This window comes from Castor canadensis, chromosome 11, assembly GCF_047511655.1.
Source record: "Castor canadensis chromosome 11, mCasCan1.hap1v2, whole genome shotgun sequence".
In the NCBI taxonomy this organism is placed as follows: Eukaryota; Metazoa; Chordata; class Mammalia; order Rodentia; family Castoridae; genus Castor; species Castor canadensis.
In genome coordinates this window covers 11946284-12068179 of record NC_133396.1, presented here as the reverse complement: position 1 = coordinate 12068179, position 121896 = coordinate 11946284, and the positions used below count along the sequence as shown (strand labels likewise).

At 41.0% G+C, this 121896-nt stretch overlaps 2 protein-coding genes across 2 annotated transcripts; one reads left to right on the top strand and one right to left on the bottom strand.

Moving 5' to 3' along the window:
* Positions 1 to 259: 259 nt before the first annotated feature.
* On the top strand, positions 260 to 16459 carry Prkar1a (protein kinase cAMP-dependent type I regulatory subunit alpha). Its single transcript, XM_020186850.2, has 11 exons — positions 260 to 418; positions 3127 to 3309; positions 8268 to 8438; positions 9266 to 9357; positions 9563 to 9624; positions 10396 to 10442; positions 11158 to 11316; positions 12918 to 12978; positions 14281 to 14402; positions 15537 to 15618; positions 16074 to 16459. The coding sequence occupies exons 2-11, from the start codon at positions 3133 to 3135 to the stop codon at positions 16244 to 16246; spliced, it is 1146 nt and encodes a 381-aa protein (XP_020042439.1). The 5' UTR covers positions 260 to 418; positions 3127 to 3132; the 3' UTR covers positions 16247 to 16459.
* Positions 16073 to 77032, bottom strand: Fam20a (FAM20A golgi associated secretory pathway pseudokinase). Its single transcript, XM_074045265.1, has 11 exons — positions 75678 to 77032; positions 34862 to 35046; positions 34031 to 34081; positions 32361 to 32439; positions 27383 to 27475; positions 26568 to 26683; positions 25878 to 26058; positions 24757 to 24866; positions 23982 to 24063; positions 23367 to 23426; positions 16073 to 22172 (listed from the first exon to the last, which is right to left on the bottom strand). The coding sequence occupies exons 1-11, from the start codon at positions 76067 to 76069 to the stop codon at positions 21908 to 21910; spliced, it is 1614 nt and encodes a 537-aa protein (XP_073901366.1). The 5' UTR covers positions 76070 to 77032; the 3' UTR covers positions 16073 to 21907.
* Between the last annotated feature and the right edge of the window lie 44864 nt (positions 77033 to 121896).

Below are 121896 nucleotides of genomic sequence, written 5' to 3'. Positions count from 1 at the left end.
TAGAGAGCTAGGTAAGGCGGGCAGGTGAGAGGAAGGAGGCAAGGACCAGGCTAGAGTGGAGAAAGAAGCGAGGAAAGAGCTGCGGACAAAGGACGAGGGAAGATGAAAAGAACCGTAGAAGGACAACGATTCTAGGGAAGACTAAATGCCTTGCGACAAGGGGCGGGGGTGGGGTGGGGGGCGGGGAAGAACTGAGGCCCTTAGGCCTTTAAGGTTGTCAGGGCAACGGCTCTGGCCAGAGCGAGGCGCATTGACGTCAGCAGCCGAGCTCTGATTGGCTGCGACCGGGTCGTTTCCGGTGGAGCCGCTGCCCAGCCGCTATCGCAGAGTGGAGCGGGGCTGCGAGCGAAGCTCTGAGGAAGCTCGGTCTTACCGCAGCCTCGCACCTGCAGCCCCGCGACCCCGCCGCCCACCTCAGGTGAGTGGGGTCTGTTGGGGGCCCCGGTACAGTGAGCTTCGTCGTGCCACCTTCCGTTTGGGGGCGCTGGACCGATTCAAGATGGCGTCACGGGGAGCGATCTGCAAGGGGGATGGCCGCACCCCCTACCCCTGGCGGGCTTGGCGGCGCCTCCCCGCAGACCTCACTCCCTGACCCGGAGGCAGCGCCCCTGAAATCCCCAGACCACGGGGGAAACGCTCGGATGCGGGGCGCCCCGCCCCCACCTCCCCCACCTCCCCCCACCTCCCCCCACCCCACCGCGCAGCGCTCGGCCCCGGCCCTCCGCGTCCCCGCCGCCTCCGCCCCCGCGCGCCGCTGCCGCGTCGCTCGCCCTCCCCCCGTATTTCCTGAAGGACAGCTGCCCGGCTTCTTACCGGACTCCGCCATCGTTTGCCCCGCCGGTTCTGTCCGATTTTGGGGCCTGGCAGTAATTGTCTGCACTCCTGTCCCCCCTCCCCCTTGTCCTTTCCAGCAATCGGTTTTCTGTCTCTTGGAGGGATTGTTTTTCTCTCCAGCCGCGCACGGTGATCTTAGTCTAGCTCTTCATTTCCTTGTGTCCCCTTTCATTTCTCGATTTTATGTTTATTTTATTATTTTTTTTAACTAACTCCCTTGGAGCCCGCGAGGCCTTGCTACTGGCGCAGGATGAGGGGCGGCTTCCTGCCTTTGGTGGTCATGACCGTGGCCTGCGTGAAGTGAAGGGCACTTTCCTGCCCTTCCTCCCGAAAATACGCGGTGCCCGGTAACCCCCCAGTTCGGTGCGTGTGTGGGGTCAGCCGCCTGCCCGCTGTACTTGGGGCGTCAGTTGTCCGGAGATCAAGGGAAAAAAGCTCGCCCTTCCTCAAGACCACCCCAAGGCAGGGGTCTTGACAGGCTTCAGGGGGTGGGGCACAGTCCCCCCAGTGTTTAAAATGCTGCTTCTGATGTAATCCTTCTGAAAGCGACTTTTTAATCACAGCCTTGCAAGAAAGAATCTGCGTGTTTTCTTACGAATAGAGATAATGCAGTGACAGTTCTAAAGTAGTCAAGTAATTTGGGGCGCAAGCAAGTTGTTGGGCTCCTTTGAAAATAACTACAAATGTAGCGTTAATCCAGGTGTACTCTAACTGAAATTTGACTATTCAGGTACTCACGTGGTGGATTGTATTAATCTTGGGGAAATTTTGTTCTGATACTCCTTACCAGTGTCGTCATTTTGGGCTTTGTAATACATTCATTTGTTTCCAACAACCATTTTCATCTTAGGCCCACTTTTGGCATCTTTACTAGTCAAAGACCTGGTGTTAGAATAATTTCTCTGGTCAGTTGAATACATGTGTTGCTATTCCTCAAATATGACCCAACGTTTTGAAGCATAAAAGATCTGATTCGTCATTGTTCCTGGTTGCCTTTAGTATGATTTGAAATGCAGAAAATTCTGAGGTGAATTTTCGTTTCATAATGATTGCCTGACCCGGAAGAGTGGCTAGTATAAATGTATCCCACAGTAAATGAATTTTAATGTTTAATGTTTCTTTCTAAAGTAGCAGGACTATTTTTCTGTGGTTTGTCAGGGAGCCACAGGCTTTCTCATGGTCTGTTAATTACTCTGTTGTTAGTGACCTTTATCATGAAAGTTGTCAAAACAAAATGAGTAACAGTGTAGCATTTTAGCTCTTTTGCTCTTGTATTTCTTTTAAATTTATAGTTTTATCTTCGTGGTTTTGTGTGTATTATAATTTGAAAAATGAGTATTGAATTCAGTTACAGAATGGAGGTGATGTCTTCTCTAATCATAACTGCTTAGTAATTAGGAGTTGGAAGGAAAACTGTATGAATGACTGGTAAATTACTAAGTTTTTAATTCTGGCGTAGGATTTATTGCCCATTATTATATTTTTATTTAACGTCATGATAGTCCTCTAAATCTGTTAAATAAATGTGTTTTCTCTATTAAATCATTTAAGCTTAAATATGTTAAAAACATATTCCTGTCCAGATGAAGAAAATGTTTTTGACAGTGTTCTCTCCAGATTTTTTACAGTTTACTTGGTAGGGATTAAACAATTTTTTTCCCTATACTAAGAATTTTCCCTTTTTTACCAGTGGTAAGTGTATTATAATTTAGGGCTAGAGTCTGTTAAAAGATTCCAAGATAGAATGTTGCTTTTAAAACTCATCTGAGGTTCCTTTTGTGTTTCAAAAAATTTTGGTTACACTAATAGCTGTCTAATCAGCTCCTTTGCTCTGTGGTTTGCTGTATGACATTAGGACACACCCATGGGATAGGAGCGACACAAAGGGAATGTCAGATGTTCTTCACTGTGCTCTTAGCTTTCACTTAGAGCTGACTTATGTGCCCTTGTAATTCTCTGTCCTGTTTACCATTTACACATTTCCCACATCATCATGATCTCTTTTGCAAGAGAGAGCTGAATCCCTTGAGTCCTGAGCAGCCTGCCTCTGCAGGGGATACCCTGGCTCCTGCTTTCTCCCAGGAGCTGAGGATATTCTCTCATTTTTGCATACAGAGCTCATATTGTAGAGCAGGAACTAAATCCCAGTCCGCACCTCCCTGTTTAAAGACAAAATCTATTTAGTGAGAAAAAAATTCTCTGAATCTGTTGTCTAATGAGTAAGTCGAAGGCTGAATTGGTATTTGTGTTCATAAATAGTTTGCACAAGCATGTGTATGTTTTCTCTTGCAGAGAACCATGGCGTCTGGCAATACTCCTGCCAGTGAGGAGGAGCGCAGCCTCCGGGAATGTGAACTCTACGTCCAGAAACACAACATTCAGGCACTGCTCAAGGATTCTATTGTGCAGTTGTGCACCGCTCGACCAGAGAGACCCATGGCCTTCCTTAGGGAGTACTTTGAGAGGTTGGAGAAGGTAAAAATAAATATGGGGAGATGATGCGATGACCCTGACAGTTGTTAAATATAAGGCTTTAGTGTGTTGCTAATTTGTACCTTTTGGAAGAAAAGGAATTCTGACCAAAGAAGTCTAAAACAGATATTCAAATTAGAAATGTAGTTAAGGTATTTGTAGTTCTTTAAGAATTTATAATCAGTAGAATTCATTAGAAAATAAATCTTTATTTTTAGTTTACTTGTCAAATAAAGGGTTTCCAAACATGGTTCCTTGTAACTGTTTTAATTTGTTCATAAAACTCACTTGTAACTGATAGAACCAACCAAAAGTAATAACAGTTGTATGAAATGAGATTCTATAGTACTTGAAAGCAGTTAATGCTTTTCTTCAACAAAGCAAGTAATTAAATCTTATCCTATCTTTTAAAACTAGTGTAATAAAATATTTGATTCTAGCTTGTAACTGATATATCAGAAATTCTGAATTAATGGTCTGTTTTACTATGAGAGTATGTTTTAGATGCATTAAATATAGAATGAAAATACAGGATTGATGATTGTCTAAATTTTACTCTGATTTATACTTTTGGTTAGGATTTGTTTCTCCTGGAAAAAAATTAATCTGGTTTTTATTCTTTCTTGTTCACCTGCATTGTGTGTATGTCAGTGTGACCTACATACATGGTATATGCTTTTCTAAGCAAAATGATTTTGCATTTAGGACCAGTGCTTCAATGTACTTCCCTCAAGAAATAATGAAGGAAAGAGTCTGGGTCACCAAATGTTTTAAGTACTTTATTTGATTTACTTCTGTAAATCAGTGGAATAAATTTATAGGCTTTCTTGTGCATCTTGAAGTTTTGAAGTGGTTCATAATGATCATGAGCCAATTGGGACTCATTTCTTTGATAAGTCGTCATAGGTTAGCAATGTATGATAGAAATATTTGCACTATTTCCTATAACTTTTAGCAGTTTCTTACCAGCTTAACTTTTCAGTGACAGCATTTATACACTAAGATTTGAAACATGTTTGGATAGCTTTGTGAACAAATATTTCTGTTACTTCCTTGGAAACTTAGAACTGGTGTTTAGTATTACAATTAGAATAATTAAAACAAAACAAAACCAGAACTACTAACCAGTCCCTGTGAATTTAGCTTTGCTATCTTGGAATTGTAGTAGAAATTCTAGCTTTCTCATTTAAACAGTTTCTAAATAATGGAAGTACTGGCTACAAGTGTTCCCTGTTTTGAAATCAAGTGCGTTCCTGGAGATCTTGTTCTGAAATGGGTCACTGTAAGGTGATCCCTCTTCTTTGGACATCAATAGAAATCATCAAATGAGGGGATTAAGCTGGTGAGACATGAAGTGTGTATCTTTTTATAGGGAGTGTTGAATGTGTGGTGCTAGTTTCAAAGCCTGTATTTACCAAAGGACTGTTCGAGGACTAACCATGGTGGAAAGAAAGAAATAATTATTAAGGTAGTTTCTTTGCAGATGGGATTTTAGATATAAAGTGTATCAGCATTTTTTTTTTTCATTTCTCAACAAAAGTTACAGCTTAAGACACTTTCCTATAATTCAAGCTTTATTCACTTGAATACACATTTTTTTTCATGGTACTGGTGTTTGAACTCAGAGCCTCCTGCTTGCTAGGCAGGTGCTCTGCCACTTGAGCCACTCAGCCAGCCCCTGCAAACACTTCTTTAGCCAGGATTTAAAATACATATACATATATAAATGGGCATTCAATAACTAGATTTTTGGCTTTTTAACAGGCTAGCCTCCATATATTGTTAGTTCATTTCTCTAAAATAACACTGTCACATTTTCACCACCTGCTTCCCTATTACACAGGTTATATTTCTGGAAACTTTTATCTACTCCATAAGAAATACACTAGGAAAATCAGAGTTGGTCCACTGAAAGCTTCTGAATTCAAACCATTGTCTGGAATTGGAATCTTCTTTTATGCATGTATTTATTAGAACCTTGCCTGTGTGATAGGTAAGAGGAATTATAGTAGCTACTGATGTTTGAGTATCTCCTATAGCCCAGGTAATGGTGTGAAGCATTTACATACATACGTACTCACTATTTCAGATGTGTGAGATAGATGAATATCACCATTTTATAGAGATAGCAGATGAAACTATGGGAAGTTGAATAAATTGGCTGTGGTCATACAGTATAGTAGTCAGCTGTTGCTGCATCAACATATCCCATATTTCAGTGGCTTACTACAACAATCTGCATTTCTTCCTCATGTGCAGCTAGCTCTTCTGGGGTCAGCCCATCTTGTTTTCTTCACCCTTGAGTAGAAGGAGCAGCCAACAATTTAGGGCATGCTGTTCTCCAGGCAGAGAAAGTACAGAAGTCCAAGGCAGGCAGGCAGAGCCAAAGCACACTAGTGTGCAGAGTATGGCCTGCTTACATTCCATGACCAAAGCAAGCGATGGCCGAGCCACCGTCAGTTGGGATGGGAAGTGTACTTCACCTACAGAGAATAGAACAGCAAAGGCAGGGAGGGAACAAATAAGCATGAAGACATGAAGAAGGTGGTGGAGGCAGAATTGAGAGTCAAGAACATACAAAGCACAATTTAGTGCAGAACATAATGCAGAAGAGTCAGAATTACTAACCATTAAGTAGCTGGGGGACTGACAGCTGAGTGACAACAGTAAGAGTAAGGATATAAAAATATGTAAGCACATAGTAGATTTTGATGAGGTCAGTAATGGCTCTGGGTTGTCAAGATTAGGTTAGTTGTCAAGATTCAGATAGTACTGTTGCAGACTCACTATGAGACAGTGTTAAACCAGAATGCTTTTGTTGCTTCGGAATTATCTTAAAAATTCAATATATTAGAATACATCCCCTAATGAGTTGTCACTTGTGAATTTCCTCTGAAATTTGTGTGAAGTGTCAATCAATGGGGGTAGAATTTGTGTTTTCCTGTTAAACTAGAGTTTTATAGGTCTGTGTTAATATGGAATAGGAGACCCTGGGCTAGTTTGTTGGAACTACCAGAATGAAAATGAAGTGAATTTTCTAAAAAAAATTTATTTTAAAATAAGTTACACATTCACACATGGTTCAGAATTGTGCAAATACTCCATTGCCGTCATTGGATGTAGTCGGTGTTCTGGAGATAACATGGGCATTTATAAATTTATATGTCAAAGAGGTTCCTATTAATTTTTTTTTTGCTATATTTTCTAATATAAACATGACATTCCATTATATGAATGCACTGTAATCATCCCTAATGGTCATCAGTTTGGCTGATCGTTTTCAGTGTTTCACTTTTTTTTTGTTGTTGTTTTTGAGTCAGAGTCTTGTATGGAGCACATGCTAGCTTCAGAGTCATGATCCTCTTGCCCCACTCAGGAGAGTGCTGGGATCATAGGCATGCACCACCATTCCCAGTTATAAACACCAATTGGAATAAGTACTTTTGTGTATATGCATCATTTCATGCATATGTGCATCTTACAATAAATTTCCGGAAGCAGAAGTACTAAGATAACTGAGTTAAACATATACATTTGTAATTAAGTATATACAAATATATTAATGTTATTTTTGTTTTTCTCATTGTGTTTTAACTTAGTTGAAGCATTAGAAATCCAGAAAAATGAAGATTAAAACTTAACCCTTTCCCCTAAAAAATAAAAACTGAGCATAATTGTACAAATAGAAATTACTACTATTAAACCCTCTGTGGTTATCATCTCTAGACTTTTCTTACTACACGTATAGAACTCAGAAATTTATCTTGCTGCAAAAAGCAGGGCCGAGAGCTATGCAAGAAAAAAAAAACCTGGTTATCTCTTGAAGTTCTTATTTATCAAATTTTTGCTAAAGTAACCTTTAAATGCTAAGTTCATTTAGAATTTGAAAGATGATTTAGAAAAATAATGGTGAATGGGTCAAATGAATGAGAAAGTAAAAGATAGCATGTTCTTATTTTGAATTTCTTTTTAAGGCTCTAGATGTGAAAAAAAGAATGTTTAGTTGATCTCAGCTTTTATATGAATTGGTAGTTTTTAAAGCTAGTAAACAATTTTTCTTTCTTTGGCTTTAACTTCAAATATAAACCCTGATTATAAAGAGTGTATCTAGCTCTGCTGGAGGAGTGTTGCTAGACCAGATCTTCTTTTAAGTTCTTGGCTACTGTCAACATCATTTCATTATGTATACCTGGCACCAAGGCTAGAGTGTGGATTCTGCAGGCTCAGGAATTTTTCTTTGTTTTCATACTCCCATTGCCTAGCGTAGGATATGGCATAGCAAATAGAGAAAATATGTTGAATTAATGAAATAACTTGGTAATTTAGACATTCTTGGATTACTCTTCTGTGCCTGAATTGTTACTCTTGGCTAACAGTCTTGGAGTGGGAGCTATCTCATAACTATCTGTAGCAACATCCAGAGAACCTAATTCCCAGAGTTTTGTTTAGCAGTGAATTATGTTACATGCATCATAAATCATTGCTGACAATACATTTTGTTGGCGGGGGGCGGTGGCGGTAGGAGCAAGGTCTCACTATGTAGCTTAGACTGGCCTAGAGTTCAATATGTAGCTCAGGCTGGACTCTAACTCATAATCCTCTTGCCTCTACCTTCCTAATGATGGGAATATTACTGTGTACCACCACTCCTGGCCTGATGTCAATACATTCTTATAATGGACACCTAATTTTTTACTAATACTATGTGTCCTGTGCTAATGAATGGCTTTGTTCATTAATAAAGGATACTACCTCTTATCACCTGAGAAACAGTATCTTGGGAGTATTTCTTTCCAAACTTTACTCTCCAGTTGTTCCTTATTTGGAATTAACCTTTCCCCTCATCTTACATTGGTACTAGAAGTGATTTGAAGTGACTGAGATGGACTGCCACTGTGATGTGACAATACCAACTTTATATGCTGAAGCATCTCATTTTAAAAACGTATCATTTCTTTCAGGAGGAGGCAAAACAGATTCAGAATCTGCAGAAGGCAGGCACCCGTACAGACTCAAGGGATGATGAAATCTCTCCTCCTCCCCCCAACCCAGTAGTTAAGGGTCGACGGCGACGGGGTGCTATCAGCGCTGAAGTCTACACAGAGGAAGATGCTGCATCCTATGTTAGAAAGGTAGGTTTGATCTCTAGGCCAGGCGCCGCTGACCTAGATATCTATACATTTGAGACATGTTTTGAGACTCACCTGGTAGATACCTAGCCTCCTTTTAATGAAAGTATGTAGTATTTTGAATTAAGACAGAAGTACTGTTCTTGGGCATCGGAGAACAGGTTTCTGTAATTGCATGCTGTCAGGAAATAACTAAAATAGTGATTAAACCAATGCATAATTGCAGTTCAGGGGTTGGTCATTTCTATGCTTTGGCAGTTGAAGAAGCAGGAAATATACCTTTTTTTCTTGAATCATGGTGTTTCCAGTTTTTTGATACTGTATATTCATGTTTTGACTTTTAATCTTTTGTTCTAAAATCTTCATTATCCTGCTCTGCTCTTCCTCAGAGCCAGCTGGCCATTTTGAGTTATGCAGTTAGCCTTCAGGGGCAGCAGAATTCTAGACACTCGGGACCTAAGAAACTAATAGTACTACATGATCACAGTTTAAAAAATGACTAATTGTTATAAAATACTTAGTTTTGGCTCAAAATGATAACCTTGGTCAAGGTGTTTTTGGTTTGTTAGTTACTAACTCGGAACCAGGAACTGTCCTTTAAATATAGGCCTGGCTGTAGGCAAGGAGATTAATTAGTCAATGTTTATACAGTACTTTGTGAATCAAAGATACTACAAGTGTGTTGTAGTGAAAATATTTAACACAAAGCAGTCTTGTTTAAATGCCAGTATGTGGCTTGACATTTAATTGAAATGCAAGGTGCAAACATGAAATATTTTTGGTTTATAGAATTACCTAGAATTATCATTTGACCTTCAATTCTTTTTTAGGTTATACCAAAAGATTATAAGACAATGGCTGCTTTAGCCAAAGCTATTGAAAAGAATGTGCTGTTTTCACATCTTGATGATAATGAGAGAAGGTAGGTTCAGGATCTTTTACAGTATTTTTTCAGTAAAGTCGTAGTCCCAGATTATTGTCATTGTTGCAAGTTTTTAAGGCTCTTAGTTATTCACCAAGTGGCAGTCTGGCCCAGAAATCTGCAAGCTTTAATTCTAAGGTTAATCTATAGAGAAACCTGTGAAATCTAACAGTACCTCCCCCTTCTGTCTCTCTCTCTCTCTCAGTGATATTTTTGATGCTATGTTTCCAGTTTCCTTTATTGCTGGAGAGACAGTAATTCAGCAAGGTAAGAGCTGCTCTTTCTATCATATGCAGTATGGTTGTGGGAGAGACGGGAGACTGATGGAGGGTGGTTTTGGTTTTATTAGAATTTGTTTTCCTCTTGAATACTACCATTTCCTTCTGGTGTACTATTGAGTCTTCCTGCTTCTTCCTTTTTTCATTTTTAATTAAAAATTCTCAGATAAAAACACTTTCTGAAAGAGTTTAATATTTCTGGTACAATTTTTTAAATAATAGTTGTTAAAGGAAATGCCTGTATTTTTAGTTTAAATTTCAGAACAATATATATATCTCATGTCCACTTACTAGCAACTTATGAAATGAAAAATATAAACACTTATATTTTTCATTCTATATAGCCCATTCTCTGCCTCTTACAGATTCTTACCGTTTTTGCTGACATAGACTGTTGTGAACCTAATCTTTTGGATATCTCTTCCTTTTTTTCTTATTTATTCTTTTGACATTTTCTTGGGTCTTCAAAAACCAAATATTTTACCATTTTGTGGCAGTCTGATATTTGCTATTATTGTGTTATTTCTAATATTTCTGCAGTAGCAGTTAGCAGCTTTGTACATGTGACTTTTTAAAGTTTTTTTAAAGTATTAACATGAGATGACTAGAAAAAGTGATCAATTTCATGACTTGAAGAATGTTGCTGAATTTGTTTCTTCTTAAAGATTGTGTTCTGTCATAGCAACACTATAAAATGAGTTTACCATTTTATATTTGTTTAATTTGGAATATGACCCTAACTTTTCTGACTTTCTCTTAGGTGATGAAGGGGATAACTTCTACGTGATTGATCAAGGAGAGATGGATGTAAGATTTAATAATAGCAAAAATTATGTTGATAATCTTAAAAAATTAGTGTATTTTTATTCCTTCAAAGCTATAAGCATAGTGTTTGTACAAGTGTTATAACACTTTTGTTTGTACAAGTTATAACACTTGTACAAATTTGTCCTGTACTTTTATGACACAGAGACACTTTTTAAAGGTAATTTGTCTAGGCAGATAAACAGTTCACCACTCTTGCTGGCACAGTAATTAAGAAGTACATGCATGCTATGCAGTAACACAAATACAAGGGAGCGTCTAGACCTAGTCATCAGCTGTAGAACATGATATAGCATTCTTCTTCTGTAAGTCTTGTTAACAGATGGAATGGTGATAAAAATAGCATCCATTTTGGAGGGTTATTAGGAAATTCAGTGACTTTATTTAAGTAAAATGCTTAGTACAGTGTCCAGCAGAGTACTCTGTAAATGTATGTCATTTGATACGTAATTTGGTATTAGTGCTTGGCTGACCTTTTTCTCTCACCAGCCTTGCAGAGTACCTTTTTTGTTTTAGATAATTGATCGTTTAACTCATTGTCAGAAGTCAACTATTTTGCTGTGTTCTGTAAACATTTGTATATACTTTTTTTTAAAAGACAAGATTTAAAGACATCTTTTTAAAAAAGATTTGAGAATTTTTAACACGTTTGTATATATTAGAGAAAAACACTTATTTGATGTCATTTGCATTTTAGGTCTATGTCAACAATGAGTGGGCAACTAGTGTTGGGGAAGGAGGGAGCTTTGGAGAACTTGCTTTGATTTATGGAACACCTAGAGCAGCCACTGTCAAAGCAAAGACAAATGTCAAACTGTGGGGTATTGACCGAGACAGCTATAGAAGAATCCTTATGGTAAGAGACAGTGGTTTTTTGGAGTGTGATTTAGAATTCTAATCTATGTAACTAATATTTAAATGATATCACCAAATTAAAATAAGAATATTTCTTTTAATAGTTGGCTCTTTTGCATTAGGCCAAGATTAACAGTATTCCTTATGCCATTTGAAATGTTGATAATAGAACAAAAAGTTGGTCAGATAACATGAGAAACAAGAATTGTTTTTTTTTTTTTTCCTTTTTCTTTTATTATTCATATGTGCATACAAGGCTTGGTTCATTTCTCCCCCAAGAATTGTTATGTATATGTAACAGTCATTTCATGTTTGGAAATCAATCCATTTGCCACTTGGTGCATGTTAGCTTACCTAATCTACCCACCACAGATCACCCCATAGGCTGGTTTTAAGTGCATAAAGTTATTTAAGGCTATTTGGAAGTAATCAGCTTCAGAAAGTGACTTACCAGTAATACATATGTCATATTTCCTTCTGTTAGAAGAATTAACAAAATAACCAACTCTTGGGAGGATACTGTGTTGATACATTTGGGCTTTTTGGGAACTTTGAGATGATTTTATGGAGTAGCTTTGGATGCTTAAGTCACTGCTAAAAGCATTGGCCATTCTGAATGGTTTTCTTAGATTCTTGAAGCGCGCATCTGGATATTTGAAAATATGCAGTGTGATATACTTTGATTTTTTTTCTATTTGTGATACATGTGTGTACTTTGAAAATGTACTGTATCGTGTATCTCCTGTGGGTAGCAAAATTCACGAATGCTCAAGTTCCTTATTTAAAATGGCATAATGTTCACATATAACTTACGCACATCCTCTGTGTACTTTAAATTATTTTAAAATACTTAATACAAACTAGACCCTATTTATTGTTCAGGAAATAATGACAGGAAAACAAGTGCCTACATGTTCAGGAGACACAGTTTTTCCTCCTGAATATTTTTAACTGTGGTTTGTTGAATCCTCAGATGTGTACTCTGCAAATATGGAGGGCAGACTGTGTGTATATGTATAGGTAGATACACATGCATATGTAGGCATACATGTTTTGGTTGGAGCTAAGGCAATTTACCATGTAAATTATGAAAGGTCAGTGTGTTTCCCAGTCTCTTCCCTTAGATGTAGTTAACAGACTTTGTAAATAAGACAACTTGGTCAATTTTGGGACTGTCTCTCATTTTAGGTTTGCAAGTGGCAACAGTTTTATTTCCCTGTGTATGGGGTTGGGTTGGGGCTATCAGGAAGGATTCTGGGCTGGGAGTGTAGACAGCTACAGTCTATATGATTTAGTTGTTTTTTTGAGCGCTGATCTTTGCTTTTTTGACATTTCACTTCGTGGTGGAACTGTGTGCCTTCTTTGTCCCTGGTGTTCCTTTTAGGAGCATGTTAACAGAGCTTTTTTTTAGAATTGAGCAGGAGCTGACCATCTTCAGCATGAAGAAAAATGGTCACAAATCAATAAGCAGTAGCAGGTTTTGGCTTTTTTTTTTCCCTTTTTCCTTTTAGTTTATTTGGAACTTAGTATTTATTATTCCACAGCATCGTGCAATAATTACACAGTTTTGAGATACGACTTTTATTACTTTTTTGTTTACAGGGAAGCACGCTGAGAAAGCGAAAGATGTATGAAGAGTTCCTTAGTAAAGTGTCTATTTTAGGTGAGTTTTGGAAAATCACATGGAGAATTGTTAAGTTGAAGTGTTAGTGATACTTAGCAGAACTTAAGTATATTTCATCAAAAGTACTCTAGTTAACTCATTTATGCTTTTGTTTGCAACAGTAATGGAAAGCACATGGAATTTTTATTTGATAGTGTTGAATGTTTAGCAAAGTTAAAAGTAATTTTAAAGTGTGTTGAATTTGCTAATATGTGACAAACCCCTTCATTAGAAAAGCTTTCTAAAAGTATATCTGCTGTTCATTTCTCCTAAAGAGACAGAAAAGCTGAAAGTGTACTCCTGATTGGACATTCAGTTACTCCTACTGTGACTTCCTTATCTGTTCAAACATTCATTGAGTTCATTGATTCTAGAAAGTATTACCACAAATGCATTTCCTCTGTAAAAAAGTTAGGTATCATTTGCTGGTGTCCTCTGAAAAGATGCTGGACTTACTGAAATTTGGAGTAAGACGGAATACTTGTTTTTTTTTTTTTTAATGTAGACTGGGAGATGTTAATGAGTCTTTAGGAAGGCAAATAATGATTTTTATAAGGTGACAATTTTTTTTTGTTTTTTGTTTTTTACTGGAATTGGAGTTTTCCCTGCTTATTTGCCCCTTGAAATAGTTAAACTTGTTTACTATCTTGAATGTTGGTTTGTTTTGTCTTTGGGGAAAAAAAGGTTTGTTTTTTTAAGCTCTTGTTAGTTTCGTAAATGAATTCTACTGAGGATTTAAATGGGTAAGTTATTTCTTTCAACCTTTGGGAAAATACAAAATACGATTTCTTTTGTGCACTGTAATTGTAGGTTTGATATGCATTGATGGTAGTCTTCAGGAATAATTACGATACATTTTCTTAATCTTGACTACTAACGCAAGGATCTAAGGGCCATGTGCAGTGGTGTGAGAATCCTCAGACTAGAAGTAATTGAAGAGAGGTGCCATTGCCATGTTTCATTCTTGACACTATTGCTAAGAGTGTTGAATGGTCATGGCTGTTTGGATGAATCCCTTTGCATGCTTTTGTTTTTGTTAAAAAATACTTAGCAACACCCAATTCTGTAGAGAAATTCCTTTTCTTTGTTTCTCTTTTTTTGCAGTACCAGGGCTTGAACTCAGGGCCTTCACCTTGAGCCATTCTTCCAGCCCTATTTTTACAAGGGGTTTTCGAGATAGAGTCTCACAAACTATTTGCTTTGAACTGTGATCCTCCTGATCTCTGCCTCCTGAGTAGCTGGGATTACAGGGGTGACCCACCAGCAGCTGGCTGAGAAATTCTCTTGACTCTTGTCTTTCAGAGTCTCTGGACAAGTGGGAACGTCTCACAGTAGCTGATGCACTGGAACCAGTCCAGTTTGAAGATGGGCAGAAGATTGTGGTTCAGGGAGAACCAGGGGATGAGTTCTTCATTATTTTAGAGGTAAAGAATTCTGCATTTAACTTTTCCCCCCCAGTACTGAGGGTTGAACTCAGGGCTTTGTGCTTACCAGGCAGGTGCTCTACTACTTGAGCCACACCTGAGTCCTTTTACTTTTAGTTTATTTTCAGATAGGATCTGGAGATAACTTTGCCCAGGCTGGCCTTGGACTGTGATCCTCTTGTCTCTGCCTCTTGAGTAACAGATTACAGATGTGCCCTGCCACAGCTGGCTGCATTTGATTATTTACAAAGTTGTACACCATCAGGGGGAAAAGAAATCTAATTCTGATGTGTAGCTTTAGTTTTTAAGAATAGCTGACAGTTTTATTTAAAAGTCTTTTACTTTAAAATGTGGTTGCTGGATTTTCTGCTCATCCACTGCAATTTTAAAGAGTTTGAGTCAGAATTCTTTTTTTTTTGGGGGGTGGTGGGGGCAGTGCTGGGGTTTGAACTTGGGGCCTTTCACTTGTTAGGCAGGTACTTTACCACTTGAGCCATGCCCCAAAACCCCTTACAGAATTCTGTAAGGGTCCTAGACATGAATATTAAAATCCTGAATTATCCCAACTAATTATTCTTTACCATGCAAGCCAAAAAACTACCATTTAGCAAGGATTCTGTTCTGTCCTTGTAAAAATGCAAGTTTTTGGGCTATTTGGCAAATAAGGATCAAAGGTAATTACTTAAGTTCTAAAAGTTACTATGTTTTATGTCCTGGAAATGTATAGCAGGTAATCTCATTTGCCAGGTAGATCCAAAGAGCAGATTCAGAGATTTAATTCTTTGGTTGTAGTGCAAAAGCAGTCATAGAAACATGAAAGAATGAGGGTGATTTTTATTTGCAAAACAGGCGGCAAACTTGGGTTTGGCCCTCTGTGTACAGTTTGCTGATCTGAGTCTGAACTCTTTTAAGTGCCTTAGCTTCATAAAAACCTTGCTCGCAGGGGATGCTGGTTAAATAGACATGAAAGCTTATGTGGTGACTAACTTTTCAGTCATCTCTTATCATATGAACACAGTGAGTTGAAATAACCACTTTTCCCCTCTTTGCAAGGTAGCTAAAGTTGCATACATATTGAAAATGGCACTCTGGGTTGGAAAGTATTTGTTTTAACTTTTTGGTGGTTTTTTATAGGGGACTGCTGCTGTGCTACAGCGCCGGTCAGAAAATGAAGAGTTTGTTGAAGTGGGAAGATTGGGGCCCTCTGATTATTTTGGTATGTTGAATTTCCTCACAATAAATACATAGTTTCTTTTAAGTTACCCCCTAGTAAGATTTAGTAGTCTTTCATAATTTTGTGCTTTCTTCTGGATTTATTTATTTTTTTTAGGTAGATTTCCACCATGTACTTGCAATCCTCCTCCCTCAGCTTCCTGAGTGCTGGGATTACAGCCACGTATCACTACACCAGGGGAATTCTATTTTTTTAATCATAGTCTTTTTTGGTTCTCAGAGAAATAGTGTGAGATTTTGATTTTTACTCAGTTAATAGATGACTTACTGATTTTCTAATATCTGTTAGTTGGCAGTTTTTCTTTATATGCAAATGTAGTATAGCCTGTACCAGGTTGGAGAAATAAATCTTTTGTTTTCTTTCTCAGAGGTGCACCTTTTTAAGGAAGTGGTTTCCATAGAAGTTGGCCTGTTCTTAGCCTTCTTTTCCCTTTCCAGGTGAAATCGCACTGCTGATGAACCGTCCACGTGCTGCCACGGTGGTTGCGCGCGGTCCCTTGAAGTGTGTTAAGCTGGATCGACCTCGATTTGAGCGTGTCCTTGGCCCGTGCTCAGATATTCTCAAACGAAACATCCAGCAGTACAACAGTTTCGTGTCACTCTCTGTCTAAGTCTGCCTCCTGTGTCTGTGGCTCTCTTTCCTCCTTTCCCAGTCCATGCTACACTCATGCAGACTGCTTTGTTTTCCCTGTTTGCAGCACCAAGTGGCCACTGGCATCAAAGCTTCTTGTCTCTTTATATTAAAAGTTGCTTTTATTGCACCATTTTTAATTTGGAGCATTAACTGAATGCTTGTTACAAATAAATAGAAAGAGTTCTGTGGACTTTGCTGTTACTGCTTTTCTCTGTGCAGTGTTAGTGTTCAACCTGGGCAGTGAGTGCCATGCTTTTTGGTGAGGGTGGATCCCAGCACCAATGCATTACTGTTAATGGTGTAACAGTGCAAGATTTTTTGCAAGTGACAGATTTTTCCAGTTATAAACAAATGTAGACTGTGGCCATATATGCTGTATTTCTTTAGTAAGTAATTTCTCTTTAATCTCAAGGATTAGGAAAAATGGATATAGAAAAATTTTACTATAGTAGAAAGACATCTGCCTATAATTAAACTAGTTGTAAGGGTGAAAAATGCCTATTATTATTAATTATCAATGGATATGATTGGTTCAGGTTTTGTTTTTCCTCTTTTTAACATGTATTACCCCCTTTCACCCTCAGGCTTGTTTGCCTGGTTTTGTTTGTGTCTTGTTATTAGTGTTTCTTCTCCAGCTCTGAAAGCTTTTTGGTGTGGCTCTCTATACCTGCCTTTTAAGTTTGGAACCAGATCTTACACTGGAAATAATGAGTTATGATATAACTACATCTTCTTTGCTCACAGATTCCAATTAGACCTTTATTTATCCAGCTGGTGCCAAATACTGACCATCCGATGATGCATAGAGAATAAAAATTTGAGGTCTACACTCTTGATTGTCAACTTAGAGTGTTATGTCCTTCAGTTGACTCCAGAAGAATCAGCTGTGCTCAGTCAGCTCTGATTCCAGGGGATTGATGGAATAAGCATCCTATGGAGATAATGGAGGCAATGTTGCTAAAGGGAGGAAGGAGTTCAGCGTCAAGAATGTTACCCCATCAAGTTCACTGGGGTGAGATTTGGGAAGAAGTTTTGTAGTTTGATTTAACCTTTTCTCCCTCCTTTTTATGTGAACTAGAATTTCTGGTGGGGGAGGAGAGGTAGGATGTGTCTGTGTTGTGTTCTAAAAGAAGGCCATCCTGCTTTCCTGTCTAACCTTTATTTCTCTGGCAAACTTTTTTTTTTTGTTATAGTACTTGTGTTTTGAGTCTTAACTGTATTTCAGTATTTTCCAGCCTTATGTGTTACATTATTCCAATGATGCACCCAACAGCTTATTTTTATTATTATTTTTTAAACAAAAATCTCACAGTTCTTTAATGTAGGTACTTTTATTTTCATTGTGATTTTATATACAATGTAGGGTTTGGGAGTGATTGCAAGCATTTTTCCATCTGTGTGCAAGTGGTTCTGATTAATAATCCCCTCTTCTATCCTTTCCCAAATAATTTAAATTGGTCGTGGTAGTTTTTTTTTTTTTTTTTTCACAGACTTGAAAAGCTTTTAGGTTGTTATTAACTTGGGAGTATAAATCTGGGAAAGAAGTTTTATTTTAGTGTGGGATAGAAAGCCACCTTGTTACAAATTTTTTAATTTCCATAGTGCTCTATAATAATGAGGGTTTTCTGGTCTATACTTATCTTTGTGTTTGGCTACCTTTTTATATTTAAAAAATTGAAAATAAAAACTATGTTCTTACTAGTTTAAAGCTTGATTTGATCTTTGTTAATGCCAAAAATGTACTTAAATGAACTCTGTAGAATGTCATAAATGCAGTTTCATATCTGTATATAATCCTGTTCATGTACATTTAGATACATAAACTGCTTTCTAGATGAGTTTAACTCAAATCATTTGGCTTGCTGTTTACTCCCTTTTGTAGTTTTCATCTTGGACATTTGAAGATAAGTCTGAATTTAAAAATTATCACATTTAAAGCTTTATCTTTGTGCAATTTAAGTATATGTGAGAAATCACAGCTGGCACACTTTGTCTTAGTTGATATTCAGGGCTTTAGGAGTTGTTATTTCTGGATTTGGTGAGTGAATTTATGAGGTCTGCTGTTGTAGACAGTATAGATGGCCAAAGGACCATTTTGTATTGTTTTCCTGATTACTAGTCTGATTATACTGTGTGTGCTAATATATGCTATTCTTTTTGTTATAGATTGTCTTAACAGTAGGTCAAGTAATAAAAAAAAGATTAAATAATTTAAATTCTTAAATGAATCAGTTTTTCTTCTCTTTCTCCTTTCCTTCTCTTTCTCTCTCCCTTCCCAAAAGTCTCCTACTCTAGTGGACAAGAATGAAAGGGAAAGTGAGTTATGGTATCAATGTTTTGAATTATGGTATCAGTGTTTTGATACCATAAAAAGTATAAATTAAATAAAATATAATTTAGTAATAAAAAGTATAAATAAAATAAAATTTAAAAAGTATAAATTAAAATAAAAAGTGAATTATGGTATCAGTGTTTTGAAAGAATAATGCGTTTATTTTTGATGCTATCCAGTCAGTTTGTCAAAGAGTGGATCTCAGAACCTTGCTAAATGGTAAATTACAATTTACCATTGTAAATGAAATGTAGTAGATTTACCTACGAAGTCATGGAAGGAAGAGCCAATCAAAAGTCAAAGATTTTCTTTTTATTGAGGACAGATTGGTTTTGTGACCTTGGAACTTTCCCAGACTTAATGGGGGTACATTATTTGTAGGTTAGCATAACTTTGATTTCAGTTTAAGATACACAGTTAGCTATTTAGGAATGCTTTTAATTGCATATAGCACTTGGCATATAAGCATTTCTGATGCTTATTCCTCAGGTTTCTGAGGGATGAGATGATTAATTGTACTCATTATTATATTGATGTTAATTTCTTCACATCCGAATAATATGTTGTGTGCTAGAAAATCCTTCCTTAACTGGTGCTGCTTTGTAGCATTTGTACCTTGTCCAGGTTCAGTAATCCCTTCCCCCAACAAAATCACAACAGAGTATAGCTGAAGAAAGTTTGCCTGGTGGTTCTCATTATAGTTTAATCTTTTCTCTAAAACAGTGGACTGTGTAAACTCATTTTTTTATTTGAATGCCTTGAGTGGTGACATTTTAAAACTGAAGTTGCATGGCATGAGCTCATTTAAATACTGCTTTATCTCCATTCACAAATAGTTGGACCCTTTCTGTACTTGTTAGGCCCTGGCAGTGTATTTTTAGATGGGTTGAAACAACATTGAGAAACAAAGGCTAGATAATCATTTAATTTGTCCCTGAAGGTGTCTCAAAATAGCTACCAGGAAAGGCTGTAGCCTTTACATAAAGGGGAATCTTTTGTAGCCTTGTGTACACATTCAGCTCAAATGTGTTTCTTGACATGAGTTCAGCCCTGTGACTGACCTCATCTTGACTCTACCTAAAACTAAAACACCAGCGAGTGTCTTTTTTTTTTTGGTGGAAGGAAGATCTGCCAACTTAAGTAGCTTTGTGGTCTTAAAAGCTGTCATTGGAGGGATTTTTTTTAAACCATCTTTGTGCATCTCAGATGAGCTACAGGTGTTGCTCATTGTTCATGGATTCTGTATTTGTCTAATTGGTAAAATATATTCATGACCGTCAAAGCACTACACTGCTCACAGTGCTTTTGCAGTCATTCAAGGACATGAATAGAACAGTGAAAAATTTGAGTCACCAAAGCACATTCTCCCAGCCAACGTTCAATAAGGGGACCCAGCCTTCCTGTTTCAGTTACCATATTGTGAAAAAGTAATTTTCCTGGTATTTTTAGTGGAATTTTTTTTTTCTTTTTTGTGTCTTTTGTTGATGAGTTCACTATTTAAAATGTCCCTAAGTATAGTGCTGATGTGCTGTCTAGTGTCCCTAAGTGCCAGAAGGCTGTGATGGATCTTACATACAAAGTATGTACAGTAGGCAAGCTTTGTTAAGGCAGAGTTGCAGTACTGTTCACTGTGAATGCAATACTGAGGAATCAACAATATAAAATAAGGCTTCTTTAAGACATAAACAAGATTGTGTGTTGATAGGTTGACAAAAATGTGATCAGAGACTCCCAGAAATCTAGCCCTGTATGTTCTCCATGAGCAGTGACTCAGTATTTTTCAATTCAGTATCTGGGATGACTTCATAGGACATAAAACTGCCACACGTAAGAGAACTGATTATATTTTGTAGTCTTCAGACTCAGATTGTTCTGATTTTTGAGAGGGCTATGACGAATTCCTGCAACCCCTTCTCTCCACCAATTCACATACATTACAGTTCCTTTCATCCTTTGTTTGCTGTCAGTAGTAACATGGAAAGTTTTCAGGAGAGCATTTCATGAGAAGTTGAGCAATGATTCAGAACAAACAAGTTGGAGGAACTTGATATTCTTAGGATGGAATGTTTTGTTTTCTTGTGGGTTTTTTTTTTTTGGTACTGGGGATTGAACCCACGGGCTTGTGCATTCTAGTCAAGTGCTCTAGCACTGAGCTATTCCCTCAGCCCTTTCATTTGTATTTTATTTGCCTGTGCTGGCCTTGAAGTCTTTCCTCCTGCCTCTGCCTCCCAAGCAGCTGGGAATTGCAGGTGTGCACCACCATGCCTGGCCTATTATCTAGCATTTTTGACAAAACATACTAATTTTGTTGATAGTCAAAAATAGTGAATGTTAAAAATAAGTGAATAATAAGGTATATTGATACCTAACATATGGTCAAATTCAGTTTTTCGTTTTGTGAAGTCAAGGAAAATATTATTACAGACAGTAGTCGGTAATTAAACTAGTTTGCAAAGAAGCGGATGGAAGTGTAACTTGCCTTCCCGAACCCTTTTGTGCATGTGTGTATTGCTGGGGTTAGAACTCAGCCACTCGGCCAGCCCTTTTTGTTTTAGTTGTTTTTCAGATTGGGTCTTGCGTTTTTGCCCTAGGCTGACCTCAGACCATAATCACCCTATCTCTGCCTCCCTAGTAGCTGGGATTGCAGGCATGTACCACCATACCTGGAACCAAATCTCTATTTTTTTCTTTTAATCTGCCTTTTGTAATAGTATTTCTGAGAAGTTACCACAGGACTGGTAGTAGGGATTATTGTGTTCATATTGGGCCAGTGACTGGGATGTAAGTACAAAAGGGTGAAGGTTGACTTGAACCAGTTTGAGAGTTAACCATTTGTACATTTTAAGTCTGCTTAAGGTATGCAAGATGTTTTATCTGGGCCAGGAATTATGCTTTACTTGTAGCTATAAGAAGGGTCTGGAGCAGAGCGAGTATACACTTGACGTCCTTTTATTGGACTTGTTACAGTTAAAACTGTCCTGGGGACAGGACTTGCAAACCTTCTGATCCTGACCATTATGCAGATTTCCCAGTACACTCAGATGATACAGTCTGTGGCCTGATGGAGCCAGTGCTTTCTGGGAAGATGGAGCCCCAGCATGGGACTCTGGAAGCAGTGATCTTCTATTGAGGGATAAAGATCCAAGCTCAGTGGATCCCACTTGATGTTTCAGAACATGGTGGCCTCTTCTCTGAGCCTATAGCTTGAACTCCAGTGCTACAGGTGGAGTGAGGAAGTAGCAGTCTCCACTCTGGAGTCCACTGCTGGCTCCAGGTGTGTGATCTGATACTTGACTCTTGTAGTCCTTAACTTGTTAGGTTAGGCTGGCCAGAAGCTGGGGCTGGTCGCTGTGCTGGGGCATCAGTGATGACACTGTGTTCTCCATGGGTGTCTATGCAGCCCTTCACTGTCTGGAGGATGATTTGCAGTCTGCGGTCCAGGGCCAGGAGGTGGGGCTCTGTGAGGACTGGGGTGAGCTGGTCTTCGAGTAGCGACTCCCGCATCACATCACTGAGTCTGTAGTCAGCCTGGGCCAGCAGCTGCAGGTGCAAAAGTGTTTTCTTTTTTATCCTAAAAAGATGGTCATAGAAACCAAATAAATAAATGTAAAGAAAATTTGCTTGTACTTGCCCTTTGCTTGCAAATGGCTGTTGCAGTTAATATTCTTAGAGCCTTCTCCAGTGTCTTAAGCAATTTTGATGAAAACCACATGAAAAGGGAATGAATAGAAGCCATTGCTCAGTTGCCTTTTGGCTAAGAGCCTACTATTCCATTTGAGCTCTAATACAATACCACCATGTGGTGCAGAGCTGTATGCATTTGTTAAAGGAATCAAAACTGAAGTGACACTTGTGGTTTTTCAAGAAGATTTAAAACTGATAGGAAAATCTTCCAGTAGGTGAAATGATGAAGCTGTCTGCTATCTCAAGAGTCAGCATTCCAATTGTTTCTTGCCAGTTATGTGTCTGTTTCTTCTGTTTCTAAAATCAGGGATGAGAGTTGGGTGCGACCATTGTGACTGTAGGGTTTTGATTTCTTTTTTATGGGAAAAATCTGACCTTGAGTCATGCAAGCAGTTGTCTGATTTTTTTTTTGACACTAAGTGGTTGCTTGCCCATCCTGTTGTGGAGGAGAGGAGGGAATCGAGAGAACACATGTTTAACCTAAGGATTTGATTAAGAATATTTGTGTTTCTCACTGTAAACAATGAGATGGTTGTGCTAGGTGTGAATTATGTATTTATATTTAGCTCTAGGTGCTATAACTGAGCAGATGGACAATTTCACAAGCCTGGTGAGATACGGAAGTAGCTTAAACATCCTTTAGAGAAGTTGTGGCCAGGTGAATGTCAATCTGACACGGCCTTATGGGACTTCAAACAGGATTTTGCTTAGATGGTAATCAAATAGTATTATTTAAGAGCTTATATGAGAGCCTGGCAAAGCAGAGGGATGATTAGTAATATCAAAGCCCACCAGGCTCCATAAAAGTGGGTGATTATCTGGGTGGTTAAAGATTCAAGTTGGCATTTGAAAGTTTTAAAAGATTAGCTCCTAATTCATTTTTTGCTGAAGGATGAGAAAGTGAGACCTTGCTGGGTAAAATTGGTAGCTGTAGTACGTAAGAATGAAGTTATTCACATCTTAACACCCACCCATCTCCTACAACTGTGAAATCCGATTAAGGCCTTCAGAGCTTGTTTGCAAGCAGGATGAAATGTCAGGGCTGTCACCTGCCCTCGTTACCCACCACATGAAAACTTACATGCAGCATTGGGAGAGAGGTGAGAGGATGGAGAGTTCATCATGGGAATGTCGTCCAAACCTAGGAAAAGGACAGGCTTCAGCACGCAGCATGTTTCTTGCTCCGATGGCGCTTTCTCTCTGCTCTACTTCAACCTTTTTTGAATCATTGCTTGGGGTTTTTACCGGGAACTGTGTCAGCTGCCTCTCCAGCCCTCTCAGCCAGGTCCTAGAAGCTTCTTGGTTTAAAACCAAGCAGTTCCTCCCTCCATCCCTCCCTCCTTCCTTCCCACCAGCCTGAGGATAAGCCTTGTTTCTGCCTCCAGGAGCATACCTACTAGTGAAAAATGGGCACCTCAGCCTACTTCACTAGAGGGCATAGAGTGCTCTTGGGCTGGAGGAGGCTTGCTACTAGTTAGCAGAGATCAAGAGAAGAAAGAGGGCTGGTGGAATGACTCAAGTGGTAAGGGTGCCTTCCTAGCAAGTGTGAAACCCTGAGTTCAAACCCCAGTACTGCCAAAAAAAACCAAAAACAAAAACAAATTTTATTTAAAAAAAGAAAAGTAGCAACTAGTGCAGGATGGCCTGTGGTGACCTCTAAGTTGCTGCACGAAGGAGCACAGGCTCAGACACTTACCCTCTGGCATTGTCGAGGTGAATAAGGAATCCATCCTCTCCAAATTTGGTGAACATTTCATAGTGGTGGCGGTCCATGTTTCCTATAAAGGAGGGGAGGGATCAGAGTTGAAGGTCAGCAGCTCCTAACCTGAGTTCTCATCAGGAATGGAGGCCTGTCAGCAGTCCATCTAGGAGTGTGTACATAGCATTTAGGGCTTTCACCCCTTCCTTAGCCCCAGTCCCTGGCCCAGGAATCTGATGAGTTGGGAATATGCCTTTGTGGCTCTTGTATATAATAATGTGAGTCTTTCTCAGCCCGGACACCCTTACTTTTCTAAAGGTGGTGACAGTGGGCCATCTGTCTGCTTTGATTAGATCTAAGAACATGTGGTGGCCACTTTTGTAACTGCTTTCCTCCTAACCTTTCCTGGTCCCTGGAAGGTAGAAATTCTGGGGCCTTGCCTTTGGCCCTCCCACTGCTACCTGCTTGTTCATTCTCACTTTTCTACCTGGTTTCCCCTCACTGGGTGATAGGAACATGCAACTTCAAATCTGATACCAACTCAGGCCTTGTGCAAAGGTGGTGTGCCTGCCTGACCAGTGATGACCCCCTTATTGTAGTTCTTTGATGAGAGGGAGCATATTAGCTTTGGTCTTCTTGGACCTCCACCACTCCTGAGGCTGTGGGAGGTGCAGGGCTATTCAGTCCTCATGATTCAGGCTATAACTTTTTGCCATGATCACAGGGATCTCAGAGCCCAGTTTGGCTAGGTGTCCTGAACACAGGGACCTACCTATCAGGAAGTCAAAGATGGCCATGTCAATGACGTTAAGCAGACGGTCACTGTTGTTGTATGGGTAGATCTGTTTCACTGTGTCACAGTAAAGGGGGTTGAGCTCCCACCTGAGGGTGAGAAGAAGTCCTGGGGCTGGAAAAGCCAAGATGGCAAGGTGTTGGGGGCCCTCCCCGCACCTTCCCACATTCCCACATCCCTTCTTCCCTTCCTCCCTTGGCCCTGCCCTGGGCTTGTGGCAGCTTTTCAGGAGGCCAGGAGGTAGCTGGGTACCTTCAATGGGACCCTAGGCAAGGACACATGGGAAGGGAGACTGCAGAGTCCATATGGTGAGAAGGTTCTGAGTCCTTCCGCTCTTCTAATGGCTAGGGTACTACATGCCAGAGCAGGCAGGGAAACTGGCACCTGTCCTTCATCTGCTTCCTCTGTCACTCTCACCAGGCCTCTTAGGATCCTTCTGCACCTTTCCCCCCTTTGTGGGCTGTCCTCTGTGATTTCTGTCATATGCTCCTCTGTGTACAGTGCACTCCAGACCCCTCAGCCTTCACAAAGTCCCTTAGGATCTTTCATGTCCTACAGAAAGTCTTCCTATTGGGGTTGTGGGGTTTGACAATGGGCCTATTCACTCAGCGAATGCTGACTACCTGCTATGGGCCTGGAAGCTGCTAGGCCTTAGGGATACAGCCAGGAGATCCTTGGCCTCATGAGTCTTGCTCAGGGCAACGGTGTCCCACTGCTCTTGTATGCTTCTTTGCCATATGACACTGTGTTTTCGTAATCTGGCCACTTCTCTGTCCACCCCACTAGACTGGGGAGATCATGTGTCCTCAGTTCTGTGTCCCCTAGCACACAGTAGGCTCTCTATGATAGCAAACACAAGCTAAAGGCAGAGAACAGATCCAGGCCAGCTGGTCCCAAGTTCTGTGTCCCCTAGCACACAGTAGGCTATGATAGCAAACACAAGCTAAAGGCAGAGAACAGATCCAGGCCAGCTGGTCCCAAGTTCAATATAAAATGGGGTGGAAGAGGATTGAAGCAGCTCTGGGGTCCAACTGTGGCCAATTTCAAGGACTTGACTGCAGGACTATGGGCATGGCATTGTGGCCAGAGGGCCTACTCACTCCTCTTTTCCTGCCAGCGTGTAGGAGCGGATCCAGGGGTTGGGCACAGACAGCCTGGGGGCCAAGTTGAGGGATGGCAGGAATGCGGAGAGGGAGCCCTCCAGCAGGTGCGGGTTCCCACAGACAGCGTACTCAGTCTTGCACATATATGGACACTTGGCAAAGAAGCACACGTTGCTGGCTGGAGGGTGGTGGAGGAAAGAAAAGAGAGGGACATGGAGGCTTATCACCCTCCTGCCCCAAGAAGTCCCTTAGGATGAGAATGGGAAACCCTTTCCTACCACCTTAGGAAAAGCCAGAAGAAGGAAACATTGCCATTTCCAGATGTAGGGAGGGCCTAGGGAATGCTACTCAACTGAGTGTCCAGTTTTCAAATGTCTCGGAGCATGGGATGCAGCCTTTTTGCCTCCTATCGTGTGACTAGAACATTCTTTGTTTCCTTGCTCGGGTAACCTCCAGTTCCAGGGAAGCAGCATTGCAGGTTCAGTGCCCACCCAGCTAGTCAGCATCTCACACCCAACCTTTCGTAGTCCACAGTTCATCTTGTGTCCGGCTCGAGCAGACCAGAGTGGGAGTGTATGATGACAAAATGCATGTGCAGGTGGTGGGGGTTCCAGTGCTGAATGACAGTGGAAACACTGCCTTACCATGGACTTAGGACCTATAATATGGCTCTGGCTAGTACTCTACCTGGAGAGACAAAGAAAACACTTTGCAGGATTTCATTCTTGGTGACCTCTAGAATTTCCTTGGTGACATTCACTAGCCTTCCCACTGTTGGCGGTACCCGTCGGAAGTCCAGAATCCTGAAAGAGAGGGAGCTCTGTTTGGATATGAGGTATGGCAACATCCCCTTAATAGGGGGCTGCAGAGGGCGTCTCTGGAACTGATGGTACCCACAGGGGTCTTGCAAAGCCCAGTCTGAAAGGGTGGAGAAGGAATTCTTATTCCACTGAGCTTCCTGGGCAAACCCTCCCACCATCTAAACTGTGTTTTTAGACAGTGTTAATCAGAGTGGGATGCACATAGGAGTTGCTGGGGATCTTGTTTGGATGCAGGTTTTGACACAGTGGATCTAGAGTGAGGCTGGGAGTCTGCATTTCTTGAAAACTCCAGGGTGGTGTTGGTGATGCGATGCACTGATCACACTTTAAGTAGCAATGACTGAGCAACAGGAGGGACCTGGAAGTCCAGGAGTGCACCTTCACCTTCTAACATCATCATCCTAAGACTTCTTGGGTAAAGGGGATCTGACGTCTTCTCGTTTTCAGATCAGGAAACTAGAACAAAGGATAATGTCATGCCCAAGGTGGCAATGTGAGCAGTGTGGCAGAGTTTGAAGGGAGGTGTTAGGTTTGAAGGCACCATCCTGAGTATAATATGATGAAAAGCCAGGAGGAACAAATGCTTGGAGGTCCCCCACTCCAACCTCAGGGTCTGTTCAGTGTCCCCTCTCAGGGGATTGGCCCTTGCAGCTGAGGCCATCTCCAGGGGGCCAGACTTACCTGTCCAGGTGGAAAGCTGCAATCTCAGCATTGTGTCTCTGAAAATCAATGAAATAGAAGAAGTCTGCAGGTGTCTCCTCGTCTCGCTGCTGTCTGGAAGGAAGGGAGGAATCACGCCCTGGACTCAGACTTCATGGGGAGCCTGAGAAATACGACCATCAAATATGCACTTTTCATAATGTGCTTAGCCAGCAGAATGACAAATCAGGAATGGGATGAGACGCTCTCGGCTAGGAGAAGACTTGTAAAGCAGGCTTCCTGCAAGACATTATCCCATAGGCACCACCAATACCAAGTTTCCTACTTTGGGGACAATGGCAGATTCTTTGAAAAGCCCAGCAGTTGTGAGGGAGGGAATACAGATATTTTTCTGCAGGTGTAGACAAAGGGCAGAGGAGTGATCAACAGAACCAGAGATAATGCTAACCAAAGGCTCAAGGATGAAGAACTTGGGAAAAGAAATTTCTAGAGAGGAGGTTTAGTACCAGTTGAAGTGAAGAACCTGAAAGGTCTGGGGTTTAGGACATTGGGAGAAACACCTGGGACCATCTGCTCAGAGAAACTCAGGTGGGTTATGAAAATGCACCCCACCAGAGAGTTGAGGGAGGCTGGTGTGGAGGATATTGATTTATAAACATTTAAAACTCACTAATGGATTCCTGAAAAGTGCCAGCCTGCCTGAGTGTGATGGGTGACTGGGTGTGAAGTTCAAGAATGTGCTTTGTAATTATTAAGGCATTGTGGGTTGACACCCAGCCTTCAGACTGACTTTGTCTTGATGCTAAGAAACACAAAAGAATGATGACCTTCCCATAATTTTATAATCCACTGTGTGAACTGTTATGAAAACTGCAAAAACAATGTAAGTGTAAAGAGATAGAACTCAGAAAGTCAAAATAACCAGCTTCCATACCTGGAATGGTAATGTGCACTTTGCCAGAAAAACACAAGCTAGTCCTGAAAACCACAGTGAGTCGCAGGTGCTGCCAAAAGCAGAGATTCTATTTCAGAGGTGCAGCTGTGTGTCCAGAACAGCCCTTCATGTGTAGGCTGACCCACTTCTCAGTAGCAAAACTGAATCCTGCACCACAACAGTGCCTGTCTCCATTCCTGTTTTCATTCCAGAATTCCATCCATAAGAACACATAATCTCTCAGATATCCTTTGGGATTTTCTAAAACATCATTTCTTCACTTCTGTATGGTATATGATAGATTTTAAATTTGAAAATAGTTTTTATTTTACATCAATGCTCACATCTTAAGGCACTCATATACTTATTGCACAATGTATTGTAAATACTACATTCAAAAGTATCACTTTTATGTTTAGACTGTATATGAGCCTGAGATAAATTTCTATTTTTCAGTTTTGATAAGGGACACTTTTTGCTTTAAATTACTTATAGAAAAAAAATGCATGCTTTTTTTTTTATAAAAAGAAATACATTTTAAATGATACTATAGCTGATTTTGGATTAAACTTTATAAAACATATGGCTTAAGAATAGGTGAGGTTGCTCTTATCACCGAATGGTGGGAACTGTTGCATTAAATTTTGGGGGGGAGAAGCTGGTTATTTTGAATAATTTCTGTATGTGTTTCTAATTGGGGTTTAGACGGCTTATGCTCCTTTATTTTCCTGGAAATGTCAATGCTGCAAATTCAAGTAGATTTTCCTTCCTGATACATGGAAAGTGAACGTGGGGCTCATCTGCTTACCATTAGCTTCCGGTTTTTAAAAATCAGAGGTGTCCTAATGTGTCATATAAGGCCTTTGCTCCAAGATTGCAATTTATGGACCTGGAGATTTGTGGTGAATTTGCAAATTTATCATGACATTTATGTTTCTCATTAATGTCTCGAGCAGCTACATGAGTGTTCCTTCCTTTGCCTCCCTCCGACCTGCACTTTCTTTTGAAAACGTATTAAGCATGCATGACTAACCGTGACGATGATTTAATGTTACACCAGCTGGTAGCTCTGGTGTTCAGCTGTGCCAGTGTCACATGTCTGCCATGTTACCCATGCTAATTGCCAGGTGTGCTCACTGCAGTAGCTCTCATTTAAGAGGAATGTAACTACTCAGGAGGCTGAAGCAAGAGGATCCCTTAAACCCAAGAGTTGGAGGCCAGCCCGTGCAACGTAGCATGACTCCATTTCTGGAGCTGGAGATCATCATATTACATCAAGTAAGCCAGATTCAGAAAGACAAAGGTCTCACGTTGTCTCTCATATGTGGAAGACAGACCCAAGAGACAAACTTATACATGAATACAAACATGATCATATATACATAGATATATAGAATATGCCTGTAATAGTGGGACTATTTGGGGGGACTAGGGGTGGAGAGAGGGAAAAGGAGAATGGTAGAGTGTGAATAATATCAAAATACTCTGCATCTGTATAGGAAGATGACATAATGAAAGACACTGAAAGCTGTTGATTAATAGAGGGTAGAGGGGAAGGGGAAGGGAGAGTAATACGATTAATCTGATTAAAGTACAGTGTAGTCATGGGTGAAATGCCACGGTGAAACCCCTTCAAACAATGAATATACACTTTAATAACGAAGGACAGGAATGTAAAACAGGTCCTGTTAGGTGGGGGGTGGGTACTAGTGGGCAGGAGGGTAAATGAAGAGGGTGAAGGAGGGTGAATATGGTTGATGTGCTTTATATACTTGTATGGAAATAGAGCAATGAAATCTGATGAAATTACTTTAAGTTGGAGAGGGGAAGGGGATGAGGGAAAATGATGGAGGGGATAAATCCAACCAATGTACATTGTAAGCACATATGGAAATGTGACAGTGAAAGCCCTTATACAACTAATATTCTAATAAAAATGTTGAAAAATAAAAGAACATTATTGATTGATTTAGTGCTCTGCATGACTGAATATGAGATTCCTTTTGAAGTTGTCCCTAGGAAAGGAAACTTTCTATATTCAAGTTCTTGTACAGTTTGTCAAATTTCTTTACTTGGTTGAGACAGATTCATTGACCTGGAATGATGTCATATGTGTTGACCTTTTTTTGCCTGATGGAACTGTTTAAAACAAGTTCTTGGTGGTGACAGGAGAGGGGAGTGGGGCAAGAATCTACTATTGGTTTAATATTGACCTGGAACTTGATTCCAGAGATGACCACCAATGTCAAAGATTTTTGGCAAGTGGAACCTGAGAGAGAAGGGGAAAGAGTTCTAAATTTACATTAATATAAGTAGACATTCAATTGTCTCCTATACATCTCTGACAAGTTATATATTTAAATTGAGCAAATACCTAGATTTTTGTATTTCCACATTGGACCAATGGTGGCTCTCCTTACATAGTAAGGTTCTCAAGTTTTCCTGGGCCCTAGAATCACCAGGGGTGTCCTCAGAGCAAGTCCATTGGACTCCATGAGAGTGGGACTTGGGTATCAGAGTTGTTTAAGGCTCCCCAAGGGACTCCAACATGCAGACGATCTACTCCAAACCTTTCCTTCAGAGAGTGCTTTTGTCTCTCAGGTCAGCTACTAAGGTTTCTATCAGTGCTCATTTCATTAGGGCCCCCACTAGAACCGGTGACAGGCCCATTCAATAGGCCTCTCTTTACTTGGCTGAAGGGATGGAATCGAAGTCAATCTTTGTGGACTCCACTGAAAGGCAGTACATTTTGGAGGAACATGTGACTTGGGTAATGAGATCTCCTCTTGGGCCCTGTATTAGGTAGCTTTCTTGTTGCTGTTATAGAATGCCTGACATAAAAAAACATAAAGATTGAAGGATTGATTTTGTTTCATGGTTTCAACTCATAGTCCTTGACTATGTTAATTCTGGACTCATTGTAAGGGAGAACATCATGGTGGTAGCAGCACATGGAGGAAGAGACTGCAAACTTAATGGTGGACAGGAACAGAGTGGGAGGCAGGAAGGAGCCAGAGCAAGATATGCCTTTCGGAAACATGTCGCCAGTGAACTACTTCCTACAACCGGCCCCACATTCTACAGCTCCACATGTTCCAATAGTCTATTCACATTTTGGATCCACCAATGGATTAAACTGTTCATTAGGTAAGAGCACTCATTAAATAGTTATCTCCAAATATACGCTCACAGACATACCCAGAGGTGTGCTTTACTAATCTCCTAGGTCTTTCTCAATCCAGTCAAGCTGACAATCAGGATTAACGACGACAGGGCCATTCTCTCTTAAGCATGCCAGCTCGAGGGGAAACATTGTACCGGGCTAAGGCACTGGGACTTTACTTCAGGAGATCCTGGCCTGTGGTCACAGATCCTTGGGGGACCAGAAACTCAGACACACTCCAAGCTCTGTCTATGGACTAGATACCTACCATTTCACCCATTTATATATACTATAAAGTTCAATGGTGTGCAAGCTACCATTGTTTTAAATAAAATATAAATTGATGTAAACATGCAATTGATTTCATAGTAGCCTTTCTTCATTGTCTAGTTTTTCAAAGTAAGTATTTGTAACGTAAAGGCATGTTAACTTTTTGATGTCAAGAAGAGGGTGCTAGCCCTGGAAGAAAGTGAGGATCTCCCATTATGATGGGAGAGAGTGAGCTTAGCAGTCCATTTGCCTGTGTGAGAATCTTGGGTTCACTATTTATAGCTAGGAGTTTGGTGAGTTGGCCTCTTGAAGTTTCAATGTCTTTACCTTAAAGTGGACATAATAATAGCACTTGGCTCACAAGGTTGTTGATTATCCAAAGACATAATTTATGTACAGTGTGCGGTATAGATGCTAGCAAGGGCCTCTAAAGACTAGCTCTTACTATTTTTTTGGTCACTGTTTTTAATGGTCATTACCATCATCAAAAATAGTTACATATTTGGAGCGAAAGTCCAAATGGAGCCTCCAAATGAGTTGTGTGAAGATGTCAGGTCACTTTTATTACCTTTTGCTCAAAGCTCCCCCAGGGCTGCCACAATGGACATAGCACAGAAGAAGGCTTCACTTACCTCATGGGTTTGAACATGGCCTTCCCAAAGTCCGAGAATCTCAGCACCAGCTTCAGGTGGACCCCACTGGGCTTCACAACTGTGAAGGGTAGAATGGTGGTGTCTAAGCTCAAGGTGGGGGACTCTGTTCATCCCATAAACCCACCCCCTTTCTCTTATTTAATAACTGTAGTGGCTACGATTTGCTTTCTGAAGCCTGCAGGGCAAACTCCATGGTGTTGGGGTGTGGGGTGGGGTCCAGGGGCTCAATGTAGTGTTCTGCCAGTTTGGAAGAAGGGCAAATAGCACCAGGTCCCCCAGATCAATGCTACTGAAAATCCCAAAGAATGTTCTCCTAAGAAGGACCATGCCTTTCCTCTTTGTGTGTCAACTGCAGCTTTGTGGATTCCAATCATCTGTTATAGTAGCTTATCTATATCTCTTCCTATTCGAGGTCCTATACCTGGGACTAGGGTTTGGCAAATTTGTAAACCCAAGGTGCAATGAGTATGGTCCCCCGCCACCCACTGCTCCCAGTGCTGGGGTGGAGCCTGGGACCTTGCACATACTAAGCAAGCACTCTACCCCTGAGTTTCATTGCCAGCCCTTGGGTGTTTTTTGAGGCTCCCTATGCAGCCAAGATGGCCTTGAACTCATAGTCCTGGCTCTGCCTCCAAGTGCTGGGATTACAGATGTGCACTACCACACCTGGCAGGTTCTGTTTCTTAAGACATTGCTTCCTGGGCACTTCACTTGCTTCACTCTGTCCCAGCCCTGCCGTAAGCCCCATGATGGTTGCACAAAGTCTCACTCACTGTGTTCTGTAGGACGGCAAGGGGCAGGTACTTAAGTAAAGGCTGGGAAGCCTGGGGCAATATAAACTTTTACCACTGACACATCATGTCGCATGTAGACACTTTTTTTCTTTGTTTTTGAGAGAGGATCTCATTATGTAGCCCAAGCTGGCCTTGAACTCTTGATCCTCCTGCTTCTGCCTCCCGAGTGCTGGGATTATAGCTGTGTACCACCATGCACATGTAGAAATTTTTGACCCATGTTCAGCACATCTAGTCAATGAACAAGGCTACTCACAGCTGGAGGTAACGCGGAATCAGCTCACGGCACCTGCAGGTGGAAGCTCTGCCGCCCTTATTCTCACTTTTTTTGATTTTACAAATCATTTACCCCAGTGGGTCTCAATCTTGGCTGCATCAGAATCATTCGGGGCATTTAAAAAATGCTGGCCTGGGCTTCCCCGTCTACAATTGAACCCAAACCCCTGAAGGTTCAGGAAACAGCATTTTCTCAAACTCCCCAAGTGATTCTAACATGTTGTCAGGTAAGGAACCACTGGCTTGTGCAGTTGCCTCTTAAATCTTAAATTGCACTTTAGTCGTTTGAGGATTTGTTAACATTCAAATTCTGATTCAGAAAACCAGAGTGGAGACTAAACTTGGTGTATCTAACAAGCTCCCCAGTGATGTCAGATGATGCTTTGTCCTGGACCTCATTTTGATATGTAGTATTCTATGCAGAGTTCCTCTCAAATGCCTTTGCTTTTTGTGAGTGGGTGGTGAGAAGTGTTGAGTTCTCGAAGATTAGGCAGGGGGAGCCCTCACTGGAGTGGATGAAGGGGTTCCCATGGCCATGACAGAGAGGAGACTGAATGGAGCTGAGGTCCAGTCACTTACTCTGGGTGCAGTCACAGGCCCCCAGCAAGGCTTTCTCGTCCTGACTGTAATCTGTGAAGAAGAACGGTAATGAAACTTTCCACCAGGCTCATGGAAGAGCTAACCACATAGGAGCCCTGAACTCTGGTTTAGAGCCTCCAGCAGTCAGTGATGTAGCCTGAGGATCTTAGCCTTGACCATCAGAAGGGGATTTCCCAGAGCCCAGGGAGTTACAGTCTCCCACCCTGCTCTATTCCAGGCCCCAGGCTCTATAGTCCTTCAGAGGATACTCAACCACTCCTGGTTGGGAGACCCAGTCTAGTTTTGTCTCTGCTAATAATTTCCTGTGTCACATGGACTGTCATAGTGCTTGAGGGCACAGAGCTGGGGTCAGTAGGCCTGTGTTTCAATCCCAGTGACAGCAATGGATGCTTGGCCAGGTTATTTAACTTTGTTTTCCTAGCTGTAAAATGGTAGCGATAATGTCCATGACATAAGGTCACTGTATAAAGGAAACACTCAGTACACAGTAGCAATTGCCTTTCTTTAAGCATATAGAACTCCTCCTTAGAGAACTGGGGGCATGGCTCAAATGGTAGAGTGCCTGCCCAGTAAGCATGAGTTTAAACCCAAGTATTGCCAGAGCACCTCCTTAGGCCTCCATTATGGGGTTGTAATGAGAGTAAAGTTATATGATGTCTTTCAAAATGAAAGTTGTTTTTTCTTATTAACCTACCTAATCATGTGTTAGTGACAACCCTTTAATGTTCCTCACTGGAGTCTTGCCTGAGATGGCCTATGCCAACCTCTCTGGGATTTCTCAGTTTGTTCTGCCTGTTCCCTGAATCTCACCAGCACTGATGGTAGGAAAGTGCCTCATGTCACGTAGGAGCTTGCTGACAACAGGGCTGGACCGGGAGTATAGCCCATGGCGGTTGATCCCCAGATGGAACTGGACCCAGCTGGCTTCTGGTTGGAGCTGCAGAGGGGGTTCCAGGGAAGTGAGGTTCAACTGTTCTCTGAACATCTTGTGTCGTCTGAAAGAGCCGGAAGATGGTTTTGTTTTAAATTATAGGGACAAGGATGCATAGACATGCCAAAGCAATGTGTCCAGATGCTCCATTCATTCTTTCATTCATTCAATCAGTGTACTGACACCTAATATGACAGGCTTTATGCTTTGCTTAGGATACCACGGGGAGAAAAACATCCCCTGGTTCCTCCGTGCCCTCAGAGAACTTACAATCTAGTGAGAGAAATAGGGGAAGGGTTGCATAATGCATACAGATGCAAATACACAAATACTGACCTACAAACCATGGCAAATCCTATGAAGGAAAACGTAGATTGCTAAGAGTAGTATTAGGGGATCTCAGGGAGAGATCCTGGAACCTTTTGTGCACTTTCCCATTAGAGGGCCCTTAAGTGGGGCTGGAAACTGTTAGATTAATCAAAATGTCATCAAGGAAAAGAAACATTAATTAGTCATTTCCTGATTATCTTTCTTGCTATCCTCTTCTGCAAGGAAAAAAGAAAAAAATAGAAAACAATGGTGTTGCCATATAGAATCTTAGAGTCAGTTTTGGAGACAGGATGTTTATCTATGAAATAAGAACAAAATAGAATAACCCCCATCTAAATAACACATTGGAGGCCACCACTTCAAGATGTTCATTCTAGGAGCACAAAAATATTCAGCCTACAACAACATGCATTTTAATTCTCCACTCCTAGATCATCTGGAGAGAACATTTACTTAGCACACAAACAATTGCTCTGAATAGCTATTGATTTTTGTTCTTTTATCAACGGGTGAAGATATTTCTCCTGGAAAAGACAGTTCTGTTTTCAGACAGTCAGCTACTCTTGACCAGAGTTTCTAGTTAAAGAGTTTCTAGTTCCTTTTTTGGAACCGTATATTAGAGTACTTCTTCACCAAGTTGGCAATGGAACCAAGAGTCACCTCTGAGATACCTGTCTATGCTTTCCCTACTTGTACCATAACTCCCAAATTGGAAGTCGAGAATCAAAGGAGCCACCAGTATCTTTTATTTTTATGAGGTTAATTTACCTAAGTGTTCAAGATACTCAGAGGAGGCAGTGACAAATTGTTCCTATCAGGCTTTGAGCTGTTAGGGATAGGTGACCCTGGTGATCTGGGACCCAGTTACCTGCCACTTTTTGCCCCAGTTCTTTGTGGCTTGTGTGTTACACACCATGTGATAGATTGTCCTTTCTACCTTCTGGATCCAGTCATTGCTCTGACACTACGCAAAGGGATTTGGCTTCAACATTCCAGCTTCAGTTAGACTTCTCACTGAACTCACTCTGACCCAAGAGTCAGCCTTTCAGTAGCTGGACTTGGTTTCTTTGGGAATCAGAGTCCAGTAACTAGATTTCAACTTATTGAGGCAGGATGCAGATTTCCTGAGCGTTTGGTAATAAGGTTCTTGTACTGGTGTTGAATATCTGCCCCAGATCCTTTTTGGATCTTGTTTGTGACATTTAAATGCACTATCTATTTGGTCTTCTGTGAGTTGCCTTCCCACCCAGGGCTAACCAGACTACCTGATTACATAGGTTCCAACTCTAGAAGTTTGTCGTCTTATCAAGACCAGGTTTGTAAGTTTCCATTGAATTCCTAACCACAAGTCTGTTTCATTCATCTTGTTCCTTGTGTTCTATTTTCATTAGTGTCTATGACCCGGTGCTGTCCTTGGACCTAACATGATGGCACCTACATCCTGCCTATGCCTTTCTTCTCTTTCTCCTTGGCTTTAGCTCTTCTTTCCAGATCCTCACCCTTACCACCATTCCTAGAGAGACGGCCCCATTGACCCTGTATCTGTACACTTGCATACTCTGAGGAGTCGTTCTGGGACAACCGTTTCTTCTTCTCTTTCAGCCTGCCACTTCATATTTTCTGTTACTCAAACTTGATCCTGAAACTAGGCAACTGGAAAGAAAGACGTGGTGAAGCTGAGTTTCAAACTGTGACATTTGACATCATGGTTGGGAGGAAGCACAAGTATACCAGGTAGAGGAGACAAAAGCAGAGGATTTGGGCCAAAGAAAGGAAGTCATGGTATCATTGTTGACCTCAGGGTTGGAAAGAACCTAAATGACCATCTTACCCCACTTCCCTTCCTCCTCATGGTATTCCTACTGAAGAATTTTCTCTTCTGTACTGGATGGGCTCTAGTGAAGGGGGGCGTGCCACAGTCAGGCTAGCTGCCAGTCATCTGTCCAGCTCTGTTAGAAAGCACTTTCAAATACTCAGCCAAAAATCTTAATATAGATTCTATCAGTGAATTTTGATTTTACCCATGCTTTTGAAGTTAGGCAGAACAAATTTCTTTTTTATATTATGGCCTTTAAAATATTCAAAGATGGTTATCATGTGACCTTGGCATCTTCCCATCTTCAGGTTAAGTTTCTGCTTTCCCTTCATCACCCTTCACAAGCCAGAGATTTGAGTCAATTTGTGATCTTAGCTGTTGTAAGGGACTGTGTGTTCACACCTTCGCACTCAAATGATGAAATTCCACCCTCCAAAGTGATGATAATTACGAGCTTGGAGCTTTTGAGAGGTCAATAGCTCCTGAAGGCAGAGCCCTTGTGAATCAAATTGGAGACCCCACAGAGACCCCTTGCACCTTTTGTCATGTGGGGTTATAGCAAGAATTCAGCCACCTATGAACCAGAAAAAGGGACATTATTAGTCACCAAAAAATGCTGGTACCCTGATTTTGGAAGTCTTATAACTGTGAGAAATAAATTTCTCTGGTTTATGAGTCATCCAGTCTATGGAATTTGGTTACAGTAGCTCCAATGGATTAAGACGGTTTTGCTCATTCACTCCCTCCTATGCCTGACTTCTAGAATGAAATGCAATGCCTCAAGTGTGGATTTTCCAGAGCAGAGGAGGACAGGATACCCACCACTCTCAAAATGGACATTTTTTTTTTTTTTGGTCGTACTGGGGTTTGAACTCAAGGCCTTGCACTTGCTAGGCAAGCACTATACCGCTTGAGCCACACCTCCAGGCCATTTTCCTTCTATTAATGTAACCAAAGATGGAATAAATTTTTGGGAAACCATAGCACATATCTCCCACAAAATCTGAGAGAGTTTATGGTATTCAGAAATCTAAAGATGACCTTCAAGATTCTATGACCTCACCCCCAGACCTGTGGCTATGATGAGTTCTCGCTCGCTGATTACGCTGTGTTCCCTGGCACTGTTGAACAGAGGAGATTATTCAGCTAAGTTGATCTAATCACTTAAGACCTTAAGAGCACAGGCCTTCTCTGGCTGGCAGCAGATGGAGAAGGCAGAGATATAACAAAGCATTAGCCAGATCTGACACGCTGTTGGCTTTGAAGATGAGGTAGGCCAAGTGCAAGGGCCAGAGAGCTTCAGCCAGGAGCTAAGAAAGCCTCCTGGCTGAGGGCCAGTAAGGAAATGGTGACTTTAGTCATCCTACAACTACAAGGAACTGACTTCTACCGACTGCAAGAAGAAGGCTGAGAGAGGAGCCCCGAGCTCCAGACGAGAAAATTGACAATAGACACCTTGATTTTAGTCTTGTGAGAGCCTAGCAGAGAACAACTCATGCCGCTCTGGACTTCTGACCTACAGGAAACAAAACAAAACAAAACGGGGGTCGCTTTGGGTCTCTAAGTTTGTGGCAATTTAGACATAGTAGTAAAAAACTAATCTATATTCTGTTTACAACAAGGCTAAAAAGCCAAACAAGCATGTGTTTCTATTTGTTAAAAGAATTCACCCTATGTAATATTTTTCCTTTTTGTTTTTCTTCTCTCTCCTTCTTCCTCTCCTCCTCCTTCTTTTGCTCCCTCTTTTCCCATCCTTCTTCTCTCTCCCTCTCTCTCTCATTCTGACATGCTCTCACTATGTAGCGAAAACTGGCCTCAAACTCAGTATGTAGTCTAGGCTGGTTTTGAACTTGTGATCTTCCCACCTCAGCCTCCTGAGGATTGAGATTACAAGTGTGCACTAGCACACCCAGCCTAGAACTTTTTCCTTAAGTGTAGAAAACTGTTCATATAAGTTTTAGAGTATTATTTTGTCATTGAAGCAATTAGTCAGCTTTACATAGAGTTTATATTTTTGAGTTCTCCAGATTCACTTAGCAAAGGAAACACAGGTTGCAGAATTATCATGGGAACAGGGTTGACAGATTTAAATGCCAGGCAGGCAGCATCATTGAGAGAAGAATGCAGGTCGAAGGCAAAAAGGATGGGTAGGGAGTGTGTCAAACTAGAGCACACACTCTCCCTCTAAAGGGGAACAGCCGTTATCAAGTTTCAGCTCACAGCTGTCATGTCCTGACATTGTTCATGTATTCATCTGGACATGGATTCTATATTTTGGAGTTGAGTCTGTGTACAAAACAGTCTTTTTCTCATGAAACATTTTCCTGGGAGCTCATTTATTCTAAGTTTTTCAAAAGAAGCTCAAAGTCCAGATTTTTCATCAGGATTTGGTTGGACTCTCCTTCTAAAAAATGTTTACTCAAATTAAAAACTATGCTGTGTGTGACTACATAGCGACAGAACCTCATAGCCGTATGTCTTCTCTGCCCTGTTACAGAGTGTGCTGTGAGTATTAAGACCCCTACCTACCACCCAGCTTGTAACTCTGGGGGAAGTGTATGAGCAGGAGACAAGACAAGGTGAGGAGGCACTCAATTATTTTAAGGCTTTGGTTTTCTAAGAGCAGAAGAAAGATAGCTGAGCCTTCTTCCTCAGGAGGGCCAGACTTCAGCTTGGGCTTGGGGAAGGGGACCAGAACCTCCACAGCCACTAAAAGTCAGTGACAGACCTTTGAATCCAGCTACATTCTGTTCATGCTGGAAAAGGAGCAATTTGTACTATTCTTAAAATTATTTAATTGTTTAAACTTCTTTGAACCTACCATTTCATGACCATCAGGGGAAAAGGGCAAATTGTTAATCAGGTCTGTAAGCCTCCAGCCAATTTTTCCTTGCTTCATTAACATTTATTCCTACTTTAAAAAACAAGTCTGGCCAGACTCTAGTTCCCAGGGCTACTCAGAGGCTGAAGCTATGCAACTGCTAACCTCTCTTGGGAGTTTTCTGGAAGTGGAAAGTCCATAGCAAAGTCAGTCAGCCTGAACCAGAGCAGGCACAGTGTGGCTTAGGGAAGGGGAGGAGAATGAATTATTCTGGCTGAGCTGCATTTTGGGAGAGGGACAGGGATGAGGTAGAGTTTTCTTAAGTGGAGCTCACAGTTAATGGATTCCAGCTACGACCACAGTTGGAATATCACATCCAAAGCAAAACATGTATGAGTGGCACAGGGAGGGTAACTCTGCACCTGGACACGCATGTACCATTAGGTGGGGACACATGGATCTCTGGTTTACTACTCTGCCCTTGACACAGCCAGGGTTACACACTTCCTGTGATGGGGGGGGGTGGCGTGTCTTTCCCACTGTTTTGCTTCCTCAATGGTTAAGGTAGAGCTGTCAAGAGTAGTTTTTTTTTTTTTTTTAACTCAGGGCCTCATGCTTGCTAAGCAGGCGCTCTTACTGCTTGAGCCACTGCGCCAGCCCAGGAATAGTTTATTTCTTGAAGACACTTGGCTTGAGTGCTGTGCTTCTGGGTGGGCAATGAGCAGGGAGGTGCTGGAGCTGGCTCAGAATCTGTCATGGAACAGGTCGTGATCAGAGTATTTCCACCATAGTAATAGGCAGATGTTACAGAGCAGAGATTTCTTCCCCACTCAGGAAAGCTAGCTTCTCAGCTCTGATCTGTCTCTGATGACAACTGTGTGCTTGCAAGATAAAAATGGTGCACATACAGAGAATTTACTTGCTCTTCTTTAGTCTCCTGCTTATTATGCTTGAGGAAAGAAGTAGAATTCTAAAACAGCAGCTCATATGGCAACCATAAATATCACTATATTTTAAACGGATATATAAAATCCATTTATATATTTGTCTAGGTAACTGGGTACAATACCAGCCAAGATTATCCTGGGTTTTAAGTTAGACTTCTTTTAAAAGAAAAGTATGTATCACACAAACAAAGCACATATTATTGATGATTGTTGCTTACATCAATAAAACTAAAATCTTTATTTTATTTTTAAAGGTGAAGGTGGCTCATGCTTGAAATCTTAGCCATCCAGAAGGTGGAGATCAGGAGGATGGAGGTTTGACTCCAGCTCAGGCAAATAGTTCACAAGACCCTATCTCAACCAACAGCTGAAAGTGGTGGTATGTGCCTATCATCCCTGATACATGGGTGGCTGAGATAAGAAGGATCATGGTTTCAGGCCACCCAGGAAAAAGCTCATGGGACTCCCCCCCCCACCATGGCTGGTAGAGCACCTGTCTAGCAAGTGTGAGGCCCTGAGTTCAAACCCCAGTATCATACACACACAAAAAATGTATAGTACATGCCTGTCATCCCAGCTACTGCAGGAAGCATACATAGGAGGCTCACAGTCCAAGATGGCCTGGGCAAAAAGTGAGCCCCTGTTTCCAAAATAGCCAGAGCAAAAAGGGCTGGAGGGTCTTTGTTCAAACAGTTGAGTGCCTGCCTAGCAAGCAGGAAGCCCTGAGTTCAAACCCTAGCACTGCCAAAAAAAAAAAAAAATTCTTAGTTAAAAGTCATATGACCTTGAAGGGAGAAGTAAAAGTCACTCTGCTCCGTGCTCGCTGCAGTGTTGGAGTTTTCCTTGTAAAATGTTTTCCAAAGTAAAATAGCACCTCTTTCAGGAAAAATCATTAGAAATGTTTGATTTTACTTATTTATTTTTGAGCTGAAAGTACATTTACATGATCCATATTTTTCAGGGAGGGGAGAGGGGTTAAGAAAGAGTAATACAGGTATGGTAAATTTGGTCAAAGTACCATGCATGTATGGAAAAACCACAGTAAAACTCCTTTGTACGATTGGTCTATGCTAATGAAAAATTAAAAAATTAAACCTCAGCAATCTTTCCTTCTGTTTCCAGCTAATCCATTTCCCTTCTCTAGAGGCAACTGATGTTGCAACTATTTACTTTTTTCATTGTTTATTTTCACCTTTATTTTAATACATATGGAGATATAAAATCTACACTGTCCTGAAGCTTACTTTATCATTATGTCAATAGGTTTTGGAAAATTTCCATTCAGTATACAGAATGTCCTTTTTTTTTTTTTTTGAGACAGTTTTTGTGTAACCCAGGCTGGCACTGAACTCTCAATTCTCCTGCTTCTGCCTCCTGAGTTCTGGGATTACACCCAGGTTCCTTTATTCTTTTTTAAAGGCTGCATAATATTCTAGAATATAGAACTCATGTAATTAATCTGCTGTGGTCTGAATGTTCCCCACAAATCCACGGGTTGAAACCTAACCTCGAAGGTGATGGTATTAGGAGTGGGGCTTCGGGAGGTGATTAGGTCATGATGATGGAGCCCTTATGAATGGAATTAGTGCTCTTATAAAAGAAACCCCAGAGAGCTAGCTCTGCCCTTCCACAACGTGAAGGCACAGTAAGGTGGCCTCTTATCAGAAAGCAGGCCTTCACCAGACACAGATTCTGCTGGTGCCTTGACTCTGGACCTCCCAGCCTCCAGAACTATGAGAAATCTACAATATTCTGTAGCAGAAGCCCAAATGTTCCAAGACACAACCTAATGCCCTAAAAATGCTGGGCTGTTTGTAGTCTTTTGTGATGAGGAGTGATGTTGTGACATCTAGCCTGTACACGTTTCCCATGCGAGAGAGTACCTGAGCACCGAAGTTCCTAGAGGCACCATCGAGGGTCGGAGACTAGGTGCTGCCTTACTTGCTACACATCCTGCCAAACCGCCCTCCATGGAGGCCAGCCTCCACCCTTGGCATGGTTTGAGACTATGTGCACAAAGCTTTGCCAAAATTCTTTCTGCACTTTTTGCTCTTTGTCACTCTATTAGGTGAAAAGCAGTGTTTCGGCCATGTTTTGAATTTGCTTCTCTGTCTTGCCATGGAAGCTGTGTATCTTTTCCTATATTCCAGCACCATCGTATTTCTTCTCCATGGTCATGCTGGACAGAACAATAATGCCACCATTTCATAAATTAGCGGAAAATGGCTCCTGGAAAATGGAGCCATTCCCTCCCCTTAACAAGGTTTCCCGCGCTCCCAAAAGCAAGCTCCACTCAAGCTCCACCTCCATCAGGGACCCCTCCGCCTTACCCTCCCTCTCCTATAAAAGGCCATGCCTGGCCTGAACCCCTTCCCTTTTGTCCTTTCTTCTTCCTGCACTACCTCTTACCTGCCATTAAACCCCGCCCTTGGACGTGAGTTTTCTCGTGAGTTTTGTGTGGCGTTTTTCCTAACAATGCTGGGTTGTTAAGTTTTTTCCTATGGATTTTATGCAATTAGAAAATTGCTGTTTTGTATGATTTGCAAATAATTTTTCCAAGTTTGCTCTGTTAACTTTTTTTCTTTCTTTCTTTCTTTCTTTTTTTTTTTTCCTGAGAAGGAGCTTGCTATGAAGCCCAGGCTGGCTTTGAACTTGCCCGAACCTCTTGAGTGCCACCATGCCATCTGCTGTTAATCTTTTGACTTTAGTTACGGTGATTTTTTTTCTATGCAAAAATGTTAATGTGCCTAAGGTTAACATATTCAATCTTTGTATTCATAGCTTTGACTGCAGTCTTTATTTATTATTTATTATTATTAAGATGAGGTCTTTCTATGTTGCTCAACCTGGCCTCAAACTCCTGAGCTCAAGTGGTCCTCTTGCCTCAGTCTCTCAACTAGCTGGGACCGCAGGTGCACACCACGACACCCTGTTTCTATATCATTCTTAGAAGGCCAATCTCACTTTGAAATTACAAGAAAACCAAACCAAACCATGTTTCTTCTAGTATTTTGTGGCTTCATTTTTTTTCATTTAAATACTTGACATTTATAGATAAATTTATTAGATAAACTTTTTTGATAGGTCTGACATTTATTAGATAAATGGCATTAGGTACAAATGCATCTTTTCCCCTCCTTCCAGATGCCTAGCCAGTTTTCTAAAAATTGTTTATTAAATAATTTATTTTGAGATGGATCTCACTATGTTGCCCAGGTTGGTCTCAGACTCCTGAACTCAAAAATCTTCCTGCTCACCCTCCCAGATAGCTGGGAATCCAGGCAAGGGCCACTGAGAACCAGCAATGTGTCTTGTTTTTTTGTTTTGTTCTTTTCAGTGCTGGGGACTGAACTTAGGGCCTTATGCACTAGGCAAGTGTTCTACCACTCACCCACATCCTTAGTTCCTACTTTGTAAAAAACACTTTAATAATTGGGAGAGCTACTTTCCTTTATTACTCTTTTTTTTCTTTTTTCCTTTAACAACTTTTTGGTGTTGTCCAACTTGTGTATTTAGCCACATGGCTTTTACAATTATCAAAATCCACTGAAATTGGAAACCTTAGGTTGAAACAAGCTTATCAAGTAGCATTATTATAATGCATTCTTGCATTATTGATGAGGGTATAATTGTCATCACATCTTTCTAGATGGTAGTTTACCAGTTCAGTTAAAAATTTGTAAGGAATAAAAGGGTCACCTTTGACTTAGCATTTTTATTTCTGCCACTTACCTGTTGAATTGTTTACACAACTACACAAGAAAAGGTGTTCATTGAGGTGTTATTTATAACCATAAGAATGGAGAAGATACAACTATGACAGCAGTATTTAGCGGCTGGCTCTACATGTAGTGACAGGAGAACAGTATATAGACTATTGTGATATATAATTTTGCCCAAAATATCATTTACATGTACTTGTATAGACAAAAACAAACACTTAGATTTGGGATGCAAGAAAAGAATTCACATGACACTCCCTGACAATTGACCTTGGTGACAATGAGCACCTTTCACTTTCTACTTTAGATTTTTCTGTAATTGGCAATTAAACAACACTAAACGTTTCTTCTGCATTCTTCTTCCTTAACTCCTTTCTTTGTCTCCCTGTCTGGTATCCTCCATCACTTCATTTCAGCCTCAAAGCTTCTCATTTCAACTGCTCCTCTCTGACCTGGTTAAACGAGAGGTCCTTGAACTTGGGTGATCTGCAACCCGCGATTTTTGGTAAGAGACTCGCACTTTCTGATCACAAAGCTCCATGCTCTGGCTACCAGGGGTTAATTCAGGCATGCTCAAGAGCCAAGCTGGGCCTGTCTTAGGATTCCTTAGTACTTCCCTGGTGCTGCCAGAGAAGAACCACTCCCCTTTTTGCCCTGGAATTCTTGACTCTAAAGAGAATATAAGTTAGGAGCTGCTGGTGGCCAGAAAACCTGTCTGATTGCCACCACTGGGAAAACAACTGCAGGGTAAGCAACAATAAACAAGAGGGCTTTGGGGGCTCAGTGACATCCTTTGTGTATCTTGGTGCAGCCACCATGCTGGGACTTCACAGTTCCGTGGTGGAACCCCCTTGCTCCAGCAGGTCTGGCTGAGGTTTCTGCCTGTTGCCCTTTGGAGGATGTGACTCCAACTGAGGTGGCACACACTTGAGCTAGTCTTAGGGGGTGGTGTCAGCTTTAGCTCCCACCCTATGCAGCCACACCACAGAGGGACAGAGTCCGGTTGTTGCCTCTGCCTCAGTCTCCACTATTCATTCCCTGTGCCTACAATTATTAGGAACTTTTTTTTTTTTGAGACAGGGTCTTGCTGTACAACCCAGGCTGGCCTTGAGCTCATGATCCTTTTGCTTCAGCCTACCGAGTGCTGGGCTTATAAGTGTGCATCTGACTGACTTTTTAAAACCATTTCCCTAATTTCATCTTATGTGAAAGTGAGCATGATAGGTGTCTTTCTTAATAGTCATCACTCAGTGCCTAATTGAACACTCGTTTCATCTTGAGACTGAATTAGAGTGATGGTTGATTTGCTTTCCTTCACTCTTTTTTTGGGAAGCTTCCAAGACTTCAGTTCATTTTACATCAGTCTTTACTTTCATAAATCCTTCAACAACCATCTCAAGAGCTTCCACCTCCAGCATGACCCTTTTTCTGACTCTCCTGAATGAAGAATAAACAGCACAAAAGCAAAACACGAGGCCTGCTTTTGGTGACAAGGATGACATTGACATAGTTCGACCCCTGCTGGAATGTGGTGAGGGTGTCACAGATGCATAGCGAGCTGAACAAGAACCAATTAGTTGTGCATTCATAGAAAAAGACTCAGGGTTTGTGTCACAGAGACCTGACTTTGCCTCTTACCAGCAGAGTGACCTTGAGAATGGAGGACAGGGCTAGTGCTGTTGCTATGCAACGATATCTCATATGATCCTGCAACCACCACAAGAGTACACAGTCTTACCCACAATTTGCAATTCTTTTTTGAGACAGGGTCTGGCTATGTAGCCCAGGCTTACCTCGAACTCACAAGCCTCCTGCCTCAGCCTCCTGAGTGCTGGGATTACAAGTGTGCACCACCACCTAGCCAAAGGTATATTCTTAAGAAGTAATTTAAGCCCTCTGAGCATCAGTTTACCTATTGTGGAAAATGGAGATCCTAGAAGCTAAGTGAAGTACTAACCAACCAAAGAGTAAGCACCCAACAATTGTTGCAGTTTTTAACCACTAGTTTTATTATTTAAAAAGGCTACACACCAGAAGATGAAAGATTTTCAAATATACAGTTGTTTGGGTAGCTAGAAACAACCAGCTTTGCAGGCCAGAAAAATATCCCTTGTGCAAGGGAACAACATCCATGTCATAGGTTCTACACTGTCGTTTGCATGCCCTGGCATGTTTGTGAGGTTGCAGACCATCCATCGGAGCTCAGAGTCCTGCAGTCACTTTTCTGTGGTCTCTCAGCATGCTGCATAAGCATTAGCCAAGTTCAAGGCGGAGCAGGAAAGCCCAGGCGGGTCTGAGCCTGGGACACAGGTGGGAAGCCTGCACGTGAAGCTTGGGCAGGCTATGAGAGAGCCTGGGTTCTCACTTACTCCTTGGGATACAGGGAGCTTGAGGTGCCAACTGGTGCCCTCTTTCTAGAGTCCTGAGGGCAGAGTCTCTGGGGTGCAGTATTAAGTAGCCAGATGCTGTGGGACGAGGAGGGGAGACAACTGTGACTCAGGGGCTTCAGAGAAGATCTAGGAGGCATAGGCAGGCTCCCCACACTCCTAGTCATGGGTCACATGGCTTCAGGTCCAAAAAAACCCATCCAGTGCCTGCATTTCCTTGTCTTAAGGAAATAGAAAGGACAGGATTGATACCCTCACCTCACCCCCCACAACTTGGTTCTAGAGCCTGGATACCTTCATTACATTTCCAGGTTCCTTATGGGTCGGATCAGACCCTTTTGGAATAATTTTGGTGTGGGACCAGGAAGACATAAACACAGCAATGTTCTCTGATGGCTGTTAGAATGGAGATGCAGGAATAGAAGCAGGATGGGGCATCAAGTTCTCCATGCATACTCTTCCAACACACAGAGCAAGCTCTTCATTCCTCAGGTCTGCAAAGCACAGACATCTTGATATCCCTTCTTTCCAAATCCTGTAGTTTTATGTCCACAACCTCTAAACTTTTCCTTTTCTTTCCTGCAGTCTCTGCCTTAACTTATCCTTTTCACCTGGATACAGGAATATCCTCTTCAGAGATGTTCATGACCTCAGTCCTTTTTCCTTCTTCCTCTGGGTCCCAAATTAACTGTCTAAAGCACAGCTCTAAGCTCTAAGCCTTCTGTAAAATTCTTCAACAGCTCTTCCTTGTCCAGGAACAGTAGTTCAAATTCCTTATTCTAGTACTCTCCAACTAGCCTCTTCATCATTTGGAGTCTTCTCCCAGCCATTCCCCTCCCCACTAAGCCCCGAGTGCCATATTTTCATCCTTTCCTCTCTGCCTTGTTCTGTTCCTTCACCTTGGAATGCCGTTGTCCACTTTCTCATCTCCAGAAGTCCTTCCCAGCCTTTAGGGCCAAACTCCCATGGAACATCCTCTTTGAACTTGAGTCTTCCAATTAGATACCCTCTTTCTGTCGTGTTCCCTCAAATTTTCATGTAACCCCCCATTTCTTCCATCTCTTGATGCGATCTGAATAATGGTGATTTCGACACATTTCTTGTTCCTTCTAACATGCAGTGGGCAGATGCAATGTCTTGTTCTCCTTTGCACCCCTACAAAATGTAATAGAGCACCTTGCACACAGAAAGTACTTATATTTATCACGAGAAGAATCTGAAATCTCTCAACTAGCGCCAACATATGCAGCTACCATAGTGTGTGTGTATTTTTGGTATTGGTGAGCAAGGAAATATTTCAGGGATTTGGTAGTTTATAATTCAAGACAAATCTGGTCTTCTTTAAATTTATTTTTAACTGATACATAAAAACATAAATTGTATGTTTTATGGGGTACCTTGTGATATTTTGATATATGTATACATCATGTAGTGCTTAAATAAAGGTAAACATATCTATCTTCACAAGCATTTATCATTTTTTATGGTTTAAAATCTACAAAATCCTTTGCTTTCTGAAATATACAATATGTTGTCTATAGCCACTCTACTATGCAATAAAATACCAGAACTTCTTTCTCCTATACAACTATAATTTAGTGCCCATTGATCAACCTCTCTCCAGGTAAGTTTGGTCTTTCTTACACTATTTCACTTCAAGTTGTCTACAAAGAAAACTGTCTAAGAGAACCCCGTGAGATACAACGGTCATAAAGGGTAAACAGCAACAGGGTTATGAGGAGTAGGTATCTGTGTATGATTTCAAGTATCACTGGATGATTCAGAACGAAGACTTGGCACAGGAATAAGGCATATCTGCACATTTTATGTTACACTGGGCCAAACTAATTTTTAAATAGTTTAATGAAAAATCATAAATTTTAAATGCCCTGGAGAAAACATACTTCCTTTGATTGCTTTAAATGTTGATTCTCTAGAAGAAAACAAAAGCTTCCAACATCCCAAGACCTAAAAATGGATGGGTAGCAAGCTGGTCTTTCAGATTTTAAGAGCTCAGTTGGTTTAACTCCTACATCTGTAGCTGCTGGGACTCTGTCTACATTTCAATCTTCCTGGATCCACCATGAAATGCTAGAATTCCAAGGACTACATTCTGCTTTCTCTCTTCCTCTCTCCTGACTCAGTTCTGACATGTGGCAGCCACACCTCTAACTTCAATTACCACTTGTATGCAGATGACTCACAAACCTATACCTTCAGCTCTTTAATCTGTAGGTGCAAATATTCAGGTGCTTAGTTCTGAAAGGGACAAGATTACAAATATTTTATGAAGTACCTAGGAATAAACCTAACCAAGGAAGTGAAAGAACTCTACAATGAAAGCTATAAAACACTAAAGAAATTGAGACAGACATTAGCAGGCAGAAAGACCTGCCATGTTCATGTACTGTCAGAATTAATAGTGTAAAAATGGTTATACCAGCAACAGCAATCTACAGACTCAATGCAATTCCCATCACAATCCCAATGAAATTCTTCTCATAAATAGAAAAAAATCTAAAATTTATACGGATGCACAAAGGACCCTGAATAGCCAAAGCAATCCTGAGCAAAAAGAAACATGCTGGGGGTATCACAATACCATAGGACGAATTATACTTTGTAGTAACAAAGACCATGTGATACTGGCACAAAGACAGATACACAGACCAATGGAATAGAATATACAGCTCAGAAGTAAGCCCATATAGTTGGAGCTATTTGATTCTTGCCACAACTATATGTTGGAAAAAAGATAGCCTCCTCAACAAATGCTGCTGGGAAAACTGGATATCCACAAGTAGAAGACTGAAACCAGACCCTTGTCTCTCAACCTGTGCAAAAATCAATTCAAAATGGATCAAATAGTCACAATGTACCTCCAGTAAAACAATAATATAATAAAAAAGTCACCCCCCAAAAAAACCCAAATTGATCAAATATAAGATCTGAAACTTCGAAATTACTGGAGGAAAAATAGGGAAATCACTCCAAGATATAGGTGAAGGCAGCTAGTTCTTGAATAGGCCTCCATAATCTCAGAAAATAAGAGCAAGATTGACAAATGGGATGGCATCAAGTTAAAAACCACATCAATGGAAACATTTATCAGAGTGATGAGACAGCCTACAGAATGGGAGAAATTTTTGCCAGTTATTCATCTGACAAGGGATTAATATCCAGAATACATAAAAAGCTCAGAAAACTTAACACCAAAAGAATAAATAACTCAGTTAATAAATCGGCAAATTAACTAAATATACAGTTCTCAAAGGAAGTACAAATGGCCAATAAACACACGAAGAAATGCTCAACATCCTCGGCCATAAAGGAAATGCAAATCAAAACTGCATTTAGGATTCTACCTCATCCCAGTCAGAATGGCTATCATCAAGAAAACAAGCAACACAAATGCTGGCACAAATGGGTGGGGAGAGAGTGAAGGAACCTCACATGCTTTGATGGGAGTGTGAATTAATGTAATCACTATGGAAATAAGTATGGAGGTCTTCAAAAACCTAAGACTAGAACGATCATATACCACCATCTATACCTGCTATACCACTCTTGGGCATATACCTGAAGGAATGTAAGTCAGCATTCAACAGAGACACCTGTGCACTCATGTTTGTCATGCCACAATGCACAATAAGCCAAGCTATGGGATCAGCCTAGGTGCCCATCAATTGATGAATGGATAAAGAAAATATAGTACATATACACAATGAAATATTATTCAGTCATAAAGAAGAATGAAATTATGTCATTTGGGTTTAGGGACAGGTGGTTTGGTTTATTAAGAAGGTACTGACTGGAGAAAACTGGTTAAGAAAGAGAGAGAAGCAGTTCAGGGTGAGGAAGAAACCAGATGAAGCTGTGATTTCAGGTGAGGTTCAAGACTTACTCTGGCCTTTTGGGGAGTTCTGGGGCTTGATACACTTGAAAGTTGGCCCTACATTAAGGTCAGGGACCTGGGCTTTTGTACTTACACAGATCAATAATTGTTCTTGGGGGAGAAATTGAGTAGGGGAGTGTTAGTTTCCTGTGGCTGCCATGACAAATTACCACCAAGTTAGTAGCTTAAAACCACAGAAATTTATTATCTCATATGTCTGGAGGCGAGAAATCTAAAATCAAGATATTAATAGGACTGAAGGCTCTCATGGAGAATCCATTCCTCACTTCTTCTGGCTTTTAGGATTTCTAGGTATTCCTTGGCTTGTGGCTCCATCACTCTAGTCTCTGACCCTGATCACCTGCTTCTCCCTTTTTTCTCTTATAAGGCTACTTATGACAGTCTTCAGGGCCCACCAAGGTAATCCAGGATGATATCTTCATTTCAAAATCCTTTATCACATCTGCAAGGACCCCTTCTCCAAATAAGGTAATATTCAAAGGTTTCACGGATTTCTTTCCCTAAATTCAAAAAGCAAAACTGTCAGGTACTTCTAGATCTTTCCAAGGGTGAGGTCAGGGTCTTAGGTACTAGCACGAAAGCACACAGAAATGGGAGGATGGGTATAGAGTTGGGAAGGGAACTTTGTGATGATACATCTACTATCCGTCTGGTTGGGTGAGCCAGAATCCCAGGAATTGCCCTGACATTTCTCTTTGCCAACAAAGAGAAATCTATCACCCAAATCATCTATCACCAAATCATGTAGCTATTACCTCCTTACTGGGTCTGGGCTCTGTCCACTCCATCTCTACCATCATCACCCTTGTCTACGTCACCTGGACTTCTTTAACAGGCTCCTATCTGGATCTGCCCATTCAGACTCTGAGTCAGTTATCCTTACTGTAACAAGAGCAATTGCTTTTTCACAATGCAATTCGACTCCTGCCAGCCTCCTTCTCAGAAGCATTCAGGGTCCCACCATTGCTTTTAATGGAATAGCTTCTTTATCATAGCTTACAGGGCCGGTACTGGCCAGTGCCACAACCAGTAGCCACATATGGCTACTTAAATTTAAACTCATTAAACTTAAGCAAAATCAACAGCGTGGCTTGTTAGTGTGCCAGCTATGTGTCAATGGCTTAGTTGCCACTTGTAACCATAGAATCATGGAACATTTCCATTGTGGAAAATTCCACTGGGCTCACTCGTCTGAACCCACGTTTCTAGCTAAACCCACTATTCTAGCTAAACACACTATTTCCTCCCCCTGGGGTGCTTTTCCTTCCCTCGCTCCTCCACCTTCTTCTCATTTGTCCCCCAGCTCAAGCCTCAGTTTCTTGGAAGTCCGCATCAGCCCTTGACAGGTCCCAGGTCCCTGTTTCTGCATTGCATGGGATGAGGTGTCTCTCCATAATTCTGTGCTTACCATTTCACGGTTGCTCGTGGTTATGCACCCCAAGCACAGCAAGTAGAGCCTACTTTTGTGTTTTCTTAGCACTAGATCCGTGGCATACGGCATGGAACAGATGCGCGGTAAGAGTGTGCTCTTTGTCCCACCAGCAATGCTGCACAGCTCTGTGAGAACTACCTTCTGTATTTTTCCTGTAAAGACACCCTTATTCAAGTCCTCATGTAAGAGAAGTAGACTGTATCATTTTGGATATCATATATCTGCTGTATTGAAAGTTCCAGAAATCTTCTCTCCCATCCTTCCTTCTTTCAACTGCGTCGTCTGTTAAACTTCCCAGTTCTTTTGAGTCAGGATGGACTAAATTGATGGTGAGAAATAATTTCTGACCTTTCTGCTGAAATAACTACAGTCTTCTTTTGGAGTCTGGCCACAACCTCGAAGAGTAATGATTCTAAGTTCCCTCAAGCATAGCTCTTTAAATTGCATGCCACAGAGTTTATATTTTACTAATTTCACTGATTACCAGGTGGTATATGAACTGATACTTTCTCTACTTTAAGAGCTCACACTGAGGTTCCCTGGGGAGGAATTTGGAGAGCAACTCTTAATTGTTTTCTAATTTATTGAATTCCAGTGTCATGGCAGGTGAAGAGCTGTGATGGCTTCCCTCTTCCCCTTCATTAGTTAGGATGAATGATCTGTAGAGATTCATAGAGCCCTGGTCCATCTTCAACAAGGAGGTACAAATTGGGCTGTAAGGTACCCAGATCAAATTCTTTATGTCACAAACTCAGTTTGCTGGTCATTGTGCACTAGCATCAGAAAAGAAATGGAACAACAGTGAAAGGTTCAGGTCACATATTTTCTTCTCAACTAAGTGCTGAAATTCTCTCTTTTTTTCTTTGTAGTACTTGGATTTTGAACTCAGATCCTTGCACTTAGTAGGCAAGTGCTCTACCTCTAAAGCTATTCCTCCAGCCCTAGCTCTAAACTTTTTTTTTTTTGGCGATTCTGGCATTTGAACTCAGGACCTCATGGTTGCTAGGCAAGGTGCTCCACTACTTCAGCCACTCCACTAGCCCATCTCTAAATGTCTGCCTTGAATTTCTTTTGCATCTACCCAGTATTTGGCAAAGATCTATGCACACAGTAAATGCTCTATAAATAACCGATTATTTGCTGCTCCAAAAATTTGAGAGAAAAATCTTTCAAGTTCTGGAAATGCACCAGAATTCCATCTCTGTTAGAATAGAGTTTATAAGGTTGATGTTACTCATTTTGTGACTTTCCCAAAGTATTCTATTACAAAGAGAATTATGAAGATATGCTAGTGAGCTTCTATGGTATTTAGCATTCAATTAAATCTTACACTTGTTTGATCTGTGTGTCTGTTTCAACGTTCTTATCCTTGACACTGGTCTTAGAAAGAAAATTTTCTCAGAGTTCCTCATATCCATGGCTGAGGGAGTTTGAAAAAATCCTCCTTCATTTTTGTGCTGTGTCTTCTGTAACAAAAAGGACTCCAGGTTTTATGAGACCTGTAGCTCATATGACTTGGAGAGGGGCCTCTTTAAGAATAAGAGTACAAAATGATGAATATAAAACTGGTGTCAGAATGGCCATTTATTTAAAATGAGAAAAATCAATCATATCAACAAGTATGACTTGACCAACAAGTGAGATCTCTTACTTCTGAGATCTCACACTTAGGTACAAATACTTCTTCATGGCCTCCTGGTTCCTCTCACTTAGATCTCCTCTATAGCTCCCAGCATGGCCAGGCAATGGAGGGACCCTGGGCTGCAGTTTTATCAGCTTCCTGCTAAATCTGCCCCTGACAAGCACTGTGCAATTTGCAATCCAGAAATATTTCCTGAACAACTGGTCTGCTATTTTCAGGCACCTTATTTGTAGGGAAGTCAGGGTCTTCAGTGGACATTCTTGGTTCTCATAGCCTGTTTCTGAGGAAGGGAATACCAGAGCTATACATAGAGTGGAGGTGACCAGAGCTGAGAACATCACTGACTTTTGGAAATGGCCTTCCAGTGCTCGCCATTTGCACGGACCTTGTTTCTGAGACCTCAGCATTGTTCCTGGTGCTGCAAGCAATCACTACAGAAATATATAGAGGATCAAATCTCCCCAAAATGTGCCTGCAGCAGAATAAGTTGACTCACCATCGAAATCCTAAACAGGCCAAAGAATGCTGCCTGACATCACCCCATGGACTCAAAGAGCACTTTCTTATTTCACCCATTTCTGTTTGCCTGCCTCCTCAACCTGCTTATCTTTGTGCCCTTGAGCCCAAATGAAGTCCATGGAAGTTGGGAGGTGATCCTAGTGAGTGGGAGCTGCAGTGATCAGCCAGACCCCAAACTAAGTTCCTAATAGTTCCTTGTTTACTCATTTTACTTCCCAAGAGAATGTCAGAGTAGTGGAAGAGAATGGAGCTGAGAAGGGGAAGACAAACATGCAGCCACCCTTTGGAGTCCATCCTACAGTCCTTAAGGGGTATCTGCTTCAGCTAGCTGTCAATCAAACCTTGGGTTTGAGAATCCAGTCATATGGGCAATGCTGCCATGTCTATAAATCAAGATAAGTGATAAGTTTGAAAATCCAGGGATGGAGGAGGAAGGGACTGGGTAGTTCTTCCATCCTGAGTCCAGGCTCTGTCACACATAGCTGTGTGACCTAGGACAAGTTATCTGTGTTATTCAGTCTTTTGCATCTGTGTGACAAATATCTGAGAAAACAACTTAAGGCATATTTATTTTGGCTCATGGTTTCAGAGGCTTCAGTTCATGACTGGCTGGCTCCATTGCTATGGGCCTGTGGTGAGGCAGAGCATACAGCAGCAGGAGGGCATGGCAGAACAAAGTCATTCAACTCAAGGCATTCAAGAAGCAGATAGATAGACAGGAAGGGGCTAGGGCACGATAAGTTCTCCAAAGACATACCTCATTTACCTTCTTCCTCCAACCAGACCCTGATTGCTAATATCTGTGGGGAAGGAGGACTTGAAAGAATTATTTACAACTTCTGCTTAATTTCCTATTTACCTGAGTTCCACTTACTGCAGTGAAAATAAGAGTTCCATTTTGTTTTCCCTAGGATGACCACTCTGGAAGGCTGAATACTGGCTCCCCCAAAAATATCTATGTACTAATCCCTGAACCCTGGAATATTGCCTTATATGGCCAAAGGAACTTGATGTGATTAATTTAAGGATCTTGAGATGGAGACACTAACCCCTTTATAAGAAGACACACACAGAAGACAGAGGGAGAAGGTGGAGAAAATGTTTTTGCAGTGACAGAAACCAGTATGAAGTGGCCACAGTCAAGAAGTGCCTGATGTTCACCAGAACCTGGATAAGACAAGACATGGATTTCCCCCTAGAGCTTTGAAAAGAAGCATAGCCTTGCATACTTTTTGACTTTGGACTTCTGGTCTCCAGAAATGCAAAACCTTCTGTCTTTTAAGTCATCCAGTTTGTGGTCATTGGCTATGAAGGCTGCAATGAACAAATACAAGCAGCCAATCAAGCAAAGGAGTCCACAAGGCATAGAGAGATTGTTGGGCCCTAATGAGAAAAAAGTCCATAGGCACCCCCTAAGGAGCACCATTTCTATGACCAGGACCCGTTACTGGGGAAAGGGGCTGGTATTAGGCTGGACTAAGGTTATTGCTTCTCGATTTCATCCCAGTCTTTGAACCCTTGCTGCACACCTAAACCTTTAAATGAATCTGGCCGTCAGTGAAATACTCCCATAAGAACACAAAAACTGCCACAGGCAACAACTAAGTGCTTAGCAGGACCCACACCATGTGGCTGTGCCCTTCTTATCTCTCTAGAACCCCTTTCTCCTCATAGCTGTTTGCAATGGCCTTGGCTTTCGCCCTCCATTTTCTCCTATACTAGTAACATTTATGGAGCCCTTGCTCTGTGCCAGCAGCTTTTGTGAAGCACTTCACGTGCATTAATTAGCTCATTAGTCTTTACAACAATTCAGTGAGGCATGTCTATTGTTAGCCCATTTTACACGTGGGGAAACAGACTTGAGCTAGTTTAAGTTAACCCAGCTGGCGAATGGCAGCTTTAGAGCAATGATTTGAATCTAGTGACTAGCTTTCCAGGACAAGCTTTTCATCACTACTCCACATGCTGATTGCATCATGGTCATTTACTGCCTTCTGGCTTCTCATGCTGACTTCTCATGCTGACAGTTCCAGGAGGAGGGACCTCTAGGTCCATAAATGCTAGGAGGAGACTCAATTCAGCTAGGGCTAGCCTCACTATAGACATCTTGCAAACACTTGGTGGATGGAATCTTAGAAGGCATTAGAAACATGTAGTTGGGGATAGGGAATAAGTGACTTGCTTAACTGATGAAGAAATCGGAGCGAAAACTAGGAATCCTAGCTCCTTGAGATCCAAAATATGATTTTTTCATGTTCTATCAATGTGAAAGACTTTCTTTTTATGTCTCAGACACTGATTGTGGATGGTCTAACAAATCTAAGTCCAGATGGCCCCAGATGTCTGAGGAAAGCTAGAAGGGTCATCCCAGGAGCTGGGGCTATGACTCCAAGTGAGGAACCTGCATCTCTCCTTCCACAGCAACTTTCAAACTGCCTGTTGAAGATGTAGGTAAATTGGATGCCTCAGAGGAGAATAAAAGAATTATTCCTGGACTGAGGAATCCCCAGAATCATATCAGGAACACAGCAAACCCTTGCTAGCCAGGCCATGTTTCCCTGATTCTAGTCCAAGAACCAAAATGGTCAGCAAACATCATTGGCTTCACACAAATGTTTAAGGAAAGAATTGCAAACTGTGAGTCCCCTGAGAGAGTGACAGGGCACAGGAAGGCAGTCAAGGCTCAGAGAAGTCCTGCAGTCAAGCCTCCTGTTCATAGGGCATTTCCTTACATAACACAGAGAAGCTCCCCTGCATCCTATGTTACACTCAATGCCTGTTCTGAAACACAAAATATGATGTTCCCAGAGCAGGGGCCTCACAGCCACAGACTATTTCTTTGGTTCTCAACTAGGGGTGATTTCACCCCTCAAGGGACGTTTGGTAATGTTTGGAAACACTGATGATTGCCATATTTGTTCGAGAGAGTGCTAAGCAATGCTGTAAATACCCTACAATGCAAAGCACAAGCCCACACAATGGGAAATTATCTGGCCCCAAATGTCAGTAATACCGAGGCTGGAAATCCTGGGCTAAAGCCATAGAATCACGAGAAAATAAAGCACTCAATCCTCCGATGACAGCCTGAAAATTACTATAATGGATTTTGAACTCTGAGCCATTTAGTATTTTCTATGGACAGCATAAAAGCCTTCCTTAGGGCCTTCTACACTCTTTCTAATCTTCTACGCAGCAAAAATTAAAAATGTTACTTAATTGTTAAAAAAAAAAAGACCTCAAGCAAATGTGAGTCAGCGGGCATTTAGCTTTCAGAAACATCCCAACCTAATGAGTGTATTGATAAAGCACTAGCACCCGTGTTATTTGCAATATTGATCCACTTTAATGTCCTAATTTTGGTTCTTTTCATCTTCTACCTGTGCAAGTCTAAAATAAGAAATATGTTATACACACACATACATACATTATTAGCAAATGACATTAACAATGGACAGTTATGATTCTCTCTCTTCTCTATTATTTTCCTGACTACAGAAAGCAGAAATGTAGACTGAAGGCTACTTTGAGTGGATCAAGAAAATGCACGAGTGATAAAGCACCTGCTTAGTAAGTGTGAGGCCCTGAGTTCAAACCCCAGTGCTGCCAATAAATAAATAATAAATAAATAAAATATAAGAAAATACAGGAAGCTTTAAAATCCACACTATAGCGTCTCCAATAATCAAGGGTTTATCAGAATATATTTGTTTTTGTTTTTAAAAGTGTTCTAAGTTGGCCTTACTGCTTGTTATATAGGAATGGCCATCCAAAGGAGAAAAGTTTGAATGTACGGTGATCTGAACACAGGGGATTCAGTAGGGATTTAGGGCAGGGGTACATATTTTCTTTTTTTTTCTTTTTTCTTTTATTATTCATATGTGCATACAAGGCTTGGTTTATTTCTCCCCCCTGACCCCACCCCCTCCCTTACCACCCACTCCACCCCCTCCCGCTCCCCCCCCTCAATACCCAGTAGAAACTATTTTGCCCTTATCTCTAATTTTGTTGTAGAGAGAGTATAAGCAATAATAGGAAGGAACAAGGGGTTTTGCTGGTTGAGATAAGGATAGCTATACAGGGCATTGACTCACATTGATTTCCTGTGCGTGGGTGTTACCTTCTAGGTTAATTCTTTTTAATCTAACCTTTTCTCTAGTTCCTGGTCTCCTTTTCCTATTGGCCTCAGTTGCTTTAAGGTATCTGCTTTAGTTTCTCTGCATTAAGGGCAACAAATGCTAGCTAGTTTTTTAGGTGTCTTACCTATCCTCACCCCTCCCTTGTGTGCTCTCGCTTTTATCATGTGCTCATAGTCCAATCCCCTTGTTGTGTTTGCCCTTGATCTAATGTCCACATATGAGGGAGAACATACGATTTTTGGTCTTTTGAGCCAGGCTAACCTCACTCAGAATGATGTTCTCCAATTCCATCCATTTACCAGCGAATGATAACATTTCGTTCTTCTTCATGGCTGCATAAAATTCCATTGTGTATAGATACCACATTTTCTTAATCCATTCGTCAGTGCTGGGGCATCTTGGCTGTTTCCATAACTTGGCTATTGTGAATAGTGCCGCGATAAACATGGATGTGCAGGTGCCTCTGGAGTAACAGTCTTTTGGGTATATCCCCAAGAGTGGTATTGCTGGATCAAATGGTAGATCGATGTCCAGCTTTTTAAGTAGCCTCCAAATTTTTTTCCAGAGTGGTTGAGGGGTACATATTTTCATGGCTTACAAATTTCCTTATGGCTCACCCAGATTAAGTCTTTCAAGTATTTGGCCTGGGAGCCAGTGCTAATTTGCATGGTATTATTTTTCCTCTTGACTTACAAACAGAGAATAATTGTGGCTTTTGGCCTATCTTCCTCCTCAGCATGAGCAGTCAACCATATGGTAAGATAATTTATTGAGATATTAATGTGTTTTTTTGTTCTTCTGGAATTTTCTCTACCCCTGTTCTATGAATGCTGCTGTGCTTTTGTTTCCTTGTTTCAGAGAGCATTTATGATTCAGGACCAAGTGGAAGTTTAGACAGGAAGGCAGGCTTTCCATGAATTTATGTTATTTGAAAGTCTAGATTTGGTGAAGGAATATGCTAGGCAGGGGGATTTGATAGAGTAGAAGGTGCATAAGAAGCATAAAATTTGGGGCCAGCATGAAGATTCTCCAGTATTTGGAAAGTTGGCAGGGGTCCTGAGTCTGGCCTGTTTCCCAGAGGTGGCTCAAGATGGTGAAGAATGCCTGGCTGGTGCCAAAGAAGACTCATTTCAGGTGCCACAAACCCGGCCTCAGTTAACAATTCTGTACTTGAACTCAAAATGAAGCAACAGTACCACCTGGCTACACAAGACCAGGTGACAGAATAGAGATGGGTCCTCATGTGTCATGCTGCCAGAAACTTAAGAACATTCACCCTAAAGGGTTTGGGCAAACAAGCTCCAATGATGACTGAGATTGAATTTCCAGTTGATGTAATAGGAAAGAGGGTGCAGTCCCATTTGATTTAATTTTTGAAAAATAAATTAATGCTACCTTTCTTTCATGCTTGAGTTGGTGGATCAAAATCCACCTGAACTCATTTATTGCCTGTGTTAGTCAGGGTGGGCTAGGTTCTGCTGTAGTAACAAATTAATCCTGAAATCTCAGTGGCTTAACACAACTAAGGCTTCTCAATTCCATTTCATGTCTCATAGGTTGGTAGGGATTTTGTTCCACAGAGTGATTCAGGGATCCAGCTTGATGGACACACCAAGATCCCAACGTGTGGGCTTCATGATCATTATGCAAGAAAAGATAGGAACAGGAGGATCCAGGATTGGCTCTTCAGTGCTTTGGCAGGAAGTGATGTAGGTCACTTCAACTGACATCCCATTGGCTAGAGCTGGTCAGGTGGCCTCACCTAACCACAAGGGGGCTGGCACACACAAGAGTATGTGTGGACTTTATTGAGCAGTAATGTCTCTGCCATGGCCTGTTGGTACTTACTGCACATAGGATGTGTCTTTTTAAATGTATCAATAATTTGCATTTGTGTAGAGGTACTTTTTGGGTTCTTCCCATGTTTTATCTTATTCTGGTCCTTTTATGCCCCACAGATTAAGGAAATCAAGGCCCTTAAAGCAGAAGTAACAACACAGTGAGTGAAAAAGGAGGACTTAGAGCCAGGGTTTGACCTCAGTCTTTTCTGCTCTTCCTCAGTGGCGTCAGAAAAAGTGATGCTTTGTCAAGAATTTAATTTGAGTTCTGATGGCGCCTCCTGAAAGGGCATGATGATAATGATGCAACACTGAGTCTGCTTCTCTAGAGAAAGAAAGGTTTTAATGAGGTTTTGTTGAGTGGGTTGGTTTCTCAACACACATTCCTTCCCCTCTGGTGAAAATACAATTGCTTCCTCTTCTCAGAGATGGTTTCATACAACTGCCAAGGACTCCTGGCTTTTGCTCTGGTCTGAGTGGGTGCCGACCCCTCCTGACCTCACAGAGCTACAGCTCTGGTGCAGTGGTTGCAGAAGACCTAATCAGAGAGTGAGTTGGTGCCACGAGGCTGCAGCGGGCCGAGTGAGAGGGACCCAAATGAGACTGAGCATGTCACAGACCATCCCAGGAGTGGGAGCCACATGGATTTCTGTTCCAGTGAGCAAAATCAGAGGAACCAGTGACCCCAACCAGGACTATAGGTCTGAATAAGTAGAATCACTATCTCACTCTTTCAATAGCATGTGCTAGGTAATGTTTGAAGCACTTTGCAATTTTAACTCATTTAACCCTCACAGAAGCCCTTTACAAAGTCAGCATTATCACAATTATATTCATGTGGGAACAGGTACCGGCACCAGTGACTTGCGGCACTGCTTATAAGTGCAGCACTGTGACAAACTGAAGTATGAAATCAGACTGTGGGAGAGAGATCCCACCAGTAATGACTTTTCCCAATTGTGAGAAGTCAAACATTTTTTGTATAAAAATAAAAGAGTCTGTGGTGTATAAGGATTGATGAGTGGAGTATCAACTTGTCCCCCAGAGAGGCCATAAGGATCTACACTTCTGTAGTAGGTACTAGAAGTAATTCTGCCCCTCCAATCCCTGGGTCTTTATGGGAAGGGCTTCTTCCCTTATAGACCCTCCAAGTCACCTGAATTTGTGTTCATCTCATATTTTTAGGACTCAGACTGAGCTATGAGATGAAGTTAAACTCAGTGTTAAATTTTAACTCTGGAGGAGAAGCACAGTGATTTCTGCCTGTAATCCCAGCTACAAGAGAGGCAGAGGAAGAGAGGATTGAGATTCAAGGCCATTTTAGGCAAAAGCTTTGTGAGATCCCATCTCAAAAGTTAAGCCAGGCATGGTGGCAGGTGCTTGTGATCTCAGCTATGTGGGAGGCACAGATAGGCGAATCATGGGTGGAGGCCAGGCCCAGGCAAAAACTCAAGACCCTTTATGAAAAATAACTAAAGCTAAAAGGGAAGGGGGCACCATTCAAGTGGTAGAGCACCTGCCTAGCCAGCATAAGGCCCTGAGTTCAAAATCTCAGTAGTGCCAAAAAAAAAAAAATCAGCTCCGGAGTTGAAGAGACCCAATACCGAAATCCAGTTTCTTGTGTAACTTGAGCCTGTCTGAGCCCCTTTCTCCATTTGAAAATGAGGGCAATGAAAGTATGTATGGGGTTGTGAGGATTTAGTGAGATAGTATGTGAACAAGGCTGAAGACAAAGTGCTGGACACGTGTCAGCTGCCGTCCATGTCACCAGCTTACCGGAGGCATGGTTTGAAGGAAAAGGTCTCCAGCAAGTTGAGATCAAACTGTTTAATAAGTGCCTTGCTAGAGGGAAAGAAAAGGAGGTGTTCCTAGAATCTGTAGCAAGTGTGTGTGTGTGTGTGTGGGTGTGTGTGTGTGGGGTGTAACCTATGAAACAGGTAGACTAACTGCAGACTGTGAGCACTAGGTACTTGACATCACAGTGATGGAGGACAGATCAATGCATGTGTCTCCCTGGAAGCACCAGCAATGGCTAAGTCAAGCAAGGGCAAGGACAGGCTAGAAGTGCAGGTACCTTTCCCTGGTAACAGGAGACCACAGACATCGTTTCTCCTTCATCATCTCAAGCATCAAACGCAATGGAGATGGCTGGGTACCGATGGGAATCAAACAACTAAGATGGAACATAAGAGAATGACTGACTTGTGCTCCTTCGTTGACTGGAGATAGTGTCACATGAACCAGGCACTGTCCTCAGTGCCTTATGCATCTGCTCTGACCCTCCCAGTCACCCACTGGGTAGGTATCACATCTCACTTTGCAGACCAAGAAACTGAGGCTTGAGGAAATGAGCCTCAGGTCTCATGCACACACAAATCAGAGCTAGGATTTAAGCCCAGCGTTGCCCACTGAAAAGTTTCTTAAACTCTCCTGTTTATTCATTTATTTTCCAAACAATTATTGAGTACCTACTATGCAAAAGCGGCATTTTAGATACTGGGGCAAATACACCGCCATCTTTCTTTTACTGTCCTGTGGAAGCCATAGCAAATTACTACAAGCTTGATAACTTAAAATAATGTATTATCAGCAGGGTGTGATGGTGCACACCTCTAATTCTAGTTACTGGGAGGTAGAGATCAGGAGGATTGCCATTCGAGGACAGTCCAAGCAAAAAGTCTGTGAGACCCCCATCTCAATGAACAAAAAGCAGAGTGTGGTGGTATGCACCTATCAACAGAGCTACGTGGGAAGTATAAATAGGACAATCGAGATCCAGTACAGCCTAGGCATAAAAGTAAGACATTATTTGAAAAATAACAAAAGCAAAAAAGGCTTAGGGTGTGGTTGACATGGTAGAGCACCTGCTTGGCAAACACAAGGCCCTGCATTCAAACCCAAACCCAAGTACCCTCCTCCCTTCCCCAGTAATATATTCTCACAGAGCTCTGGAGTCCAAGAGATTGACAGCAAGGTGTCAGCAGGGGTACTGCTAATACTCTGGGAGAGTCCTCAAAAGAAGCCTTTTCAGTGTTACTTAGCTTTTGGCCACTTCACTCCAGCCCTTTCCTTCTTGGTTACCTTTTTTGTCTGTGTCTGATTCCTCTGCCTTTCTCTTAGAAGGACACTTGGACTAGAATTTGGATAATTCCAAATTATCTTTTCATTTTAACTTAAGTTAACTAAGCCGATTAAGTTATTCTTTTTTTTTTTTTTGGGCAGTACTGGGGTTTGAACTCAGGGCCTCATGCTTGCTAGGCAGGTGTCCTTACTGCCTGAGCCACTCTGCCAGCCCTAGGTTATACTTTTTTTTCCCATCAAGATGGATGGCTATTTTTTTACCATTATTAATTTATTCACATGTGCATACATTGTTTGGGCTATTTCTCCCTCCTGCCCCCGCTGCCACCCTCTCCTCCCCTCCCCTCTCCCTTCTAGGCAGAACCTGTTCTGTGCTTTTCTCTGGTTCCGTTGAAGAGTAGAAATAAGCAATAATAAGAAAGATAGCATTTTTGCTAGTTGAGATAAGGACAGCTATACAGAGAGATTCCTAGCATTGCTTTCATGTACAAATGTGTTACAACCCAGGTTGATTCATCTCTAACTGATCTTTACACTGGTTCTTGATCCCCTTCTCATGTTGACCTCTGTCACTTTAAGGTTTCTGTATTAATTCCTCTGGAGTGGGGACATCAAATGCTTTCATGTTTTGAGTTTTCTATCTAACCCCATACCTCCCGTATATGTTCTCCCCTTGTCATGTAACCCAGGTCCTACAACATTGCTGTATTTGCCCTAGAACTGAAGACCGCATATGAGGGAGAACATACGATTTTTGGTCTTCTGACTCTGGTTAACCTTGTTCAGAATGATGTTCTCCAATTCCATCCATTTACTTGCAAATGATAAGATTTCATTTTTCTTCATGGCTGAGTAAAATTCCACTGTGTATAAATACCACATTTTCTTGATCCATTCGTCAGTGGTGGGGCATCTTGGTTGTTTCCATAACTTGGCTGTTGTGAATAGCGCTGCAATAAACATGGGTGTGCAGGTGCCTCTGGAGTAACCTAGGTTATTCTTGATCCAATCACACTTACAAAGACTTTTTCCCCAAGTAAGATAATAGTCAGAGGACCTGGGGATTAGGACATGGATACAGATCTTTTTGGGGTACCACCAGTTAACTCCATATAATCCTTAAAGAGTTTATGATCCAGTGAGGTTATCACTAAACAAATCAGTGAACAAGAGAGCAACAAGTTGTGTGAGCAGCCCTGGTGAAAACAGAACGGCTTGGAGTAAGAGAGCACCTGGGACCCTCATGGCTGACAAGGCAGAAAATTTCCTCTTCGAAAGGAAGACCTGAAGGAGCAGAAGGATCCTGGTGATCAGCGTGGCTAACTGTCCTGGCCCATCTGCTAGTTAATTCATACCTTCATGAGTAAATAATACTTCCGGATGAGTGGGGCACAGCATGCCCTGCCTGGAGAGTGGGGAAGATGCATTTTTCATGCATGCAGATAAAATGGCTTTAATATCACAAATTACAAGCAGCTTTAACAGGTCATTGGCCCTGTGACTGCCGAAAAAGAAAGGCTGCAGATCAATTGCTATAAATCTGAGTTTGTCACTTTTGGCTAGTTTCTCCCACCTTTTAATGAGTTTACAGCTAATAGCAGAACAGACTATCACCTCTTTTAGTGACCTGGGGGGTTCATTTTGTAATGAGTTTAACCTGGAGGGGCCACTGACCAATTAGGCATTCAACGATTGCTTTATTGACTGTTTTAATTTGGCTACAACCTATTTGAGTATTTTTTCAGCCCCCAAATTTGCAGCCACATTCCATGGAATATTGGTTCTTACCTATTGGCTCATTACAGCAGATCCGAAAGTATAATCTAAGCAGAATCTACGCTGCCCTTGGGCCTCCCCTCTGGACAGAGGTCAGCACTCTGAGTCCACTTGCCTATCCTATTTAGCTTCATGACCTACATAAAGAGCCTTTTGTTCCTACCCTCAAGTTCAGCTAATTACCAAGTCTATTTCTTTGCACTGAACGATAATCTTGAAAAGCTGCAGTCCTGGTGCTGCTAAGAGTTTTATCTAAGTGCACTGTCACTTACCATGAATCAGAAGCTCTGCTAAAATGTGAGGTTCATGGCAAGTGGCCCAAAAGCTGTGCCTGCTGCCCACTATACTGAAATCTTAATGCCTTAATTCTCTGCTTAGATGAGACAGCAGGTCTGAGCACCAGGACTGGCTTGTGTGGGGCCTGAGAGGACATGGTTTTATGAACTTGCTCTGGGGCACAGTGCCATATGCTTATGCCGAGGGATGTACTCAGAGTCACCGCTGGGAAACTCCCTTGAGGATGTGGTGGAGGATGCCAGCCCTTAGTCCATACTGTATCTTCTCTGGAGGGCTTGGGAAGACATTCCTTTGCTGAGTCACTACCAGGAATTACTGCACTCTTTCTGGGTCTCTGGCTGCTTTTTACTCTGTAGACATGGACGGTGGTTCCCTGAGAAGAGCTGACTCTGTGGTGGATAGGTTTTTGTGGCAAACATTCTGAGAAGTTCTTCACGATTGGCCCCATTGGTCTTGTGTACTTATTTCCCCTTTGACCCACTTTTTTCAACCATTTTATATTGCAACATAGAGTAACTCTTTTATGATATGTCTATAAGACTAGCTAACAGAAAACCTTTGATATTCTTTTATCTAAAATATTAAAAAACATTTTTAAAAGGCAACTGCCTGACTTTTATATTTATAGTGGAATGTGACTATCATGAGTCCCCCAAATGATATGTCTTTCACCGGATCCTAGAACCCATAAATGGGTTCTTATTTGGAAAAGAAGTATTTGAAGGTGGTATTACATTCATCATATTGAAATGAAATTCTTTTGGATTATCCAGGTGGGTCCTAAATCCAGTGACAAGTGTCCTTATGGGAGAGAGGCAGAGAGAGAGAAGAGGAAATACAGACACATGGAGACAGAAGAGGAGGAAGTGATGTGACCATAAAGGCAGAAATGGGAGTGATGCACCACAGAGCAAAGAACACCACCAGCCACTAGAAGTTGGAAGACTGGTTTCTCTACAAAGCCTCTGGAGGGAGGGCTGACTGGTTGGCACCTAGGCTGCTGGCCTCCATAACTATGAAACTGTAAATCTTTGCTGTTTGAAGCCACCACTGATAGCTTAGACAGTGATGATTTATTATGGTAGTACTAGAAAACAAGCCCAGTGACTGAATTCCTTTTCTAGAACTTGCTCAGGATATGCAAGGAGGTCCCTTGTCTTAAAGACTCAATTTCTAGCTCTTCAGAAGTGTGACATTCTGGGCATCAAGCAGTGGCATGCGGCTAATGAAGGGTTCTCCGACTAGGAGTCCAGGCTAGGGGGACAGAAATGTTTGTAGTAGAAGATCCATCCTTGATATTTTAAATTTTTAGATAGAAAATTGTACCAGAAGAGCCATTCTTAATTTCTCACCATTACACAATAAGAACATAGTGATTATAATAAACAAATATTATATATTTTTCTCCATGTCACGTTGGTGCCATGGAGTTGCACTGAGATCATTTTTCATCCTTTGCACTGGGAAATCTTGGTCAGGCTCTCTGCCTGCTGTGATTCCTGTTGGATGCTTTTACCAGGCCCTACACAGAGTTGGCTCTGGATGACTAAAGGCCAGTCAGCCTGGGGCAATGGGGAATGCTGCTTTGTAATAATAATTGGCTATATGCTTTGCCAGGAGACATTTAGGTCAATTTTACTGGTATACAAACCAATCCTTACAGCGGTGGACAAATTACAGACCATTTAAAAGAGCTGTAGGAGCAATTCCACTCCTAGGGTTATACCTAAGGGAATGTAAATCAGGTTACAACACAGGCACCTGCACACCCATGTTTATTGCAGCACTATTCACAGTAGCTAAGCTATGGAAATAGCCATTACTGATGAATGGATTAAGAAAATATGGTATTTATATACAACGGAATTTTATTCAGCCACAAAGAAGAATGAAATTTTGTTGTTTGTAGGTAAATGGATAGAAGTGGAGAACATCATCTTAAGCCAAGTTAGCCAAAAATAACATGTTTTCTCTCATAGGTAGAATATAGACCTAAATACAAGCAACATTAAGAAAAACAGGTCATGCTAAGGGGAGGTCGCATATGAGAGAGAGGGAGGGTAAAAGAAGGAATAGAGTATATTCAACCTATATCACAAAAACCCCATAGAGAAATGGACAAATATATTTATAAAAAACAAGCTCTTAATAAAACCAATAGAGAAAAACAACACTTCACTATTGTTTCTAAGTCTTATATTGGTTGATATGGAAGGAAGGTGCTATTGTCTACTTGACTCACTGGACCACAGCATCTGTTAGCTTTGGAGAGGGTTAGGATCATTACAGGAGAAGTGCAAAGAGCCAATTTCCAGCTGTTGACTTTAAAAATGGGCTCCAGAGAGGGGGAACTTAGAGTCTATCCATAGACTAATAGATTAAAAAGGTCAATGAAGAGGAGACACTTCACTTGAAGGGGGGGAGGGGCTGAGGCTATCTCATCTGGGCGGAAGGGAGGCTTAAAGAGGAAGATCAAGTGGTCTCTGCTCCCTGGGCTGTCGGGATGTGAGTTACAAGACGAGATGAGACAGGCAGATGAACTATGGGGAGGGAGAGCAGAGACAAGGGTCCAAAGGCTGTTTCTGTTGCGTGAGGCCGGCTCTCTGCCCTTTCTGAGGTTTGGTTACTCAAGTCTCTCCATTTCCTAGTCCTGCTTAGCTAGTTTAAGATGGATTTCTGTCTTGCAAAACCTGATGAATACAGGAAATACTTTGCATGTATAATGGACTATTTCCTAGGAAAACGAACATACGCACAGAATGCAAATTTTTCATAACTTTAAGGAAATGTGGACTCATTGGTATCCTGAACTCATTGGTATCCAATGACCCCAGTTAAAAAATCTGGAGGCTGGAGTTCATTATGGAATTGGGGTTGGTCAGTCTCACTTTCTCTAATGTCTCTGAGTGCTCAACGGAGCACAAAATGTAGAAATATGCAGTCCTTGTTATGCATAATTCTTAATTTGGAGAATAAAGAGGATGAGCTGAGCTGTGAGAACAGATAAACGTCCCTTCCCTACAGGATCTGTGACTTTTCAGCTACTAAAGAACAATGAATGAGAAGTATAAAAAGCCCTTTTTAGTTGATGAAACCAAGACCTTGTGGGACACATAATTTGGCCAGGAGAGATCATCTGTCCCTCTGTATGGATTTTATGTTGGTTAGCATCATCAAAAATATTTACCTATGACCTACAGAGTTTGACCCCATGTTGATGACTAAAGGCAAGTTTGCTATCTGAGCATTGCTTGTGACTTCCCAGGATGAACAGCTAGCTCTCTTTTCTTCAGTGGACATCTTTTTTAGTTCATCAATCTCTCCCAAGTTTTAAATTCTATCTCTGGGTTGGGAATGTAGCTCAGTGGTGGGGAACTTGCCTAGAATGAGTAGGGCCCTGGGTTCTGTCCCTAGTGCATACACACACACACACACACACACTCCCATCTCTTTTCAGGCTGCCATGTTTTTTATGGTCCACCTTCTTGGTCACATGCACCTATGCACTCCTTAAGTCTTTCTTTTGCCTCCATATTTTGCTAAATTTATTACAGGCACTTGGCTTCTTAGGAACCATAGTCCTTCCTGTTTCCTGTGGCTTCCCAAATTTATTGTCTGGTTTATTACTAGTGAATCCAATAAAATAGGCCCTTTTCTGGGACTTCACTTTGCCTTTTGCTCAAGCCAAAGTCTCCTGGCTGCCCCGAGGGCTTGGCCTCCAAAACCAGGCTCTGGAGATGGAAAGTCCTGGATGCTGGCGTCTCTGAGGCACTCAAAGTCAGTTCTGTCCTAATTTCACATTTCAACTATAAGACATTCTGCCAAGTGACAGGGCACAGAAAGAGCTAAGCCTTTTTTCCATACTGTGGTTTTCATTAGGCACATATGTGAGTGCCTGCCTATAAAAACAGGTAGCAATTCATGCCTGGTAACTTCTGCTCTGCGAAAGCCACAGCTGTTGAGAATGGTATCTCCACTGGGCTTTGAGCCATAAGCAAGCCTACTTCAGCAGAATCTGCAGGTTCTCATCAGCCTCCAACTTAACGAATAATCACGAGAAAAATACAGGCAGGTTGGCACCTGCCAAGGGGCAGGGCAAGCGTTGCTTTGGCAGAGTGAAGATCTCTGTGTTTCCCATTTTTCTTTAATGCAAGACTTTGTGGCTGCTCTTCTGCAAAAAGCACAGGAAGCTAAAGAAGTTCCTCATCTTGGCAAATGACACTTTTTCAACTTTCTTTTATGCTCCCACTTCTGAACTTGATTTTATTTAGGCTACTGCAGTAGGAATGACAGCTCAGACACCTAAGATCTAAAGTTCAGATTGCCTTAGCAGGGTGGCTTTGCTCTGGACTTTTGTAGGGAGGAGTAGGCAAGTTATAGGTGGGTTTGATTTCATATTTGGCATGGCTCTTGCTCAAGGCCTTTTCCATAGGAGACCATATAGGCCACTGACAGCCCCCAAATCCTGGTGTCACCTGTTTCCAATTATGGACTCCACAGATATTTACTCTGGATCTACCTCCTGGCAAACCATGAAACAGATGTATGAGGGTGGCCACATGCAGGCTGGGGGCTTTCATGCTGAGAGCAAGTGGCCATTTGTCTTCACTCAAAGCTCCATGAGGCTATAAGTGAACATAGTGGCAATCATAAAACACAATATGGCACAGAAGGAGTGGATATATACAGTCAAGAAGGATTTGATGAGCCATTACTGACTTGAAGATGTAGGAGACTATGTGGCAAGGAATATGAGTGACCTTTAAAAGCTAAAATTGTCCCCTGTGGACAGCCATCCAGCAAGCAGGGAGTTAGGTCCTACAACCACAAGGAAATTAATTCTGCCACCAACAAAAACGAGCTTGGAAGTAGATTTCCTTCCCAAGGCCTCAAGATGAGAACTCAACCCAAACAGCAGGAAACAGAGCCACACAGAGCTGGGCTTCTGACCTCTAAAATAAGAGCTGATAAAAGGATATTGTTTAAGCTATTAGGTTTTTGGTAATTTGTTACCCCACAACAGAAAGTGAATGCAGTACTGCTGTTTACTCTGTGGTGCTGGGGATTGAACCTAGGACCTTGTGCATACTAGGCAAGAGCTATACTACTGATCTACATCCCTAGCCCTTTGGCTTTTGAGTCAGCATCTCCATAGATAGCTCAGGCTGGCCTTCAACTCACCATGTAGCCCAGGCTGGCCTTGAACTTTGATCTCCTTGCTGCAGCTTACTTGTGCTGGAATTACAAATGTGTGACGCCACACTTAGTATCAAATCCTTATTGTACATTGACTCTCTGATTTCCTTTTCTTCCATCAGCTCAAGAGGACTCTATGCTTTAAGGCTGCATGTAATTAGGTCAGGCCCACCAGGTTATTTCCATATTCTAAGGGTAAATTGTCTGCAACTTTAATTATATCTGTAAAATCCCTTCACAGCAGTATCCCAGTACTCCTATTAGCACTGAATTGAAGAGGGTGTGTGTGTGTGTGTGTGTGTGTGTGTGTGTGTGTGTGTGTGTGTGTGTGTGTGTGTGTGTGGTGTGCAGCAGGGGTGGAAATCTTGGAAGGCTATCTTGGAATTTAAATAAACGGGTGTACATAAAGTACCTGACACACAGCAAGCATGTTTCAGGTAGGGGTATTTGCACGAAAAAGATTAACCACTTAGATTCCAAGGATCGATGAGAACTTGGTAGGGGTGAAAGGAGATGGTTAGAGGCTGGAACAATGGAGCAACTCTGGCTGTTGGCTGAGGGGCTTCATTTTGATCTGTTTGGAAACAGGCAATGCCATCCTTCTTGGATGAACAATACTGACACTCTTCCCTGATTTAGGTCTTCGCTGTGGTAATGGCAGCGAGGTTCAGGCTTTGCAATGAGAGAAGGAACCTGAAAATGGCCTTCTGGTATAGCCTGCTTGAAAACCATCTGTTTGGAGTTTTTGATTCGAAGAGTAGAGAGGTTTCCTCTAGCTATAAGCCCAAAGATTCAAAAACCACTAACATAATAGCTTTTCCAAAACCAGCCAAGCCAGGCTCTAATTGGGAGGAATGGGAATGGCTTCTGACTCCCTCCTTCTGCTAACCACACAGAAGCTGCGCTGAGGAACATTTTCAAATCACAGGAGACCATTTCCTCTCTTAGCCTGACATTATTGGCAGAAGAATCAGAAAAGGGCCAACCTCCTGTTGACTCTGGGAGGAAGACAAATGAACACCATCCATGAATAAGGACCTAACTTCTGTCCACCCTATGGGTTGAACTGCTTACAAGACATCTATGCTTCAAATAGTCTGGGATAGTCATGAAATACCCAGAAAGAAGACACAGAGACAAAGTGAGAGAGGAGAGAGTGATAATGAAGATATTGTATTGTTAATTGCAGAGATGCCATGGAGGGGATAGTGTTTACTTTTTCAAAAAACCTCTAGACTAGACAATTATTATTTCCAGCTGAACTCTTTTTCATCTCTCCTGTTTTTTTTTTCTCCCCTCTCCTCTATCTGCTTTGGTTTCTGGATCTTCTCAAAGTTTCCCTCAGAAAAACTTCAATTTACTCCTCTTGAGCAACTGTCATTTTTGAAAAGGTGCCCAGACCCTCCACTGTGGTTTTCAAAGAGAGACTCAAGACCAGGCTTCTTTTCCATGACAGCAAGGAGGTAGGAGTGAGGGAGGAGGAACTTCCAATGGCGCACACACTTGCGTGAGCACACATACACCATACACTCACTCACACACATATTTCTGAGAAATGCTGAGTCTGTAACTGCAGGACAGTATCACCTTCTTGACAGCCAAGAAAGATGTCAAGAAAGAAAAGCCAAGAGCAAAGAACTCATGTTTGCATTGTAGTTGTTGGAGTTGTTACATGAGGGAGGAACAACCCTATTTGACCTTGACTGTCAAGATCAGAGGGTTACAGAAACACTGACCAAAGATATGTGGGCAGAAGGCCAGGCCAAGCTCACCAGTTTGGACATGTCCAAGGACAGATGTTGTCTGGCTCAGGCATTGGGGGCCAGGGGAAGAAACCCTAAGTTCAGCAGCTAAGAATGCTGGGACAGCAACATGATGGTTACCTGTGCTCTAGGTAAACTCTGCCCCCATCTCTGCTGATTAAAGACCAGGACAAAGACTAGCACAATTCTGGCTTGTTAGTTTATGGCCTGAAATAGTGAAGATGACATGTCCCTGTTCCTGGTTGCCTTGCCTGTTCAATATTCCAGACAGGTGCCAAAGATGTCACCATCTTGATGAGGCCTGGCATGGGCTTGCTTGCTGTGATCAGCAGTGGACAACCTGACACAGAAACACTTTCCTTGATTACATTTTAAACTTGAACTGCACCACACTTAGTTACATTTAGAGGGGGGAAGGAAGAGAGGGAGGAGGATTGGAAGGACTGCAGATTAAGGAGGTTTGCTGAAAGCTTCAGGGTCAGAGAACCACCCTCCACATGGCATGTCTTCTGCATATTAACTTAACCAAATATTGACATCCAATTAACAACTATTGATTGAGTACCAAAACATTCAAAACAGTGTACAAGTTCCACGTTCCACTGCAAAATCAGAAAGGAATGTTTGGAGGATAGGAGAATGAGCTGTTTCCTCCAATCACTGATGAGCTCGAGTTGTAGAAAGATACTTTCTGACTTCCTACCATTACTTCTTAGTGTGGTGGATTAAAAAAAAAAGAAAAATCACTCAGACTAATCACTTCCCTTCCAGGCAAGTAGTAAAGAATGCTTATTTGGCTTATTTTATTACCTGCACCTCTCCTGGTATGGCAGACAGTTTGCTGATACACTTATTTTAGATAGCAGTTAATGTTAGGTAATTACTGGTGTGGAAGGTAATTCACTGTTTCTTCCTTTGCTGTACAATTTTTTTCTTTGGCAGTACTGGGGTTTGAACTCAGGGCCTTGCACTTGCTAGGCAAGCACCCAACCGTTGAGCCACACACCCAGTCCTCCTTTGCTATACACTGCTTGGGGATCTTGAGGCTTCCCTGGTCCTGTAAATTGTAGCAGGCACTTAGGCCTCATCAGCACATCCAAATGTCGTCAGAGTCATCAGGGCACATGCTCACTTAAGGGACTGAGTGACTACTTCTCAAATAGAACTCTGGGAGTGACTCAAATTCACACTGGCCAGTGAATCTTTTCATTTTTAACACTGGTGTGAATCCCAACACATATGTTTATTAATTTCCCGATGATACAGTTTGGGTACAAGAAGGGTGCTTTCTGCCTCTGAGATCCAGGTTCAAAATTTACAAGTGCAGCAAATCCTCTAATGTTACCCACAGACCTTGCTTTGGAAACTGTCATGTTCAATCATCCACATGAAACTACTCCATGAGTATAGCAAGGTCACTGGACCCTCACTGATCCTCTATTAAATGACCAACATCATTTCTGGTCAGTAAATGTGTGTGTCTTTTTTTTTTTTTTTGACACATAACGGTGTAAAAATAAGCTTAAAATTGATTGCATGGCTTGGTGAGAAAAGATTTTTTGCTTTTTTGCCAAAATACCTGCCTGGACTTTCCTCTAGGACCAAAGTAACATAGGGGAATTTAAAGCCCCAGAAAAGTGACTAAATGAGCACTGATCTACATGTGCAATAGAAGTGACTTTGCCTGTCATTCTCAAATCTGCAGATAGATGGGCAGGTAATTTTTTTTAGGGCCAAATTTCCTAGTTCACTGACCCAGACTCCCACATTATTGATGAAATAAAGGTAATACTGGAAATGACAGCGTCTGAGAAGCAATCTCAAACTGCCTTTTTATTGCATGCAATTAGCAATGGAACTGAGAACCACTTTCTTTCTAACATAAAATCATCAGCCATAGAGTTGCAACTGAAACTCACCAGAGTGAGTTCAGCCAATAATGCTCAATGTCTCCCTCGTTTTACTTGTTAAAGCTTATTTTTTTTCTCCCTCTAGTTTTAGGAGTCCAGAATAATGAGCAAACAGTTAAGTTGGGTGAGCTCTGAGTTTCAACTGAGATTTATGGTTTTCTCATCTTCCGGAGAGACTATAAACACACAGATGACATCTCATTTTGAAATCTCTTGTATTAAGAGATGGGTGTGGTGTGAAAAATGAACTCGATGTGAGTGATGTTTAGACAACTTCCGTACTTCAAAACAGAGTCCTTAACTCATAGGAAAGTGCTCTGCCTTTAACTGGGGACCTCAGCAAGGACCACTACTCCTGCAATACCCTTCCCTCACCCTCTTACAAAAATTTATCCTAAATATAGTTGATATTTTTCTTTCTAAATTTTGCTTTCGGTTTAAAAAATTCTCAGGCAGGTTTTTCCTCTCGTCTGCAGAGGCACACCCTCAGATCCAAGTCAGCCCAAATCATCACGATAATAAAAGATAATAAACTGCCTTCAATTCGGAGCCCTTGCCAGAAAGGGGCAAGCCATGTTTAATTACAAACAGTGGGGTGGCTGTGTGAGAGAACCGACTGTTTATTCCTGCTTCAGCTGACTTCTTGTGGACTCTGACACTGGGCAGAGGAATAAGGAAAACGACAGAGCTGGGTCTTTGAGGAGGGTATAACACGCATTCTGGAAGGCGCCCAGGTCTGCCCAAGAAGCAGAGCTAAGTGCTGAATTCAAACCAGCTCTGGAGTTGCTCTGTTTGGAAACCTCATTCCGGAAAACGAAATCAAGCAGCTGCTTTCCTCCTCAGGACAAAGAGAAAGAGGGTGGGAAGACACCGGGGAGCAGGAGTGGGCTAAGCATGAACAACTGGGAATTCAAGGGGAGTGGCCGACAGCATTTCTTCGCTCCTGTTCAGAAACTTTTTCTTGCACCGAGATCTACTCCAAGGTTGAACCCTGAGGTTCACAACAGCAGGCGGGGTCTGGCGGGGGATCACACTGGAAGCCCAGCGCCAGGACTGAAGGGCAGAGTGCAGCCACAACAGCCTGGGCCCTGGGGAGGGTGGGGAAACCAGCGGCTAGGCGAGGGCGGCTGGCGCGCTCGGGTCTCGGTGGCGCGCGGGGTCCTCACCTGTTCCAGCGGGCCACCTTCCTCCGGTAATAGCGCAGCGCCTCCTGGCTGGGCAGGAGCGAGTCTTCGGGCCCGAGGAGCGGCGGCTCTTCCAGGACGTTGTACAGCGGGTGGGCGAAGAGGGCCTGCAGTTTGGACCGGCCGCCGCCGTCCTGCTTAGCCTCGGGCCGGGCTCGGGAAAAGTTGTGCGCGACAGTGCCAGGGTCGGAGGAGGCTGCGGCCGAGTCTGGGTTCAGGGAGGAGGGGCGGCCGGAGCACGAGCAGCCGGGCGGGCGCTCCCGGGACCGCAGCTGGCGCTGCACTTGGGGCCAGAGGTGGAAGTAGAGGTCGGCGGAGAAGATCGCGCCCAGCAGCAGCAGGGTCAGCAAGCGGTCCCGGCGCAGCCCTGGCATGGCCCAGCCGGGGCGCGGGGTAACGGGGCGCGCGGGCCGTCTCGGGGGACCCCGGGAGGGCGTCTGGGGCGCAGGTACAAGAGGCTCTTGGAGTCCGCGGGCCGGCTGAGGTCGATGGGGACGGAATGCTCACTGCGAGGGATAGCCCTCCCTTCACCCGCCCCCTCCCCCCGAGGGGTGTCGCCCCTTAACTTGGGGACCCGGTGCAGGCAGCGCCGGGGCTCTTGGTGTTGGCAGTGTCCCTTTTCCTCGCTGAGTGGGGATGCGGGGTTGGGCTCGCTCGCTTCTCGCGCCTTCTCTGCCCTGCGCCCTCTTGTCCGGGGGCCGCGGCAGGTGGAGAGAGCAGGACGCGGGCGGACAAGCGGCGGCCAGGCGGCGGGGCAGGAGCGACCGTGACAAGGAGCGCAGGGAACGGGCGGCGGCGTTCGCCCCCGGGAGGAGGCAGGCGGCTGCGGAGCCTGGGGCGTCTCTCCTGAGGATGCTGTCGCTCGAGGCTGCTGCGACTGCTCCTTCTGCAGGCGGCGGGGACGCCCGTGCCCCCGGCTGGCACGCGCGGCAAGAGCGGGGTGTGGGCGAAGCAGGGCGCCTTGGGGCGAGCTTGTCTGTGCGCCCAGACTCCTAGAGGCAGAGGTAACGCGGGCCTCACTCTGCCTGGCCTCCCCCTGCCTGGCGTCCCCCTGCCTGGCCTGGCGCCGGCACCTCCGCCCACTCTCAGCTGGCACCTGCCTCTGGCGCAGCTCGCCAGCCAACTCCCGATCCCTCTGCGGGCTCTGCCCTTCTACCTTGTCATCAACCCACTTCTCCCGCCCATCCTCCCCACCCCCCTCGCCCCAGGCTTCCCACCTTCCCTGCTCAGGGCTTAGTCCACACATTTTGGAGGACCCAAGGGACGAGGTGGGGAGAAAACTGGAGTCTTTTATTTCCATTCTTATTTTTTAGAGAAAAGACGTCACAGTCCCTTAAAAGTCTTTGTCCTGTAAGCTTTGCTCCGGAGTGTGTGTGTGGGTGTATTCTCTCTGCATCCTTCTGCTAGGCACGTACTGGATGCCTAACAACGTTACCACGTGCCCGGCGCGTAGTAGGCGCTCCACAAACGCCCACTTGGTGAATAAAAAAAGGTTGGCCTTTGAAAGCACCACTTTTTACCTAGAATCTTGGTGATTTCCTGTTTGGATGAAGTTTGACTACAACTCTGCCTGCACTTTAAAAAGAGGAAATGGTTTGCACTTGAAGGAGGGAGGGGCTGCAGATGACCCCACTCCGAACTTTTGGATTTAGCTTGGTGTGAAAGTCCACCCAAATGAATCATTGGAGGACCCATTCAGGCTTTCTCTTGACATCCTGTGAGGTCATTTATATGCCTTCGCCCCGTTTTTGCTTTTTGAAGAAGAGAGAGGGAGGGAGGGCTGAACTCCTGGCCCCTCCATGGGTGAAGGTAGTACAATTAAAGTGTGACTGAGGAGGCAGTCCTGCCCTGGTGAATGTTCAGGAAAAGGCACTTTTTGCCAGGACTTGCCTGCCTGGGCAGTAGAGCGCCAATGTATGTTAATCTTTCTCTTTTACCACCTTCCTTCCCCTGCTGGAGTCTTGAACCCGAGACAGGCTTTGTCTTGTGGGTTCAGACTAGAGTTCTTCTTTGTGGCTCAGTGGAATATTTCTTGTGACCTCTCTTATCCTCTTATCTGCAAATTAAAATAGCGATAGAACCTGACCTCCTGGAGTTATTATGAGGTTTAAATGAACTAAAGTATGTAGATTGCTCATAACAGCCCCTAACTCACGCTAAATAAGCGTGGAATATGTGTTTGCTATGATAATTGCTTCTTGCAATTTGTTAGGTTAGAGATTGTTCATAGGTAGGTGAAGAACAGAAAAGTATGGAAAAGGAAGATACTAGAAAAAGAATATTTGCAGGAGCATGACATTGTTGCCTGAATGCCCAGTCCGAGAGAGGAACCCCAAGACAATACTGCTCCCAGATAATTCACTTACCTAGGTGTCGTGGTAGGCAATTCAGGGGGCTCTAGGACTTTCCCATTTTTATCTAAATAAAATTTTAAATGGTGTTCAATTTCTGGAAACTTTTCAGCTTCTGTCGTATCTTAATTAGGCATCAGGGCCAGTAGTTAAAACAGTCAGGCTTGAACAGTGGTGCTGTATCTGCAATGATAAATGGTTTTTCATATTTTTTCCTGGACTGGCAAAGACATGGGCATGACAACATCGCAACTCTTATGACTTTAATTCTCTCCCACCCATGGGGTCATGCTTCCTTGATGGACTCTTTTATCTGGTCTCAGTTTAGGGAATTGTATTCCTAAATTGCCTGGAGATTATCTAAAAACATTTTCCCTGCCCTATAAAGGTCAAGGGCACCTTTGCATGTGGAAGTCAGATAGCAAGTGTGACCTAAGATGGGGCAGAAGAGTAGAAATCTCGTAGGTAGGATTGGCCAGTTAGATGCTGCTATCCAAATCTCTCTTCTGCCTTTCAAAATAAGACCAACTCCCCTGCTCTTCCGTGTCTTGCTTGGCCCCTGGCTTTCTCACCAGCTGTAAACCCTCAGTTCACTCGGAAGCTCTTGTAAACTGCCATATGGTGGGACCCACCCATTGTTCTCTTTAAAGTGTCCCATTGGAAGTCCATCTCCTCCTTTCCATCTCCTGCTCCTGGATATATTCAGAGCCTCATAATTTCTTGCTTGGATTTGCAGATAGCCTCCTAACTTGTCTCTCTGCTTCCAACATGGCTTCATCTCGTGCCTGCCCACACACTCACCAGAATGAGCTTTCCAGCATGCAGATAGAAGCATGATGTTCTCCTGACGTTCCCATAACCTCTCGCGCCTCTGGGTTAGGTCACTCATTGTGACACAGCTCTGCATGGTTGGGGTTCTGTCTTCCTTTTCCAGCCTGATCTCCCTTTCCTTCTGATGTCGCCTAAGTCTTCACTCCATATTTTCAACTATTTTCCACGTGCTTCATTCCTACAGACACACCTTTAATTAAAGGCTTGTCTCCTTACTTAAGCTTTGACCACTTGTCCCATTTTCTCTTGTACTAAGTTAGGAGCCCTTTTGCTTATCATGGCTCGGGAGTGCCATGAGCTTCTGTGGGCTCCAGTAGCTTCTCGTGTTTCCCTGCTACAGCACTGGCCGTATTTTTTCCTATTTCTTTTTTATGATTTTATTGGCATGTAATAGTTGTACAGGGGGATACATGTGATGTTTACATGTGCTTACAGTGTGTCTTAGATCCACCTCCTCCTCCATGATTCTCCCCCCACCCCACCCCCTGCCTCCGCCTTCTTAGAACAATTTCAACAGGCTTCATTCTTCTATTTTCATATATGAATACAAAACACATCCACCATATACATACTCATTCCCCCTTTCCTTGTGCCCACCCTCTTCCCACTGGTACCCACCCCTGGAAAAGATTTATTTTTCCCTCCTGCCCTTCATTTTTAAAATATTAATTTAGTTGTCTGGATGTGTCATAGGTTGAATTATGACCCCCTCTCAAATTTGTTTGTTGAAATGTTAGCTTATTTGGAAACAGAGTCTTTGCAGATATTAGCATGAGTATTAATCATACTGATGTAGACCTTAATCCAATACAACTGGTGTCTTTATAAAAGGGGAAATTTGGACATTAAGACACACATACCTGGAAAGTGCCAGGCAAAGATGAAGATAGAAATTGGGGCAATGCTACCACAAGCCAGGGAACACCAAAGGCTGCCAGCAAACCAGCAGAAGCTGGAAAAGAGGCCTGGAACAGGTTTCTCCCTTACAGTCCTCAGAAGACACCAACTCTGCTGATACCTTGATGTTGGTCCTAAACCTCCAGAAGATGAAGACAATAAATTTCTGTTGTTGAACACACCAGTGTGTGGTACTCTGTTACAACAGCTCTTGCAAACTAATACAATAGGGTCCCTGGTTTCCACGGGTATATGGTTCCGAGAAGACTACCATTGAGGAAAACCTGGGCAGGTTCAGGATGCAGAGAGTTTAAACACACCTGACAAAAAGGCAGGACTGGCTGAGAGCCTCTCTGCATCAATTGAGTTGCATAATGCATGCACAGGAATTTTGATTTTTGACCGTGCTTGGTCAAAACTGCAAATTATGTGGGCTTACTGCACAGTACACTTGTCTGTCCCCGCCTATGGAGCACCACCTCGTGAGTGCAGAGAGAGAGGGAGACTTAATGAATGTATGCAAAGTGGTGAGGTCACAGCATTCCACTTAGAAAAAGCTCAAGAAAAGCTTGCTGAGTGAGGACAAAGATATTGGCTCCCTCTGCCAACTGTAGCATCTCACACAGGGTCTGTCACACAGTAGGGGCCTAACTATTGGTTATAATAAAATTATGTCATCTTGGACACTATAGGAGGCATAGAAGAAATACTTGACACAGTTACTTCCTGCCTTTAAGCATCTTTTATGATCATTAGAGAGACAAGACCTGTCTGTACCTACAAGCCAGTTTCTAAGAAAAAGAGTGAGCCAGGTGCTGGTGGCTCACACTTGTAATCCTAGGTACTTAGGGGGCAGAGATTAGGAGGATCGTGGTTTGAAGCCAGCCCGGGCAAATAGTTTGTGAGACCCTATCTCAAAAACACTGATCACAAAAAAGGGCTGGGGGAGTGGCTCAAGGTGAATGCCCTGAGTTCAAGCCTTAGTACTGAAAGAGAGAGAGAGAGAGAGGGAGAGAGAGAGAGAGAGAGAGAGAGAGGGAGAGAGAGAGAGCAGTGCACCAAACAGACTGGGGAATCTGTACACTGGTTGCATTAAAAGGAGTGAATGCAAAGAGTGCTTGTGTTTCCTTCCAGTCTTGCTAAATAGGCTGTCTACTTCCAGGAATTAAATCATGAAAACAACAGAATCAACATTTAAACTCATGAGCTCCTCAGTTTGTGAAGGTTGTACTCTATTCTTACCTTGCACACGTTCATGTGCTGCTTAAAACCTGATTTGGGCTGAAGGCATGGCATGCAGTAGAGCGTCTGCCTCACAAGTGTGGAGCCCTGAGTTCAAGCCCTAGTACTGCACAAAACATGATGTGTTGTTTCCTATTTGTGTGGTTGATTTTATGCTGACATGTTTTCTCTTTCCTTTAATTGCCTTCATAGGACACAACAAAGTATACAGATCAGAACTAACAAATTCCTGTATAATAAGCGGTAGTTGTGGATGTGTCTTTGTGTACTCATGTATGGAGACGAGGAGTGGTTTGGAAAAGAGTTTTATTTAAAATAAAAACTTAGTGTTATAAAATCTGACCCCAGATAAGTAACTGTTAATTAAATAGTTGGAACTCTCTTATGGAATCTCAATGGACCTATTGAAGGAACAGTAGTTAGGAGTTGTGGAGAAACAACGACATGTAATTATCTCTGACCCCAAGAGTTCTTATCACAGTGCAGATGTGTGTGAGGGCAATGTTGGCTGTCTCTGCTAGCTGTCTCAGTGATCAGCAAGAGGAGTAAAATTAGCATGAATGGCATATCTACAATGGAGTGACCTTAATATATCCGAGACTGAGTTGGTGTTATATTCAACTCCTTGTTCTGAGCTAGAGTCCAAAATTTTCTTATTCTGAGTTAGAAAGTCTGGAATTTTTTAAGTCTTGCCAAAATATAATGCCTCAACATAGACTAAAGATTTCTCAAAGTGCAGCCTATAGGTCATAATTACCTGCTGTGTTTATAAAAATTAAAATCTCACAGCCAGACCCTGGATTGAGCAGACCAGAATGTCTGGTAGAAGATTGAAATGCATGTGCATTTTCAATAAACAATTTTTATCAGCTTATAAGAATCAGATACACTTTGAGGCTGGAAATCACTGGTTAAGAGGACAGTGCTAATGAGAACAGACTTAGAGATTTGGTTCTGTTTGTTGAGCAAGGATACACTGTCCAGTGCTGATCACCCAACTCATAATCACAAGGTTTTATAAGGGGACCAGAGAAAGAGTTTGCATTTGGCTCCTCACAATCTATCACTACTATTAGGGAATACAAATGAATAAAGAACGAATGGTGGATATGTAGTGTGATCTTGCTATAAAAAGTCATGGCTTTACTTACGAATAAAATTCCTTTGGGAAGCTGAATCACTTTCTCTGGGCCTCATTTTCCTCATCTGAAACATGAAACACTAAAATTACTGATCTCTAAGGTCCTTTTCAGTACTGAAAAATGATAATTTTACATTTTTTTTCTGCTAAGCAAATAAGAGTCAAACTCTTTTTGCAGAAATTGATTCCTAGGAGAAGCCAAATAATCAAGAAGGAAAATCAGGACATTATCTAGCAAGAGGAAGAGCACAGGCCTGGGAGTGAGAGAGTTTAGATGATGGTCCAGGCTCAGTGACGATATGGTCATTTAATGCCGCTGGGATTTACTTTGCTCATGTGTAAATGATTATGTTGAACTAGATAATTTCAAAGTTCCTTTCCAGTATTTCTTTCTTTCAGAAGTGAAGATGAAATAAGAGCATTCCTAGTTGAAAGAAAACTATGAGAATTTCTCACTGGTTAAATACTAAAAGGGAGTTTTTAGGTGGAAGGCATTTGCCTTCCAAGGAAACCTGGAACATCAAAATGAAAGAAGAGCAAGAGAAATGCTAAATAATCAGGGCAAACATAACAAATTACTATTATTATCCTCTTAAGTAAATTAAAATATGGATGGTTATTGAATGCAAAAATTATTTTGTGTGTATGGAGACAAAACATATGGACACTACAACATAAAGGGTGGAGGGTACAGGGACCTATATGTTCGTAAGGTTTTTTAGTTCTAGTTGAAGGGTTAAAAATATTAATTCTAAATATATTGACAAACATTGTTTGTATATTGAAATCCTCAGAGCAATTCCTGAAAAAGACTCCAAGACATAATAAAACTTAATAAGTACATGAAGTGGAACATTTAAAATATAGGAAACAAACATAACACAATTTATAAAATGGTATACCTAAATGTTAACATATCAACAATCTCATTAAATGCAAACAGCATAAACACACTAATTAAAAGAGACTATCAAAATGGGTTAAAAATACTGTTATATCGTCTACAAGAAACTTTCAGCCTATATATATATACATACATATATATATATATGATCAACTAGATCCAATTAACATTTATAAGATACTCCACTCAACAGCAGGATAATACACTTTAAAGTGTATATATATATATATATGTATATATGTATATATGTAAAGTTAAAGGGTAGAAAAAGATGTAACTGGCAAATAGTAACAAAAGCAATCTCATATGATTATGTTAACATCATAGGAGTCTTTAGAGCAAGGAAAATACCAGAGCTGAAAATAATATGCATTACATAATGATAAAAGGAGCAAATCACCAAGAAGACACAGTAAGTCCTAAATGTGTCTATCTTTAACAACAGAGTTGTAATGTACATGAAGTAAACTAATAAAATAGAAAGGATAAATGGATAAATCCAATAATTAGAACTGGAGATATCAATGTCTTTTTCTCTGCAATTAATAGAACAAAAAGACAGGAAATCAGGAATGATACAGAGGAACTGAAAAGCGCTATTGGTCAACTAGATCTAATTAACATTTATAAGATACTCCACTCAACAGCAGGATAATACACTTTAAAGTATAGATAACATTTATCAAGGTACGGCATATCCTGGATTATAGAAGAAGCATCAAATTTTTAGACAAGTCGATGTTGCCAGGCATGGTATAATCCCAGCACTTGGGAAGGTCCGGCAGGAGGATCACGAGTTTGAGGCCAGCCTGGGCTACACAGCAAGTTTCAGCTCAGACGCTCCATAGCAACACCCTGTCTCAATAAACAACAAAACAAATGAAAGAATAAACATCATAAGATGATGCTCTCTGCTCTTTTGGAGTTAGACTAGAAATCAGTGAAATAAAGATTAAGTGGTAAATCTTCAAGTATTTGGAAAGATAAACATATTATTACGATATAATTCAGTAATCTACTGGTGAAGTTCTCAAATGAACCGAGAACTTAATGCGTGCACTAAAATCCATCTAAGATTTTTAAAAAAAAATTATTTTTATCATATTATTGTTGTACTGGAGGTACATTGTGACAGTTACAAAGTTTTTACAATATATAATAGTCGAATTCAACCCCTCCATCATTCTCCTTTATCTCCCCCAAGAACGGGTTTGTTAATAATTACCAAAAATAGAAAATAATGCAAATGTCCCTTAATGGACAACAGACAAACTGCTTTACATCATACAATGGAATACAACAAGGAATGACATATTGAAATTCCCAATAGCATGGATGCACCTAAATAAAACCCATTACGCTGACTGACAGAATCCAGTCTCAAAGGGTTGTCTGCCGTCTGATTACATTTATATGATCATCTAGAGACAGAAAAACTGACAACAGTGAGTAGGTAAGTGGTTGCCAGTAATGGGGGAAGGGAGGAAAAGTGTGACTACAAAGGAGCGGCATCAGTGGGTCAATTTGACGATGGGACTGTGTTACATTCCTGAGGGGCGATGGTCATGGAATCGACCATACATGTTTAACACTAACAGACTTGTACCTTAAAAAAATAAACCCAACTTTATTGGGCACATTATTCAATTAACTATATGTCAAAAGCAAATGAAATAAAAAACAAAGATGTGTACTTTCACCCCAAGGAATTTTTCCTGCACTCTGTCTTATAATAGCAAAGAATTGAAAAAAAATAGAGGGCTTCCACAGGAGAGTAAGGTAATAAATGGCAAAGTGGCCATGCAGTGGGAATCAGCAATTGAAACAAAGGAAGTGTAACTACAATTTTTGATGTAGCTACATCTTCAAGATGCATAAGGATATAAATATTTATGATGTATGTATGTGTGCGTGTGTGTGTGTGTGTGTGCGCAGAACTAAGATACTCTAGATAAATTTCAAAGCTAGCTAGATAATTCTTGATATTAACAGATAAATATATACATGGTAAAATTATAAAGTCAAGAGTATGATGAACTTTGTCTCAGTCAGTTTGGGCAGCTAGAGCAAATATACATTGACTGAGAGGTTTAGACAGTGGGAATTCCTCACAGTTCTGGAAGTTGGGAAGATCAAGGTGCTGAAGATCTAGTGTCTTCTGAGGGCCTTCTTCCTGGTTTGCAGATGTCCACCTTTTTGCTGTACCCTAACATGGTGGAGAGAGAGCACTAATCACATTCCTGAGGTTTTTGCTATCATGCCCCATCACCTCCCAAAGGCCCCATCTCCAAATAATCTGTCACTGGAGATTTGGGTTTCAACATGTGAATCCAGGGAAACAGAAACATTCAAGCTGTAGCAAGTACCAAATTTAGCATTGTGGTTACCTATGGGATCAAAGTGCAAGAAAAGAGATTCTTGAAGATTATAAATCATTTTTAAGAAGAATGATTTATTTCTTAGTAAAAGAATCTGAAGGATAAACTAGAAAATGTTAAAACTTGACAAAGTTGAGTGGTGGGTGATTTATGGTGTTGGCTATATTATTTTTTACATTTTTCTGTTTCCTTAACAATATTTCATTTAAAGACTTGACTTGAGTTACCTCATGCATCATATCCTAGGCATATTTATGTTGTGACATATAATATTTTGATACACATATACGTTGTGTAATGTTTAAGCCAGGCTAAACATCTCTATCTTCTAAAACATTTATCATATTTTAGTTTCTTTAAGAGACAACTGAGATAATGTTGGGTCTTGACTTTAAGGAGAAGCAGGCTAATAAAGATCAGCTGTCAAAACATTTGTCGTATTTCTTTTTAGAGGGGATATGAGACAGAGGGTGAAGAATACACGTAAGAACAATTTTGACTTTTAACTGTATTTATGTTTTAGAATAGGAAGAAATCCACAGATCTTACATGTCGCTGCTTTCAGACTGGGTAATTCTGAGCAGCACCCTTGCACATATTTTGTGAGCTTCAGATGCAAGGCTGAACAACAGTTATGCTCTCTGTTTCAGTCTTTGCTACCTTGCCAACACAGCTATTCTCAGAAAGTGGGAAGTTGGGACGTTTTGAGTCTCTAGAAAATCATATCTTAAAGTATTTTAACTGTGGGTTAGTAATGCCTAATTCATGATATGAGTCCTTAGCAAGTGGGTGAGACAAACATTCAACAAATGTAACACAAAGAAATATCTTGTTCTGGCTCAAAGTTCAGTCTCTACAGCTAAAATAAATAGACATGACTCCAAAGAGCTTTGGAAATTAGCAAAGGTTTTCACTCAATATCTTCTGAGGGCATGGAGAAATAAGAATCCTATTTTTGAAGGATACAGTGGTTTGTCATGCTTTCGAAATATCCTCAATACACGTCTCTCTCTTCACAAAGTCTCTGGTTTGTGGCCTCTTTTTTCTCTTTCTCCCTCTTATCCCCTTCCCACTTCTCTTCTCACTTCCTCCCTGCCCTGCCCAATCCTCTTCACTCTGCTCCATTGCCTGCTATTCCCCCCTCACCCCTGCTCCCCACACAGTCCTGTCTAACAGCGTTCTATTAGCTGGCTTGGTAATTAAAGGACCCTTCCTTCCTGGAAGGACAATTTCAAATATGTCTAATGCAATCATATTCATTATATTAAATGGATTAATCAGTTATGTTAAATTAATTTGCTTCTGTCAAAGCAAGAATTGTGACTGTATCATTTGAAATTGGGGCAAGTACAATGACACCATGTTAATTAATTTTTAAAAATTTTTAAAATTGTTTATCTGATCACCTGAACTCATTTAATGCTTTCCTAATATTTTAATTTGGAAGTAAGGATGAAAGGGGTAAAAAGTGATTAGTCATTTTAAGAGCAGATGACTGTATCCCAAACCTGTGTTGAGCCAGTCATGCCTCTTCCTGTCTGGGTTAGACTAAGTCCCACATTTCATAAGCTTCCACAGGACTTGTCTGGTACTTAGCAATGGGCAAATGGACCAATGGCCTTTGTTCCTCCCCAGATCTGAGGTGACCATGTTATAAACAAAAATCTAGTCTTAGGGCCTGACTAGTGGTTTTACATGTGCTCTTACAATGAGAAAAGACATTAAAAATTATGACTATTTTACCCTAGAAAATACAGAACTATAGCTGTCATAACATGTTCATGTGCTGAGCCCTCCCTTCCCTTTGGTGTTCTAGAGAACAAGTCAGTGGTCACCATTGGAGCCTGTAGTTATCAGGTCTGGATAAGCTATTTATAAAGCTGCTTTCTCAGCACTGTTAAGGAAAGTGGCTTAGTTCCTTTCATGTTGCTATAACAAAACACCCCAGCTGGATAAGTCATAAAAAGGAGGTTTAGTTTGGTTCATAGTTCTATCCAAGATCAGTAGCCACATTTGGTCAGCTGCTGGTGAGGGCTGTGTACTGCTCCATGCATGGTAGAAAAGCAGCAAGGAACATGTATGGGAGAAGGCACGTGGCAAGAGAGGAAGCAAGAGAGTGAAGCAAGAATGCTGGACTCACAGTGTGACAACTTTCTGGATGTGACTAATCCAGTCACAATCTAGAGAGAACTGAAACAGTCTCTCAAGAAAAGCATTAATCCATTCATAAGAGACGATCTCTCATGACCATAAGAGCCCCTCGAGGCCCTACCCCATCAGCACAGTTGTACTGAGAAATGAAGCTTCCACATGAGTTGAGTGTTAGAAAAATCACATTCAAATCCAGCAGAAGACATCAGCTCTGATAACAGCAGTAGTGTACAGTCAGAGAGAGAAGTCAACAGCAACATATAAAAACAATACTTGGATATTTTCCCCTTTGTAAAATATTTGGTCAATATACAAGATTTTAAAGTAACAATTGAGTCTTCTTTCCTTCTTTATCTCCTGTATTCTAGTTTTTTTTTCCTAGGAATGAAACCAGAGTTTTAGGCCTTAGGCTCAGTCCCCAAGGGTTCCATATGTCAGGTCCTGCCACTCACCTCAACATGCTGAATAAAGAGACAAATAATGGTGATGAATAAAGGAAGTTTATTACATGGTACAGGCATTTTGCAGGAAGAGGCAAAGACAGAATTTCAGCTGGCCCTTCTTTGGAGCACAGACACAAGATTTATGTTTATATAGAGAAAAATTTTAGGACAGGGGTGAAAGGTATGCAAATGATTAAATATGGCCTGCTTGATCATTATTGAGGGGTTTTGGAGAAGTTATCACTGTCTTCAGTTGAGGGGAGCAATCTGGTTAGGATAAGCAAGTCATTTTAGCCTTGTAGGTGGTCTGTCCTGAGATGGGCTCTGCTGTTGCTTTTCTTCTGATTAGCATCCCTTGTTGCAAAGATGTCATCAATCATTCTTGTCATTTCTTGATTCCAAGCTGGCTGCAAGGATAATGGCTCAGAGCAAAGACAGATACGAGATGGAGATAGAGATGCTTTTATTCTGCTTTTAGTTAATTTGTGGGCCCTCACAATGTACTTCCAGCTTAACAACAATATGATAATAAAAAAATTGTGGGCCCAAGTTAGACAAAAGCAGTTTCTTTTCAGCAAAAGCAGTTTCTAAGTGCCTGTTATGGAGTCGCCATTGTTGACTTGATGGTGCCCTTGCAATGCAGCATACACTCAAATTGTTTTCTTCTATTGGTGAGCCCAAGTTATGCAAATTAAGGCAATAGACAAGGTAGTCTTTACCTTATATTTTTATTGTAAAAAAGGAATGAAAGTTTTCTGAGTTGGTTAGGACTTGAGGAAGGAGTTGTAACTCAGAGCAACCGCTCTGGAAGTTAATGATAATATAAATGCAATTAGCCTATATTAGTTTGGAGACTGAGAGCACCATAAGTAGTTGAAAAAGGAAATTTTAATAAAATAATTAAGTAGTAAGAGTGATAATAGACCTTTATGCGCTATAGAAGCGTCTAGAAAAAAAAAAAGAAAAAAGTACTATGTGTGAGAGCAAGGAAGATTCCTCTACACCCTAAACCAAGGATGAAATCTAGACTTTGTTTTTCTTTTTTGCAGTATTGGGGTTTGAACTCAGGACTCTACAGTTGTGAGGCAGGTCCCCTACCGCTTTAGCTATACCTCTGGAGCACTAAGCTCTGGGAGGTGAAGATACTTTCCAGAGAGCAGGCCATGTTGAAGTGTAGACAGGTTGGGGAGTCAAGTGTGTGATCAGAGGGAAGGTGGAAGCAGACACAGGGTAAGGGTGAAAAGGAGTGTGTCCTGAGAGTGTAACTGAGTTAGCTCTGCTGGGCTTCCATGTTAAAGCAAAATGGAGGACTAGGATCCATAAAGGAAGTGTCTGTCTGATTTTTGGTGTCCTCTATTGACAAAGCTTATCATTATGCCAATTGGTAAAGGAGAAATGTTCACAGGGTCCAGGTCCAGTTTTACAAGGTTGGACAGAAAAGGACAGATTTGGGGAACAATAAATTTATAACTGGAACAGACTCTGATCTTTGAATTCCGTTTCTGAAAACTTAAGGAAATGATTAAGGGTCACATAATTATTTAGATAAAGGATGGTTACTGCATTGTAGAAAACAATTAAAATAAATTCAATGTTCAAAAATTGAGAGCTTCTTGAGCAAAATAGTGGTTTATTCATAAAAAACCATGAAAATAAGCTTATATTATTAGATGAGAAAATGTGTTAATAACAATTATGTCCCATTAAAAGCATATTTACACATATTTATACATCCATTTCTGCAAAAAATTTTGTATCTTATTCATCAGCTCTTAGTATCTGGCTCATAGTTGTTCCATAAATATTCATTGAGCAAATATATTAGCTCACTAAGACTATTGCAACAAGTTGTCACAACTTGCTAGAAACAACAGAAATTTATTCTTTCAAAATTTTGGATACCAGGAGTCTACAATCGAGGCTATGCTTCCTCTCCAGGTGCTAGGGGCAAATTTTTCCAGTTTCTGAAGGGTTCAAACATTCTTTGGTTTGTAGCAGAATCACTCTAATCTATGAATCTATGCTTCCATCTTCTTGTGGCCCTTTTCTCTGGGTGTTTTCTCCTTCTTATAAGAATAATTCTCCTTGGGTTTAGAGTCTAACAGGTAATATAGAATTATCTCATCTTGAAATCCTTATGTAACTATATTTGCCTTTGAAAAACTCTTTTCCCAAATAAAGACATTCTTGCAGGTTCTGGGTGAATTTATCTTTTTTTTTTTTGATGGGAGGGGGAAGGCGGCATGAGTAGTATAAGCGCTATTCAATCCACTACCTTTTGACAGTGGTTTCTTTGGGTGGTAAGATTTGTGGATGACCTAAGTTTTCTTTTTTCCTTTTTTGAGTTACCAGTATTTTTATGCAAAGATCTTTAGACCATTTTTGAAGTAAAAGGAAAGCTAAAAAAGTATTTGGCATATGAGAAAGGAGGGATTACCTTGACAAGTGCCAATTTCATTACCTTGAAGATGTACTTGAATCCATGGTGCATGGAACTCAAATGGTTGTGCTCATTTATAAAAGGAAGCAGTAGGAGGAAGGGCAGAATTGTCACACAGAGACATAAGTTCATTTATGCTCTATGGCAGACACAGAAAGTTCCCAGATGAAAGTTGGACACAAGGACGCTGGTGACCAGAAATCCATGCTCAGCCTTCTGGATGTTGCTGAACTGAGCAAACTCCTGTTCTGTGTGACACTTACCATCCAGGGCATCAAGTAAAGTTTGGAAGGTCCCTGCGTCAGGACTCCATTCGTGCAGCACTCTTCTTCATGCTATGATTCATTAAGGAATTCTTAGAAGATGTTGCTCTATTAAAAATAGGAAGATCCATGACGTCAAAAGATCTGAGGATGGAAAGCATTTTAAAAGCTGTCGTCTTCTTTCTTTTACTTAGAGAAGCAATTTTCCAAAAAGAAAGAAAGGAAAACATGGGTGTTTGAGCATAATTACTTTTTATTCCTCCTAAGGCTCTAACTATTTTAGTGCCAGTCTCTTGGGAGCTAAGCTTTTTCTTGCTCATGTTCTTTTGTTATTATTGCTCTGGCCTAAAAACATGACTGAATATCAAGTGTCAGACTCAAGATTCTGTGTCATCTATGTAGAAGATAATTTTTTTAAAAATTAGATTAAAAATAAGAACCACCTATTAATCAAAGGAAAAGAAGAGCATGCCTTGTGATGTCTAAAAAGCGTAGTCTGATTTCAGATCTGCACTTATTAATAGTGATGTTGACATGTTCAAATGTCAGTGAAATGCATGAATAGATGCTTGAGCATACAAAGATTTTTAAAACTAGAACAGAGGTTGACAAATCTTTTTTGTTAAGGGCCAGATAGTAAATATTTTCCACTTTCTAGGCCAGATGGTTTCTGTTGTGATGACTCATTTCTGCTATTATAGTACAAAAGCTGCCATAGACAGTATGTAAACTAGCTGGGATGGCTGTGTTCCAATAAAACTTTATTTACAAAAATAAGTGGGAGGCCAGGTTCAGCCTATGGGTATGAGTTTGCTGACCTCTGAAAGAGAACATGCTTTCTGGAACTGAGGAAAGCAGATTTTGATTTTCTTTGTGGTTTTCTTGTAAGAAGGAAATGCCACTAGATTTGTAGCTATGTGTGCTTTTCTTGGGAGATTAATTTGAGCTAAATGATGATCGACATAAGAGAAAGAAAGAGAAAATGAAGCTCTTTGTGCAATAAATGGTTGGATTCTCAGAAATAAGAATCTTTTTCAACGAATTCTAGTGAAGACAGTTCTGGCCATTGTGTTCTGGGAATATATGCAGTACCTACCTTGTAAGTTCATCTTATTAAATTTGGCTTTTGTCATGTGTTGAGTGATTGTGGCTTCTGATCATAAGAACAGAATCTGGTTAGTGGCAGTAATGATACACACAAGGGTCTTATATGAACTCCTTTACTTGTGGTATTATTATTCAACCTTATTCATTTTTCCCATATAATATTAAATTACAAGATAAGAAGAAGATAAGACTATATGAATGAATGATATTTTGGAAGCACCGATGGAATGTGGTTTAATATTTGGTTTACTAAGGATGAGAAAAACGAGGGAGGACCAAGCACATTAATTGGAAAACTAATTTGTATATATTTGGTAGTTTTAGTTAGTTGAGTAAATTACCAACCTTCACTTTGAAATGAAGTGATTTAATGTTATTTAATCAAATCACATAATAACACATTAACTCATGCAGTCACTTAATATCATCTGTGCCAATTTGGTTCCCTGGCAAGCAAGGGAACAATCAAGAGTGCAAAAGGGCAGAGGGAGCCCTCCGATCATGATGTGGATCTCTTCTAGCCTGAGGGAAGGACAGAGTCCTGTGCTGGGTGGAAACTGTGTACCATGCCTTGCCTAATCCTCGGAAAGGTTGTCACAAGAAGTGATTTTGGCTGCTATTACCATCACTCAGTTATTCTTGGCTAGCTCAGGAAAGGTATGGCCTTAAAACTGAAGTAAATCATGATGGAGCTAACAGCTGGAGGTCGTCAACCAGCCACACTGCCTGCAGCTAGGCAGTGAGTCCTTTCTTACACCATACTTCTTGCAGCTAGGACTCTGAGTGGCATTTCCCCAAGTCTGACACATTTTTCAACATTCTGTCCCTTCCATTTAAATCTTATTGGCTGATTTGTCTTCCTCTGCCCTTTGCACTGAATTTCCCCAGAAACCTATGCTTCCTCAGAATATTATGAATTCCACAGTATTATCCTTCTATTATAATATTATAATTCTATGCATTGTGATCTTTAGAAAGCATTGCCTGATTTCAGACTGATGCTTTTTTTGTTTGTTTTTTGTGATACTGGAGTTTGAACTCAGGCCTTTGTGCTTGTGAGGCAGGCACCCGACCACTTGAGCCACACGTCCAACCCTTTTTTTCCTCTGGTTAGTTTTGAGATAGGGTCTCATTTTTTGCCTGGGACATCCTGGATTGTAATCATCCTATTGTACTCTTCCCAGCATAACTGGATGACAGGTGTATGCCACCATAGCTAGATTTTTTTTTTCCTGTTGATATGGGGTCTTTAGAACGTTTTTGCCTGGGTCTGGCACAAAACCATGATCCTCCTAGTCTCAGCCTCCCACGTAGTTTGGGATAACAGATGTGCACCACTGTGCTTAGCTAGTGGTTGAGACGGGTTCTCCTATCTCAATTATAGGTGTTAGAATTACATGCGTGAGCCACCAACACCTGGCTTTAGACTGACACTTATTAGTCGCTAATAATGACTTGATAATTAGTCATTATTCAGACAGTCACTTATTACTGACACTTACTAGTGTCTGCTATGGACATCCTACAGACTTTCTGGAAGATCTCTTTCACTTCCAAGACTCTAATGTAACTTCATTAGTAAGAGGGAATCTTTTGAGCCAGAGATTACCTATAGGTTGATAACGATTTCATACATCAGTTGGAATTATACCTTAGAACATAAAACCTAACAAAAAAAGAACAAAAAAAGCCTGGAGGTTCTTAGTCTAGGGCCTAACAAAAAAAGAACAAAAAAAGCCTGGAAGTTCTCAGTCTAGGGCTAATATGGAGAGTCCATGGTACTGAAGAACCCAGAATCCTATTTTCCTGCTCTGCCACCCTCCTGTCTGGCTTCCATCTTCCAGTTCACATCATGGTCTAAAAAGTGGCTCTTGGAGTTCCAGCTATCACATTCAGAAACTGGAGTGGAGGAGTGCAAAAGCAACAGTGTCTCCCTCTCATTAGAGTCACACAAGTTTCAGCAATTTTCCTAGAAGTCTCACACAACTTCTTCCTACATCATTGGCCTGAACACAGTCACGTGATCACTGATCATATCTAGCAACAGAAAAGAAAATCCATTATTTTGACCCTCAACAAGGTTAATGCTTCCTACTATATAATTATGCTATTAACTACTTGTTCTACCCAAATTTCTCATTTTACACTATTCTCTTTTTCTCACTTCCATATTCAATCTATCTCAGTCTTGTGAATTCTCTTTTAATTATCTTTAAATATGTTCTCCCCTCAACTTCCATTACCACTGCCAGAGTCTTCATTCATGACCTCATTATTTGCCAACTAGAGGATTTTTGTGTTGGTTTACTCATCTTAATCTTGCATTTTTTTTTTTTTTTTGCAAAGCTGGGGGTTGAATCCAGGGCTTCATGAATGCTAGGCAAGTGCTCTGACACTGAGCCCCATCCCCAGTCCACACAAGTCTTTCACCTTCTGATCCACCTTTCATGCTACTGCTGAAAATACATTTGCAGCATTAAATTTGATGTTGTTCCTCAGACGGAAGTCTTCCACTATTCACATTCTAAAGGCCAAGCTCTTTCATGGTCTGATGATTGCTGTCACTTTGGCTTTACCTTTGGGCACTTATGCTGTGCACCCTGTGTCTCATTCATGTTGCTTTGTGTCTATATCCCACTGTGAAACACTTAGTACACTTGGAGCTAAGCCATCTTAAGACACACATCTTAAATTGTGCTTTACCTATCTGCACTATGTCCCTCACACTGAAGCTCTTGAAATTCACATTTTCTAAAAAGTCTGAGGGATTCTTTCACTTTATGAAGATAATGACAGCTTGTTGAGTTTGGAGGAAACTGGTGCATTTGGATACAATCATGGTGCATTAGGCTGATGGTAGGAAATCCAGGTGGAAGCATCTAGAAGCTGGGAAGATTTAGAAACAAGGACTACAGTAAGGTGAGCACAAATATCACAATATTTTTTGTGAACATGAATGAGGTAGAGGGTTTTAGAAGAATGCTTTGGGTGTATTTGGCTACATCTAACTTGTGGTTTGAGTATGTGACTACTTTGGGACATTCACTTGGCAATTCCCTGGGTTAAGATCCAATGTTGGCTTCTGTACTCTTGGCTTTCTCAATGATAGCAATATGACACAGCTCAATGCTTCCTATTCCTAGGTGACAACATTCTAAGAATAAAGGAAAGGACAGGAAGAAATGGTTTTGTCATTATGTGCCTCTTTTCTTGTGGGACTGGGTTTTGAACTCAGGGCTTTGAGCATCTCCTCCAGTCCATTTTGCTCTGGTTGTTTTGAAGATGGGCTCTTATGAACTAGTTGCATGGGCTAGCCTCAAACCACACTCCTCCTGATTTCAGCCTCTCAAGTAGCAAGGATTGCAGATGTGAACCACTGGTACACAGCTATGTGCATTTTTAGAGGGGGTAAAATATTTCTTACAACCCACTGAAGGTCCTCCCCTGACCATTGATCAGAATGGATAGTATGCTTACCTGGTATAGTTTGAATATGGTTTGTCCCTTCAGAAACTCGTCAAAATTTGATTGCCGTTGTGGTGGCGTTGGAAGGGGGATCTTTAAGAGGTGATTAGATCCTTAAGAGAGATTAATGCCTTTCTTGTAGAAGTGGGTTTATTCTTGTGAGAGTGGGTAATTATAAAGTGAGTCCAGCTCCTCTTGCTTGACTTTCTTCTGCACATGCCTGCTTCTGCTTTTGTTCTTCTGCCATGTTATGGTGTAGTATAGAACCCATGCCATATGTGGCTGCCTGACCTTGGACTTCCAGCATCCAGAACCCTGAGTCAAAATAAACCTCTATTTTTTTTTATAAATCATCCAGTCTCTGGTATTCTTTTATCACAACAGAAAACACACTGAGATGCTTCCCTGATATCTATCATACTCAAAGGAAATGGTTTGCTGTGATAGGTACTGAACACTTGTTCTTTTAGTAAAGCAGGACTCAGGACTGAACCACAGCTTTGAGAAAGAACTCTAAGGCTCAGAGTCAGAAAGTGAAGTCAAGGAGTCCTGAACGAAGACTGAAGAGTGTAATGATGAAATCACTGATGAACTCAGAGAACAAGTCTGTCGGTGGAGTGGTTGGTTTGGAAGTATAGGTCCTGGAGTGAGGGAACAATTCAGGGATGTGGAGATGCAGGTGGAATGTGGGTAACTATGTTGCCAGGTTCCTTAGAGTGAAAGACAGGGAGGAAAAAGGGAAGGTATGTAGAGGAAGACCTCAAATGAAATGAGAAGTGAGAGCTTTAAAGCAGGGAGAGCTAACTCTATTTAAAGGAAGCTGGAAAGGGAAAAGAGATGGAAAAGAATGGAGAAATATAGGTAGAAAGAAAACATACACGTTTAAGAGAAAGAAACTGAAGAGAAGGATAAAAAAAGTCAGCAGATGTTTGAGATGGTAACAGAAATGAGAGATCTAGTCATCATGAAATTTACTGAGAAATAAAAATAAGGAGCAGGAGTCAAGGAAACAAAAGCTAACAGTGGTGGGTTAAATTGAGAGATTTGGAACACGAAGAATAGGGAAATTTTTATAAGCTTAGAATAGCAACTAAAAAAATCCCCAAACAAAAACACAACTCTTGGGAAATTAAATTGGATGACCATAGGGAAAGAAAGCCAGAAACCTATAAATTTCCTTGAGAGGGGAAGAGTTTATAGATGAAGAGAAATTCAACATGGAAAATCCATTTTTGGTTTTTCCCAACCTCCTGCTGTTTGTGAAATAACAAATGATGTCTCTCAAACCCCATGTTTCACTTTTCTTGGTTGAAAGAGGCCATGTTTCTGTTATACTATTTATAAAGTCAGGCTTTGTTTGCTTAGTCTTACTCAGGATGGAAAAATAAGTTTCTGGAACAGAATTTAATCCAGTTAAATCAAGACACATATAGTGGATACATACTATGGATGAGATGATGGGTTTTGAGATGACCTGAAAAACAATACCCTTCTAACCTGCCTCAATTTAAAAGAATTGAAAAATAGACATAAGAACAAAGCAGAAATAGATAAAAGTACTTCCTTTGTTATTACAGTGTATGGCTTAGATCTGGCCAACAGGCTTATTTATATCCCTTCGATCAAATTTATCTCCTTCACCCAAGCTGGAGGCCTCTCTTGTGAAAATGACCTTTTTCCAGTAAGCCTCTAGATGGCCAAAAACAAGAGAGGACACACTGAGAATGCAGGTTTCCTATGGGTGGCTGCTTCTTCCAAGAGGAAATGGGGTGTCAAGCTGAGCAAACTCAGATTCATTTGCTAAGCTCCTGAATCAGAAAAGTTCCTCTTCCTCTGGGTGGAGTCATGGAGGAAGGCAGAGAAAGGCTTGAAGAATAACTGTAATTTCTGTCCTTCCCATGGTGTGCAAATTAAGTTCCCCTCTCCAAACCAGGCCTTGTATTAGGTAGGTATGGGGGTCGGGAGGATAGAAGGATAAATTATCAACCTGAGGATCCAAGATATTTGTAATCTAGCATGGAAGAGAAGAAATGGCATGGCACATGAATAGAAATACACAGACAGACAGAAATAAAGAAGTTATGTGCTATTCATTGTAGGGTGGGGTAAATGGAAGGAATTGAAGTCTTAGGGGGCCACGAAGAGGATCCTTCACAAGCTTTGCTAAAGAACTTGGTCTTTGTTGGATAGTCAACAGAAAGCTAGGAAATTTTCAGAGTAGAAGAGAGAATATTTTAGAAGCGGTGTGTGGGATCGGTAGGAAGAGGGAAATGATAGGCACTATTTAAGAGAAATGTTGAAGATAAAAACCATAGTGGGATATTAGATATGGCATATCAAAGGACATGGAGCAGGTGGGTGCAGTGATGCATGCCTGTAGTCTCAGATACTTGGGAGACTAAGGCAGAAGGATCACTTGAGCATAGGAGTTCAAGACCAGCCTGGGCAATAGAGCAAGACCCTATCTCAAGATAAAAAAAAAAAAAAGAAACAATCGAAGTGCATCATATGTATATATTAAAGTAGGATAATTAAATTCATTAAAACGTAAAAAGAAAAACACACAAACTCGTGAACAAATTTAAAAAAAAGGACAAGAGGGGAGTTAAATGACATTCCAGGACAAGGGAGAAGTCAACAAGTTTGTTTTTGGATATGTTGAGTTTGGTGGGATGGAAACACCTCTGCTTTTCAGTAGGGAGTTAGAAATAAACAAACAGACAAAGACAAAGACAAATAAATAAGTATTTGTATGTGGTGAGTTCTACCTTAGGGACTAGAGACAGCGGTATAGATGCCTGACTAGGTCTTTGTCTTCACATGGCTTACAGTGGATCCAAACTGTTCCCGTCATGAGCTGCAGGGCCTCACCCCTCATTCAATCTGTCTTCCAGATATTTAGGGGGATCCCAGGAGCAAGTCTAGCCCCTGTACTTACCACATGGCATCTGTTACATTAATGCTCTGCCCCCTGGCTCGGGCTCCCACACCCCCTTATATCCTCTCTTCCTATTGCCTGAAAATCCTGTGCTCACTAGAGCATCAGTTTCCTGAGGAAGGTGGGACTCTGGAGCAGGGCTTTGTCTGCACCCTGGCTTATATGGTGTTTCCTGCACTCTTGTGGTTTCCTTCGGGTCCAGAACAGCACTCATAGAGCTCCAAGGGACCTGTTGGGATGGGGTGCAGGGACATTATTTTATTCTCCTTCAAATGGGTCCTTCATCACTTTTTTTTTTTTTTGGCAGTACTGGGGTTTGAACTCAGGGCCTTATGCTTGCTAGGAAGGTGCTCTATCATGTGAGCCACTCGCCAGCCTCCTTGTATCACTTCTTTTGCTCCATTCCCCAGGTTTCCTCTTTCAGATTCTTGCACTTTTTATTTCTATTCACCTGCTGTGCAGTTTCTTTGCTCTCATGCTACTTATAGACGAGGAGGCCCCCATTCATCTGTGTGTGTGTGTGTGTGTGTGAGTGTGTGTGTGTGTCCTAAACTAGCAGCCCACTTTGTTACTTAAGCAATTGCAACAAATTAGAATGATTGTTTCTGACAGTGAAGGTCAAGAGCAGGACAAAGGCAGGTCATCCTGGAGCTTATCCAGGGGCACAGATTCCCAAACATTCTGGGCTCACAGAGTCCTTAGTGCCTTTTGTTAAACCTTGGAATCAGATTGGACAACACTGCTCTCATTTCCTTTTCACATTGATTTTCATGTGGTGCTTGCTCTCTCTTTTTTTTTTAATCACATCAACTCAGCTTTGCCAAACTAAGACATCATCAAAAGAAATGTAGTGACCTAATGTTGAAACTGTGAGACACCTCCAACTAGGAATTGTCTTGGTGTCCAACAGATGTCAACTATCATTGAGTTATCCCCTTGAAACTAACAAATATCCCAGAACCCTGCTCCCTTGTGAGTTCACTATCATGCCCTAGGTACCTTAATGCATTAGGGGAAGGGGGCCAAAGGAGGCCTGTGAAGTGAAAGGACATTTAAATGGAGACCCTGACAATAAGAAGGAATAGTGCAAGCAGCAAGAGTGCCTGTATGAGCTTTCCAGACAGGAAGTCTTTTTCAGAAAGGCATGTGATAAAGTCGAGTTATTGATTGCACTTCTAGAATTCTTGTTATCTTATTTCATATGTTTATATGTATATATCTATATCAATGTATGCTGTATATATATACCTGTGCATATTACAATAATGTATACTATATATTCTCTATAATTATAACATAGTTACACATTACAAACTATATCTATCCACCCATCTTTCTTTGTATGTAACTAATTTCTATCTATCTATCTATCTATCTATCTATCTATCTATCTACCAATCTATCTATCTGAATACACACGTGCAATTGTCTTCTTGCTGCTGTAGGGGTGAGAATTTGAGTTCATTGGCATGAGCCATACAACATGCCCAGCTCAGTCTACAAAGCCTGATTTGTAGCAGAACAAGCTGGCATGGTTTTAGAAGTTCCTCCAGCAATATGTGGCAGCCTGAGAGCAGGAACAGAGAAAAATGGATGGTTGGCTTTAATCAGGGTCAGGAATTTGTGGCAGAAAGTCAAGAGGTTAGAAGGTGTTAAGATTTCCAGCACTCTGTCTTCATCTTGAAGTGTGAGCTACATAATGACTTGAGGGAGATGTGCTTGGGAGGGAGCCTTTGTAGCTCCAACCATGATGCTTTGGAGTCAGTTGCCTCTTGTCCCCCTGACTGCCCAAGGTCACTTCCAGACCTGAAGATACACCTGCTCTTCTGACTTAAAGTCAATGTGGGAGGTGGGCCCTGGCTCTGAACAGACACTCCAAGATCCTAGGGATTTGACTCACTCTCTCAAAGGATCACGCTAGCCGGGTTGCCTGAAAGTAGTGGCATGTTGACAAGTTTTGTTTCAAAGCACCAACAACATGACAATATGTACTTTCTAATCTTTTCCTTATTTTCTGTCCACATATCATGTTATGATAGGTGACTTCTAAAAAGGCTCTCGGACACCCCTGCCTTATAGTGTGGGCTGAACCTAGTGACTTCACTCTGAATAGGAAAAGGCAAAAGTGATAGGATGTCACTTCTGAGATTACGTTATAAAAATTGTGATTTCTGTCTCATTTGCTCTCTCTTGCTTTCTCACTTGGATAGAACCAGCTGCCGTGCTGAGGCCCATGTGCCAAGGAAATTAAGGTTATGTCCAGTCATGGCCAGTGAGGAACTGAGGCTCTCAGCCCAACAAACTTCAAGAAACTGGATATTGCCTAGAACCAGGGAGCTGGGAAGTGGATTCTTCCCCAGCTAAATCTTGAGATGACACAATCCAGGGGACACTTCCACTACAACATGAGAGCCATGCTGAGGCTGAGTCTAAGATGTGCCTGAATTCCTGACCCACAAATACTATGAATCATTATGGTATTTCAAGCCATTAAGTTTTGGATCATTTGTTATGCAGCAATTGATAACAAATACACATGTATCGTCAACTAAACATGCTATTTCTTGAAGACAGCCATTATTTTATGTACCTTAAATAAGAAACACTCCTGCTTAGATGACCTATCATAGATGGATAACACATAGTTGATCATAGGTCATAGCCCAATTTCAAACACTGTAATGTGTGAAAAAGGGCATCTTAGAATTACTGACACTAAGGTAGTTGCAATCATCATACGCATAAATTTTAGGTAATATATTTTTCCTGGATGAATTATTATGGACATGGTCTTAGGTTGCAGGTAATGTTTTCCCCATTCATTTTTGTCTAAATAGGCAGTATAAACACATGACAAAGAATTTCAAATAGTAAATGTGCATATATTATTGTCACCAGTCTCTGTGCATTTCCAGGACTAGTTTACACATACTCAAACACTTCTCGTCTCTTCTCTTTGTCTTTCTATTTTAACATAATTCATAGCATGCTGTGTACATCATTGTGCACCTTGCTCACTTAACAAGAACTCTTCGAAATATTTTCATAATGCTATACAAAGATCTTCCCCAAGCTCTGCAGTATCTGCATAAGAATTGTGAATGCCTTGCCCCATTAATTTCTAACACCACATTTTTGAGGTTGAGAAGTCTGACATCATCATGAATCCTCCAACTTGCTGTTTTCCTCTACAATCTTTTTAAGATCTTCTCTTTATCTATGATTTATGACATTATCCTTGTGACAATGTGCCTTGATGTGGGCCTCTTGTAGACACTACAGTTATCTCATCTAATCTTTACAAAAGTCTTCAGGGTTATTCACCACTTACAATTTAGGGAAGAGAGATTTGAGGAGGGTTCAAATCACACCCTCAAAGTGGGTGAGCCGGGATTAGGATCTACAGCTTTGATATGCTGTGCTGAGTCCTTTGTCTATTGTATTGGATGCAAATATTTTTCATTCCCTCATTTTTCCTCTTTCATCTTTCATATATCACTAGAGTTATATTTCACTATTTGTCATCTTTATTGTAAATGGCTTTTAAAATGTTTTTATAAAAATCACAGACTCATCAAAATTTGAGTTGTATACAATGATAGAAAAGGAGAAAGTAAAGACTGAGGTCCCACTAGCCAAGTGGACAGTTCTTTTAAGACCTTGGTGAATATTTTTTGAGAATTTCCCAATTCACACATGCATAGGTTCACTCAACTTTAGGCCATTCTTCACGTGCAGCTCTCTAGTATCCTGTATTGTTTAGTGAATAATGACAAGAAAAAGTTTATATGGTCCAGTACAGATGCTTTCTTTCAAATATTTTATGTGCAGTTGGTTGAAACTGCAAATGTGGAATCTGGCTACAAAGTATGTGTATGGAGGTGTACATGCGTGATCACATTTGCAATGAAACACAACAGCACTATGAGTTACTGTATGTGCAGGCCATGTATACAAATGCATAGGAAATCAGTGGGAGGTTACAGCAAAATGATAAACTTAGGTTACCCTAGGGAGGAGAATGAACTTGGCAGAGGAAGGTTATTGAAAGGACCAAGGGATCATTGTAGTTATAGAGGGGGGATAAATTCTGACATTTACATATGTGCTTACAATATATCTTAGTACCCTCCATCTTTCTCCCTCATTCCCCTCCCAGCCTTCATAGACCAATTACAACAGGTTTCATTGTTCTATTTTCATACATAAATACAAAATACACCCACCATATTCGTCATCCTTTACCCTTTCCCTATGTCCTTCACCTCCCACTGGTAGCCACCCTTGAGCAGGACATATTTCTTTTTTTTTCTTTAATTTGTTATACTATGACCAAGGGCTTCGTATTCATCTCTTTCTCTGTGCTGTGTTTTTGCCTTCTGTATAAGAATGAGTCATGAATAACTCATATCCATGTAAGAATAATAAATAAATAAGAACAATGAAGAAATATTTTAAAAAACAAATCCAACCTCATCCACCTAAGATTAGGAAAGATTTCCTCATTTCTTCTGCCCTGAAGAAAAGATCTGTCATTTGATTCTAATAAAACTGGAACCAAAAGCCTGTGTGCTCAAGGCAGATTAAAGTTTTATCTTTTTAATCAAATTATAGAAAAATGACATAAAGATGTGCCAAGTCTTTGAAAAAATAATTTCCTAAGGTTCAAAGTTAAAGAAATCAAAAAGTAAAGGCAAACAGATTTTATTAACAAAAAAATGAAAGTCTGGAGGACAGCACTTCTAGAAGGTGACTTGATAAATAGGTATCGAAATGGAAATGAGCAACTTTTTCACAAGAGGCCACAATTCTAGAAGTTAGGAAGCTGCTGTTGCTGCATGATTTACAATAGAGAAGTGTCAGAAAACACTTAAAAGTCCATTAATAAGTGTTTTGATAGGCAAAGTATGGCAGATAATAGAGTAGTCTCCCCTTGTCTATAGGAAATACATTCCAGGACCCCCAATAGATACTCAAAAGCTTGGAGAATACTAAGTCTTATCCATATACAAGTGCTGGGATACCTTGACAGACAATCTGATAACCTAGACAGCTATGAAGAGCAGGCAGTGTATACAGCATGGATACACTGGATCAAAGGATGATTTGCAATAAGTACTTAGTAGCTGGTTTGCTAAAAAGCACTGACTCCTTACTTAGGCCCATAAATGAACTAAAAGCAGGAGAAAAATTTGGCATGTCTGTCTCCACTGTCATGTATGTCTTTGCTCTGAGCTATTCACTTTGCAGCCACCTTGGAATCCAGGAAGGACAAGACCAATTGATAATATCTTTATGACAAGGGATGGAGGAAACTGCTCCCCCAAAAAGGCAATAGCAGAGCTTCCACAGGACAGAGCACCAATGACTTGTTTATCCTGTCTAGACTGCTTCCCTCAAGTGATGATAGAGATAACTTCTACAAGATCACACTTTGACAAGGACTGCTTAATAGTTATCAATATCTTTCACCCCCATCCCAAATTCTTTCTCTATTTAAACCTCCTGCTCATGTCTATACCCTGAAAATGGGCTGAAGTCTTACTTTGTCTCTTCCTGGGTATGCCCCCTTCTCTGCCCTTCACTATTACTTGTCTCTTTATTTGACCTATTAGGGCAAGTGGCCAGACCTGACATATGGAACCCTGGAGTTTGGGTCTGGAGGCTAAAACGCTGATTTCAGATTCACATCTTGGGCTGGACACAGTGGGATGGTGTGAGATTTTATCACACTACTCAGAATGGTGTGCACTTTAAAACATATAAATTATTTATTTCAGGAATTTTGCATTTAGTATTTCCAGACTATGGTTGACTATGGGTACATGAGATGCAGAAAATGAAACTGCAAATAAGGGGGGAGAGGGCTACTGTATACAAAGAAACACTGCATTCATTCCCAATGATAATCTGTATTTATTGATATGGAAAGAGATGCATGAGATTCCCTAAACAATATGTATATCAACTATTTGCACACCATTTATATTTTGATCAAGATGTGGTAGGTATTCTAAGTGCTCTCAAGATGTCTTAAAATGCATCATAATTAAGATGTGTTAAAATGCACCATTTTATATAAGGAACTTGAGCATCTGAAGATTTTGATATACGTGGAGGGTCCTAGAACCAATTCCCCTCTGATACTGAGGTATAACTATATTCTGCCAATTGCTTCTTCCAGCCAATTACAGACTCTGGGGGCCTCTCCATGTCAATTTCCTTCTTTCTAAACTAACCTCATTCCCTGTAGTGTGTTTCATCGAACCATTTCTGGTTGATAGACATTTAGATTGCTTCATTATGAAAGGTGATGATGTCATTAGAAACTTGGCTGTTCTTTCACCTCTCTTGGGGACTCTTTCTTTAGGATTGATAATCGAAGCTGAATTGGTAGGAGCAAGGAGAAGTATTTGAATTCTCACTTCATTTAGACTACAGTTTGTCAACTATTTTTCTGTTATTACCTCCTTAAGAAAAAAATAAATTATTAAATTAAAATTAAATTAAATATCTCCCTGATGACAGACACAAAACACTAAGAGTAAGATTTTGTTGTTTGAGGTTGTAAGAGATAAGATATTTTTGCTTCCAAGACACATTTTTTTTTTTGCCCCTAGGGAACAATATTGCCCTATTGAGAATGCCAGGTTCAGACAAACTCAGTTGAAAACTTTTACATGGGATGACTCTGGAATAAACACCTCCACCGCTCTTTTGTGAGGGCTGCAAGATGCCACATCTTACTCTGGTAACCGTTGAAGCATCTAGCACTTGCAGCTTGTGAAGCTGTCAAAAAACAAATTACTGACTGGTACTGAATATTGACAATGCAATATCCATCCTAGAATATTACCAAGCGGAGCAGAAAGACAGTGCCGATTTATTCTCCTTCCTTCTACCTCAATTAATGTCAAAACCATTGGAATATCACTAGATAATTCACTGAGGAAAGAAACATAGAAAAGAAAAAGTTGGACTGGTGGCTGTCACTCACGGGAGCTTGCTCACAGATTCACTTTGTGGTAGGATTGAATGTCTAAGGAGATTGGAGTTGGGTCCCTGGGGCTTACCTATTGAAAGATGCTTTATGACAAGTAGTGTAAGGGGAGCAATGGCAGTGGTGATTCCATTTTAAATAAAGAGGCACTTTGAAAGCAGACATCTAAAGAGGCATGGGAAACAACAGGCATCTTAGAGAAGTAACAAACCCCTTACCAAAATAACGAGATGGAGTTGCACAGTGTGGGTATGGGGCCCCAAGGCCAGGACGAGTTGGGCAAACTTCCAAGGCCAGGATGAGCTGATCAGACCCTCTTGGAATATCTAGTCTGACAAGGAGAGGGATGGACAGGTGGTTGGATTTAATGAGAAGTTGACTAGGTTCCAACCAATCACAGATACATTTTGAAGGTAGAATAGTTGACTTAAGCCAGTCAATGCCTTACATCTCCTAGACTTCAGCCATTGTTTGGCTTGGCTTTTTCACTAAATCCCACCCATCAGGGAGCTTTGCTTTCCTTTCAGTAAACTTTGTGCTTGCTTTACTCTTAACTCTGGCATCTTCAGTCATTGACTATGCTAGGACAGGAACTCAGGATCAACAATCAGTATCAGTAGGATGGAAGGAAAATCAGGCTGCTGATTCTTTTACTTGAGAAGAATCTTGTTGATGCTGAAAGAAATTGCCCCCTCCCCATGTAAGGAAACTGCAAAATGAAAGCTATGCCATTTAAAAATGATCGTCTCTAACTCCGCTGTGTGGATTCAGCAGTGGTGTTACATATAAAAGGAAGAGGATTCCAAGCAAAGTGGGGAAGGTTGGAAGAGGGGCACAGGCACAGCTGTGGCCCCCCCAGCTCTTGCCTTCAGAGTTATGATGGAAACTCTTCTGATCTTCCTTCTGCCCTGTAATGTCTGTGTTACCCTGTACAAGTCAGTTGGTGGCTCTGGTCCTCAGCCTAGCAAAATGAGCTGGAAGCCAAAGTTTTCCTCAAGCCACTTGGGTAGAGAGATTTGATGTCAAAACAGTTACAGCTGCAGCTGAGGGCTAATAAAATTCTAGCCTAGGGGCAAAGAGCTTCCTGTAGTTCTAGCAACATTTTATGCACCTGTGAACATATTATTTCCAGAGTTATGGTTTCACTTTAATGTGCGTAAGAAAGAAATACAACTTGCATGTTAAACTTCTGATTTCGTAGATATTACTTATTGCTTTAGGATGTGACTTTTTTTGTGTGTGGCAGTACTGGGTATTGATGAGGGGCTCACACTTGCTATGCAAGTGCTCGACAGGATATGACATTTAAAGAAGCAAATTCACTGCAAATTGATTTTAGTAAAAATAATACATAAGGGTTGTTTACAGATAAGAATGAAGATGTTTCTGAATGAATAAGGTTTGAGAAACTGTGATTTTTGCCATTCCTCCCTAGAAACGGCTCCATCACATGGCATGGACCTGTCAGAAGTGACTAAAATCAATTCTGTGTCTTCAGCTGAGAAGGAAGAGCATGCAAGGAATCTCCAAGATGGTTTTGGCACCTTTGTCAGCCATCCAAACATAAAACTCAGTTCCTCTTAAAAATGCTAATGGCTAACACTTATGGAGGCTTTACTGCACCTTTCACTATTCAAAAGATTCAATGTATTTTATTTCATCTAACCCTCACAGCCACCCTGGGAACTAACTGTCATTATTATCATCATTGTTCTCATCCTGCAGATTAGAAAACTGAGGCTCAGATAGAGCACTGCTTGTCTTTAGAGTTAGTCAATAAGGAAATCAGAGTTTGAACTCAGTAAGACTAATTTGAGGGACTGCTCTCTCTTCCCTCCCAGTCATATATGATTGCCAGGAGTTCCCAGTATGAGGAATCCTCCCTGCTGGAGCAACTGAGGCTGGCTTCCTCCATCAGTGCTTCTCATACTTCAGTGAGCTTTCAGAATCACCTGGGGATCTAGTGAAAATACAGATTCCATTTAAGTAGGTCTGGGTTGGTGCCTGAGGAGCCAGCATTTGTAACAAACTCCCTGGTGTTGCAGTTTCTGCTGATCTTTGGATGGTGCTTTGCAAAGAAAGGTCAAGAGCCTCTTACAATGCAGGGAGCACATCTTCTGCTCTTCCCCTGCCTTGGCTCCAAGCCATCAGCTGAGTTCTGGTGTGCATGAGGTTGGATACAAACCCATGGCAGTCAAACAGGACATTTGTCACTCAGAGGATCAAATTTGGCCCAAACACATCCCTTCTTTGCTTGTTGGCTAAAGGGGAGTACATCTAGCTGTTCTCAAAGAGAAAAGCAAACAATGGTACCCAGTGCCCAGCTGCAGAAGCACAACTCCCCTTTTTCAGGTTTCGTGGAAACAAGGTTCCTGGGAAACAAGGTTCCTTGGAAACAAAGTTCCTGGGAAACAAAGTTCCTAACACATTTGAAGAACATTCAGTATTAGGCTTGGGCCTCCGGCTATAAAATGATTTTGAACTTTATGTAACATCTGGAGCTTTTCCTCAAGAAGTGTTGTTTTGAAATTGTTAATGTCCCTGCTCTGGGCTGTCTATAAAGAGATAAATTGTCCTTTCATCTGTGCTGACTTGGCAGTGAGGCACAGCCTGTCCCTTCGGCTGTCCAGCACTCTCCCAAACTTGGGCCTGTAACCTCTTCCTTTCCATCCTTTCCCAAGATTCTCTTTGGAGCAGAAATCTTCTACTGAAGCTCTCTTGAAACACAGTCAATTGTACGTATTGTTTTAGGTATAAGTCTGAGTCAGAGGTTCAACATTTCTGGTTGAATGTACCAGAAAACCAACTTAATTTGTTGTTGAAATACAGTCTAATTTCTGCTTTATGCTCTGTTTCACCTGTTTTTCCTGGGTGGAAAAATTTAATCTCAGCTATTTGAGTTTTCTTCCTGTGCTAGGATTATATTTAAATTCTGAGAATGTAATATTGTCATATGGACATTGGACAAGACATCCACCACCCTGTTTGATCCTCTCTGATTGGCCTCAGCGTGACACCACACGCTGTGTTTATGGCTCCTACACAGTCTTACCCTTATTCAGGGTGTTTTCCAAGAAACATTTTGTCTAAACTGAGAGTTCTTTCCAGGTCTCTAACATCATAGGTTTTTAAAACAGTAGAGCCAGGAAAATATTATTTATTTCTCTGACTCCTTCTTTACATATACCCCTTTGCCGCTCCATGAACTAATAAGCATAAAACAGCTTTGCTATTAAAAATGAGGAAAGACCTAGAAGGTCAATATTTGAAATATGTCATTTTGTTCTGAAATCTAAAGTGTTAAATGAATCGCCATGGAATTTGTACTGATTCTTTAGTTTCAACTCTTTTTCTGTCATGCATTTGTCTTAATGATACTATCATTCTCTTAAAAGTTATTCCTCATATTTATCTTTTTCTATTCAGGTTGACTAGTCTCTGGCAGAGAAGTCAGGAGAGTGGGGAGACCCACAGCTGGAGGAAGGAGGAAGGAGGAGGAGGAGGAAGGAGGAAGGGGGAAGGGGGATAATGGAACACATCTGAGAATGTGGCTGAATCATGGTTTTGAAAATGTGGCTTACTCTGATGGACCATCCCATGCAGCTTTGTATTGAGAAGAGATAAACTAGTGATAATTAATTCAATTATTTTAATTTAACTTTTAGGTGGCATTGGGGTTTGAACTTCAGCCCTTGTGCTTGCTAGGTAGGTGCTCTACAACTTGAGCTATGCCTCCAGATCTTTTTGCTTTAGTTAGTTTTTGGATAAGGTCTTGTGTTTTTGTTCAGGGCCAGCCTCAGACTAAGATCTCCTACCATACATCCTGAGTAGCTAGAATTATAGGTGCAAATCACCATACCTGGTTTATTTCTTGTGATGGAATCTCACTAACTTTTCCCCCTAGCTGCCTCGAACTTTCCAGTCTCCACCTCCAGGATAGTTAGGATTACAGGCATGATTCTCAAGGCCCAGCCCCTGAATTCAGTTCTTGATATAATGCTGATAACAAGCTTGTTTTGGTGTGTCGCGTGGAATGGTGGTTAAGGACATAAGCTGTGGAATAAGAAGCTATCTTTGATTATTGACTCTAGCAATGCCCTTATAGTTGACCTTGGGCAAGTTTCTCAACTTTGCCAATTTTTCAAATGGAGCTAATAGAAGTAGCTGTATGGTTAGATTTTTGCAATGTTTGAAAGAGATAATATAACGCATATTAAGAGCTGAATACAACCTTTGGCAAAGACAGTAAACGCTAACATATAGTAACAGGGTTGAAATTTCCTCATTTGGGACATCTTCAAGGAGGTCCTGTGTTTGATCTTTATTTATGAAGAGGGAAAAACCCCACTAGAGGTAAAGGCTTCATTTAACTGACCTTAAGATGAAAAGGTAGTCCGAGACTCAGTCGTAAATGTTTCATTGTCCTCCTCTCCACAGAAAATATGGCTCCAATATACCTTTGAGCTGGTGCATTTATCAAGCCCAGCACCCTCATTTTAATATACGAGAGTTGAAATATGACCCCTTGTAAAATGTTATCAGATGCTTGATGTGGGAAGACTGGGATAGGATGCACCTGTCGCTATCACTCCTGGAGTCATGTCACTAATAAGACACAAGGTTGAGAGTTGGCAAAGGAAAGGGCATTTTTACCCTAAACTCACAGCTTATGTACATTAATTGAGGCTGAATATTCACAAGTTGCAAAGCTCTAGACAGGTTTTCACAAGCCCCTGAGCCCTTGCTGACAATGTTTACAGCACTCCAAGCTGAATCTTATCATCAGAGAATTCATAAATATGGAGGATCCTCTCTGTGCTGTCACTGGCATGATTTTTGTGCCTCTGCTCTGATTTTCTGGCTCCTTTAATCCATGAACCTGTTTTTGGGAATGACAAATGTCTACCATCTTCTGAGTTTCAATTGAGAATGTTGCTATTTTGCTCTCAGCTCACCTTCTTGGATCTTGGGATATCTCCATGGATCTCTCTTCCCAACTACAGACTCTCCTTCATTCCTTGTATGTTTTTCTCATTCTTCCTTTTTACCAAGAAAACAAAATAAACATAAAAAATTAGCCAATTATTATCTTGTATGGCAGAAGTTGTGTCTTTATATAGCATTATAATAATTTACCTCTTTCTAAACTTAACTTTTTGATACAAAAGTTTCATCTGACTTCTGTAAGTTTCTGTCTTAGGACTCTATAGAGGACCTGGGATTTCAGCTCTGCCTCCAGCTTGCAATTTTCAAGAACTCAATCCTCAATAGAGGATGAATATACCTGTCTATACATGGTGCTCAAAGGTAGCATAAGAAATAAGTGGATCAGAGAATTTTGTTGCCAGGAAAATATGTGAATACATTTAAAGTAATATTGATTATATAAGCAATAGTAACAATCCATTGTTGAGTTGACATTAGATGTAGAATTAAAACATAAACCAATAAAAATATTAAGTGGGAATGAGGGTAAATGAAGTTAAAGGGTTCTGAGACCTTTGTATTGTTCAGAAAGGGGATATAGGCATCAATTAATATAATTAACTTTGATAAGTTGAGGGTACATGTTGTAATTCCCAGGTAACACTAAAAGAATGGTTAGTAAGACAGGGGAATGTCTCAAGTGATAGAGTGCTTGCTTAGGAAGCTCGAGGCCCTGGTTCAATCTCCAGTACCACAAAAAAAAAGAAAGATAATATGTGTACAACTTTGCACTACTAGACAAAAGGTGGAATAATAAATAAATAAATTCAAAACATAAAAAAAGACAAAAAAGGAACAAAGAATATGTGGAACAAAGAGAGTAAGTGGTAGATGTTTGCTTTATAGTTGATGGTATATTTTCTACTATATGGGCAGAATTGCATCCCCCCCAATGCACATGTTCAAGTTTTAGCTCCCAATATCTAACAATTTTGCTTTATTTGGAGACTGGGCCTTTAAAGATGTAGTTAAGGCTAACTGTGATTATTAGGGTTGACCCTAGTGCAAAACAACTTGTCTTTCTGTAAGAAGATATTAGGACACAGAGATGGATGCAGAAAAGAGATCACGGGAAGGCAGAGGGAGAAGAAGGACCTCCATATTTAGGGAGAGATGCTTCAGGAGCAATAAAACCTTCCAACATATTGATCTCAGACGTCTGGTCTCTGGATGTGGAACTGTGAGAAAACAGTATCAATGGTTTAAGCCATCTGATTTGTGGTAGAAACAAAGGAGACTAAGGAAGAAGTAAAATCATGACAATAACCCTCTTTAATTCTCTTTCCTGAAGCAAAGGAAATCTCACTGAATTTCAAGAATGCAAATTATACATTGTTTGATTTCTAAAAAAAATTTAAACGCAACAATAATAACAAATAATACCAAAATAATTAGACATCCATAAGAAAAAGTGAACTTCATCCTGTATATTACATTATACATATTCCTATATATATATATATGAACTAGGAGTAGATCTTAGGCCTAAATACCAATGTTGAAACTCTAAAAATTTTAGGAAAAAAATTTCATAGCCTTGAGGGAAGCAAAGATTTCTAAAATAGTACACAAAAGGCACTAATCATAAAAATTAGTGTCTTGGACTGCACAAAACATAAAATTTGTTTTTCAAATGACACTGGTAAGAAATTGAAGAGGCAAATCACAGATTCAGAGGAAACATTTTCAATACACATATATGACAAATGATTTGCATCCAGAATTTGTAAAGAACTATTGCAGGTCAATGGTAAAAGGACAATAACCCACAAAAATTCATGTTGAAATTTACTTTCTATTGTAACCAATTGAAAGTACAGTGATTACTTGTTCATCTGTGTATCCATCCATCCATTCTCCCATAGCCGGAGCAGTTCAGTTCTCCTTAGAGGACTGTAAAGATTGACAGCTTAATGATAATGACTAGATCCTGAATAGATGATTGAACCTCTTTCTCTCTCCAAGCCAACTCTTTTCTCATGAAGCATTGGCTATGGTATTGGTTTTCTCTTGGTACAAACCCTTATATAGGGCTAGGGTACAGTGACATTTACTGTCTCTTTTAATTTGTGTTCATCAAGGATCTAAATTTTACTCAATTTTAACAATAGAAGTGATATTTGGAAACAATCTTATCTTCCAATATACATATCTAGTATTCCACTAGAAAATAAGGTCCATGTGAATGGTCATTTTTGAAAGACTCATTCTTACTATTGCATTTCTTTACACAGCATGGGACACAGGTAGAGGCTTAATAAATAGTTGTTGACTGAGTAGAATGAATAAACTCAATACCCAAACTGTGCAGGAATAGTTGTGAGGAATGGAAGATTCTTTTGGCTAATGTAGTCAGAAAGAAAATTATTGTAAAGGTATAAGAATGTTCTGAATCTATGAATCCATAAAAATGGAGATGATAAGAACAGGGGGAGACTGGGCACAGGGGACAAGAGCCAGGTCATGCTCCAGGAATGCCTGGCTATGATGTTCCCTTGGGCACCACAGCCATCTCACATCCCAAGCTACCCCCTCTGCCCAGTGCTTGGGTCCTCACCTTCCTGTGCCTCTCAGAAGGCTGGATTTATATTGTATTCCTTATCCTGGACTAAGAGAGTGACAAGACAGAATTCTTGGTTCAGCTCCTAATCGTAAGCATATTGGCCTTTGGAGAAAGGAAGACTAGATGCAAGGTGGTGAAGAATTCCATGAAATTTCTACTGTAATGATACTGCATTCTTAAAATTCACCAATTCTTAAATTTGTGATTGTAAAAAACATGAAGTCATGTGGAAAATAGTTATGATATAGCGTGGAGTTGTAAAAAAATTACAAAATCAGATACTTAATAACAATTTTGTATGAAACAGATGAATAAGAAAAAGGATGGGAAAGCAACGGATCAAATTTCCAGCAGTGATAGCATTAGGATGGTAGGATTGTGGATGACATATTCTTTCTTTTTTGCATTTTCACAAAAATACAGAAAATGTAAATGTGTAGGTTCTGCGGAATGACAGGGCACACTCCTTCATTTCAGAAATTCCTGTGTAGGAGACAAGATGGGAAATGAAGTAGAGGGTGTTGGTCTCTGGCAGGCTGGAGGGACAGAAGTTAGTTACTTGTTTTAATCTCTGAATACACAATCAAATAATACCAGGGTAAACAGCAGGTACCCTTTCTGGCCTCAGGCATGAGAGGAGACGTATAGAAATTCTTGTTCTCAAGTTCCTTTCTCACAGACCTGCCACCATCTGGAGACTTCAGGGCTGTGGCTGGGGGCGGGGATCTAGTCCTGACCAGAAAAACTGGGAGACAAATTGCAAGGGAGCATAGGAGTAACAAACGATACATGAGATTCTCTTACTAGGTGAGACTGCTTCTTCTTCTTTTTCTTCTTCTTCTTCTTCCTCCTCTTTTTCTTCCTTTTCTTCTTCCTTCTTCTTTCTCCTTTTTCTTCTTCCTCTTCCTTCCGCTCCCCCTCCTCCTATTCTTCCTCCAAAGTTTATCACAGATTTATTTTAGTAAGTAAGGCAAGATAAAGTAGGGAGAAATCATCTGATTCACAGATTTGGGGGTCTTCATACTTTCTGAACTAGGGACCCCGTCTTGAAATTCCATGTAGACATATGGTCACGCTACCTAGCAACCCCTAATCATTTTGTTTAGTTTCCAAGCATTGAGACAACAGGCTTATAATGGAACTATTATCCAAAACATGGATAAAATGGTCTACTTGTTGCTTAAAACATGGAGACAAGTGGCCTGTAGCCTATCCAAAACATAGGGACAGTAAGAATAATATTTAGGGTGACATTTGTCAAATACATCCTTTTTTTCCTTGTCTCTCTACCTCTTCAAAGAGTTTGCAGCTTCTTAACATTATTGGATAACTTCTTGCAGAAAGCAAAAGAGATGCACTGGGCACTATACTCTGATAATTCCGTGGCCATCAGCATAGACACAGCCTGTCTCCATCACTCAAGAGAAAGAACTTGGGCTTCAGGGTTCGAAAATCTGGGAAGGAAAACTATTTGACCTTGGGCAAGTTGCTTAACTTCATTGGATTTCAGTTTCCTCATTGAAAAGTGGGGGTAATAATATCTACCAGCATTATTTAGACTTCGTTGTTTCTGACCTCACCAAGCCAACTTTAGCAAAACAAGAGGTAATTTATTATAAGGCTGCTGAAGTGTCTTATGTAACTTAAGAGCAACAGGAACTTGGAGCAGGAAAGCTATGAGGGCAACAGGAAGAGTGATGTCTCCTCTCCTTTCTTCTTCTCTCTTTCCAGTTTCTCTGTGATTTGCAGAATAGCCCCTTCCAATCCCCAAGATTGACTTCTCAGTTCCTACTGAGGTTTGCTGGGTGGCACTGAGGATATCTGTATAAGCTTGGGTACGAAAATCCTTATTTTAAAATACTTGTTTGGGAATTTTTCATATTGGTAACACAGGGCTTATTCAGAATTGCTCCTTATGTAAGATGGAGTGCTACAGATCACACAGCTTCTGCAGTCTGCCATAACTGCTACAAAAATTCTGCTTTTAAGTGCTCAGAAGGCTCCACACCATGTTCTCCACTGCATCCAAGTGAGCTGCTGGTGGCTTAGGAATTGATTTGTCTACCTCTTCTACATGCTGTTTTGTCCCTCCACAAGCTTGTTTTTCTGGCTTATAAAATTCCAACAGTTGGTTAAAAGTGGGGGTTGTGGATAAGACAGCTTAGCATTGGTTTTTAAAATTTGCACAGTAGTGGGGAAAGTTGTTTATGGCAAGTACTAATGTTTTGTGAATTTGTCTACTCTATGTTTATGTATGTGATTACAAATAGAATGACCAGAGAGTGGGAGGGAGAAAAAGAAGGGAGAATAGAAAGGAGGAAGGGGGAGAGAGAGGGAGAAAAACTGAGAGGAGCCAGAAATATCTAACAGTCATGATTTTAGTCTTCCCAGGTTAATAAATTCTGTCCTCTGAATTCGCACAGGAGTCAATAGAACACGCCCCAAATTCCACTTTTAGTAACTGTAAAGAGGAAGGTTATTATGCTGCACTGGTGTTAATGGAAACAACCCTGTCAATAGAAAGGCTGGTTTGTTACTAAGTCCCTGGAAGAAATATTCGATTGGACCAGCTTGGGGAAGCTGCTCCTTTCCTGACCAATCATCTGTGACCAGGGTGTGCTGTCACGCCACATAAAATGACTTCCAGGTCATTCATTACTTCACGACTGAATAAGGGCACAGTGGTGGGGCCATAGGATGTTGGGCCTACCTCCCCAAAATATTTGCTGCAAGACTTCAAGAAGTTATTTGAAGGTGAGATATATGTTCAAACTTTAGAACTGTGTTTGAAACCAAGGAAAATGTTTCCTTTCCAGAAGTGTAGCCCTGTTTTCTGAAACCTCAGAATGAGGTGTCCATTCTGGTCACCCTTGGCTCTGCTGATATATCTATACCACAGATAAGTATTTCTAAGAGTCTGATGAAACTCTTTCCTGAATGAAGCCTTAGCTGTCACAAGCATATTTCCTTTTTTGTTTTATTGCAAGAAATATCTCAGTCTTGATAAAACCCCAGCTGAAAATGGAGCTAAAGCTCAGCCTAGAAGCTGAGTTTATTAGTTGTCACAGTAGTGCTGTACAAGGACAGACATTATTATTCCCAATTTGCAAACATGTTAGCTGGAACTCAGGGAGGTTAAACGACTACTAGTTCAAGGTAACCTGAGCTATGGGTGTAAGTAAACGTAGATTGTCTAATGTCTAGTTTAATGACATCTTATTGTATAGGACAGGGTCTTTTCAGGACTCTCAACCTCTCATAATTAGCTGAAGCTATTTGTTCCAGTAGAATTAACTATTTGAAGCAAGGTTTGGGAGGTTCCTTCATTCTATAATGACTTCAGGCATGGGGCAGGCCTAGGACTTGCTCTCAGGGAACTTACAAAGTAGACATTGAGCTAGTCCTTGAACAAATAAGTTTAGGGTTGCTTAACTGCTTTTATCCTTAATCGTACAGAGAAAATGTTCAGAGAATTTTGAAATAGGAGAAAGAGGAAACTTACTAGGAATTCTAGGGAAAAGAACATATCAGAAATAGTCAGAAATTGCTGACTGGAAAAACCTTATAAAGACTTATACACATATAATATATACCTGTATTTTTCAATATATTTGAAAAATTAACAAGACATCCCTGCCAAACAATGGAAGAATGAGTAAGGAAACTATGAAAAATAATAAAGATAGAACATGATGAAGTTATCAGAAATTACAAATGTGAAGGATATTTAGAGTGAAACTATTAGGATTTAAAATACTATTTACGTGTATGTGTGTATGTACATACATTTTCATTAAATACGACTTGAAAGGTTTGAATGATGAAAGTGCAGAGTTAAAAGGTTTTTCTTTATTAGTTTGTGTATTTTCTAATTGTTTAGCAATGATCAAGTATTAATTTTTAATTTCCTGAGTAAAAAAGAACATAAGTAATGCATGAATGTTTTGTTTTTGTTCCAATTCTAAAGTTTAGAATTACAAAGTAATATTAAAGTCTTTTGCCAGTATTCTTCTCCTTCATCTCATTCTTATCCCTAGAAATAACTCTTGTTAAATTTGAGTGTGTATATCCTTTTGGACTTCTTTTATGCACGTACATTTATGTATGTATTAGCCATACAGTTTTTAATTTAGGTGACTTAATATAGAGTGTTTTGTACTTATCTTTTCATTTCATAATACAACTTGTAGAACTTTCTAAATCAGGATGCATCTCATTTGCAGAAGGCAGTGTTGTGTTTCATTGGATGGTATTACCATAATTTTTCAACATCTATCCATGATGCAATGTTAAGATCTAGTTTTTTGGTTTTTTGCTGTCACAAACAACTTTGAAGAGAACATTTTTTAGGGGGGTGTTGAGGAATATACATCTTTGTAGTACTGACACTGGTATTTTCTGAGGGTAGATTATTAGAAATGGAATTTCTGATTTGAGATATATGGGCATTTATTTGTTTATATTTATTTATATTTATGTGTTTATAATCAAGTGAGTATAGATCATGCTTTAGAAAGAACGTAGGGTAAAGAAGGCATAAATAATGTCTAGAAAGAAGGCAGGATAGATCATCAATATTTATTAAATATCTGCTATGAAAAGTTTTGTCCCTTTTCAGTCTTCAAGAGGTTGGGATTATTTTTATGTTTGCTCATGATTTGTCTTTGTTTCCTGTAATCTGTTCACAACATTTCCTCTTCTTGTTTGTTTTTTGTTGATACATTTGGCCTTTAAAAAATTGATCCATGATAACTCTGTATTTGAGATTTACTCAATTTGTCTATTATTTTTGCTGCAAATGTTTTCTCCCTGCTATTCTTGGTTTGTTTCTTTTTAACTTTTTTATGGTTTCTTTTGTAGTGCAGATTTTTCATTTTTGTGTAAATCAAATCTTCTTGTTTATACCTCAGTTTTGAATCTTGCTAAGGAATGCCTTAGATTTATAAAAATATTTTTCGAATGCTTTTTATAGTGCTTTGCTTCATCTTGAGATATTTAATTCACCTGGAATTGTTCCTGTATATGGTATGGGAGAGAAAGCTAGTGTCTCTTTTGAAATGGAAAACTCCAATACAATCTTTTCTCCTCCACTTTGAAAATGTTTACCTAATATGCCCTCATATTCATGCTTCTGTTTCTGGGTTGAAAAGAATTAATTCTAACATACAAACTGTCACAAATCTAGATTTCTTATGCAGATATGCAGTTTCCCAATATCAAAACCAAACGGGTTTTCTTGCAAGAGCCTGTCTCCACCCTACTCTGATTATTCTTTTACCACTCATCCCTTCAGCATTTACCGCTGATTTTCTCTTCTGTTGCATGTTACTCTGTTTCTTCTTACCATACAAATAGGCTTGATTTCCAATAAATGGTGGCACGACCAATAGCTTTGTCTTTTTTGCATTATCCCCAATCCTATCAAGTTTTGTATGGAGTGCTGAACCGGCTAAATCCAGTAGGCTTTGCCTTACTTGTACAATTTCCTGAAGAAATCAAAGTATCATGTCATCTAAGGAGCAAGAAGGAGCATCAGTTATCAGAGTCACATGTGAGCTTCTAGGTCCCACATTATAAGTGTCTGACTTATTGGTTTGAGGTTTAACTCCAGAATCTGCACTTTGCTCTTTCTGCAGGCTGGTCTCTCATTTGTAAATAAGATAACAATCGGGCAACCAGAGCTGTGAGAACAAAAATCTGGTGTAGCAAATACTTCTCTAAGGCTACTGCTTCTATTTCATGGCAGACTCCTGACTATAAAATAAACTCCTGAGTCCTGTTACTTCCAAGCCCACATTGGCAGTTAATTCAACAAGAGAAGCTGGAGATATCGTCTTAACAAGATGAATCAAAAAAGCCGAAACAGGAAAGGAAAAATCCTAAGCATCAGGTTGTAAGTGTCTCTGTCGACTGTCTTGCATCCTTTCTGAACTCATGGAGATTAAACTGACATACCCACACCCATCTCTCGATTCTGATGCTCACATAAATCACGCTGAGAAGCTGACCCAGCATGAACCACTGCTTCATTTTCCACCATCTCTTTAGAAATTATTCAAAGATAGCTGCCAGATCCCAAATTTGAGATAATGCCAAGAATTTGTTTATTCTGATCTGGTTCTTTTGGGTTGCAAAAGCGCAAAATAAATTATGAGCTTAGATGGGATCGTACTTTAACCTTCTATTAGTACATTAGGGCATAGCATAACTGGGTCCTGTTGAAAAAAAGGTAGATACTTTTTCTTTTTCAAGGAAGAAGAAGGGACTTGTAGAAATTTTAGTTCTTTTTGATGGTACTAAGGTTTGAACTTGGGGCCTTGCACTTGCTAGGCGAGTGCTCTACCCTTTGAGCCACACTTTTTGCTTTAGCTATTTTTCAAATAGGGTCTTATACTTTTTTTTTGCCCAGGGCTGGCCTTGGACTTTGATCTTTCTACCTATGCCTCCCTCGAAGCTGGGGTCAGAGGCCTGAACCACCCCACCAGGCTTATTTGTTGAGACAGGGCTCTCAATAACTTTTTTTCTGGGCTGACCTGAGCTATAATCTTCCCAATCTCTACCTCTTGAGTAGCTGGAATTACAGTAGAAATTTTAGTTCTAATAGCTCAAGTCCAGACCCACAAATTATTGTTTATTTTTAAAGGATTCCACTCTTCAGTGGCAATGTATAGGCACATAGCTTCTTGTCTCAGTACAAATACACACATGTACACACAGATACACAAATGCACACACACGTGCTGTATGTCATTTGTGATGGTTAATCTTGTCAGACTGGTTGGACTGAGAGATACCTAGGAGATTAGTAAAGCATACTTCTGGGCGTTTCTGTGAGGGTGTTTTCAGAAAGGATAGAGTAAGGGGGTAACACCAGTCCTAATGTGCTTAGTACCATCAAATAGGCCTGGGACCCAGTTGGAACAAAAGGGGAAGGAAGGAGGAAGCTTGCCAGCGCAGGCTGGCTCACTCTGCTCCCTGCTGCCATGATGTGAGCTGCTCTGCTCTGTCACATCCTCCCTGCCACGATGGACTGACACCTCTGAAATCACATGCCAAAATAAATCTTTCCGCCCTTAAGTTTTTTTTTTCCAGATATTTGTCATAGCAACAAAAAGTTTGTTCAACCCAATAATTGCTTGATATAAAATTGCATTCCTCTTTTAGGCAGGAAGTGGGTGGAAGGGCCAAAGGTAAAACAGTGCGTGACATCATCCTTACGAAAGCTTTTTTATAAGCTCTGAGCAGCAACTTTCTCTTACACCTCCATGCACTGAGATAGGTCATATTCTTTCTACCTTAACGAAAGTGGGATTTTCTTGGTAAGTACAAAGAGGAGGAAAGATTGCAGTAGTTAAGTGACAATGTCTACCTTGGCTTACCTCCCAAATGTTTCTCAAACCTGTCCAATTTTCTCTATTTCCACCACCAACGTTCTAGGAAACTACAGTCCACTTTCACTTGGGTAATTTTTCTAGCTGATCTCCCTGCACAGTAAAATTATGGTTATTAAGAAATATTGTGTCAATTTATGTTGCTCTGCTGGTTAAAACTTTTAATGACTTCCTATATTAGGATAAAGCTCACACATTTTTGATGACCTTGAGGGCCCATATAATTTTTTATCTGCCATTTAATTTTGCCCTTCTTTCTTCTTAGCTGATACTAGTCCAGGCACTTGGGAGGCACATTGAGCTCCTTACAGTACTTTAAGCAAGCCATGCTCTGTCCAGTGTTGTAGCCAATGTACCTCTTTGTACCTCTGCTTGACTTCTCTTTTTTCATCATCCCATCTAGAACATTGTGATGGTCTGTTTGAAGTCAACAGGGCTTAGGTTTTGCCGTGAAGGTACTTTGTACATCAGATGAATATCATAGGCAGTTAGTTTACTTGAAGGAAGATGATCCTATATTACTGGGGGGAGGGTCTGTTTCAACAATTCAAAGTCCTTAAAAGCTGAAGTGGCAGTTCCCCGAAGAAGAAGAAATTCCATCTGTGGACAGCAACTTCAATCCAGGTTTCAACTTCCAGCCTGTCCTATGAGTTTTAGACTTGCCTAGCTGGGCTCCACAATCTAAGTCAATTCCTTGCAATCAATATTTCAATATGTATCTGATACTGATTCTGCTTGTCTGGTAGACCCCTGACTCATACAACCCCTTTATTCTTACCAACCAGTTGCTCTTTTGAACACTGCCCCCTCTATTTACTCAAAAACACTTATTCCTCTCCAAAGTTATATTGCTTATTTATACTTTTATTTGTGGGCTTAATGTCTTCAGATTTATTCTCCATGAGGGTGGGATCAGTGCTGGCTATACTCACCACTGTAGCTCCAGCATTTAGAACACTCCATAGCTTGCAGTTCATGCTTGGTAAATATTTGTTGAAAGAAGGAATGAATGAAAATCTGGTAAAAAAAATTGACCTGACAATTCAGTCTCAAATTACACACAGTTACACTACTGGGTTGTACCTGAATAAATAACTTGAGAAGACTGCAAAGAAAAATGTTCAAAAATCTTGATTATATTGGGAAATAATCTGAGCATGCCCTTACAGGAGATCTGCTAAATACATTGTGGTATATTCACTCCTTGAAATGCTATACAACTGTTAACAGCAAGAAAGGGTTCTATGTGTGAAGAAAGGACTTTCTTCCCTCAAGTCAGCTAGCTAATCGTTTATGGCTGTTAATCTCATAAGGAAGTGATCTAAGAAATGCTAGTAAGTGAAGAAAGGAGATGTTGGACAACATACATGGAAATCTTCCCAAGTGGTTAAAGGAAAGGATAACATTAAGGATATACACACTTTCAAACAGAGCCTTATAAAATATATTTGTGACTAAAACAAGCTTTATAAGAGTTTAAAGTATGGAAGATGGTGAAATCTACTAGTGAAAAAAATGACAAAATGTAGGGTTTTAAAAAATACCCAGACAGATAGAGTCACTGTTTCTTTCCCTTTTGCCAGGGTTGATGTGTTCATTATTGGAGAGCTGGCCTGTAGACCATACAGACATCATACTTTCCTTTACCCTTTCTTCCCAAAACATCTCAGGAATGTAATGATTATGTAAACTGTGACCTTTCTGGATGCT

Bases quoted from the DNA above. Each gene is read 5' to 3' on its own strand.
- Prkar1a (XM_020186850.2), top strand. From the start codon at position 3,133: ATGGCGTCTGGCAATACTCCTGCCAGTGAGGAGGAGCGCAGCCTCCGG. The intron at 9,625-10,395 runs GTAAGAGCTGCT...ACTTTCTCTTAG, and splicing joins AGAGACAGTAATTCAGCAAG to GTGATGAAGGGGATAACTTC. The intron at 11,317-12,917 runs GTAAGAGACAGT...TTTTGTTTACAG, and splicing joins GCTATAGAAGAATCCTTATG to GGAAGCACGCTGAGAAAGCG.
- Fam20a (XM_074045265.1), bottom strand. From the start codon at position 76,069: ATGCCAGGGCTGCGCCGGGACCGCTTGCTGACCCTGCTGCTGCTGGGC. The intron at 34,082-34,861 runs GTGAGATTCAGG...TCTTCTTCACAG, and splicing joins CTTTCCTACCATCAGTGCTG to ATTACAGTCAGGACGAGAAA. The intron at 23,427-23,981 runs GTAAGTGTCTGA...TCCTTTTCCTAG, and splicing joins CACCTCGACAATGCCAGAGG to GTTTGGACGACATTCCCATG.